Raw genomic sequence first — 144,179 nt, forward strand, 5'->3', positions numbered from 1 at the left:
CCACATCATCCTGGTAAGTTGGTCAGGAGAGGTATTGCTGTGTCTTCCTTGACAAAGCTGTGATTTGCAGCTGGTGCTGGGGGGCTGGGGTATTCAGGTGCTTGTTATAGGAGTATTGCTTTGGTTCTCCCCTTCTGCAGGCTTCAGTGGCCAGAAAGGGGTGGGGACTCACAATGCTGATCATGGACCTTTCCTATGAGACAGGATCAGAGGACAGTATAGCTATCTTCATATTGCCTCTGCAGAGATAAACAGGTAAGGTTTCTTTTCTCTCCAGTACAGCTAAGTAGTCTGAGACTTTGGATTTTGAATTCTGGCCTCACTTATTGTAAGGTGTAGCAAATAGTTTATATCCTATTGTATAGAGCATGCCCTGGGAAAATAAATGAAAACTGCTCAAATAAGAAAAGCAAAGGCTATTTATTCAGAGCTGGCTATGAAAGGGAGTCAGGTGCCATCATTTGCATTTTGCCAGAGACTCAAAGGCAGGCAGAAGAGTGAGAAAGCTTTGTGGTGGAAAACAGAAAAAATTCAGCTATGCTCTGATTGAAAGTGGTTGGCCTGAGGAAACTGGAAGTAAGCTCACCAGAAGCAGAATGTTCTCTGTGTTTGGTTAGGGGGTGTATTTGGCTTTCTCTGGCTGGTCCTAAGTTAGAAGCACAGCAGACAGGGGGGCAAATATTGGGGTGGCTGACAGTTACTGATCAAGTCCTGACTAGGGTTGATTGTTACAGGCGTTTGGTGGTCAGACCTTCCTGCAGTTGGTGGTCAGACTTCCTGGGCTGGTTATTGCAGATTGTGGATCAGAATGCTATTATTATATGTGGCCTGGCTATTGTATATTCTGTCTTGTCCTAGTTCCCCCTCCATGGGGTCTGGGCTCATTGCAGGGGATTAGCCTGGATTGACCCACATGAGGGAGGGAGGGGGAGCAAGGCTGGAACTCAGTGTGACTTTTGTATTTCAGTGGATCCCCTTCAGGGTTGAGTTATCAGAGTCTAGCCATATTCATTACTTTGAAGCTATTCTGCAACTCTTTGTAAATTGTAAGAAACTGATAAACTCATGAAATCTGTCCTACATGGAAGAGATTTAATTGGTTCTCCTGATCCTATTGGAAAGACCAGTTTTGTCTCTATTTGCAGTTCATCCCAATATCATTTTCTGCACATAAATCTCTGCTGTTTTAACTTTTCCTTTGATCTGGTTATAACATCTGCTTGCATCCTTTCTAGCTGTTTAATACATATTTATTTCTATATTTGTATGAGAGTCATGATTTTACTTCTTTCTCTAAAGTATCTCGTCATGCTCTTTGTGTGTGTGTGTGTGTGTGTATGTCTGTTGTAGGGATAGATGGCAGCAGGTGTTCCTGGAGACCAGGTACAAAGGAGGATGGCCTTGAGAGTAATCAGGGTCTTTGGGGCTCAACTGGGAAAAGGATTTTCCATGTGCCTCCAGGGGAGAAAGTGAAGAAAATGGTGATGAGGTCCTTCCTGTGGATTCTTCTTTGATGCTGGACTTGACTGAGTTTGAATTTCTCTTCAGCTCTGACTAAGGTATGCCTGTGTGTGGTGAAGGGGGTGGGTGGGCAGGGTCAGATTGGATTTGCTGTGTAAAAATTAAGAAGTGTGTAGTTTGTTGAATGTAAGATTGATGGAACAAATGTCATGGCTGCTTGACCTTGGAGGTTAGTCTGAGTTGCTAAAAATATTTGTGCAGTAGGTATCTGTACCACAGACTCACTATCACTCCAGTTGATTTGGATACCTGACAGGTTTGGGAAAATTGGTGTGTAAATTACTGATAAGAAAGGGAAGGCATGGAAAGTGATTTTGAGGATCCTATTTCAGATTCTGAATGACTAAAAGCAGCAGCCATAACAATCACAACACAGAGACTTCCCAAAATAAAACAGAGTCAAACTGTGTATACCAGAAAACCTCCCTGGTATTGAAAGTACTCAAAAAAGAGTCTGGAATCTTTGCTAGAAATAGATGATAAAGATTTATTCAAGGGTCTTAGAGTTGGCAAAATGGGTATACAACTAGGTCAAAACCCAGAAGTATTCCAAAGAAGAAAGACAATTTAAGAGTTCTTATAGTAAAAAGTGCATCCTTAAGGATTATCAGTCTTGCATTCTTAGTCCTAGGATTGGTCCAGGATAGTTACCAGTCAGATGTCATGCTGCCTGGTTGATGGGTGCCAGGTGGTCTAGGAGATGGGCTCCGGGTGCTGTGGTCACTTTCAATGGCCTAGATAATGGATGGCAGGTGGTATGAGTCTTTCAAGGGGTAATCAGAAGGTTATCTGGAAGTCTGGTGTATGTTCAGGTGTTGAAACACACAAAATGATGTATATCTAGACATTTATGCAGGATTGGAAAGTTCAATAACTTTAAGAACTTGGTTAAAGTGACTGTATCTTCTATATTCCCTAGCTTCACTCTTTCCTCACTGGAGAAAGCGGAATGTGTAGGCTAATGTTAGGAGTAAGGATGTGGCCATACCTTCCTGTCCAAGCCTGGGCCTAACTCCTGAGATAGGGGCCAACATGTTGGGCAGAGAGCAGGGCTGGCTGTGCTGACAATGATGAAAACAGTGAACTACCGGTAACTGAAGACATATTTTAAGGGGATATGCCATTGGGAGGCGTGGATAGAAGGGCTAGAACCTTGGCTCAGCTGAGATGCTGTAGCAATGGCAGCTCTGGGAGGCTGAGAAATGATGTTGTTGTGGAAATGCCCTAGGGCTCTTGGTGCACATGCACTAGTGACTTTGGCTTGGTAACTGAGGACTCAAAAACACCAAAACACATCTTTGGGCAGCTACCAGAGGATTGGTCATTCTAGCTCCTTAAAAACCTTTCAATATGGGTTGAGTTTGGGACTTGAGATCACAGGGTACTGGCAGAAGGTCTTTGGTCTTAGAAACTGAGAGACTGAATACACCAATGGACAATGGATAGAAAATATATGAAAAGAGAACTCTGACCAGCCTCTTGTCTATATATCAGCGTTGTAGAAAGTCTGAATACTTCTCCAGAAAGCCAAAACAATAAGCCCTGACTGTAATTTTCAGCCTCAAAGGGACAGGATTTGATTAATAATTGACAGCTTCCTTAATTTTTGCTCATGCTTCCAACTTAAGACGACACAGAGAAAGCCAAATACACTCTGTCACCAACCACCTAGAATGTCCCCCGTTCAATTAGCCCTCCTTCTATCAGGGCACAACTGAGCCTTCCCTTTTTTAAATTATAAATCTTTCCCATGTTTCTGCCTGCCTTTGAGTCTCTACCCAAACCAAGTGTTGGTGGATGACTCCCTTGTTATAGCAAATTCTGAATAAATAGCCTTTGTTGGTTCTCATTTGAGTGGTCTTCATTTATTTCTACAAAAGCATGGCCCTGATCCATGCAGAAACCCAACACAAAATGGGTAGGCCAGCTCAGAGGGCTCCTGACTCAGCTCTCCTCCCAATTCCCTCAACTCCTGGGAGTGGAACAAGAGGTGGGAGGGGAAGCAAGGCTTGGAGACAATTTTAGTGGCTCATTCCCAGGAGGTACTGTTGGCAGGGAGACAAGAGGAAGTGTCACAAGAGCCAGGGTATTGACTGCTTCTTTAAACACCTGGGAGCTTCAGACAGCTGGGTCCCCCGAAGGCAGTTGCTGTGTTGAGGGGTCCCTGGTACCTGGCAAACAGGCATGCATGGTTGCCCTCAGCTGGGGGGCCTCAGGTGTGTGCAGAAGGCCTGGGACTGGGACGCAGGGACCCAGGCCTGGGAGCAGATGAGGAAACCAGCCAGGTATGAGTGGGGATAGGGCACTGGCTTTTTTAACTTAAAAATTACTTTGATATAATTTTACATTTAGAGAAAAGTTACAAGAATAGTAAAATGAATTTTCACATCATTCACCCAGATTCCCCAAATGTGTGTGTGAGTGTGCATGTGTGTTATTTTTTTCCTGATGATCAGGAGTGGTCTGGGCTGAGAACCTCAGTAGATTAGACAGCTGGCACCACCTTCCTGCCACCTTCAAGAGCAGGACCCATAGGGCAACAGGGAGAGACTGGAATGTCTTTCTTTGGGTGGATGCCAGGCAGGGTATGGAGCTGGTTGTGCCATGGGTGCCACCCGACTCACTGCCCATCACTTTTGGGTATCTCCTCCTTTCTTCCTCTCAACCTCTTGGAAAGATCTAGGTGTGAACAATGGAGAGACAAATAGCTCAGACAAAGAAGGGCTGGTTGTAGATTTGGGGTGGGATTGGCACCCCCCTACTAGTCAAATTTGGTCCTCATACACCTGTCTTAAAGACACACAGTAGCTCGTGGCCCATTCTGGGAGGAAGGTATCCACATGGAGTGGACCATGTCTAAAGATCTCTGGAAACTGTCGTCTGGAAGGTAAAGTTTGTGTCTCATGTTCATTTCCTGAGGCCTCTCCTCCCTTCCTGCCATGGGTACTACCCCGTGGTGGGGTTGTGGTAGCTCAGGGCTTCAGCACTACCCTGCCCTCCTCCCTTGAGGGTACTGTACTGGGCAGGGAAGGTCTCCATGTTGGCCCAGGTCTTCTCCAAGAAAAAGCCGTTGAGACATTACTTTCCATTGGTTCTCAGGGTAGCAGGAGGGCCTAAAAGAACATAATGAGGTCTTTCTTTGCTTATTTAGAGGAGGCCAGCAGGTCCAGTGTTTAAGTCCTGGCTTCTTGCTCCAATTTTATGACTTCGGCATTGCAGGGGCAAAAGCCAACTGTGATTCGTTTGGGAGTAACCCCCCCACTGAGCATGGTTAACTTGGAGGGGACAGGAAGGGCCTCTCTGGGAAGGGGAGTGAGGAAACAGTCCTGCCTGGAGGAGCAGGGGCCTGGTGCTGTCCAGGGAGGGGTGTGTGTCTGTAGAATGAGGGCCTCCAGTGAAGGTCTGGGCCTGTGGTCAATGAACAGGACAAAGGAGCCAGCAGGCTGATGGTGTGGAGTGGCAGCCCTGTGGCTGGACCTGTGTCCTGTATCTACAAGGCTGTGTTCTGATTTTGTCCACTAAAGAGACCACCATGGACTCCCAAGTTCTAGCGTGCCCCTGATCACTGTGCTGGCTTGGTAGACTGAGTGAATTCAGAGGGCTTTGAATGGCCAACAGCTTCTTGGGGAGATGAGAAGCACTGTCAGCTCAGAAGAAAGCTACCCTAAGTCCCTGAGCACATTCAGAGCAGAACTACCGGGAAGGCAGTCAGAGCCTTCTAATGAACTGAGTGTCCCTTTACCACTTGCCACTCTGAGCCCAGGAATTCCCAGGGACCCCATTACTCAGACTTCTCAGCTCTACCTACCCAAACTGAGTGTACAGATATTAAAAGTTTATCATTGTGAGGACCAGGGCTCCAAGGAATACAGACTGACCAGATCAGGGAGAGATGTCAAATAGAGATGGTACATAGAGATGGTCCTGAAGTCCCCTGACAAGTGGGAGAGTTTTGAAAAACAGTTGGAAGACAGAGGCCAGGCAAGTCTCTGCCATTCCATCTATACCATGGAGTGGGGCTAGGGGCCAAGGGCCATGTCTGGCAGGAAAGAGGCATGTGCTTTCCCCAGGATCTGGAAGCAGGAACTGAGTTGAGTTCAGAGGCCTTCCTGGGGTGGTACTCTGACTCTCCTTCTTAGTCATGTGACTTATGCTCAATGTCCCTCAGTTTTCTTATCATCTCAGTAAAGTAAGCTGACACTGCTCAGTTCATGGTGGCTTGGGACTTTAAATGGGAAGATATATGTTCTGTATTAAATCTAGTGTTTAAAGGATAGAAAGGACTTCATAAACATCAGTTCCCTTTGCCTTCTTTTGTGGAACTGGGGTGCACAGAGGAGCTGGTCATGAGGAAGAAGTCAGAAGCTCAGTCATCAGAACCAGGAAACTGTGGGGACTACCTGCTTCCTTAGGGGTCTGTCTTGCCAGGCCATCCCAGCCTCCAAAACCACTCTATCAGGTGCCCAAGGACGTCTGTAGAAGGAAAAATGGGGCCCATTTCACCAAATCAGACCTCCCCACCCAACTACCATATACCTCATCCACCTTGCCTCTGTGGATGTTACTACCTGCCAAGCTCCTGCACCAGTCTCCTGGCCTCTGACCTTTCCCCACCATCTTCCTCTTGGGAAACCTGGCCCTAGATGCCTGTGCCTAGCCAGAAAGCAGTTCCTGCAGGTCCCAGCCTGACTTGGGGCGGGGCGGGGGCGGGGGGTGGGGGTCGGCAAGCCAAGAATAATGACGGAGGCTTGGCGAGGCTGACTAGAAAGGATCCAGTAGTAGCCTGGGGCTCCCTAAATCCCCTCTGACTAAAGTAGGCTGGTTCCAGCACTCAGGGTGGGGCTGTGCATATGGGTGGAGCAGAGAGCACTGGCTCTGGCTCGGAGCAGGGCAGGCCACCACTTGGGCTTTGGATAAACAGAGAGCTTTTTCTAGGTGGATTTCTCACACTACTGGTCTTTCTTCGTACCTCACCTCATTACACCTCAGGCTGGTTATTCATGTCCAGTGTGTTCATGACTTGGTGTTAGTTATGTAGCAGTGGCTGACATTGACTGGGTGCTTTACTTTCTGCACAGAACTTTTCTAACTCTCTTATTGTCCCCACTGTACAGAGGAGAAAACCAAAGCACAGAGAGGTTAAGAATTGTATTCCAGGCCACTAACTAGGAGAGAATCATATTCACCTGTGCACTTCAACTCCTTGAACTCAGCTGATACTGCTTGTGCGCTTGTCCTGCAAGTCCAGATCAGCACAAAAACCACTCTAGCTGGTGCCTAAGGATGTCTCTGAAAAGAAAAATGGGACCCATTTCACTAAATTGGATTTTCCTCCTGTTCCTCACCCACCTTGCCTCTATGGATGTCACTACCTGCCAGGCTCCTGCACCTTTCTCCTGCCCTCTGACCTCTCCCTATCCCCTTCCTCCTGGGAAGCCTGGCCCTAGATGTCTGTACACTATCACTCACCAATGCTTCTGTTTTGGGGGGTGACTGTTTAAGATAAGTGATGCAGGTTCTACTCCTGGGTCAGGGCTCCTGTTCAGAACCCAGCACCCGTAGTTGGGGTCACACTGTACCTGGTCTTGGATCCAGAGCCAACCCTGGGGTGTGACCATGTGTGAGGGGCTGGTTTTGAAGATGACCTCTTACCTGCCTTACTTATAAAAACATCTTGCCCCTGGCCTCTTTCCACTTGGCAAGAATAGCAAAGTAGTTAACTTCTAGATGGAATGTGATAGGCTCAGTGCCCCCAGAGTGAAACATTGTTAGAAAAAGAAATGATAAACACACCCATCCCATCTCTTCAGGGTATGTGACATTCTGGACTGAACTGTTTTGTTGCTACACGCTGGGGTATTAGGACACAGTTTGAGTCTCATTGGAGATGTTTGCCATCTTTCTTTGTTTATTTATTTTATTTTATATAGAAAGCAAATGGTCTTTTTAACATATGAATTTATTGGGGTGACCTTGGTTAATAAAATTACATAGGTTTCAAGCATACATTTCTATACTACATTATCTGTGCATGGCATTAAGTGTTTGTACATTTTAATCTCAGAATATTTTAATAGGAACCCATAAATGGTGCCTACTCCTTCTTTGTGGCATTCTTAGCTAACCACCTCCACCACCCAGCACATGTGAGCTACACCATGTCCTGGCAGTGAGCTGGCTGCTACCCCCCTCACAGCCACATGTGGAATGGTGATGAAGAACCAGGGCTTTGGGACTAGAGGGCCCATATCAGGATCACAACTCCAACATGAACTCCCTGCATGTCTTAGTTACCACACACTGGGTGGTTTAGGACAACAGCACATTATTGTCTCATGGTTCTGGAGGCTGATGTCCCAGAGGGAGGTGTGGGCCAGCCCATGCTCTCTGAAGGCTCTAGGGTAGGATTCTGCTTTGTCTTTTCTGTACCCTGGTGTGCCAGCAATCCTTGGAGTCCCTTGGCTCATAGATGCATCCCTCCACTCACACAGCTGTCTTTTCCTTGTGTGTCTTCACATTGTCTTCCTTGCGTGACTGTCTTGGTCCAAATTTCTCTTTTTCATATTGGATCAGGGCCCACCTTAATGACCTAATTTTAACTTGGCTTTCTTTGTAAAGATGTGATTTTTAACTCAGGTCACATTCTGAGGCACTGGGGGGTTAGGAGTACAACTTGTCTTTTTTTTGGGTTGCGGGGAGGGAGACAAAATTCAACCCATAACACTGTGTTACCTTTGACAAGTTTCTTAATGTCTGCATACCTCAGTTTCTCTATCTGTAAAACAGGGCTCTTAATACATCATAATATTTATCTCATAGGGCTGTTGGGATGATTGAATAATTCAATATGTGAATAAAGTGCTTTGAATAGAGTCAAGCACTTAGCAAGTGCTCTGTGAGTGAGAGGAGCTGAGGGTTTGAAGCCATATTAGGAACTTGAGTCTGCCTGGACTCAGAGATGGCTCTGGGATAGGACTCCAGTGAGACATTGCATGGCCTGGCCTGTGCAGCTGAAGGGAGCCAACTGCACCCAGAGAGCACACAGCTTAGTATGGAAAATGATTTTCTTTACCTGCTTCTTCAAAAAATTGTTATCAAAGCCAACAAGGCTTGAATACTCATTGGAGAATAGGGTATGGCTTCAGCCCTCCATCTTTAGCTTGGGTGAAATCCCACCACCATGTACCTTCTTCAACTACAGAGGGACAAACTGCTCTGGGGTGGCCCCAAGCCTCTTCCTACTCTGAGAGTCTGTGGGTCTATGACTTTCTAAGTATAAGAACAAAACACAAGATCTAAGTAAGCTCCAGCTACTATTTTCACTTAGTTCCCCTAGTATTTGGCCAAAGATGGCCAAAAAGCTCGATCAAGTCTTTGGGGCTTGTTAGAGTGGACCTGGAGGGCTCCTTCTGTCTTTCAGTGTGCAGAGAAGCCACAGCTTGGGGCTGGGGAGGTCAATGGGTTTTAAACCCCCCCAGAGGACTACTAGCTGCTTGCCTGAATCCTAGAGAACCCAGCAGATTCCTCTGCACCACAATCAGGACTACAATAAAGCCTGGAAATGGAGTTCCTCAGCACCGCTTGCCAGGGCTGATTCTTCGGGTACAAGACCAGGAAAGCAAGTCAGGTAGGTATGTCTGCTTATATGTGACCCTAACATTTTCTTCTTGGTCACTTTGGTCACTGACAGAGTGTCCAGGATGACTATCAGGTTATTCTCTCTGGAGGCATTGATTGGGTGGGTGAGCAAGAAGAAGGCATGGTTCCATAATTCAGGTGAGAAAGCCATAAACCCATGATTCAGGTAACAAAGGCATAAATACATGATTCAGATAAGAGACCAATTACTGTCCTATTTGATTCTCAGCCATTGTTTTGAGAAGTAGATCTACCTGAGTTAGTGAGGGAATGTATACATTGAAAAGCAGCTGGAAGCTTGTCAAATATAATCTGGAAATATATCCAGGCTAACAGAGTGTTCTGAACTGAGATACCTGGAACAAATAATTCTGATTTGTTATCAATGCATCATCACTTTACATATGGTATGTGATTATTTTTCATAAGTATGTCATGTGTACTTGCTATAAATTGTTTTTACTTAACAACCTTTTTTCTTTTTTTTTATTGTTTACCACTTCCTTTCTATTCTCCCACTTTTATTTCAAGCACAAGGTAATCTTTGCTTTCTTTCAAGAAGGCTCACTTTGTTGATTAAAAAACAGTATATATTCAACCAGTGTATGTGGCTAAGCAACTTCTAAGCCCACACTTTATGACCTGGCAGCTGGCAGGAAACATAACATTTGGGTCTGTCTCTCTAAATTGTGGAAAGTATGGCATGATGGCCTCTGCCTTTGTGGGTAAGATTGAGAAGATAAATTCAGTTGGAGGCAAATAAGTCCATTTGGCCGACTCCATAAGATATATTCTCCTTATATCTTTGTCAACAGTAGAGAAGATATTTTGATCTCCATCTGCCTGCCTTCTATATGTATTTCTCAATGCTTTGTATTTGTTTGAGTAGACAAACTCTTCTTTCGTACCTCCCTAAATCCAAAATACCAGAAAATACTGAAATAAATGAGGACCTAATTATTCTTATTCCTATATAAGTCCTAGTTTGCAGTATTTTTTTATTTTAATTTTTTATTGTTATTCAGTTACAGTGGTGTGCCTTTTCTCCCCATCCCTCCACCCCATCCAGCCAATCCCACCTCCCTCCCCCACCACCACCCTCCCCCTTGATTTTGTCGATGTGTCCTTTATAGTAGTTCCTGTAATCCCCTCTCCTCACTGTCCTCTCCCCACTCCCCCCTGACCATTGTTAGATTGTTCTTAACTTCACTGTCTCTGGTTATATTTTGTTTGCTTTTTTCATCTGTTCATTATGTTCCAGTTAAAGGTGAGATCATATGGTATTTGTCCCTCACCGCCTGGCTTATTTCACCTAGCATAATGCTCTCCAGTTCCATCCATGCTGTTGCAAAGGGTATAAGATCCTTCTTTCTCTCTGCTGCGTAGAATTCCACTGTGTAAATATACCATAGTTTTTGGATCCACTCATTTGCTGATGGGCACTTTGGTTGCTTCCAGTACTTGGCTATTGTAAATTGTGCTGCTATGAACATTGGGGTGCACAGGTTCTTTTGGATTGGTGTTTCAGGGTTCTTAGGGTATAATCCCAGCAGCAGAATTGCTGGGTCAAAGGGCAGTTCCATTTTTAGTTTTCTGAGGAAATTCCATACTGTTTTCCACAGTGGCCTCACCAGTCTGCATTCCCACCAACAGTGCATTAGGGTTCCCTTTACTCCGCATCCTCTCCAACATTTTTCGTTGATTTGTTTATGTTGGGCACTATGAACGGTGTGAGATGGTACCTCATTATGGTTTTAATTTGCATCTCTCTGATGGCTAGTGATGCTGAGCAACTTTTCGTATGTCTCTGGGCCCTCTGTATGTCTTCCTTGGAGAAGTGTCTGTTCAAGTCCTTTGCCTATTTTTAAATTGGGTTATTTGTCTTCCTGGAGTGGAGTTGTGTGAGTTCTTTATATATTTTGGAGATCAGGCCCTTATCTGAGGTATCATTAGCAAATATGTTTTCCCATACTGTGGGTTCTCTTTGTAATTTGGTGCTGTTTTCTTTAGCCATGCAGAAGCTTTTTATTTTGATGAGGTCCCATTTGTTTATTCTTTCCTTTATGTCCCTTGCTATAGGGGACATGTCAGTGAGGATGTTGCTGCGTGGAATGTCTGAAATTTTCCTGCCAATGTTTTTCTTTAGGACTTTTATGGTGTTACAAGTTATATTTAAGTCTTTTATACATCTTGAGTTTATTTTTGTGTATGGCGTAAGTTGGTGATAGAGTTTCATTTTTTTGCACATAGCTATCCAGATCTCCCAACACCATCTGTTGAAGAGGCTGTTTTTGCTCCATTTTATGCTCCTGCCTCCTTTGTCAAATATTAATTGACCATAGAGACTTGGGTTTATATCTGGGCTCTCTGTTCTGTTCCATTGGTCTATGTGCCTGTTTTTATGCCAGTACCAGGCTGTTTTGATTACAGTGGCCTTGTAATACAGTTTGATATCAGGGATTGTGATCCCTCCTGCTTTGTTCTTCTTTCTCAAAATTCCTGCAGCTATTCGGGGTCATTTATGGTTCCATATAAATTTCTGAAATGTTCATTCTATATCTGTGAAATATGTCATGGGTAGTCTAATAGGGATTGCATTGAATGTATAAATTGCTTTGGGTAGTATGGCCATTTTGATGATGTTCATTGTTCCAATCCATGAGCATGGTACATGCTTCCATTTGTTTGTGTCTTCCTTAATTTCTTTCTTCAGTGTTGTGTAGTTTTCTGAGTAGAGGTCTTTTACCTCCTTGGTAAGGTTTATTCCCAGATACTTTATTTTTCTTGTTGCTATATCAAATGGGATTTTTTCCCCTGATTTCTGTTTCTGCAGTTTCGCTGTTGGTGTACAGGAATGCCTTTGATTTATGAGTATTGACTTTGTATCCAGCTGTTTTGCCAAATTCATTTATTAGGTCAAGTAGTTTTTTGGTGTAGCCTATAGGATTTTCCATGTACACTATCATATCATCTGCAAACAGTGACAGTTTCATTTCCTCCTTTCCAATTTGGATGCCTTTTATTGCTTTTTCTTGTCTGATTGCTGTGGTTAGGACTTCCAATACTATGTTGAATAAGAGTGGTGAGAGAGGGCATCCTTGTCTTGTTCCTGATCTTAGTGGGAAAGCTCTAAGTTTTTGTCCATTGAGTATGATGTTGGCTGTAGGTCTCTCATATATGGCCTTTATGATGTTGAGGAATGCTCCCTCTATTCCCACTTTGCTGAGTGTTTTTATCAGAAATGGGTGCTGTATCTTATCAAATGCTTTTTCCGTATTTATTGATATGATCATGTGGTTTTTGTCTTTGCTTTTGTTTATGTGGTGTATTACATTTATTGATTTGGGAATATTGTACCATCCTCGCATCCCTGGGATGAATCCCACTTGGTCATGGTGGATGATCTTTTTAATGTATTGCTGGGTGCGGTTTGCCAATATTTTGTTGAGAATTTTAGCGTCTATGTTCATCAGTGATATTGGCCTGAAGTTTTCTTTCTTCTGTGTGTCTGTATCTGGTTTTGGGATTAGGATGATGCTGGCTTCATAAAAAGAGTTTGGGAGTCTTCCATCAGTTTGGATTTTTTCGAATAGTCTGTGAAGGATAGGGGTTAGCTCTTCCAAAAATGCTTTGTAGAATTCTCCTGTGAAACCATCTGGTCCAGGGCTTTTGTGTGTTGGGAGTTTTTTGATGACTGCTTCAATTTCGTCTGCTCTTATTGGTCTGTTCAGGTTTTCTGCTTCTTCTTCATTCAGTTTTGGAAGATTCTATTTTTCTAGAAATGTGTTCATTTCACCTAGGTTTTCAAATTTCTTGGCATACAGTTCTTTGTAGTAATTTCTTACAATCCTTTGTATTTCTGTGGTATCAGTTGTAATCTCTCCTCTTTCATTTCTAATTGTGTTTATTTGGATCCTCTCTCTTTTTTTCTTGATGAGCCTACTTAAAGGCTTGTCGATTTTGTTTATCTTTTCAAAGAACCAGCTCCTGGATTCATTGATCCTTAGAGTTGTGCTTTTAGTCTCTATGTCATTTAACTCTGCTCTGATCTTGGTTATTTCCTTCCTTCTACTTGCTCTGGGCCGTCTTTGTTGTTGTTCCTCCAGTTCTTGTAGGCGTAGGGTTAGGTTGTTTGTTTGAAATGTTTCTATCTTATTAAGGTAGGCCTGTATTGCTATGAACTTCCCTCTCCGGACTGCCTTTGCTGTGTTCCATAGGTTTTGGGTTGTTGTGAGTTCATTTTCATTTGTTTCCAGAAAGTTTTTGATGTCTTCCCTAATCTCGTTCTTGCCCCATTCATTGTTTAATAGCATGCTATTCAGTCTCCATGATTTTGAGTCTTTTGGATTTTTTCCTTTCGGGTTGGTTTCTAGTTTCAGTCCCTTGTGGTCAGAGAAAATGCTTGATATGATTTCAATTTTCTTGAACTTCTTGAGGCTCCCTTTGTGTCCTATCATGTGGTCTATCTTTGAAAATGTTCCATGTACACTTGAAAAGAATATGTATTTTGCTTCTTTGGGATGAAAAGCTCCATATATCAGTGAAGTCCATTTCATCTAGGGTATTGTTAAGTGACACAATATCCTTGTTGATATTTTGTTTGGAAGACCTGTCCAGTTTTGACAGTGGGGTGTTAAAATCCCCTAGTATAATTGTGTTGCTGTCAATATCTTTCTTGAAGTCCTCCAAGATTTTCTTTCTGTAATTCATGTGCTCCTATGTTGGGTCCATATATGTTTACAATGTTTATGTTTTCTTGGTGGCTTCTTCCTTTAAGTATTATGAAGTGACCTTCTTGGTCTCTCTTTATGGCCCTTCTTTTGAAGTCTATTTTGTCTGATAAGAGTATTGCTACCCCTGCTTTTTTTCCCTGTCCATTTGCTTGGAAAATTTGTGTCCAGTCCTTCACTTTCAGTCTGCGTAGGTCTTTTGTCCTGAGATGGGTCTCTTGTAGGCAGTATATGTGTGGGTCTTGTTTTCTTACCCACTCAGCTATTCTATGTCTTTTGATTGGAGCATTTAATCCATTTACGTTTAAAGTTATTATCGATAGGTAGTTATTCATTGCCATTTTTTCCTACCTGTGTTCCTCTGTCTTTCTCTTTTCCTTCTTTTCCTTAAAGCAGTCCCTTTAGCATGTCTTGCAGAGCTGCTTTGGTGGAAGTGTATTCTTCTAGACTTCTTTTGTCTGGGAAACTCTTTATCTGACCTTCTATCTTGATGGAGAGCCTTGCTGGGTAAAGTATTCTTGGTTGCAGGCCTCTGGTTCTCATTACTTGGAATATTTTTTGCAGTTCTCTTCTGGCTTGGAGCGTTTCCCTTGAGAAGTCAGTTGCTAACCTTATTGGGGCTCCCTTGTACGTTACTTCCTGTTTCTCCCTTGCTGCCTTTAAGATCCTCTCTTTTTCTTGGAAATTTGCCATTTTAATTATGATGTGTCTTGCAGTGGGCCTCTTGGGGTTCCTCTTGCTTGGGACTCTCTGTGTTTCCTGGATTTGGGTGACTTTTCCTCTCATCAGATTAGGGAAATTTTCCATCATTACTTTCTCAAACAGGTTTTCTATCCCTTGCTCTTCTTCTTCTCCTTCTGGTATTCCTATTATACAGATATTGTTACGTTTCATGTTGTCCTGCATTTCCCTTAATCCCTCTTCATTCTTTCTGAGCCTCTCTTCCTTTTCTTGCTCTTTCTGGGTGTTTTTTTCTACTTTGTCCTCCAGCTTGCTGATCCGATCCTCTGCTTCTTCAAGTCTGCTTTTCATTCCTTCTACTGTGTTCCTCAATTCAGAAATTGCATTCTTCATTTCCTCTTGGCCCTTGTTGATAGTTTCTATTTCCTTTTTCATGTTGATATATTTTGCAGTGAGTTCATTGTAGTTTCTCTGTAGTTTCTGGTAGTTCTCTGTGAGCTCAGAGAGCTCAATGAGCTTCCTAATGACCATTGCTTTGAACTCAGTATCTGATAGTTGACTTGTCTCTTTTTCAGTTAGCATTCTTTCCGAGGCTTCCTCCTTTCCTTTCATTTGGGCATTGTTTCTGTGTCTTCACATTGCCCGTGAGACTCTTCTTGTTAGCCTCTGCTTCTTAAATTGATCTATTCTGACTCCCTGGGTTTATGGTATGAACTTCTATGGTAGAATGCCGACGGGATTAAGTGGTGCTGTCTCCTTAATCTCCTGTGCTCAGTGGTCTTAAGCTGACGTTTATGGGTCTGACATGGTCTAACTCTGGTCTTTTCAGCACTCCAGGTTTTATTTTCTCACCTGTGGGAAAAAGAGAAAGAGTGGGGGGAAGGAGAAGGGGAGGAGGGAAAAATGGAATAGAAAAGGAAAGGAAGGAAGGAAGAAGGAATAAAGAAAGATTGGAGGCAAGATAAGGAGGAATTTTAATAAAAATTAAAACAAAAGAATAAATAAAAGATGGCAGGAAGAAGGAATAAAAATGGTAAAGGATGCAAGGAAGAAGGAATAAAAACGAAAGAAGGACAGAAATGAAGAAGGAATTCAGGGGGAAAGGAGGAAAGGGAAAAAAAAAAAAGTCTTCTGCTGGCTTTAATCTGGTCAGGTTAGTTCCACTGGTCTTCCTATCTGTGGAATGGGAGGGAGTGGTTGGAAGGATTGGTTTCACTTTTCTCCCTTCCTGAGCCTCACTCTTTGCTGTTGTTCAGCCTCCTGTCCCGTTCCTGAGGGTCCTTCTGCTCCCCACTAGATCTTTAGTACACCAGTTGTGCTGTCCTTGAGTTGCACCAACTAGTTAGGGGCAACTCACATTCCACCTTCTTGCTCTTTGCTGTCTTAGATGCTAGGGGCTCTCGGTGCTGCTATGGGGTAGTTCAGTCCCCTACTGGGTCAAGTGTTTCCGGGGAATGCAGTCTCCCCTAGCCCTGCAGATCCCCTCTGTTGGGTGTTCTGCCTTTGTCCTAGAGAGCCAGTAGGCCCTGCAGCACTCTGTGGACAGGGGCTAGGTAGGAGTTGTTCAGAACCAGTGCTTTTAGGTGTGGTTGCTGGCAGGCAGCCAGGCCGGGGATCAGCTGATCTGCTGCTTTGGGCCTGGGTTGCGTGGCCAGCAGATCAGCATCTTTAGGCCTGTGTGTAGGGCAGCTAGCCTCTGCTTCTGGTGTGCACCCACCCAAGGCTTTAGGTGTGGGTGCCCAGTCTGCTAATCTGGGTGCGCACATCCGGGCTTCAGGTGAGCGCTGGGGCTGCTTATCCAGGTTCACAGTCCAGGGGCTGAGTGGGGAGGGGCGCCAGAGGCAGCGGCTGCTGGGGAGAGTTCTCTAACTAGCCGCTGAGTGCCTCTGTTTTCTCTTTTTCTTTTTGAGAAGTTCTTCCTATTCAAGCCCCCCTGGTCCAAACAAGCAGCTGGCTGCTCACACAGCCCAGCCTGGCTCTCTCCCGAGAATCCTGCAACAGACCCTGCGCCCGGGCCGGGACTTCAGCCGCCCTGGTCCCAGCGCAGGTCCAGGGGACCTTATTGTCCTTAAGCACTCTTCTTACTGTTAGATCTTTCAATGTCCTCTATCTTTGGTCTCCGACCTTCATATATGCTGGAATACCATTGGCTGTTCGCTCTGTTCCTCAGATCAGCCTGGTGTTTCACTGGTGCTGAGGGGAAGTGGACTCCGCTCCCACCTATCTCGCTGCTATCTTCCCCTGCAGTCAGCAACCTTTTTTTAATACAGGTAGAATCAGAAGACACTTCACTCTAGTCCTTTTCCAAAAGTGTCAGCATTATTGACACCCCTACTTTAACTGGATTAGTGGAATCAAGTCAAGGCTTAGACATCCCAAGGGGAATGAGGTAATGCATTGTAAACTGTGTGGATAGGAGAGGTAATGCTGCTTGCTGAGATAAAACCCAATGAGAATTTACATTTGAATGGCTCTACCTGATGGAAGAAACTGCCTGTGCAGAGGACCTTAGTATTGGTTATTGGTTAACCGGCACCTTGCTGTTATGAATCAACATTGATTTATTCACATCTTTATTAGTCATTTCCTCTACTAGAATGTGAATTCTTAGGGCTTAGAGCAATGTTGGGCTGAAGCAGGAACCCAAAAAGGTATTAGTGGAATGAATGCATGGGAATGCTGTCCATAGCTGGAGTCTTATCTTTGTGCTTGGCCTGAGTAGATTCAGAGATTAAGCCCTAAAATTTCTGTTGTTCTGTGAGGCCTCTTGTGATCTAGCCCAGCAACCTTAATTCCATCTCTGTTTTTCTCCTTCTTTTTCCCCTTTATTCTTTATTGTTCATGCTACTACAGTTGGACCCACTTTTTCTTCCATTTCCCACCTCCACCCAGCCCCTGCTTTGCTCCTTCTTCAGGCCATCACAACACTGTTGTTCATGTCCATGGTTTATGCATATATGTTCTTTGGCTAATTCCTTCCCCTTCTTTTATCAGGTTCCTTCCTCCCTTCTCCCCTCTGACAGCTGTCAGTCTGTTCCATGTGTCCATGACTCTGTTTCTATTTTGTTCGTCAGTTTATTTTATTCATTAGATTCCACATATAAGCGAAATCATATGGTTTTGTCTTTCACTGACTGGCTTATTTCACTTAGCATTACAATCTCCAGATCCAACCATGGCTGTGTAAATGTACCACAGCTTTTTTATCCACCCATCTACTGATGGGTACTTGGGCTGTTTCCAGATCTTGGCTATTATAAATCATGCTTCTATGAACATAGTGGTGCATATAATCTTGAGTTGTTTCAGGATTCTTAGGATATATTTCCAGAAGTAGGGTCGCCTGGTCAAAAGGCAGTTCCATTTTTAGTTTTTTTGAGGAAACTCCATACTGTTTTCCACAGTGGCTGCACAGTCTACATTCCCAGAACAGTGCATAAGGTTTCCCTTTTCCCACATCTTAGACAACACTTGTTTTTTGATTTATTGATGATAGCTATTCTGGCAGGTATGAGGTGGTATGTTGCTGTGTATTTCATTTATATTCCTCTGATAATTAGTGATATTGAGCACTGTTCATATGTCTAATGGCCATCTGCATATTCTTTGGAGAGGTGTAGCTTTAGGTCCCTTGCCTATATTTTAATTGGATTGTTTGTCTTGGTGTTGAGCTGGGTAAGTTCTTTGTATGTTTTGGAAATTAAAATGTTATCAGATATATCATTGGTGAATATGTTCTCCCATACAGTTGGTACCCTTTTCATTTTGATGATGGTTTCTTTGACTTTGCAGGAGCTTTTTAGTTTGGTGTAGTCCCATTTGTTTATTTTTCCTTTGTTTCCCTTGCCCTAGGAGATATACTGGCAAAAATGTTCCTATGTGAGATATCTGAAATTTTACTGCCTATGTTTTCTTCTAGGATTTTTATGGTTTTGAGACTTATATTAAAATCTTTTATCCATTTTGAGTTTATTCTGGTTGTGGTGTAAGATGGTGGTCTAGTTTCATTTTTCTGCATGTACCTGTCCAATTTTTCCAATACCATTTACTAAAGAGAGAGTCTTTACTCCATTGTATGCTCTTGCCTCCTGTGTTAAATATTTTTTCTTTTTTAAAAAAATTTTTGTTGGGGGAGAACCAAGATGACGGCGTAGGTAGACACACTGCGCCTCCTCGCACAACCAGAACTGACAGAAAATCGAAAGACAAGGAAGTCCGACACCAAGGAAATAAAAAATAAACATTCATCCAGACCAGTAGGAGAGGCGGAGACGGGCAGCCAGGGCGGAGAGGACTCACGTTGCCACGGCGGGACCGAGACTGGCGGAGTGTGGAACAAACAGGGCAGGCAGTCTGACCACTAGCAGACCCTGCGACCCCACATTCGCGTACAGATAAACCGAGAGGGCCGGACTCAGAGTGGCAGAGAACGGGGCAGGCAGAGCGGCAGGTAGCACCCCGCTGCCCCACATTCGTGCACAGATAAACCAGACAAACGGCGGGGAGCGAAGCAGACCTCGCAACCCAGGGCTCCAGCGTGGGGAAATAAAGCCTCAAACCTCTGATTGAAAACGCCCGTGGGGGTTGGGGCGGCAGCAGGAGAGACTCCCAGCCTCACAGGAGAGGTCGTTGGAGAGACCCACAAGGGCCTAGGGCGTGCACAAGCCCACCCACTCGGGAACCAGCACCAGAGGGGCCCAGTTTGATTGTGGGTAGCGGAGTGAAAGATTGAAATCCGGTGGAGAGTGGAGCAGGGGCCATTGATCCCTCTCAGCCCCTCCCCCACGTACAGCGTCACAGCAAAGCGACCGACCAGCGTTACCCTGCCCCAGTGAACACCTAAGGCTCCGCCCCTTTAAGTAACAGATGCGCCAAGACCAAAAAAAAAAAAAAAAAAAGGCCCAAGTGACAGAACACTTCAAAGCTCCAGAAAAAATACAGCTAAGCGAGGATGAGATAGCCAACCTATCGGATGCACAGTTCAAAACACTGGTTATCAAGACGCTCACAGAATTGGTTGAATTTGTTCGAAAACTAGATGAAAAAATGAAGCCTATGCTAAGAGAAACAAAGGAAAATGTACAGGGAACCAATAGTGATGCGAGGGAAACTGAGACTCAAATCAACGGTGTGGACCAGAAGGAAGAAAGAAATATCCAACCAGAAAAGAATGAAGAAACAAGAATTCAGAAAACTGAGGAGAGGCTTAGGAACCTCCAGGACATCTTGAAACATTCCAACATCCGAATTATAGGGGTGCCAGAAGGAGAAGAGGAAGAACAAAAAATTGAAAACTTATTTGAACAAATAATGAAGGAGAACTTCCCCAGTGTGGCAAAGGAAATAGACTTCCAGGAAGTCCAGGAAGCTCAGAGAGTCCCAAAGAAGCTGGACCCAAGGAGGAACACACCAAGGCACATCATAATTACATTATCCAAGATTACACAGAAGGAGAGAACCTTAGAAGCAGCAAGAGAAAAGGAGACAGTTACCTACAAAGGACTTCCCATAAGACGGTCAGCTGATTTCTCCAAAGAGACCTTACAGGCAAGAAGGGGCTGACAGAAGTATTCCAAGTCATGAAAGGCAAGGACCTACATCCAAGATTACTGTATCCAGCAAAGCTATCATTTAGAATGGAAGGGAAGATGAAGTGCTTCTCAGATAAGGTCAAGTTAAAGAAGTTCATCATCACTAAGCCCTTATTATATGAAATGTTAAAGGGACTTACCTAAGAAAAAGAAGATAAGAAATAGGAACAGTAAAAATGACAGCAAACACAGTTATTAACGACCACACCTAAAACAAAAACAAGAGCAAACTAGACAAACAACTAGAACAAGAACAGAACCATAGAGATGGAGATCACATGGAGGGTTGTCAATAGGGGAGTGGGAGGGGGAGAGGGGGGGAAAGGTACAGAGAATAAGTAGCATAGATGATAGGTGGAAAATAGGCAGGGGGAGGGTAAGAATAGTGTAGGAAATGTAGAAGCCAAAGAACTTATAAGTATGACCCATGGACATGAACTATAGGGGGGAAATGTGGGAGGGAGGGGGTGGGCAGGATGGAGTGGAGTGAGGGGGAGGGAAATGTGACAACTGTAATAGCATAATCAATTTAAAAAAAAAAGGATGCATGGACAAAATGAAGGGGGAGGGTGAAAGCAAGGGAGGGAGTTGGGTTTGGATGGGGTGTGGGGGTGGAGAAAATGCAGACAACTATAATTGAACAACAATAAAATAAATTAAAAAAAATTATTGTTATTCAGTTGCAGTTGTCTGCATTTTCTCCCAATCCCTCCACCCCCTTTGTTAAATATTGATTGACCATAAAGGCATGGGTTTATTTCTGGGCTCTCTGTTCTGTTCTATTGATCTATATGCCTGTTATTATGCCAGTAACAGGCTGTTTTGATTACAGTGGACTTACAGTTTGATACCAGGTATTATGATATCTCCAATTTTGTTCTTTGTTCTCAGGGTTGCTGAAGCTATTTGGGGTCTTCTTTTGGTTCCATAAAAAATTTTGGAATATTTGTTCTAGGTCTGTGAAACATACCATTGATATTTTAATAGGAATTATGTTGAATCTATAGATTGCTTTGGGTAGTATGGGTATTTTCATGATGTTAATTCTTCTAGTCCATGAACACAGTATATGCTTCCACTTACTTGTATTTCCTAAATTTTTTTCTTCAGTGTCTTACAGTTTTCTGAGTACCTGTCTTTTATCTCCTTGGTTAAATTTATCCTTAGGTACCTTATTTTTTGTTGTTGTTGTAATAGTAAATGCAATTGTTTTCTTAGTTTCTCTTGTCCTTCTTAAATGTCCTCCATGAGTCAGCCTTGGAATTTTTTTACTTATTTGCTTTTTCTTCCTTCAGGAGCCAAAGATGCAGCCCTAGAGAATGTGAGTGGTTCAAGACCTCAGTCAGTGGCTCTCAACTGCGATGGGCAATGCAGGACAACCACGGGCCTTGAAATAATTGACTGCCCCAGACCACCCCTGTCAAGGCCCAGTTGGTGTGAGAGTGGTTCTGGGCATCGGTGTTTGTTAAAAGCTTCCCATGGGCAGCCATAGTGCAGAATCACTGGGATAATTCTTCTCAAAGTCTCGTCAACATCAGAATCATTTAGGGGGTTTTCTTGTTAAACACTTGCCTTTTGGCCCCTCCCCTAGTTTCTGATTTAGTTTCTGAGGGGGAGCTCAGAGTCTTTGTTTCTCACAAGTTCCTGGGATGGGCTGCTGCTCTTGGTCTGAGCACAGCTCTTGAGAAGTGCTGCCTACAGCCACCTGACCCTCCCTGAGCTGCACTGTTTTGTGGCCCTGCCTCTGTTGCCCTGGCTCATCCCTTCCCCATGTGGAGGCATGTGCTTTGCCCTCTACACTGCTCTGCCCTTTGCTGACTTCTGGGCTAACCCTGTCAGGATGTCAAAAAAAGTGTTTTCATCTATTCTTCTTAACCCAAAGGAGATTGGAATGCCTCAAACGATGTTCTATTTGAAGGAGAAAAAGACCCCCAAATGTGGAACTATGTACATAGAAGTACCTAGAAGGGTATGGGTTATAGGTTGGTTTGTCCTTGAGAGGTGAGCTTGTGGGTAAGCTTTTACTATCTCTAGGACTTGGCGAGTCCCTCGAGGGGTCAAAATCTCTCCAGAGCAGCAAAGCAGCAAAGAAGTGGAAAAAAAAAGAATAGAGACATGGTAAATAAACGATGTAGTTAACACAGGGTGGTTTGCATAGCAATGGGGAGTAGATGGCTCTGAGCCGGGCAACAGTATTTGCTCAGGTCCATTTTAAAGTCTCTCTCTTAAAATCAATGTCTAGTCCATAAAGTCTGCAGTGATGTGTCCCTACTCCTGTCCTCAAAGCTCAGCCAGACTCTACAGCTCAGGGACCGAGGCACCTGCAGCAGTATGCATCACCGCCACCCATGGACCTGAGGGGGGCAAAGGCAGTAGCTTTTGTGGGATGATTTGGGAAGCACATGGACATCATTTCTTATGAAGGCTATTGTGACAGCCCATGACAGGATGTTAAGGAACATGGATTTTCCTCTATGATTAACATCAGTCAAGGCCCTTTCTAGCTGCCAGAGCCTGCTGAGTCTAAGCGCCAAGCCTGCCACAACTGCTTGCCCTGCAGGCCGTGGATGCTTTGAAGATGGTAAATGGAAATCAGGCTCTGGATGAAGTATGGGTGCATGTCAAGAGAACTAGGCTATTTTGTGTAACACAATACATGGATGGGAAGGCAGTGGATGCATTTGGGGCCTCACAGGATAACTCAAGCCTTATCACATCACTGCTCCCAGGAGCATGGGGCTCAGATGTCTGTTGAGCCAAATGTTCTACGTGTTCCTGAGAGATTATTAGAAAGCAGAGAAAGGTCTCGTGATTCAAGGAAAGAACTGCCTGTCTACTAGGAGATATTGTGGGAGCTGAGGTTATCTTAGGGTGGGAGGTGGTGGGGATGTGGGTGAGGGTGGCCAGAAAGGCTGTTTGACCCAAGACTCACCATCACAAAAGGCTATGGGTGGTGACTTCGAAGTTTTATCTCTGAGTTATGCACAGAGTCAGTGAGGTTTAGATGAATCCTGAAGCACTTATTTAGAAATATAAACATTTACAATACAACCTGATGCCTGTTACTCCATTTTGGCATAGATCTTTAAAGTCCTGAGAGTGTGCTTTGAATTTTTTTCAAATTTTTTGTGGTGGCTGGGATCTCTCTCCTTATTTGATGAAGCCCTGCCAAGTGCTAGCTGGAAACAGTAATTGCTGTGTAAGCAATAACACTGGGAGACTGGCATGGCTCTGGAGGAGCGCACATAAAGTGTAGCAGTATAACACTTTGTTAAGAAAAAAACTCCAAAACCTGACACACACACACACATGCATGCACACAAGTCTTAGGCTAGGGACCACTTTTTTTTTTTTTTAAACCACCTTTCCTATGAGTCTAAATTCAATTTAAGAAGTCAGCTACTTGTGTTTTTTATTTCTAACGAGCTAGGAGGATCCAAAAGAATACTGATGAGAATAGCTGATGGGTGGTCGCCTCCTATAAGGACAAACCCTGCAGGTCTCAGCTCCACGCGTCGGTCTGGGGCTCCGTGTTGGCACGGGTGAGAGACGCACTACGTCAGTTGTCACAGGTGACAGCAGCTCTCAGTTCTGATGGATAGTAAAGACATTGTACCTTAGATGGACTTGATTGTGTGCATGAAGTCATCATGATTTGGTCTATTTTCTCTCAGTTTGGATCAGATCAGAAGAAGCTGGGACTGTTGGCAAGCAAGTCTTTCTGACTGCCTTTGTTGGGTGGATGTGTGAGTTGGAGCTCCACAGCAGAATAATAGAATGAATAATATAAGAGATATCACAGCTCTATCAGGAGAAATACTTCCCTTTTCTGATTCTGCTGGAACAGGAATTAACAGGAAGTAACAGCAATTTTTTTTTTCAATTGTCCCACAGGTCACAGAGTGAAAGCCTGTCAGTGCCCTGGGAGGTTGGCATCTAGTGTGTTTCTCACCCTAGACCAGGTCCCCAGCACTGGCAGATCCCAGACCCAGGAGGTAACAGGACAAGGCTGAGAGAAGCAGGGCCCCTCAGGGAGCATTCCATGCATGTCTTATTTAAAGACAGTGGTCCTTAAATAAGATAGGTGGGGCCTGCCTGTGCCTCCTGAGACCCATGTGGAGGGAAGGCTTGCCTATGGTTGGAGGAGCATGGACACAGAGAGCTCTGGGGCATACAGTCCTGGATCCAGCCCAGGCACCCTGGAGAGGGAGAGTAAGCATAAAATGGGACCAGCCTTCAGCTCTCCTCCTCTCCTCACTCCAGGTCCTACAGGAGGTTGGAGGGAGAGAGTGACTGTGGCCATTAGTGTCATGGTAACCCTGGAATTCTCACCACTTCCCAGAGTCTGTCACTGAAAACCAGGGTGAAAAGAAGGAAGCAACAGGAAAGGCTGGAAAGAAAAGGCCTTTCCATAAAAGACACCGGAGTTTCTCTGAATTGACTAGCAAAATAAAATCTCTACTGTGGCTCTCAGAATCTCTATGCATACTCTTTTTATATATTCTAAACAGCTTTAGCCCTTAGTTGTGAAGGGAATTGTGCTTCAATCCATAGTTATGTAGCACCATTTTCTATGCTTCTGTTTATGATCACAAAGCACAAACTGTGAGAACTGGAAGGAATGGTGGAGCTTGTGGGAGGCTGAATACTGGTCTCTTAAACATAGCCACATCTTAATCCCTGGCACCGATGATTGTGTTACTTTATATGGCAAAAGGGATTTTACAGATGTGGTTAAATTAAGGATGTCGGGTATAATCATGAGGGTCCTTATAAGAGTGTCAGAGAAAAGAAGACCACATGATGATGGAAGGGGGGAAGAAAAGGTGCTGTGCTGGGGATAGCCCAGGGATGATGACAACTTATAAAAGCTGGAAGGGTAAGAAAACAATTTTCCCTGGAGCCTCACAAGGAATGAGCATGACCAACACCTTGATTTTAGCCCACTGAGACTTGTGTCAGACCTCTGACCCCTAGAACTGGAAGATAATTAATTGATGATATTTGAAGCCACAATATGTGGTAATTGGTTACAGCAGCTCTAGAATCTAATAGAGATCCCATTCACCTAAGTCTTCTCATTTTACAGATGAGGAAACCAAAGCCACTGCAGTCAGTATTTCCATTTTGACTTTATTAATTTGTATGTTATTTATGTAAGTGAAAATTTTTTCTCCTGCCTCTAGGACACAAACTTTTTTTCTGTTATTGTCTAGATGAGCATAGCAGGCCTTAAAATTTTCAGTTTTAATTCTCAGTCTGACTGCCAAATTGGCCTTATGGAGTTAATGACCATATGCTACTGCATGCAGACCCAGGGAAAGGTCCTGGGGCTGAAAATCCACCTCCTAAGGGGAGGGCAGGGAAAGACTGAGGAAAAGAGGCTGGCCACTCCTGCTAGTAATTAATTGAGTTTACCAAGGGAAACAATCTGTGGAGTGCATCTTGGGTGGCTGCAAGAAGAAACGGATCCCCATGCTGCTTGGCAGGTGCCAAAGAATTATCCAGGACAGAAAGGGCAAAGTGATGGGTACTAGGATGTGAATGCAGCCAGGTACAGGAAATTACTTTACATGCTTGACCCAGCCAGACAACCAGGAGCAAGCATGTAGTGGGAAGTAGGGCAGGCATTGATTTAAGACAGAATGAATATCAGTTATGATCAGACAGTCTCTTAGGGAGGTTTGCAGCAAGCAACCTCTGTTCTGGTCCAGAGCCATCTCGCAGGTCAGACAGGTGTCCTGTCATGGAACGGTTTCTCCTCCACACCATATTTTCTTGAATCAAATTTAAGGACTCTGATCTGCTACAAATGAGTGAATTTATGGGGATAAGATAACAGAGGCTGTCTCATAAAAGCAGGAACAAAAAGTCCCCATTACAGTACATGACAGAGAGGCTGCACATGCTCCCCTCCTCTCCTGCCCTTCTCACATTCCCCAACCCTCTGGCCTCCACATCAAAGGAAGGAAAGTGGTTGGAATCTTGCCAAAATGGTTTTCAGAGGGAACTGCTGATTTCTGAACCAGAATAGACTCTGGAAAGAAAGGCCTTCAGGGTCTAAAAAGTGAAGACTCGTTACTTCAATTCTTGCAATAAACATCCTGACTGACTTTCACCTAAAACCTCAGGGTATTTCGAGATACTTTGGGACATTCTGTGCCTGGTCTATTTCCCATCAGTTGGTGGAGAAATTGAGCCAAATGTAGTTGAGATAGTGAGATTAGGACAGTGTAGGCCGTGGATGGGAATGAAGGGATGTAGAAAAGGCAGCCATTACTCCCTGAGTGTGATTGCAGACTGGGGACTTGCGGCTGATTGTTGGGTCTGAGGAATGAGTTCTCGAAAGGCCTTGTCAAGCAATTCTTGTGGCTCTGTGATGGAGTTTTCCCATAGCAAGACATAAGATCATATAAATTCCTCTTTATGGATCACAAGACCAGCAGTTATACTTCAGCATGACCAAACGCAGATTGCGTGATTTCACTTCCTCTCTTTGGTTATATTAAGCTGTGGGCTGCCTTTGTGCTATTTCGTGAATAGAATCCCAACCAAGGCAGGTCAGCTAGGACTGGGGTGCTTGATGTCTGTGACCATAGAGAGTGTAGAGAAAGCTAAATTATTCTCATGCTCTTTATCCTGGGATGATGATATCTGGTGAGAGTTTCCTGCTGGGGTGAATTCAGACCTTTGAAACTTAGTTGGCTTGACCCTAAATTTATAGCTCGCTCTTTAATCTTACCATGATAAAATTATGGAACAAATACAAATATTCCCTCTGTCCTCAGAAAAAGAATAAACATAGATACAGTGTAACTTTTACCCCTTGCTCAATCAACTCCATTTTGGAAGTATTCAAAGCTTAACTTCCTTCAATCCCATCCCACTGATTAAAGACTAAAAGTCCTTTCCTCTCTAATAGGGCCTCAGTTGGTGAAAGTACACACCACTTTAAAACCACCTCTCAGATGGAAGTACATTAAGTCTTAGCGTCACACACACAAAAAAAAATTGGGAAACTTACGCAGAGTTTCCGCAGTCACTTCCCCATCTGAGTGATTGTGCGTCCAGCTCTGTAGCCTGGGGTGCTCCCCTGTCAGGAGGGAAAAGGTGTGTCCACTGTCAGCCACTCGGAGAGAGTGAGTGACACAGCCTAATTAGGAAATCCCTGGAGGATAGGAATATATATCCCTACTCTAAACGTTGAGCTTCCACTGAGGTGAAAGTCAGGCCTGGCAACCTTCCCCAGGCAGGAAGCAACAAGGTGAAAAATGCAGAGCTGCAGGTAAGGGGCTTCTGAGAGAGGAAGGGAGGGTGGGTGGGGGGAGAGAGTCCTGTAAGGATTCCAGAGCTCCATTTCTGGATGGAGCCTCAGGCAGCTCTCCTGATATCTCTGGACCTCAGGTGTCTCTTCTGGGTGACCATCCTCATCTCTGGGACCTTCTTCACCCACGTGAAGATGACCTTGGCTTTTTAGGTCTTCAGATTCTCTGTCACCAAAAGGACTAGATCAGATGGTTTCTGAAGACCTTTGATGAGTCAAAATGACAAAAGTGCTGGCAAAAGTGCTGTGGGATTCCAAGAGAGGAAACAAATTGCTGTGTACAGGTCCCTACCCCATGGGAAGCCATGCCTGTGAGACTTACACTGAACTCAGAGACTTTTTTCTTTAGGAAGATCATTGGATCTTCTAGTGGGGCATGTTTTCTTTTTCAAAGTAACTATAATTTTCTAACATCAGTTTTCTAACAGTGGCTCCTGGGGCCAGCTGAGTCCCAGCACTCATGCTCGTCTTGGAAGAGCCACAAGTAGTCTGGTGGGAAAGTGTGAGCCGTGGGGCTAAAGTGTCTAGGTCCAAGTTTTGACTTTGCCTCTTACTAGCTGTATGAGGTCATGTATGCGTTCATAATGTAACTGCCTTTAAAATATTCTGTACTCTAATGACTATGGAGTGCCATTTGAGTAGATGTCGTTCACCCAGTGGCCAGCAGCTTACCTAGTAATCAACAGCCAGGAAGAGGTATGTTTACCTTGCTTATTCTCATGAAATAATAATAAACTGGGTGTGATTCTTTAAAAAAATACATTTTTACCTCAATTATAATGAAACAAATTACACAATTTATTTTTACCTTCTCAGTGCCTCAGTTTCTCCATCTGTTCACTGTGATCTTAATGAGGAGGAGGACCACAGGGTGGTGGGAAGAGTACATGAATCTGAATCAAGAAAAGCACTTAGCATTGTGCCTGGCACAAGGTGGGTGATATCTAAGTGCCTGCTCTCACTATTAGACATTCTCCCTTTTGAATCCCACGCCCCTTTGGAAGCTTTTCATCTTCTTGGAACCCCAGCTCCACTGGGACTCTCCTACCTCCAGGTCCCAGCTCTACCAATCATCTCTGAGTTTCCTCTTCTGGAAGTTGAGGCAGTTGCAGGGCTTCAACTTCTCAGTCCGTCCCAGCAGCTCGTGTCTGTGGTGCCATGCTGCTGGCCTCCTCTCTGCAGTCCATCCCACCCACACCAAGTGTACCCTCTCCCTGGCCTATTTCGCTGAACTCTACCTTCCAAAGAGAACAGTGCATTCCTTTCCACCAGCTCAGTATGGTATAAAAGGGCACCCCTTCCTTCAAACCTCATCGCAGTCTTATCCATTTTAATTTATTTTTCATTTTTTAGTCTCTTTGATTATCTCACAAGGCAAGAAGGAGGTCTCTGCCCATTTGTTCCCAGTTGGCCTGGGAGCTTCTTTCATGCCCCGACAGCAGCCCTTGCCTTCAGTATCTCTAGTCCTACCCCAACCTACAAAGTCCCATTGTTAGACAACAAACAACTGGGTGATCCAGAAGTTTCACAGACCCCTCCCTGCTCCTCCCCCAGAAGAGCTGAGTCAGCCTCTTGTGACAAAGCAACTGAATAGATTTGCATTTTTTTTTATGTTATCATCACCTGCTCTCTATATAGAGACGCTTGATCCTGACCTGCTCTTTTGATAGGACATTTGGGGACACTTGATCATGACAGGGCCTTTGGCCAGTGGTTCTCAAACCTGAACCTACAATGTCACCTAAGGGCTTGTTAAAACACAGTTCTGGGCCCTGTCAGAATTTCTGATTCGGTAGGTGGGTATGTGTGTATGTGCGTGGCAAGGATTTGTATTTTTAATAAATTCCAAGGTGGTGCTGAACTTATTAAAGTCTGGGAACCACACTTCGAGAACCTCTTCCTTAGGAGATAAGACGAGGAGGTTTCATGTCTAGTGGCAGAACAAGTTATTTCAGAACAAGAGCCTTGGAGGCCATTTTAAGAAAGAATTCACAGAGACCTACTGGATTTGACATGAATGCTAGGAATGGGGAGATGTTAAATAAGATTATCCTGTTTAACAGATGGAGAAGCAGGCAGAATAGGAATAAGTGAGTCCATTAGTGTCTGAAACTTGACCTTAGTCTCCTGTCAATTTTGTTCTCTGCCCACAATGGAGTGTTGCTTAAAGAAAGAGAGGGCAGCAAAAATGTAAAAGGGGTATGGAAGTTTCTGTGGCCAGCCAATGGGCCAAACCCAGTGTGGCCACAAGAAAAATAGTGATGGGTCAATGTTGACTCTATAGCATCTCAGAGTCCCTGCTCCAGTGGTTCTCAGCCCTGACTGAACATTAGAATCACCTGAGGAGCTTTAAAATTCCCTTATACCCAGGACTGTTACCAAAACTAACCAGTCAGGGGTGGGGGTCCTACCACTCGTCACCTACCCAGCAAATCTTCAAACATGGAATTTTGTGGAAAAGAAAGGAATCTTTTATCTAATGGAATGTTTCTTCCTAAAATATCTGGGTTAACAAAAGTAAGGGGAAAGACAGAATATGACATCAAAAATAGCTATTTAAATATTTGTCATTACAACTACTACATAGGCTCAAGAACTGAAAATAACACAAGAACAAAAATCTGTTCACATTGCTGAAGGTTATCACCAAGGTCTATGGGAATAATGGCAAGTTCCTGCCTCAAAGCCCATTCCCTCTAAGACACCCAAAGAAATCACCCTGACACCCTCTGCCAGCTCAGTTTAGGGCTGTGCCAGGAACCTCTTCTCCCACCCAAAAGTATCTGTAGGTTGTTTAGCTGGTCTCCAGTCACTGTCCAGCTCCAGGCATCTTTCAGAGTCTGTGCCCCAAGGTCTCTGCGCACAGCCCTGCACTGGCCACTGCTGACAGGCCTGCTGGTAACTGTTGAAGCCACCCCACCCCTATCTGGGGGAGGGGAAAGAACCAACTGTCTTTCTACTTCCTGACATGCTTAATTTCAGAAGTCCTCTCCCAGAATCCCATGCATGCCAAAAGCCAGTAGGAGTGTCCAGCCTTCCAACCAATGAGGGCCAGTATCGGCTTGCATGCCTTTGCCCCCCTTGCAGCTGCCATATTTAGCAATCTCCTGGGGGTGGGGGGCAGAGTCTCCTGTCACGCATGCACAGCTCAAACCCTTCCCCCATTTCCGGGGGCATATGTGCCCCATGTTACAGGACCAATTACATCAAGAACTTGGGGATTGGAGCCCAAGCATCAGTTGCTTTTAAAGCTTCCCAGGCAAGTCCGATGTATAATCAAGGTTGAGTCCACAACCCTGTTCTATCTCTTAACTTCCTCCCTGCCCCACCCTTTATAAACTAATCATAAACTTATTCTCTCAAAACCTGTGTTCTGAACCTGTCATTGATGTGATGATTCTCATTGAATAAATAGGCATTTGACTCACCAGTAGCACAATCAAGAGAGAAATATGAGAAACTGTATTAAACTTCATCCTCTCATATTAAGCATAAATAATTTCCTAAACATGGGAGGCAAATAATTGTGGCATTTGATTTTAGGGCAAAGAGCCCGGTTTAAAATCTGGATACAACCTTTCTATTTGACTTAGGAACATAACTTGATGTTTCTGGATGCTAGTTTCATTCACCAGAAGAAAGTGATGGATTAGAGAGCAGGGTTCTTTGTTATTTTTAAGAATCTCTTAAAATTTTTCATGAAATGTCACGAAGAAATTTAAGAGTACTTGGACTTAACTGGGGATTGCAAACCTGAGTATATTCAGGATTCATGCAGTAAATCAAATCTGTGAGGCTGTCAGTGACAGGGCCTGTGGCCAACTGGACTGTGCTTGACCCTTGGAAAGGACAGGCAATGAAAAATAACACCAGCACTTTGGCTGAATGATGCATATTTATAAGTTGAATTGGTCTGTGAGTCCCAGTTTGTTAGCTTTGACAACTTGTGACAATGTGACTTTGTAACCCTAAATTGAAGGAATGAGTATCAAATCCTGGCCTCACCACTTCTATTTGTGTTTCCTTAGAGGAGTTAGTTAACTTTTGTAATCCTCAATGTCTTAATCTCTAAAATGAAAAAATAGTATGTAATTAATATATATTTGAAAAATTAAAACAATAATACATTTTCAAATTTTTCCTACTTCCTGGTGGATGTTCAGTAAGTGTTAACTATCAATATCATCATAATTGTCATCATCATCAGAGTATGAGGTTCTGACAGCAAAATTTCAGAAGCCATTTTGAGAGGGCTGGGGTGAGCAAAGCACAAGGATTGAACATTGGCTCTCACTTCACGTGCCTACTTTGTTTAAGAATTATCCAATCCTAATGATCAGTGCTTCTCAGATCCCCTGGAAGTCTTGTTAATATGTAGATGATTCTGACTTCCTAGTCTGATGTGGAACCTGAGACTTTGCATTTCTCCCAAGTGATGTCCTTGCTGCTGGTCTGTTAACCACACTTTGAGTAGCAAAGTTTCAGAATATTTGTGGTGAGGTTTTCTTGTTTGGGAGCAAGAAAGAAGCTAATGCAAGATTTTGGATGAATCCTAAATTTCCTAGTGCTAATATTCGCCTAGTGCTAATATTAAGAACCTTTTCTTAAATGTCTGAGGTAGGCAGAATTCTAAGGTGACCCCCACTGATTCATGGCTTTGTCTAAGAATGGGGATGGAATATATGAATATGATGGAATGTCATTCCCATGATTCATTTACCTTATAGGGCAAAGGCGAAGGAATTTTGCAGATGTAATTTAGGTCCTCAATTTGTTGACTTGAAGTTAATCCAAAGGAAGACCATCCTGGGTGTGTCTGAAACAATCAGTGGGCTTTTTAAAGGAAGGTCTAGACATCAGAATTGAGAGGTCAGAAAAATGTGAAATAGTATCTGGAGTCTTCTATTGACCTAGAGAAAATAAACTGTCATGTTGTATAGAGGGCCAGGGGGAAGGGAATGGTGTGTGGCCTCTAGTTGCTGAGAGTGGTCTTCGCTGGCAGCCAGCAAGAAAGTGGAGACCTCAGTTGTAGCATGACAAAACTTAATTCTACCAACACACTTGCACTTGGAACAGGACCATGAGCTTTGATATCAGTCTGTGACTCCTTGAGCAGAAACTCCAACCAAGCTGAGACCAGACACCTGACCCACAGCAATGTGAGCAAAAAAAATGGTTCTTTTACATCACTGACTTTGTGGCAATTTGCTACCTAGCAATAGAAAACGAATATGATATCCCAATTCTTCTCTTTGATGCTGTGCATCCCAGTTATACTGCAATGATAACCTCAAACATCTCAGTAACTTAATACAACACAAGTTTATTTTGCTCATGCTATATATCATCATTGGCTAGCTGTACCAGATTGTGATGGCTCATCATAGCCTTTTGAGGTATTTACAAAAGACAGCTTACAGAGACCATCCATTTGATTCTGATTATTTTGACACTAGTTCTGTGGTGGGAAATAGGTGTTTCTCCTGTTTAACAGAAGAAGAAACAGATATTCAGGAATGAGGAGGTGGATCCATGGATAGTAGACCTCAGCCTCCTATCTGGATGGCCTGACCATTCTATGTGATTGCTATTGGCAAACAAGGGCTCAGGGTTCATGGTGACAGAAGAGAGGGTGGGGGTAGGGCACCAGAAGATAAATGGGAAGGCCTGGAAATGACCCACATCCTTCCCACTTACTTTTCATGCCTATCACAAGTCATGTGGCCATGGTTAACTTTAAGGGAGCCAAGAAATGAACTCCTTTGTGTATCTCAAAATAGAAAGGTTCCAGATATTGGTGCACAGGATTCTCTCTACTACATAGTGTCGCTCAGTAGGTCAGTTGGAGTGGCAGGGCAAGCACCAGGATTTCACGTGGTCCAGTGTCAGGGAGCTGTTCTTACCACCAGGGAACAAACTGGCCAGCATTAGAAAGTGGAGAGAAGCCACGAGGGACAAGTGAGTGAATGCACCACTGACCCCAGCCCCAGGGAAGAGTGAAAGTTTTCTTGGTGGGACTTTTTGGGTCTCTGAAAAACCTGTAAGTCTGAGCTATCTTCAGGCTAAAGACTGTTTTCTTGCAGCAAGAGATTTATCCATGCAGTACAGATAAAAACCAACTGGGGTTTTGATGTTTTGTGTGTGCTTGACGCTGTCTGCTCTCATAGCCATGCTGGACACAAGGCTGAGGAAAGCTGCTGCCTTCTGTGACCCTTAGAGGTCAAGCCATTCCAGGTGGGCACATCTTCCAGGGAGTGAAAGATGATCTAGCGTAAAAAGAAAATGCCGTCTGTTTTGATGATGTAACAATTTTGGACAGAAATATTTGTAAAATGTATGTAGCAGGGTGAAAACATATACTCATTGCAAATCAATGCCATGAAAATGTACCTTTACTAACTCTTCTAATAAGAGTCTCATTTGTCTATCTCCTGAGACTCTTTTTCATCAGGAAAAAGGAATTAAACCTACCACTACATGTTATCCCCATCTTAGTGGGCTCAAATCTGCCTCTCTTGGAATTGTTCAGCCTCTTCGGGGTAGATTGTCTGTCTTTCAGAATTTCTCACCTTGCCACGTTCTTCTGGCCAGGTAAACAGTCAAGCATAGAAGCTGTGTTTCCAAGGCATGACGGGGACGGTGGCTAGTCCACACCCGCTGGCCTGTGCATCTTTGCTGGCTGCCAGGGAAATATCCCTGGCCCTGGCTGTCATGGGTGTCCTGTTGAAACTACTTTTGAGTTCCATGGCTGGGAAAACTTATGGTGTGGTATTTCAGCTGAGTGAGAGCCAATCCTATGGCTGACATGGTCCCACTGTACCTCTCTGTGGCTCCACAGGTCCTCTGCATCCTGGCCATGTCATCATTTCTCCCTCAGCTTAGACTGGCCGCCTGTGCAAGTGATACTCAAAATATTTACCCACTAGCAGGGCATAAGCACCATCTAGTTGGAACAGTTGCTGCAGTACTGTTGCTGGACCATGAGGATATCCAGGGAGCACCAGGAAAGTCGGAGTAGCAGAGGGTGGAGAGCTCAGGGCTTAAGTAACTGGTTATTCACCAACTAGTAAGCACATGTTTCCACAATTGGCTACAGTGCTCCTCATGGACTGAGTACCCTGCAGTCTCCACTCTAGGTTACCTTGCCCTTCATCATGGCAGCCCTATATCAGCCCAGATCTCAGTTTACCTCCCATTCTCCATGGGAAACACAGAGGAACATCTGCATGTTTTCTCCATTGGTGAAGAGCTGAAGCTGTCAGGGAACTAACATTAGATCCCTCTACCTAAACACACCATGCCATTATTTTTATCCTTCCCTAATGTCCCCATTTGGCAATAGCTCCTTATTTTACTACAGTGGAATTCCCCGAGAGACCCAGTTATAAAGCAAAGCAAAAGGGCCTCTACTTTTAGCTTCCTCCTCTCTTCTACCTTTTCTCTGTTGGCACAGTTTTTGAACCCAGAAGAGGGAGTAGAATCTGTTTGCTTCCTCTTGTGGCTTCTCTCCTTTCACCCTGGAGATCCAGAGCTTTTTTCTTCTACTTACCCTTCCTACCAGGAAGAAAATTCCCCTATGTCACATCCACTTCCTTCCCTCCTTTGTGAGGAAGCCCTTGCTCTTGCACTTTCTTGGGGTCAGAGTGGCAGAAGCATCAAAGATAGTAAGAAGGGTCATACGTTGGAAGGCAGTTACAATATTCTCCTTATTGCATATGTTATACACTGTTTCATCCTAGAAATAGAGGGTTCTGAACAAAAGTCAAGCTGTTCTTCATGATTCAGGGGACTCATTGGGAACATCAACTGTTTTGTGCTCTGATATCCTGATATCCTCAGTAGAGCACAGTGAGATGGAGGGAACTGTTTGTGTCTGCTCTTAAGGCCTCTGATTGTTGTGATCTTTGGTTCTTGCATCTGTCTTAATAGTTTTGTCTCCCGTGTTACTGGTCAATCAGCTGCCACTTCTTTCTGTGTGTTTTCTTACACCAGCCCTCTCCCTGTTTCTAATTTGCTACCTCAAGTCTGCTTTTGATTAAGAATTTTTGGTCACCTATTGCTGCATAACAACTGCCCTAAAAATTAGTAGCTTAAAACAAATGTTTTATTCTAATTCATATTCTGTAGGTCATGAATTTGAGAATGGTTCAGCTAGGTGATTCTTATGTTCCATGAGGTTTGATTGAGTTCAAACAGTGGTTCTCAGCTGGAGAGTCTAAGATGGCACCTTTGAGGGGATTCCTGTGAAGCTATGCATAGGTGGGACTGTCAACCTGATCCTCTACATGTGGTATCCCTTGCAATGTGGTCTCAGGAGATTTTACATGGTGGCTGGTTTCCCTCAGAGCAAAGGTCCCAAGGAAACCAGGTGACAGCCGTATGGCTTTTTCTGACTTATCTTCTGAGTTCACCCAGATCACTCTGTTGTTAGACTTGAGTCACAAGCTGGCCCACATTCAAGGGAGGTGACCTGGATTCCAATTTTTGATGATGAGGTGGCACAGTCATATAATAGAAGCCATGTGGAATGAGAGATGCTGCTGTGGCATCTTTAGAAAATACAATGAGCTACTCCGAGAAACTATAGCCATGCTCACACAAATAGAGAGAAGGAGGTTCTGAAAGAGGGCTTCAACATTCTCCTGAGAGTAAAATACACATGCCTTTGTGCCAGAATTCTATTGGCTATTTTAACTGTTTAGATTCTTTTTGTCCTTGTTTCTTTGGCCTGTGGTATAGTTTAAATGGGCAAGTTTTCTGGATGATGGATGATTAAAATATTTGAGGTGTAAAAGAAAATATTTGAGGTGTTTGCCACACTCAGATTATAAGAGACTGAAAGCATCATTTGGTTTAAAGGGTGTGCATCTGCTCATAACACTTCCTGTCCTGTGTCAGCACAGAGTGTCAGTTACTAGTCAATGTAACCCAGCGAGTACCCCAATAAGCTGAAACTCCAATACACAGGACAACTCAGAAGATTTGAGTCCTGGCTCTGCCATTTGCTCTCTTAGGGACTTAAGCAAATGGGTGGACCCAATCTGGTGGTTATCTGATTAAGCTCTGTGATTCAGTGCTTTAGAAATGGAAGCTGTGCCCAAGACTGAAGACTGAGTTCAAATTCAGACTGACTTAGAATCCTAGGGTTTTACACCTTGGAGGTGTAATAGCTCTCAGCAGCCCAACCCTTGCATTTTAGTGATTTCGAAACTGTGACCTAAATTGGGTAAGTGGCTTGCCCAAGATCACATAACTGATTAACAGATTGAAGGCAGGATCCAGCTTCAATCTCTTGTTCTGTATGCTTAAAGACTTCCATGATGATGTCAGTCTGAATGAAAGCATCAGAATTCCGTGGTAGCTTTGGATGTGTATGTGTTTATGACTGTGTGTTTACATGTCAAACATCCTTCTATAATATGGATGTGCACATAGGCTTATTGATTCCATTAGATAAAGCTGTACACCTTTACAGTAGAGTAACTGGTGTTAGCTAAGTTATTGACTATGATACCAGACAGTTCTTGGGCTGTGAGGGACTATTAGCAAGAGTTGGAATACAGACAGTGGAAGCTCTGACTTCTCACTGAGGTTTGGTAGCTGTATGTTCTTGAGCAACTTACTTACCGCCCTGAGTTTTTGAGGACTGCTTCTGTAATAACACTGTTGAGAGCAACCACTTGTTGAGTGCTTTCTCTTTGCCAACTCTGTGTTGACCTCTTTATATATCACATGCCCTCTAACCCCCCTGTGATGTATGTCAGGCCACAGCTGTTTCACAGATTAGCAGACTGAGCCTCACAGAGGCAACAGAATCTTTCTGCTGGCACCAAACCCTCCAATTGGCATAAAAGGCAGACAGGACTCTCACTGCCCTCCTCTGTCAGACTGTACAGTTCATGTACTTTCCACAGTGCTTCCATGTACTTTTTACTGTATAGACTCCCTGAGTCTCAGGACTACTGGAAGATGTAGACTTCTTCTGAGCTGCCCCAAGGGTGGAATCTGTCTAATGAGTAGAGCTTAGGGGGAGACAAATTTGTATTTAGAAGTGATCATGAGTCCTTTTTAGGACTTGGAAGTGTCCATTGTAAGAAGGGTAGCTTGTCCAGCTATGGAGAGAAGGCTGTTTGGCCGAGCTGCTAAGCTCAGTGGTTTTTGGAGCCCCAACAAACTCCAGGTTCTGGTGGTTCTACAGAGCAGAGAAAGAGTATCAATTCGGAGGATTGCATAGGCTCAGACTTACATCAGACTTTGTTATTCCATTAGCTCTGTGGCCTGGGGTAAGTTACTTAATGTATCTGAGTCTATTTCCATTGCTTCATGTTTATAATAGGGATGATTTGCTTTACCAGACACATGAGTTCTGACCTCTAGAATTGTTCAGAGCAGTGATCCCTCTTACACAATTGTCAAGCTGGGAGAATCTGAAGCTTGGTGGATTTGTATTGTGGGTGCTGGGGACCTAATGGGTAGAGCTTCCATTTCATTTACTTTGAGAAGGATGGCAACTGTTCTGTGCAAGTGGAGTGGTCTTGTTGGGGTTTTGCCTGTGAGCGGGCCTGTAAAAAGGAGGAAAGTAAGGAAGTGTCTTCGGTTGATGGAGCAGCCAGCTGGGGGCTCTGAATGACTCAGGCTTAATGAGAATGCAGCATATTAACCCTGCAGGTTTAAATGAGTGGGAAGATGAGTTGTTTTCCTGAAACTCTCAGTCAATGAATGATTTTTAGGGAAGAAGTTGGTCAAGTTCAAAACTTTTGACAGGGATGGTTTTGGGGGGGATAAGATATCTGTTGGCAGAAAGTAAAATATAAAGAGAGTGTGTAGCCATTGATGGAGGAAAGTCTTAACCTGTTCAGTTTTTCTCCTTGAAATTCAGCCCAATGCTCCACTCTGCCAAAGATGGGTCTTCCTATGCCATAGCTTCCAGTAAGTCATCTGTCTCCTGAGGCCCCACGAGAGTCAAGGACATCGAGATGCTGTCATTATGACACAGGCATACAAACCAGAAAACAGTCCCACTGCGCTGATCTGAACTCCCTTAATTCTGGGGGTTGGTGGGTGGAGGAACTAGCTCCTATCTTTTCTAAAGAACAAAATTAGTTTATGGAGAACCTATTAAGGATTCTGCTTTGTGCAAGGACAGTTTTCAACAAAAGCTGCCTCCAACCTGGTGATATATTTATCTATAGCTCCTTCCTTACCACCAGACTCCTACCATTCTGTGTTTTCCAGAGACTTATTTCAAAATACTTTTTGTTTTGTTTTACTTTAGCATTTACAGAATTTTTCCAAGCTTAATTTTGATGTAAAATATTTATTTTCCCCATATGTTTCAGAAGGTTTATACCATATGCCTGAAACAACATTTTGGGGGTTTTAGGAATTGATTATACAAACTGGACATGACTAAGTAATTTGCCTAAGGCTTGATAGCTGTTTGACTTCATGAATATTCAAGATCTGTTACCTTGTTTTTAGATGACTATGTCATCTGACTCAGAGTTTTTTTAAATAATATATTTTATTGATTATGCTATTAGTTGTCCCACTCTCCCCTCTATTCCCCTCCGCCCTGCACACCCCCTCCCACACACTTTCCCCCCCTTTAGTTCATGTCCATGGGTCATACAGATAAGTTCTTTGGCTTCTACATTTCCTATACTATTCTTACCCTTCCCCTGTCTATTTTCTACCTATCATTTATGCTACTTATTCTCTGTACCTTTCCCCCCCCTCCCCCTCCCACTTCCCTGCTGATAACCCTCCATGTGATCTCTGTTTCTGTGATTCTTTCCTGTTCTAGTTGTTTGCTTAGTTTGCTTTTGTTTTTGTTTTAGGTGTGGTCGTTACTAACTGTGAGTTTGCTGTCATTTTTCTGTTCCTATTTTTGATCTTCTTTTTCTTAGGTAAGTCCCTTTAACATTTCTTGTAATAAGGGCTTGGTGATGATGAACTTCTTTAACTTGACCTTGTCTGGGAAGCACTTTATCTTCCCTTCCATTCTAAATGAAAGCTTTGCTGGATAGAGCAATCTTGGATGTAGGTCCCTGCCTTTCATGGCTTGGAATACTTCTTGCCAGCCCCTTCTTGCCTGCAAGGTCTCTTTGGAGAAATCAGCTGACAGTCCCATGGGAACTCCTTTGTAGGTAACTGTGTCCTTTTCTCTTGTGGCTTTTAAGATTCTCTCCTGTTTAATCTTAGGTAATGTAATTATGATGTGCCTTGGTGTGTTCCTCCTTGGGTCCGACTTCTTTGGGACTCTCTGAGCTTCCTGGACTTCCTGGAAATCTATTTCCTTTGCCAGATTGGGAAAGTTCTCCTTCATTATTTGTTCAAATAAGTTTTCAATTTTTTGCTGTTTCTGTTCTCCTTCTGGTACCCCTATGATTAGGATGTTGGAATGTTTCAAGATGTCCTGGAGGTTCCTAAGCCTCTTCTCGTTTTTTTGAATTCTTGTTTCTTCATTCTTTTCTGGTTGAATGTTTCTTTCTTCCTTCTGGTCCACACCATTGATTTGAGTCCCAGTTTCCTTCCCGTCACTGTTGATTCCCTGTACATTTTCCTTCATTTCACTCAGCATAGCCTTCATTTTTTCATCTAATTTGCGACCAAATTCGACCAGTTCTGTGAGCATCCTAATTACCAGTGTTTTGAACTGTTCATCTGATAGGTTGGCTCTCTTCATCGCTTAGTTGTATTTTTTCTGGAGCTTTGAGCTGTTCTTTCATTTGGGCCATTTTTTTTTGTCTTGGGGTGCCTAAGCCACGAAAGGTTAAGTGCCTAAGGCAGGTTCTGCTGAAAGGACCAATGCTCGCGACTGCCTTGGAGCGTGCAGGTAAACATGCTGGAAGAACTTGTCCCCCTGTAAAAAGTCTACCCTCATCTACGCAACTGCGGTTCCTCGGAAAAAAGTACGTTCTCGGTGGAAGGGATCACTGCTCTTTTCTTTCCAAGTTTTCCACCTGCCGCATTCCTTTCCTCCTGACTCAGAGTTTTTAGACTCAGTTGCCTAAAAACTTTCAGAAGGAAGGTGAAGATAGAAATAAAGAAAAGTTTAATTTTCTGGGTGAATTTCCACCTCTATGGCTCAGTGTCATCAGTCCTTTCCACCTTGCTATATTCTTTCTCCTTCCTTCAACTCTTAACACATTTATGTCATTTTTTTGAATGCCTGGCCCTGTTGATTTTTAGTTCTATTTCTCTGTTATTTTACATTGGGCATGGCAAAACATGGTTATTTGGGATAACCCCCAAAATAAGGATAGAATTGTAACTCAAATACTTGGAATGTGCCGCCCTTAAAATTTCTTCCTTCCAGTAGAAGGTCTACTCAGATTCAAGCAGAAATGTAAAATTGTCTGTAATTTAAAGACACATTTTAAGGCAGGAGAATAATGTTTTGTTACAAACATCTGCAAAACAATTTTTTTCCTCTGGGTCTGCCAAAAACTTGTTTCCCACTCTATGGCAATTTGGGTTCCAGCCTTTCTCAGAGGCTTTGATTAATGAAAACAATTGCTATGATGTGTTTGTGGTTTAATTTCTGAAGCCACTTCCTGGAAAGTTCATAGTAGAGCAGATATTTTGCCAAAGTGCATAGAGAGAAATCAATCCTCTTGGCACTGGGGGTCCTGGGTGGGGGTTAGGGGGTGGGGAGTGACTGTTACTTGAGGAGGGCGATATTAGGGTCCTCCTCAATTTAGAGAACCCTAAATTGAGAGTCCTGTATTTATTTTATTGAAATAAGGTCCTTGTTGAAAGATCTCTACTTCTAACCCTGACTAGACATGTGATTTTGAGAAGAGGGCTAACATCCAACTTATTTGCATCACTTGGAAAAGAAAGGGATGGCACTAGATATCTCTAAGATTCGTCCAGCTCTGCAGCTCTGTGAAGCTTCAGCTAACTAACGACTGCTCCTGAATGAATGCCGCTGACTTTCTGGTGTAAAAATAATTTAAAACGTGGTCACAAACCCTCACATAATCCGAGTCTAAGCCTGAACCTGATTCTTGGGGGAGGTGGCTGCTTTCATCCAAGGGGAGGCTGCACAGCTCCTCTTGCCTTTGAGTTGAAGTGACTTTTCAAGGTCAGTCATCAGAAACTGTTGAACATCAGAAACAGGACCAGTTAGAACACAACACCTGACAGTACCTGGCAGGGCTTTTTATCCAGGTTCCTTTTCATAAACTCTGCAAAGAGTTTAACATATTGGGGTTAGGTTTGGCTGTGCATGACAGAAAACCTGAACATATAAAAAAAGGCAATCTGGAATGGGGGCAAGCAGCTCCATAAAGCCATGCTCCTTTCCTGTGGCCCAAGGTGGTGACTGTAATCCAGCCCTCATATTCATATGGAGCCAGCAAGAAGGAAGACTAGTGGAGACTTTTAAGTAGACTTCCCAGGAGGATATTACATTCCCGCTTACATTTCACTGGCCCAAATTTTGTCATGTTGCCACTCCTAGTTGCAAGGGAGGGTTGGAAATACAGTCTTTGTGTAGGATAGTGATTTATTTAGTCAAGAGCCTGGTAGCTCTATTATTGGGGAAACAGTGAGGACAGATGTTGGAGGAAGAAACTAGCAGCACCTGTCACAGAAACTATATTTTTGAAGAGTAAGGGCTGTGGAATCACTAATCCTGGGTTTAAACTTCAACCCCTGCCTTCTAGCTATAAGATATTGGCCAAAATACTTAAGCTCTTTAATCTGTCATATTACCTGTAAAATGGGCATAATATTCACATAATAGGGGTAAAATAGAAGAACAAATGCTCAGAGTTTAGCACAATAGCTGTCACTATTACACTAGTCCCCGCATCAGAATCTTTGACTTCTTTCATTTATTAGGATATGCAGTATTAGTTATACCTGGTGTATGTAACTCCTACTTCTTTCATTTCCTTACCAGAGAACTAGTGAGTCTGGCTGAGATCAATACAATTGGGGACAAAGCAACTTGGTTAGTACTGATATGACGTTTTTCTAAGTGGCCCGATGAACCGGAGGGTAGTGTTACAGGTAAAATTACAGAAATATTTGTGTTTCAGAAACATGTGAAGGATAGGACTATGTAGGAGTAGGAAGAGCTTAGGGGAGAGAGTCCTGGGGCAGATATCCAGCTAAGGGGAGAATCTCACTGCCTACCTATGACTCTGTGTCACTAGAGTGGGGGTTTAGACTGCAACTCTGATACTATGCCTTTTGATGGTCCTGACTGATGAGGGAGGGTTCCTAGGTTGCAAGGATCATTTATGCAGTTTAACGGCCCTGTCCTGGCCAATTAAGAACCATTTGGGTTTACTGTGAGACATTCAGAATGATAATCTGTTCCAGGAACAGAGAACAAGTCAAATTCCTTCAAGAAAATGGGGGAAGGGTTGTGGTAGGGATTTTTTTTTTCTGGATATACTCATCACTCCCAACTTTCTAGTAGACTCTCAGTCAGAAAGTACGCCCTGGTACTTTCTGGGACTCGGCTTTGTGTAGGCCATGGAGGCTGTAAATAAGACTGGGGCTCTGTCCTCATGGCTGTCCCCACCCGTGGGGAGCCAGATGAGAAACAGGTATGGTAGGTGGCATGACTTCTTCCATTTCTTTTCCCTCTTGGAGTAATTTTTCAGCTCTTCCCACTAGAGGTGGGGGCATTTCTCCATCCCACTGATAGCATGTTTGGCCCTGTGACTTGTTTTGACCAGTGGAATGTAGGCAGACAAGAGCAAGCTAGTTCTTAGCAAGGCTGTGAGTGCTTTTGCTCGCATTGATTGTGTTTTCCCACCACATGACAAGATCATCTCCCAGAAAGACATTGGTCCAAGGAGGATGAGAGACACATGGAGCTGACTTGGATGCCATCTGAAGCTTGGAGCCAAGCCCAACCTAGCCTAAACGAAAGCAGCCAACTTCCATCTGACTCATAGACTTGAGAGCAAGAATAAATGATTGTTGTTTTAAGCCAATTAGTTTTGGGTTGTTTGTTAGCAGTGTTGTTGTGGCAATGGTTATCAGATACAACAGGCAATTGCAATATAGTGTGGGAGGGCCTATAGGGAGAAACAGAGGCATCTAAACATCTTGGGGACATTTGTGCAGAGAAGGAATGCTTCACAGACTTGTGTACATTATTCACTTTTGGACCTCATATTGCTTTTCCCCTGTGATGCCCGATGCCTTACAGCAGAGAGTTAGCAGTATATAGAGTCCCCAAGTGTTTGTCAGAATTGTATGTAAAATAAGACTTAATCCATAAGGATTAATTTATAAAGACTATAGGAAAACTTCTCTGACAAGTAAAATGAGGGCCTTTTGACTTATAGTAATTCATTCACTCATTCAATCACTCAAAAAGTAGGAGGATGAATAAAAGGAAGTAGGATTCTTCTGCACATACAGCTTACCTTCCAGAGAGAAGAGACATGGTTGGTCATGAATACCACAGAGAGCAATAGAGCAAGAAAGGATAATGTGGAGTACTGGGGTAGAAGGGTGGTCCTATTTTATACAGGAAGGTTAGGAAGATCTTACCTAGAGTCACATTTGAGCAGAGAGATCTGAAAGAGGAGAGGACCCAAACAGTAGCCTTAACTGAGGAGAGGGTCTCAGGCTGAGGGGCAGGGAGTGCTAAGGCACACTTCAGGAGAGACAGACACTTAGTGTATGGAACCTCCAGGCCAAGGCTGTTTATAAGTGCCCTGTGGATTTGATGTTAGGTGTGTTCAGTGAATATAGCTGTAGAGGAGCAAATCCCCAAATTGTGACTTTTCTTGTTTAAAAATCTAGGCAAAAAGGTTTCTATTATTAAGTGAAGCTTCCAGAATCCACCCCTGGCAACATCTTCAGGGGGTACTCTCTTTGGATGTTTGTGCCTCCTGGTGACCCCTCTGTGTTCTTCTCTAGGCTACTGAGTGCTGGACCTAAGGTCTCCACTTTCTGTGTTCTCTGGAAGCTATTGGAAACAATGTTCTTCTTGTACCTGTTGATAATGGGTGTTTCTGCCTTCACCATCCCGCCTTCGGAACACATGGGTAAGAAGTGACTCAGCTGGAAAGGGCTTGCCTGCAGCTTCTCTGGGGAAAGCAGGTGTTTTATGAAGGGAGGTTTTGCTGTTATTTAAAAAAAAACAAGGTGTGATTATGAGGGGGAAGGGATATAGGGGAGGGCAAGATGGGTAAAGAGGGGTCAAATGTATGGTAGTGGAAAACTAGACTTTGGGTGGTGAGCATGCAATTGAGTGTACAGATATCAAATTATAATGTACACCTGAAGTTTATGTAATGTTGTTAACCAATGTTACCTCAATAAATATAATACAAAAATAAAGAAATGAAATGCAAATACAAAATCAAAGAATTTAAAAAAAAAGTAAGGTGTCTTGCCTTGGTAAATGACAGCTGCTTTCCCTGGCCCATCTCCCATGCTCCCCTGGGCATCTGCCATTCCTGCCAAAGTAGTGAACCACACGAGTTGTGCTTTGCCCTTGGTAAAAGATGACTTTGGGTTTTAATCACACATCTTATCAGGACTAAGCTCTTTATAAAAAAAAATCTGAAATCAGATAAGATCTACTTTAATAATGAGTCAGAAAGTAAAAAGTATGGCCAAACATTTTAATTATTATTTTTGTCATCATGTGAACCTGATTTAACTTTTCCCACAAAATGTAGATTGGAATTAGGGCTGTAGATTGCAGCCCTAAAGTTTCTATTTAGAAGTTTTGAAACCTTTCTAACAAAAGGAGTTAATGGGTGTACCCAGGATATGGACCACTTTGTTAGGGGAATGCTGCTTCTTTGGATGTGCCCATCAAAGGGAGGTTTAGGACACAAAGCCTGACTGTAGTCTCTCTGTCCTTCAGTGGTTCCAGAAAACTGCCAATTCCGTGGCAAGCATTTTAAAACCAACTTCAAGGTGGAAGGGGAACCTGTGGTCCTGAGGTGCCCCCAGGTGCGGTATTGGTTGGGGGCCTCTGCCAGTCCCCATGTCAACCTGACATGGCGTAAAAATGATTCTGCGAGGGTGGTCCCAGGGAAAGAAGAGACACGAGTTTGGGTCCAGGATGGTGCTCTCTGGATTTTGCCAGTCATGCAGGGGGACTCTGGCACCTATATCTGTACCATCAGGTAAGCCCCTCTGGAACGAGGGTGGGTGTGGGACCTCTTGAAGAATGTACTCTTGTACAGTTCTTCAGTGATGATCTGCATTTGAAAATCCAGTGTACTGGTGAGAATCCATCTTACGTCCTCTTCACTGTTCTTGCAATTCCTCCTATGCAGGAGCCTTTCCCCAGATGTCCTCATGGCTTCTCTCTCCCATCATTTAAGTCTTTGCTCAAATGTCATGTCTTTAGCCACTTTATCTAAAACAGGACTCCTGTCACACTCTCTTCTTACCCTATCATTATTTTTCTTCATCTGACACACATATATGTGTGTATATAGTTAGTGTTTGTCTACCCCATTGGAATGTAAACTCCAGGAGGACAGGGACCTGGCCTTTTTTGCTCACTGCTGAACCCACATGAACACAAGAAATAGATATAGAACATGGAATAGAATTTGAGACTTGGATGAGACGTTAGGAATAGTTAATCCAACTGCTTATTCTATGTGTGATAGAACCAAGCTCACTTATGAAGTTCTCCTAGGTTGTAGATGTGGAGCTGAGATTGGAACCCACAGCTTCTGACACAAGTCTGGTCCCTCTCCTTCTTTGTCTTATTGCTTTTTAAAAATTGTGGTAATGTATGCATAACATAAAATTTACTATTTTATTCCTTTAAACGATATAATTCAGCTGTGTTAGGTACATTCATATTTTTTTGTTACCACCACCACAATGTGGCTCTTGAATGCTTTTCATCTTCCCAAACTGAAAATCTGTTCTGGTTAAACAATAACACCTTCTCATTTTCTCCTCCCTCAGCCCCTGGCACCCACCATTCTACTTTCTGTCTCTATGAGTTTGACTACTCTTAGCACCTCATATGAGTGGAACCATACAGTAGTTGTCTTTTGATAATTGGCTTATTTCTCTTAGCATAATGTTTTCAAGGTTTATTCATATTGTACAATGTATCAGAATTTCATTCCTTTTTAAGACAGTAATATTCCATTGTATGTATAGACCACATTTTGATTGTCTATTTGTCTGTCCATGGACACTTATATTTCTTCTGCCTTTTGGCTGTTGTGAATAATGCTGTAATGAACGTGGGTGTGCAGGTATCTGTGGAATTGGTGGGTCATATGGTAAGTCTGTGTTAATTTTTTGAGGAACCACCATATTGTTTTCCACAGTGGCTGCACTGTTTTACATCCCCCTAGCAGTGTACAAGTTTCCAATGTCTCCACATCCTCACCAACACTTATTATTTTCTGTGGGGTTAGGGTGTGGTGGGTATAATAGCTGTCCTAATGGATATGCAGAGTTCTATCATTGTGATTTTGACTTACATTTTCCTAATGACTAGTTATGGTGAGCATCTTTGCATGTGCTTTATTGGCCATTTGTGTGTCTTCTTTGAAGAAATGTCTGTTCAAGCCCTTTGCTCATTTTTTAATTGAGTTGTTTATTTGTTTTTGAGTTATAGAAATAACTCAATAGAAATATATATTCTGGATATTACTCTCTTACTAGATATATGATTTGCAAATATTTTCTACCATTCCATGGTTTGTTTTTTTATTCTGTTGATAATATTCTTTAAAGCACAGAAGTTTTTAATTTTGATGAAGCTCAATTTATCTATTTTTTATTTGGATGCCTGTGCTTTTGATGGCATATCCAAGAAATAACTGCCATATCTAATGTCATAAAGATTTTCCCTATGTGTTTTCCCCTAAGAATTTCTATAGTTTTAGCTCTTCTGTTTAAGCCTTTGACCCATTTTGAGTTAAATTTTATATATGGTATAAGGTAATGATCCAACTTCATTCTTTTGCATGTGGATATCCAGCTTTCCTAACACCTTTTGTTGAAATACTGCCCATTTCCCATTGGATGGCTTTGGTCTAGCTTGCTGCTCTGTGGGGGAGAAAGTTGTAGGTTTAGTATTAGAAATCTTGAAAATTTCCTGGCTTATTTCTTCTGAAAGGATTAGGGCCAACTGTTGGCCTGATTAGGAAATGGAGCTCCTGGACTTCTCTCTCCAGCTGTTGCCTATATCGCTCCTGAAGGTTATAACCACTCCTTCTACCAGACAACTTTAGAGTCTCTCCAGATTTCACAAACCTATTTGATTTAAGGAGAAGCCATATCCACACACACTGACATTTAGGAAGAGAACCAAAGAAAGTGACATTCTTAGCACAAAGTTATTACTAGTGAATGTGAGAATTTCAGACAATATCACCAGTCCTAGATTCTTGGATGGGGGATGTGGGTGTGTCACATTCTGTCAATCAAAGCAGGCAAGCAATGTCTTATCTCTGTATCAGGGAAATGTGGATGTGTGATTTTATAGTAGCTAAAATGTATGGTTTTTCTTTCCTTTCTAGTCCAAAAAAATCCTATTTTTTCCTTGAAGGAACACTACTAGGAAAACTTAAAAGCGTATTAGAAAAAGAATAAAATTTGGAGTCAGGTTTGACATGGATGTGAATCTGAACCCTCTCATTTTCTATCTGGTAGGACTTTGGTCTGATAATTGACAATTATGGGCCTTAGTTTTATCTTCTGACTACTGCCCTTTTGCTGTAGAGGTTTGTTGGGAGGGTTCTGTGAAATCATAGCATGTGAAGCATCTAGTAATGGGACCATCATAACAGGTGATCAATAGATAAATAGAAATGTCCTTTCTTTCCCCAAAGGCAATATCTATTGATTACTGAAGTGACAATATGCAAAAATCACAAAAACACTGTCTAAGTCATGTTTGTGTTAAAGACTATATCTATACTTCACTAAAAAATTGTACCTAATATCCTTATTTTATTTTCTGTTCTAGAAAAATAGAGATCTGGAATTGGGGGCCAGCAGAAATCTGATTCTGGGTCAAACTTCCTGTATATGCAGAGAGTTTACCTAGCTGATATCTAAAACTCTCTTCTAGGCAGAGGGCATGAATTGCCCTGTCCCTGTGATTTTTATAATCGTGTGATCTAGAACCCATGTGGCCCTTCTGTCAATCAGGGTGGGAAGATGCTGCAGCTGAGTTAAATAGGCTTCAAATCTCAGTGGCTTTAAACAACAAAGGCTTATTTATCACACATGAAACAAGCTCTGGATGGTTTGGCCACCACTCAGGGACCCAGACTGAAGGAGAGGTTGTAATCTCAAACGTTGGTCACTATACCCAGAGAAAACATGTTCTGAAGGGTCTCTCCTGGCTACTAAAACTTTGGTGTAGAAGTGATACACATATGACGCCGTGACTAAAGTCCTATAATTGCACCCTCCCACAGTGGGGCCAGCACATGTAATCCCATTGTGTGCTCAGGATTGGGAGAACTGGATACATGTAGTGAACAATACAAATGACTACCACCCTTTTGCTGTGGGGATACAAAACTATATGGGGAATATGAGTTGGGATCAAATTATTCCTCAACCTCTCTCTCTACTGGGTTATTTTCATGGAGTATCTTGCTCAAGGGGAATTATCAGATCAATAATGTGAACTTGTTTGTAACGCTCAATGAGTCTAGTCTCTTGGTTTCTGTCTAGTAAGCCTGGTTTCTGGAGATACTGTCCTATTTTAAGGGTTTTCTCCGGGCCACCCTGGGTTTCCAACCTTGGTTTGACCTCTTAGTAGCTATAAAGCCTGAGGAAATTACTTAATCTATGTATACCTAATATTCCTCATCTAAAAATGATATAATAATAATTCCTAAATCGTAGTGGAGAATGAATGAGATAAAATATGCAGAGCACCAGCACAGAACTAGCTCCTCACCTGCCTCCTTACTTGGAAGAGCTACTGGGTAGACTACTCACAGATGTACACTGTTCTTTAGATTTGTCTTCATTCATATTTTCCCAACTTGCATTTTCCAAGGTGACAGTTAACTTTTTGTATTTCTTTGTGCATAAAATGTCTGTTCATCTCTTTTTTCTATTTCTAAAACAGATACGAGTATAATATAATATTGGCTTATATACTTGAATTCTTTTTACTTTCAGATAGTAAGCTTTTATCACATATATCTTTCAAATATTTTTAGTATATTTTATTGATGATGCTATTACAATTGTCCCATTTTTTTTCTTCCCTTTGTCCCCCTCTGCCCCATGGACAATAAGGTACCACTATTCCCTCCAGCAATCCCTCCTTAGTTCATATCCATGGGCCATACATATAAATTCTTTGGCTTCTCCATTTCCTATACTATTCTTAAGCTCCCCACCCCCGTCTAATTTGCACCTACCAATTATGCTTCTTATTCCCTGTACATTTTCCTCCCTTCTCCACCTTCCTCCTCCCCACTGATAAGCCTCCAGGTGATCTCCATTTCTGTGTTTCTGTTCCTGTTCTAGTTGTTTGCTTACTTTTTCTTTTTGTTTATGTGTTTTTTTAGGTTCAGTTGTTGATAGTTGTGAGTTTGTTGTCATTTTACTGTTCATAGTTTTGATTTTTTTTATTTTTCTTAGATAAGTCTCTTTAACATTTCATATAATAATGGCTTGGTGATGATGAACTCCTTTAACTTGACCTTATCTGAGAAGCACTGTATCTGCCCTACCATTCTAAATGATAGCTTTGCTGGATAGAGTAATCTTGAATGTAGGTCCTTGCCTTTCATGACTTTGAATAGTTCTTTCCAGCCCGTTCTTGTCTGTAAGGTTTCTTTTGAGAAATCAGCTGACAGTCCTATGGGAACTCCTTTGTAGGTAACTCTCTCCTTTTCTTTTGCTGCTTTTAAGATTCTCTCTTTATCTTTAACCTTTGGCATATTAAATATGATGTGTCTTGATGTGTTCCTCTTTGGGTCCAATTTGTTTGGGACTCTCTGATCTTCCTGGACTTGTACATCTATTTCCTTCTGCAGATTGGGGAAGTTTTCTTTCAATATATTTTCAAATAAGTTTTCAATTTGTTGCTCTTTCTCTTCTCCTTCTGGCACCTCTATGATTCAGACGTTGGTATGTTTAAAGTTGTCCCAGAGGTTCCTAAGCATGTCCTCATTTTTGGAATTCTTGTTTATTCTGTTCTGGTTGAATGTTTATTTCTTCCATTTGTTCCAAATGGTTGATTTGAGGCACAGTTTCCTTCCCTTTACTGCTGGTTCCCTGTGGATTTTCCTTTATTTCACTTTGTATAGCTTTCACTTCTTCCTTTATTTTGCGACCACACTCAATCATTTCTATGAGCATCCTGATTACCAGTGTTTTGAAGTCTGCATTTGATAGAGGTTCCTATCTCCTTGTTGCTTAGTCCTTTTTTTTTGAGTTTTGATCTTTCTTTCACTTGGACCATATTTCTTTGTTTTGGTGTACATGTTACATTGCAAGGGGCAAAGCCTTAGTTATTAGCCAGGGCAGGGCAACCCACTTCACTGCTTGTGGCACTGTATGTGCTGGAGGGGTCAGAGAGGGAACAATGTTGCTTGCTCGGCTCTCGCTGCCTTTTCAGTCACTTCCCCCCGCTTCCCTCAAGTGAATGGCACCCTTCAGGTGTTGTTCTGGTGCTGATTCCTGGGTGTATGGGCTTGTGTACATTCTAGGACCCTTTGGTCCGCCTCCAATGGACTCTCTTGAGAGACTATTTTCCCCAGCACTGGAACCCTGGGTTGCACAGTCTGTCCTGGTCTGGGAGTGCTTGCTCCCCAGTTGTTGCTCCTGGTTTTTATTCGCACGTGAATGTGGGACCATCTGGTCCACCAATGGCTACTTTGACCACTTTGTCTGCCAGCAGCTGCCTGGTTTCCAGTTCTCTCCGCCCCACTGCCTGTCTCCATCCCTCCTGCTGGTCTGGATGAATGTTTCTTTAACTCCTTGATTGTTGGACCTCCATACAGTTTGATTTTCTGGCAGTTGTGTTTTCTTTTTTTAAATTTGTTGTTATCCTTCTTTTGATTGTATGAGGAGGCTAAGTGTATCTACTTATGCCTCCACCTCGACCAGAAGTTCCAAATTTTGTTTCTTTTTTGGATATAGATTATCTTCCTTTTTGCAGTGCTAGCCTCCCCGCCCCTCAACACACTTTCTCATTGTCTCTGTTGATGTCCTTTGCTTCTTAGGTAGCTAGAAACTTAGTGAGATAATTGTATTTTATGGCTTTCTACCAAAAAATTAGTTTTAATTAATATCCTTTGTCCTTCCCTGCATTACCTATACTGTTTTCCCACTTCTAGTGTCTTGATAGAATTCTGATTTTGAAATTATAGGTAGCCCGACCCCCCAAAATTAAAATCTAAACAAACTTATCAAGTTAATTTTCCCCATGCAGCAGTGCAAAAATCTTTCATAGATTTTATACTAAATTCTCAGCAGTTTTCTGAAATTAAACTTCAGTTACTAAATGATTCCCCAGAGAAGTAAAGGGAATTTTATTTCTACGGAGACAGTAGCTCTTACAAAACAATTTCTTCATTTGTACATGGTTCCCTGGACCAAGAATTTTGTGCATTTGCTCAAAGAGCCCCAGAAACTGGAAGGGTTTAGGCCTTGGGGATTTCTCAGTGGCCCTGGATGGTGTTAAAATCAGGTTTGTGAAGGGTCCTTTGGAAAAAAACACAGAATGTAACACCATTTCTATATCACATTTATGATGTGGTACTTTCTTTTGTCTCCTAAGCATTCAAAAGGATCACAGACAGAAGTATTGCAGTACTAATTAAGAAAATGCAGAATGCAGAATTTAATGGGATTGGGAAATTGTTTTTAATTTCATTTACTTTTACATTTATTTGCCTTGCCATTTATTATTTTTCCTTTCTCTTTTAAATTAGAAACACCTCCTACTGTGATGAAATGTCCATTGAGCTCAGGGTTTTGGGGAAGACAGAAGCTTCCCTGCCTGTCATCTCATATCCACAAATTCTAACCTTCTCAACCTCTGGGTCATTAGTTTGTCCTGAACTGAGTGAATTCACCCACAACAAAACTGACATGAAGATTCAATGGTACAAGGTACATTTGAAAAACTTAGCAGTTAATAAAATGCGTTTAACTGCCCATAGGAATGATATAACATTCTGAAAATAACATTTGCTTTTATATTTCTGTTTTTTTAAACTAGTTAATTAAAAAAGAGACATGATAAATATGTTCTTTTAATCCTTATGTGGGTTGAGTAAGGATCCTTAGAATAGTGATTTAAGAATATGAAATGAATCCAGAGTAAATAACAGCTGAAGTAGATAACTTTTTACTCTATTTGTCTATTAAAATTTAGAAAACAATTGTTGGTTTATTTAATAACTTTGTACACATATCACCTTTGGGTTAAAGGAGTAAATAGAAACACAATTTCTTCTATTGCCTGGTTGAATAAATACTATCATCAGATCACGTAGATAGACCAGGTGTGGGCAAACCGCAGCCCAGGGCCAAACTGAGCCACTGCCTGTTACTGCAAGCAAAGGCTAGTTTCCACTTTGTTAAATGGTTAAAAATAATTAAAAGAAGAATACTACTACATGACATGTGAAATGGTATAAAGCTCAGATTTCAGTGTTCATAAATAAAGTTTTACTAGGACACGGCCACACTCATTTGTTTTCTTGCTCTCACATTGCAATGGCCTAAAGTGGATTGTAGGCCTAAAATACTTACTATCTGGCCCTTCACAGAAAAAATTACTTGATATAGAACAGACTGATATTGAAAAGTATAGTTATTTGTTTAATCATTGATAGAAATTAACCCTTTAACCAAGAATTAGGTCCATTTAAAAAACATATATGGAAATAATGAGGCAAGTATACATAACACTATATACTAACACAGTTACTGAATCATTGTTTATAATAAGATACTAGAAATAAGAAAATGTTTGCTTTTGGTGGTGGCTCAGTTGGTTGGAGCATTGTCCCCTACACCAAAGGTTGTGGGTTCAATTCCTATTTGGGGCACATACAGGAGGCAACTGTCAATGTTTCTCTCACTCCTTTTCTCTCTCTAAAATCAATAAGCATATCCTCAGTGAGGATTTAAAAAAAATGTTCAGTGTTAGGAATTAAACTAATTTCCTCTCATAAGAGCAACTGAATATCACATAGCTATAGTATTTACAATGATGAGATTATTTTATATGTATTAACAGAGAAGAAAAATACAATATTGTTATAGTTAAAAGGCTGTAAAGGGTTTATGTTCTATTTCCTAGTTATATAAAAATGTGGTTTAATATATTTAAAAATCTGGAGGAATATACACTGAAATAATAAAAGATGTTACCCTCATTTAAAAGATGAGGATAAAGGGTTCACTTTCTATTTTTTATAAGTCAGTGTTACATATTTTTTCTAGTTGTACTACTTTGCTAATCAGCAAAAGCATTGACGGTATTTCTATAGTGTGAAAGTAAAAGAAGTGAGGAACTTTCTTTTACTTAAGAAATACATGTATTATTCCTTAATCTGCACTCAATCTATATAACCTAATTTTCTAGTATAGTCTCAATCAACATTATCTATAATTTTTTCATAGTTATCAAAATGTGCCTTTTCAGAAAAAAAGAATAGGTTTAGCTAGTTGACTGGTCTTATTACTTCATAGGATATCAATGAATATTGGAAACTTCGAAATGATTTTTTTGAAGTAGAAGGAAGTGGCCAGCTCCTATGAAGTAGCCAGCCCAATTAAGCAATGAATTCTTTTGTGGTTTAGGAAGAGTATAAATAGGGCAAGTAAGAGATTGTACCTGTAGAGAAAAGAGCACAGGCTCTGTAGTTAACCAGTGTGGGTTTAAACCCCTCCCCTTTTTTTTCATTTAGCAATTGTGTGGCATTGGCCAAGTTATTTCATCTTTTGAACCTGCTTCCTCTGCAAAGTGGCAATTAGTTACTCCTACTGCCTGAGATTATTTGAAACATTAAGTGAAAGTGTACTGTGTGTGAAGCACTTAGTGCAGGACTTGTCATATAAAATGGAGCTCAATGCATATGGGTGGACAGGATATCACACTGGTGTACTTAGTAATATTTGTTCCCTTCCTAAGAAAGCTAATCATTACTGATCTTGTGCTGTACACAATTCTATCCTAACTCTGCTGATATGTAGCCCAGTGAAGCAGACACTGTTAATATCTGTATTTTACAGATTAGGAAACAGAGATACACAAATGTAAGGAACTTGCCCAAGGTCACACAGCAGCTAGATGGTGAAGCCAAAATTCTACTCCAGGAGGCTCCATACAGCACTGCCAAGCAGGGCAGCCCTGGTGGCTGAGGGCCTTGGCAGAACTGTGGTGCTGGGCCCTCTTTGGCTTTTTTCATATTTGACCACTCGTGATAGGAACATTAAAATTTCTCACTTTAATTAAATATATTGAAAAGTAATATTTTATGAACCACATGGGGAACAAACTCTTCCAGTTATGTCTATGTTTCTATTCAGAGTAAGAATCTGAAATGACTCAGGTTACATTTGACCAATGCAAGCTTTCGGTCATCATGGCTTTGAAAGAACTGTTCCTCAGAACAATTTGTTCTCGTTAGGATGTCTTTAAAATCCCATTCAGCTTTTTCTGTGGCATTGGAGACCTTGCTCCTGAGTGTTGTAATTCTGTACAGCTCACAATATCTTTTGTCCATATGAAAAATGTGAGCTCATTTCTCACATTTAGTTTTTCCTAGAATTTTTTCTACATCTCTATCAACTCCTAAAATTCAAATGATTTTTAAAGCAATTACAGCAACATTATCACTTTTGAACATTGTTTTCCAAGTCACCATAACTATATAATAGTACTCTTCCCCGGGGATCTCCTGAGGTCTATAGGCAGCTATTAGGCTATTATTATATTTGTATTTTAAATGGTCTACATTGTCAAAGAAGAGTTTCTTTTGTTCCCTTTTGTGCTTAAGCAAATGTGCTTTAAGCATTGTGGTAAAACAAATCCAGCAACTTTGTTTTATATGTTAACAAGTTCTCTCTCCTAAAAACAGAGTTGAAATATGTCCAAAGTATAACATTTGCAAGGAAATAACAGGGCCATTCTTGTGCAAATTCAACATTGATTGATAATACTGATACTATCCATAGCTTTTGAGATACAAATTAGTATACAGTGTAACTTTGAAAAACATTTTCCCTAAGGATTCTGTCCTTTTGGATCCAGACAAGGAGAAGTTTCTGAGCCTGAGGGGAACGACTCGCTTACTCATACACAATGTGTCTGTGGAGGACGCAGGCTATTACAGCTGTGTCATGACATTTGCCCACCAAGGCATGCGATACAACGTCACTAGGAATATCAAACTACGTATCAACAGTAAGTGCTTGCCATCAAGGTACCTCTCCACCCTGGTTCAATAACAAGCATGCAAGGAACAAATTAGGGCTCACATAGAATTCCTTGAATGTCTTTGGTATGAAAGGAAAACAAATACGTCAGCCATCTTAAAACATCAGACTAATAAGACATGTGTGTGACTCTTGAAATGTAGAAAGGGTGTTATTTTGAGGAAAGATAAATCCCTGGATTCCAAGTCTGAGGCTAAAACACACCACTAGAGGGGGCCAAACAGTGGTTCACTTGGAAGATCCTTTTGGAAGGCTTGCACCTCCAGGGCCAGCCATTAGAACATGGTCGCCGTAACTTTACGTATAATTCTAAGATACTAGGTTTTTATTGGATTTTTCAGTTGGAAGGCTATGCAATGGCATATCTAGTGGAAATTGTCCCCTGTTCTGTTCCCCAAGGCATGTCTAATTGCCCTTGAAAGCAGGATTTCAAATAGTGAGTGCTCTTATTGGTTTAAATGAGCTCTACTTGAAAATAATATTGTGAACAGTATTGATTAGTACTTAATATTTGTTTAACATTTACTCCATACCTCCTACATGCTGGACATCAAGCTTGTTGGCAAAAGTCAAAAAAAATGTTTAATTCCTTAACTCTGCCCTGGAGAATAGACTGCTTTTATTTATTTTTTACACTAAAGAATTACACAATTGGGGTCTTTTAACGGCACTTCAGAGAGCTTTGGAAATATATTAAGATTAAATACTTGGTCTATGAGGGGAAAAGACTAACATTTTTTCTCATTGAATCCAGAGATTCAAAAGGAAAAATCATGTTTTTCTAAAGGGAAAATCATGTCTCCCATGAAATCAAATTGCTAGATTATATTTCTTTTGCTGTCTTGTGAGCATTTGTTCATCTCAACTCCTTCCCCCACAGGGGAACTCTGAGACTCCTTTGACTTTGAAGGGGCTGTATACTGTTCATGTGATACTGCATGGGAACACCAGAGGGCAGTCAACCTACATATTATCCTGTATTGTGATCCCACTATCTCAGCACTTCTGGGAGGACAGCAGCCTCATTACCTGGGTACTGGTTAGACATGCAAAATCTCAAACCCCATTCCAGATCTACTGAACTAGAAACAGGAGCTAGGAGAGCAAATCACCACCCCCCAGGGTTATACTATGACCCACTGGTGTATAAGTCCCTGAAGCTTCTGTCTCCCCTATCTGTTACCCCAGCCTGTGAGTTGCAGCCATGTGACTGTGAGGGGAGGGAAATGCTCCCGGTGACAGTTGGGAAGCCACCTGCACTTTGAGCTCTACTGTGATGCTGCCTAATGCTAACTCATGTTAGGGTTTCAAAATTCTCTTAGTGAACAAAGTGTGGATGGAGTAAGTGGATGTGAGATAGGCAGCCCTTTCTCCACCCCCAAGCTCTACTTCTTGCTCCAATTCAGATGCCCAGTTTCTTCAAGTTGCTGGGAGACTTGCCTCTTGGTGCTCTGGGTTCTTATTCCTAGGAGATCTACCTTTGCCTCCCTAAAGAATTATCTCTTCAATTAATAAATCTCACTGGCCACCCCGAGCTACTCTGTCACTCAGCATGGCATTAGCATTATACACATGTGGTCCCCAAACCCATGTGCTTCTTTTTTTTGAGGTGACTCTTCAGTATTCTGTGGCAGGCACTTGGGGAGGTGAGGATGGAGTGGAGGGAGATATTTTAGGGTAAGCTGACCATGAGGTAAAATCTATCCTGTGGACATTATGAATGTTACTTTTAAGAATTCATTCAGGAAGACAGGGAAGGAAATGGTTAATTGTTTATCACAGAATTAAGAACATCTGTGAGTGGAATGTGTTTGTAAGAGAGAGAATCTTCTAGTAATCTCTCTTCTGGGAAAGGAATTGACCAAGGATGCTCAATTTTGTGGAGAGCCTGTTTCCTTTGCCAGACAAAGGTCAAATCCCACAATAGCTGGCCATAATGTCAGGAATAACTTAATTAGCTGCACAATGAAATTGAACCTCAGTTTGAAAGGAAGTCTTTCCTAATTGAATCTCTTTTCTGTATATTTATCTCAGAAAAAGAAGAGGAGACAATTCCTGTGATTATCTCCCCCCACCAGACCATACTGACTTATTTGGGTAAGACCTGCAAGGATGTACAACCCACAGGGGTGCCTGTGATGTCAAAGTCTGGGCCCTGGGACCCCTGTGTCTACTGACTATACCTGTCCCTTTGTGTGCAGTGTGCCTGGGTAGAGACCCTAGAACCCCAGGATGAGGGCCTGGAATGACAAATGTGAGAGAACATTTCTCTGTGTCAAATGTTAGACATAGCATTGTTTGAAACAGGTATATTTGATCCATGAAAACCATACTTACAAAAATCTAAATGTAAAAAATCTGAACATTCTGGTATCAGTTATTAATGATGGGAAAGGATGAATGGCATAATTCTCTGACAGAGCCAGTACCTACAGTATATTTAAAATAATTCACTTTACTGAAACGTGGCTGATGCTCGGCATTTCCCTAAGACTGCATTTGTAAAATGAGGCCGACCCAGCCACAGCTGGCCCCTCAGAGGCCATTTCCTGTTGCTAAAGTTGGTGGTCAGCTGGTGGGATGATGGAAGCGATTGACAGGGTTTTCCTTTTTTCACCCCATTTTGGGGCAAGCTGTCTGAGCCAGCACACACCTCCTTACTGAACAATAATGTGTTTAGTGTGGTGTCATTATTTCCAGCATCAACGCTGTAGAAAGGTTTTATTTCTACCATTCTCCAGAAGGAAAAGCTGTCCAGGGGGTCACAGTGGTACAAGAAAGGTCGAAAGCTGCACTTGGGTCAGGCTGGGGTTAGGACTGAGGCCTACGTGTCTGTGAGGCCTGTACCTTTTTTGTGTGTTTGCTTTTGTGTAATGGTTTTGTAGGTTTATGCTCATTTATTAAACCCTAGCTGCAGAGTCCTATCATCTCTCATATCCCCCCACCCCTCTCAATTTCTTCTGTTTGGTGTTGGACTTATATTTAACATTTTAACTGGTGGCCATAGAGAACTCCGTGTTCTCAGTGTTCTCAGCCAAGTGGTTCAGAGTTTCCTGTACCTTGCTTGGAAGGCACTGATGTGTATGGCAGAGTCACATGAGGTAGCATTTAATGGGCTGCTTTCGGCTGAGAAGTTTTCAGGTCATCAGGTGTGGTGAAGCAGGGAGAAAGGCTGGCATTCTGAGCTTGAGGTGGGGAGAGGTGCCCTACAAGACAGCATAGGGAGGCATAGCACCCATGAGGAAGAAATAAATGGGAAGGATTTGTTCATTTTCTCCCCCTTCTTCCTTTGGTGACTTAAAACACATAAGTTATAGTGACTGAGTCTTAGGCACCCAGTGCACATTACATTGTGCAACTGTAGAAGGCACCATTCCTATAAAATACAGTGGCTTTTAAAGGGTTAATGCGGAGAACCAAGATGGCGGCGTAGGTAGACACACTGCGCCTCCTCGCACAACCAGAACTGAGAGAGAATCGAATGGCAAGGGGGTCCGACACCAAGGAAATAAAAAATAAACATTCATCCAGACCGGTAGGAGGGGTGGAGACAGGCACCAGGGTGGAGAGGACTCCCGTGGCTGTGGCGGGACACAGACTGGCGGAGTATGGGACAAACGGGGCAGGCAGTCTGACCACTAGCAGACCCTGTGGCCCCACATTCGCGCAGATAGGCCTAGAGGGCCGGACTCAGAGTGGCGGAGAGCGGGGCAGGCAGAGTGCGGGTAGCACACGGCAGCCCCACACTCGCGCACAGATAAACCTGGATGAATGGCGGGGAGCGAAGCAGACCTTGCAACCCAGGGCTCCAGCGTGGGGAAATAAAGCCTCAAACCTCTGATTGAAAACGCCTGTGGGGGTTGGGGCGGCAGCAGGAGAGACTCCCAGCCTCACAGGAGAGGTCGTTGGAGAGACCCACAGGGGCCTAGAGTGTGCACAGGCCCACCTACTCGGGAACCAGCACCAGAGGGGCCCAGTTTGATTGTGGGTATCAGAGTGAAGGATTGAAATCCGGAGGAGAGTGAGGCAGGCACCATTGCTCCCTCTCAGCCCCTCCTCCATGTACAGCGTCACAGCTCAGCAACCAGCATTACCACGCCACGGTGAACACCTACGGCTCCGCCCCTTAAAGTAACAGACGCACCAAAAAAAAAAAAAAAAGGCCCAAATGACAGAACACTTCAAAGCTCCAGAAAAAATACAACTAAGCGAGGAAGAGATAGCCAACCTATCAGATGCACAGTTCAAAACACTGGTTATCAAGATGCTCACAGAATTGGTTGAATCTGTTTGAGAACCAGATGAAAAAATGAAGCCTGTGCTAAGAGAAACAAAGGAAAATGTACAGGGAACCAATAGTGATGCAAAGGAAACTGGGACTCAAATCAACGGTGTGGACCAGAAGGAAGAAAGAAACATCCAACCAGAAAAGAATGAAGAAACAAGAATTCGGAAAAATGAGGACAGGCTTAGGAACCTCCAGGACATCTTGAAACATTCCAACATTCAAATTATAGGGGTGCCAGAAGGAGAAGAGGAAGAACAAAAAATTGAAAACTTATTTGAACAAATAATGAAGGAGAACTTCCCTAATTTGGCAAAGGAAATAGACTTCCAGGAAGTCCAGGAAGCTCAGAGAGTCCCAAAGAAGCTGGACCCAAGGAGGAACACACCAAGGCACATCATAATTACATTACCCAAGATTAAACGCAAGGACCTACATCCAAGATTACTGTATCCAGCAAAGCTATCATTTAGAACGGAAGGGAAGATAAAGTGCTTCTCAGATAAGGTCAAGTTAAAGAAGTTCATCATCACCAAGCCCTTATTACAAGAAATGTTAAAGGGACTTACCTAAGAAAAAGAAGATCAAAAATAGGAACAGAAAAATGACAGCAAACTCACAGTTATTGACCACACCTAAAACAAAAACAAGAGCAAACTAGGCAAACAACTAGAACAGGAACAGAACCATAGAGATGGAGATCACATGGAGGGTTGTCAAGAGGGGAGTGGGAGGGGGAGAGGGGGGGAAAGGTAGAGAGAATAAGTAGCATAGACGATAGGTGGAAACTAGACAGGGGGAGGGTAAGAATAGTGTAGGAAATGTAGAAGCCAAAGAACTTATAAGTATGACCCATGGACATGAACTATAGGGGGGGAATGTGGGAGGGAGGAGGTAGGCAGGATGGAGTGGAGTGGGGGGGGGGAAATGGGACAACTGTAATAGCATAATCAATAAATATATTAAAAAAATAAAGGGTTAATGCTAAATGAACATAACCTCAGAAGGAGAGTTCCCAGAGGAAATGGGAGGGCTGAGAGCAGCAATGGGCCAAGAGAAAGAATCCATATGTTAATCTGGATTTGTGGGATGAGTAGTATAAATTGTGAAAGAAGGTGGTCCTTCAATTTAGAATGCCCTATAGGAGCTGAGTGGCCTTGGGAAAGCCATTTGCCTCTGGATTTTTATCTACCATGAAGGCCAGTTGAAGGAAGTGGAGACACTTGGTAATTATTGATGATCTATGTGAATGGGATTTTTTGAGGGAACTAAGTTTCATTGCAAGAACAGAAATTGGCTGGTGAGAGGTGTTTGAGGAGATGGGTAAGGGTCCACTGCTCAGGTCTGCTGATGGATGAGGAGCTGGGCAAACTACTGTGTCCAGCCAGGTTCTGACGTTTGATGTGCTATGTCTTACTGTGTACAGGGTCAAGACTGACAATCCCATGTAAGGTGTTCCTGGGAGCTGGTTCACACTCAACCACCATGCTGTGGTGGATGGCCAACAACACCAACATAGACAGTGCCTACCAGGACAGCCGTGTCACCGAAGGGCAGCGCCTGTAAGTGGATGAAGATGTTTCTCAGCATAGAGGCATCTTCTGAGCAGAGCTATTGTGAGACCTCCATAGGCTTTACACTTAAAAAAATAGATAATGTAATATCTGACCTCTCAATATGACACACATACCATATTCAAAATAATTTTTTATTCTTAACTGTTGGATTTTTAGAATTTTAAAGCTGAATTTTGGTAAGAATTACCATTTGTTCTTGGGAAGCAAACCTTCTATATAAGAGTTGACTTGTAGTCAGCTATTTGGCATTGAGGTTGCATTTTCCCGCTTCTTTTATTTATTTACTTTTTTTATTGTTATTCAATTACAGTTGTATGCCATTTCTCCCCCTCCCTCCACCCCACCACAGCTGAACCCACCTGCCTCCCCCACCTCCACCCTCCCCCTTGATTTTGTCCATGTGTCCTTTATAGTAGTTTCTGTAATCCCCTCTTCCCACTGTCCCCTCCCCACACCCCCCTGGCTATTGTTAGATTGTTCTTAACTTCAATGTCTCTGGTTATATTTTGTTTGCTTTTTTCTTCTATTGCTTATGCTCCAGTTAAAGGTGAGATCATATGGTATTTGTCCCTCACTGCCTGCCTTATTGCACTTAGCATAATGCTCTCCAGTTCCATCCATGCTGTTGCAAAGGGTATAAGCTCCTTCTTTCTCTCTGCTGCGTAGAATTCCATTGTGTAAATATACCATAGTTTTTGGATCCACTCACTTGCTGATGGGCACTTAGGTTGCTTCCAGTACTTGGCTATTGTCAATTGTGCTGCTATGAACATTGGGGTGCACAGGTTCTATTGGATTGGTGTTTCAGGGTTCTTAGGGTATAATCCCAGCAGCGCAATTGCTGGGTCAAAGGGCAGTTCCATTTTTAGTTTTCTGAGGAAATTCCATACTGTTTTCCACAGTGGCCTCACCAGTCTGCATTCCCACCAACAGTGCATTAGGGTTCCCTTTTCTCCGCATCCTATGTTGGCCACTCTGACTGGAGTGAGATGATACCTCATTGTGGTCTTAATTTGCATCTCTCTGATGGCTAGTGATGCTGACCATCTTTTCATATGTCTGGGCCCTCTGCATGTCTTCCTGGGAGAAGTGTCTGTTCAAGTCCTTTGCCCATTTTTCAATTGGGTTGTTTGTCTTCCTGGAGTGGAGTCGTGTGAGTTCTTTATATATTTTGGAGATCAGGCCCTTGTCTGAGGTATCATTAGCAAATAGGTTTTCCCATACTGTGGGTTCTCTTTGTAATTTGGTGCTGTTTTCTTTAGCCATGCAGAAGCTTTTTATTTTGATGAGGTCCCATTTGTTTATTCTTTCCTTTATGTCCCTTGCTTTAGGGGACATGTCTGTGAGGATGTTGGTGCGAGGGATGTCTGAGATTTTCCTGCCAATGTTTTCCTCGAGGACTTTTATGGTGTTACAACTTATATTTAAGTCTTTTATCCATCTTGAATTTATTTTTGTGTATGGTGTAAGTTGGTGATCGAGTTTCATTTTTTTGCACGTAGCTGTCCAGATCTCCCAACACCATCTGTTGAAGAGGCTGTTTTTGCTCCATTTTATGCTCCTGCCTCCTTTGTCAAATATTAATTGACCATAGAGACTTGGGTTTATTTCTGGGCTGTCTGTTCTGTTCCATTGGTCTATGTGCCTGTTTTTATGCCAGTACCAGGCTGTTTTGATTACCGTGGCCTTGTAATACAGTTTGATATCAGGGATTGTGATCCCTCCTGCTTTGTTCTTCTTTCTCAAAATTCCTGCAGCTATTCGGGTCGTTTATGATTCCATATGAATTTCTGAAATGTTTGTACTATATCTGTGAAATATGTCATGGGTAGTCTAATAGGGATTGCATTGAATGTATAAATCGCTTTGGGTAGTATGGCCATTTTGATGATGTTCATTGTTCCAATCCATGAGCATGGTACATGCTTCCATTTGTTTGTGTCTTCCTTAATTTCTTTCTTCAGTGTTGTGTAGTTTTCTGAGTACAGGTCTTTTACCTCCTTGGTTAGGTTGATTCCTAGGTACTTTACTTTTCATGTTGCTATATCAAATGGGATTTTTTTCCTGATTTCTGTTTCTGCAGTTTCATTGTTGGTATACAGGAATGCCTTTGATTTCTGAGTATTGACTTTGTATCCAGCTGTTTTGCCAAATTCATTTATTAGGTCGAGTAGTTTTTTGGTGGAGTCTATAGGATTTTCCATGTACACTATCATGTCATCTGCAAACACTGACAGTTTCATTTCCTCCTTTCCAATTTGGATGCCTTTTATTGCTTTTTCTTGTCTGATTGCTGTGGCTAGGACTTCCAATACTATGTTGAATAAGAGTGGTGAGAGAAGGCATCCTTCTCTTGTTCCTGATCTTAGTGGGAAAGCTCTAAGTTTTTGTCCATTGAGTATGATGTTAGCTGTAGGCCTCTCATATATGGCCTTTATTATGTTGAGGAATGTTCCCTCTATTCCCACTTTGCTGAGTGTTTTTATCACAAATGGGTGCTGTATCTTATCAAATGCTTTTTCTACATCTATTGATATGATCATGTGATTTTTATCTTTGCTGTTGTTTATGTGATGTATTATGTTTGTTGACTTGAAATATTGTACCATCCTTGCATCCCTGGGATGAACCCCACTTGGTCATCGTGTATGATCTTTTTAATGTATTGCTGGATGTGGTTTGCCAATATTTTGTTGAGAATTTTAGCGTCTATGTTCATCAGCAATATTGGCCTGAAGTTTTCTTTCTTCATTGTGTCTTTATCTGGTTTTGGGATTAGGATGATGCTGGCTTCATAAAAAGAGTTTGGGAGTCTTCTATCAGTTTGGATTTTTTCCAGTAGTCTGTGGAGAATAGGGGTTCGCTCTTCCTTACATGCTTTGTAGAATTCTCCTGTGAAACCATCTTGTCCAGGGCTTTTGTGTGTTGGGAGTTTTTTGATGACTACTTCAATTTCGTCTGCTCTTATTGGTCTGTTCAGGTTTTCTGCTTCTTCTTCATTCAGTTTTGGAAGATTCTGTTTTTCTAGAAATGTGTCCATTTCACCTAGGTTTTCAAATTTCTTGGCATACAGTTCTTCATAGTAATTTCTTACAATCCTTTGTATTTCTGTGGTATCAGTTGTAATCTCTCCTCTTTCATTTCTAATTCTGTTTATTTGGATCATCTCTTTTGTTCTTGATGAGCCTACTTAAAGGCTTGTCGATTTTGTTTATCTTTTCAAAGAACCAGCTCCTGGATTCATTGATCCTTAGAATTGTGCTTCTGGTCTCTATGTCATTTAACTCTGCTCTGATCTTGGTTATTTCCTTCCTTCTGCTTGCTCTGGGCTGTCTTTGTTGTTGTTCCTCCAGTTCTTGTAGGCGTAGGGTTAGGTTGTTTGTTTGAAATGTTTCTATCTTTTTAAGGTAGGCCTGTATTGCTATGATCTTCCCTCTCAGGACTGCCTTTGCTGTGTCCCATAGGTTTTGGCTTGTTGTGATTTCATTTTCATTTGTTTCCAGAAAGTTTTTGATTTCTTCCCTAATCTCATTCTTGACCCATTCATTGTTTAATAGCATGCTATTCAGTCTCCATGATTTTGAGTGTTTTGGGTTTTTACCCTTGGGGTTGGTTTCTAGTTTCAGACCCTTGTGGTCAGAGAAGATACTTGATATGATTTCAATTTTCTTGAATTTGTTGAGGCTTGCTTTGTGTCCTATCATGTGGTCTATCTTTGAAAAAGTTCCATGTACACTGGAAAAGAATGTGTATTTTGCTTCTTTGGGATGAAAAGCTCTGTATATATCAGTTAAGTTCATTTCCTCTAGGGTATTGTTAAGTGACACGATATCTTTGTTGATCTTTTGTTTGGAAGACCTGTCCATTTTTGATAGTGGGGTGTTAAAATCCCCTAGTATAATTGTGTTGCTGTCAATATCTTTCTTGAAATCCTCCAAGATTTTCTTTATGTATTTGGGTGCTCCTATGTTGGGTGCATATATATTTATAATGTTTATGTCTTCTTGGTGGATTCTTCCTTTGAGTATTATGAAGTGACCTTCTGGATCTCTCTTTATGGCCCTTCTTTGGAAGTCTATTTTGTCTGATATGAGTATTGCTACCCCTGCTTGTTTTTCCTGTCCGTTTTTTTGGAAAATTTGTTTCCAGCCTTTCACTTTCAGTCTGTGTAAGTCTTTTGTCCTGAGATGGGTCTCTATTAGGCAGCATATGTGTGGGTCATGCTTTCTTATCCATTCAGCTATTCTATGTCCTTTGATTGGAGCATTTAATCCATTTACGTTGAAGGTTATGATGGATAGGTAGTTATTCATTGCCATTTTTTCCTGCCTGTGTTCCTCTCTCTTTCTCTTTTCCTTCCTTCCCTTAAAGCAGTCCCTTTAGCATCTCTTGCATAGCTGGTTTGGTGGAAGCGTATTCTTTTAGACTTCTTTTGTCTGGGAATCTCTTTATTTGGCCTTGTATCTTGATTGAGAGCCTTGCTGGGTAAAGTAGTCTTGGTTGCAGGCCTCTGGTTCTCATTACTTGGAATATTTTTTGCCATTCTCTTCTGCTTGGAGCGTTTCCATTGAGACGCCAGTTGCTAGCCTTATTGGGGCTCCCTTGTATGTTACTTCCTTTTTCTCCCTTGCTGCCTTTTAGATCCTCTCTTTTTCTTGGAAATTTGCCATTTTAATTATGATGTGTCTTGCAGTGGGCCTCTTTGGGCTCCTCTTGCTTGGGACTCTGTGTGTTTCCTGGATTTGGGTGACTTTTTCTCTCCTCAGATTAGGGGAATTTTCCATCATTACTTTTTCAAACAGGTTTTCTATCCCTTGCTCTTCTTCTCCTGTGGTATTCCTATTATACGGATATTGTTACGTTTCATGTTGTCCTGCATTTCCCTTATTGCCTCTTCATTCTTTCTGAGCCTCTTTTCCTTTTCTTGCTCTTTCTGGGTGTTTTTTTCTACTTTGTCCTCCAGCTTGCTGATCTGATCCTCTGCTTCATCAAGTCTGCTTTTCATTCCTTCTACTGTGTTCCTCAATTCAGAAATTGCATTCTTCCTTTCCTCTTGGCCCTTGTTGATAGTTTCTATTTCCTTTTTCATGTTGATATAGTTTGCAGTGAGTTCATTGTAGTTTCCCTGTAGTTTCTGGTAGTTCTGTTTGAGCTCAGAGAGCTCAGTGAGTTTCCTGATAACCATTGCTTTTAACTTAGTATCTGATAGTGTTGACTTGCCTCTATTTCATTTAGCATTTTTTCTGAGGCTTCCTCCTTTCCTTTCATTTGGGGATTGTTTGTTTGTCTTCCCAGTGTTTGTGAGACTCTTCTTGTTAGCCTCTGCTTCTTAAATTGATCTATTCTGACTCCCTGGGTTTATGGTATGAACTTCTATGGTAGAATGCCAACGGGATTAAGTGGTGCTGTCTCCTTAATCTCCTGTGCTCAGTGGTCTTGAGCTGACGTTTATGGGTGTAACATGGTCTAACTCTGGTCTTTTTAGCACTGCAGGTTTTCTTTTCTTACCTGTGGGAAAAAGAGGAATGGGGGCAAAAAAAAAAAAAGAAGGGAAGGAGGAAAAACGGGAATAGAAAAGGAAAGGAAGGAAGGAAGAAGGAATAAAGAAAGATCGGAGGCAAGATAAGAAGGAATTTTAACAAAAATTAAAACAACAGAATAAATAAAAGAAGGCAGGAAGAAGGATTAAAAAAGGTAAAGGATGGAAGGAAGAAGGAATAAAAAAAGAAAGAAGGACAGAAAGGAAGAAGGAATTCAAGGGGAAAGGAAGAAAGAAAAAAAAAGTTTTGTGCTGGCTTTAAACCCATCAGGTTAGTTCTGCTGGTCTTCCTGTCTGTGGAATGGGAGGGGGTGGTTGGAAGGATTGGTTTCACTTTTCTCCCTTCCTGAGCCACACTCTTCGCTGTTGTTCAGCCTTCAGTCTAGTTCCTCCTGGTCCTTCTGTTCCCCACTAGATCTTTAGTTCACCAGTTGTGCTGTCCTTGAGTTGCACCAGTTTGGGGCAACTCACATTCCACCTTCTTGCTCTTTGCTGTCTTAGATGCTAGGGGCTCTCGGTGCTGCTATGGGGTAGTTCAGTCCCCTACTGTGTCAAGTGTTTCCGGGGAATGCAGTCTCCCCTAGCCCTGCAGCTCCCCTCTGCTGGGTGTTCTGCCTTCCTCCTGGAGAGCCAGTAGGCCCTGCAGGGTTCTGTGTGCAGTAGGAGTTTTTCAGAACCAGTGCTTTTGGGTGTGGTCTCCTGTAGGCAGCCAGGCCGTTGGTCGGGTTGTGTGGCTGATCTCTGCTTTGGACTGGGGTGGCTGCTGATCCCCCGCTTTGGGTTTGTGCAAGGGGGCAGCCAGCCACTGATCCGGTTGCTTGCTCGCTCACCCAGGCGCTTTTTTCTGTGCGCCCAGGCAGCCTGTTATCAGGGTGCGCACCCACCCGAGGTTTCAGGTGTGGGCCCCAGGCCACTGATTGGGGTATGCGCCCACTTGGGCACTTTGGGTCTAGCACCCAGGCAGCCGGGCTGCTTATCAGGGCGCTCGCTCACCTGGATTTTCAGTCGTGGGCCCCCAGTCCGCTAATCTGGGTGCACGCCAGCCGGGCTTCAGGTGAGTGCTGGGGCTGCTTTTCCGAGTTCACAGTCCAGGGGCTGAGGGGGGAGGGGTGCCAGAGGCCGCAGCTGCTGTGGAGAGTTCTCTAACTAGCTGCTGAGTGCCTCTATTTTCTTTTCCTTTTTGAGAAATTCTTCCTATTCAAGCCCCCCTGGTCCAAACAAGCACCTGGCTGCTCACACAGCCCAGCCTGGCTCTCTCCCAAGAATCCTGCAGCAGACCCTGTGCCTGGATGGGGGCTTCAGCCGCCCTGGTCCCTGTGCTGGTCCCAGGGACCGTATTGTCCTTAAGCACTCTTCTTACCGTCTGATCTTTCAATGTCCTCTATCTTTGGTCTCCAATCTTCATATACGCTGGAATACTGTTGGCTGTTCATTCTGCTCCTTAGAGCAGCTAGGTGTTTCACTGGTTTTGAGGGGAAGTGGACTCTGCTCCCACCCATCTCGCCTCCATCTTCCCATTTTCCAGCTTCTTAATAAAATATTATTTCTCCATTTTTACTATTAAAATACTTTGAAGTTAATATATTTCCATTCTCCACTCTGCAACCTGAGTGTCAAACCATTTTACAAACCCTTTAAAAAGATTCTGAAACTTGGCCACAGTATCTGAGAGATCCTTCTGTTTCTCAGGGAACTCTGGGCTGCTACAGTCTCTAAGGAAGGTTAATATTAAAAGTAAGAAATCTGTTCTCATAAGCATTCATCTCTGGAAAATATTTTCTCACTTTGAATGTAGCACAATCAGACCTTGTAAATAGGAACCATTTATGTGTGAGGAAGGGAGACCATTCAATGTTCCATATCATAAAGTACAGATGTTAAAATTATAGTTTCAATACCCTTAATTAGCTTGAACTTAGAGTTGCCAAATTTTTTACTTTTTTGAAAGACCTGTCAAAAAAAGATCTTTCTGGATGCAATTGAGTGGATAAAAACTACGTTTGGTTAGCACAATTGTTTGCTTGCAAGTCCTTATTGCGAAATTAGCATTCCCATGTCAGCTTACTCACACTATCCATTTACTAAAGGAGCCTATCTTTCTCCCATAGATAAAAAAAATCCTTGTGGACCCACAGCAACAACATTTTAATTCTCACTAGTAGATAGTAAAGCACCTTCAGATTCCTGTAGCATTACAAATGGTAGTTATGCTGACTAGAATCATTCTCCTCAGACCATCTGCAGCCCTCAACTCTGAACTTGAGTTTCCAGAGTGAGAGTTGGCAGTGGACATGAGAGGAGGGAACACTGTTGAAAACTAGATTCCTGGAAACTCCCTACCCTTCAATATGCAAATGATCTGTGGGTGATACAGTCAAGTTTCCCAAAATGAGACATTTCTATTCCCACTACTGATTCTTTGTTCATTAATGGCTTTAAAAAAATGAAATTTTCCATTGTCCATGAAAACTGGCTCCTGTAAGTTCTCCTTATAACAAGTGTCCTACAACAGTGACCACCATCAGTGTCACTCCTACATTCAGAGAGAGGCTTAGAATTCTCCCAAATAGGTAACAAATATAATAGCAAGTGCTCTTAACTTTCTTAATCTCAAAATCAATGTACAATGGAAGCACAATTAAGTAAGCACTGTTCAATTCAATGTAAGCACAATGGATCCTCCTCACTGAGAATGCTTGGATGTCTACATTGTAAAGACAAGCTTGAACTTCTTATATGCCATGTTTAAGTAAATATTTTCTCACTCAGGAACTACTCAGAAAATAATGAGAACTACATTGAAGTGTCATTGATTTTTGATCCAGTCATAAGAGAGGATTTGACCACGGATTTTAAGTGTGTTGTTCATAATACACTGAGTTTTCAGATGCTACATACCACAGTCAAAGAAGGTATGTGTTTTGGGGACTTCGAAGGAAAAAAACATGTTGAATGTTCTGTGAATGCCAGATAAGTCTACCAGATCTCTTGATGGTCACCTACCAAGTCCCTCATGTTTCCTGTCAGTAGAGCACTGAGAACAAATCTCTAATATTTTATGGGATTTTTGGTAGGGTGGAGACTGGCTTTGGGAAATTATATTTAAATAAAAATTTAAATAGCAAGCTGAATTTTGGAAAAGAGGTTCTATGATAAACTCTTAAGAAGCCCTGTGTTCTCTTGTGGTTTGACAAGGGTGGGACATTCTTTATCCTGAAGTTAAGAAACTTTATCCTTCAAGAGCCAGGGTCTGGGACATATCTAGGGCTCTGGGTAGGTTTAGGGTTAAAGTCATCAGTTAACAGGGAATAAAGTGAGAGAATTTTTAAAATGAAGAAAAGAAAACCCATGTTATCATTCTGACCAATTGACTTCTTAGTTTAAGCACTTAGCAGGAAAGGGAGACACAGGTAATGTCATTTGTTGGCAGCCCCAGATAATAACAGGGGACAAGCCAAAGTCATCCCCAGCTGCAATCTCATCATGCCTTCTGAGCAGTCTGCAGTAATCAGATAAACACAAATTGCTTCGTAGTCTCCATGTTTGCTGGGGAAGCAGCTGCAGACACATTTCTAATTGGAAAGCTGGGGATTTGGGTAAATCTGAAGGCAGAGAATGACATGAAATAACTTTTATCCAAAAAGAAAAGTCTGTGTGCCACAGCTTTGCTCACTTGAGTCACTTGTTCAAAATATAGGCCCCTGGGCTCACCCCAGAGCTACCCAGTCAAATTCTCCTGGGGTAAGACCAAAGATCGCAACTAAGCAGGCTCTTTATATTAAAGTTTGAGTACCATTGTCCTCAGACATATATGCAAAGGCTGATATTTCAGATCATTTCCGTGAGAGTGTTGGTGGTAGTTTAGAGTTGGAAATAGAGGATTCCACAGAATGCAGAATTCACTGCCGTGTTTTAGTGACCCAGAGGAACCAGTGGTTGTCTGGTCCTGATGCTGGGAACCTTTATATATTGCTGTAACATGAGCCTATTCTTGTTGCTGGCCTGGCCATGACTGATGGCAGAGGATGGTTATGTGCTCAGGAAATGGAAGCATCACTCATTTAAAGCCTTGTTGGATTTTAGGGTGTAAGAATCACCTGGAGAAAATAATCTAAGATTGTGTTGATTCTTGGATGCCTAGACAGACTATGATAAACAGTAGCTTCAACATGTAGAATTGTGGCTTCATCATCAATGTGCCCGATGACACTCATGTTCTTGTGTTTACTTGTTAACTTCTTATTCTTAGTAACTTCCTATATTTTCATACCACAAGGAAGCCCAAGGAGTACAATATAAAACAGCTGGATCCAAGCAATAATCTTGACACCTAAAATTTTATTTGTCAAAGTTGGTTTTCTTTTCTTTTGTAACTTTATTGAAACCTCATGACATCCATGCTCTGGCCATGTCACAGTTGGCTGGTTGAGACCTAACCAGATGACATCTAACTGCACACTATTCAGTGGGTGAAACAAAGTTAGACCCTCAACACCTGCCCTTTACTCTGCCTTGTTTCTTTTTGATGAAGTGTTCTACTTTGCTTGTTTTCCTAATGCCACCAATAGCATTCTCAAATGTCCTCTCTCTTGGTGTCAGGGACACATTCTGAAAAGCAATGCACATTTATTAGGAAGAACAAACTCCAATGGCTTTTTTCCCTCTAAACCTGCACTACACTGTCCTATTTGGTAGTGAGAGAACGTTTGACCCCTGATATGACTCTCTTCTTTTTACAGCAGCCACGTTCTCCTGGGGAATTGCACTGGCTCCCCTGTCACTGGTCTTCTTACTTTTGGGGGGAATGTGGATGCACAGACGATATAAACACAGAACTGGAAAAGCATATGGTCTGACTGCGTTAAAGACTGGCCATCAAGATTTTCAATCCTCTCCAAGTAAAATAAAGGAAATAAAATAATTCAAATACAAATGATATTCTTGTTTATGAAAGTAGCTGTGACTTTTTGAGGGACCTTGTTCTTTCCCTTATTTGTTTAACAAAGCTGCTGTGTTGATAGTGGGTTTGTAGTAAAAGACTGAAATATTCATGTGAAGTTTATTTTAAAACTGAATGACAGGGGACAATGTGGGTTGGTGAGTGACCCTCTGCCACTTGTGACCTGTTTAAAAGTGTGAGGCAACATCAGACCTGAAGAGAGTTAAAAACATCTAAATGAATTTGAAATTCACTTATTCATCATTTAACAAAAATGTATTAAAAGTCTATTTTGGCTCTGCTCTGTGGGAAATGTTATAGATACAAAGACAGTTAAGACATAATTTGCCCCTCTGGGAAGATGGAATTCATTTTGACACTGGGAAGGATGGTTTAGAAATGCTAAAGAAGAAGAATCAGAAAGACTGGTGAAGTTTTCCAAAAGGATGATCTAAAAAATAACAATTAAAATAGAGTAATCTGTCAGAAAAATACATGTTAGAACATATTAGTGAACTGAGAAAGAGACTCAATCTCATAACAAAGCTTCTGAAAATCAAGAGAAAGAAAGGCAATATTGAAATAATTGTATATGCATTAGGAAAAAAATAATCAGAACCTCTTCTATCATATACCAAAAACTTCCCAATTAAACTATTAAAAAAAATCAAATTGCAGGAAAATTATCATGACTCACTCCTTCACCCATTCAAGTATTTGTTCCAATGCAAGCTTCCCAGAGACCCTTCTAAATAGCACCTTTTTCCATCCCCACACCCCCTCACTCTACTTTGTATTATTAGCTCTTATGGCCACCAGAACTTCTTCTTTTTTATTATTGTTTATGCTGTTGCAGTTGTCCCAATTTTCCCCCCTTGGTCCCCCTCATTCAGCCTCACTTCCATAGTCAATCCCCACACCATTGTCCATGTCCATGGGTCCTTCATATGTGTTCTTTGACTAATACCTTCACCTTCTTTCAAACAGTCCACACCTCTCCCCTCCCCTCTTACCACTGTCAGTCTATTCCATGATTCTATGCCTCTGGTTCTATTTTGCTCATTAGTTTATTTTGTTCACTAGATTCCTGTTATAAGTGAGATCATACAGTATTTGTCTTTCACTGACTGAATTATTTCACTTGGCATATAGTCTCCAGTTCCACTCATGCTGTCACAAACAGTAGGATTTCTTTCTTTCTGCTTTGTAGTATTCCACTGTGTAGATATACCTCAGTTTTTTAATCCACTCATTATGCTGATGGACACTTAGGCTGTTAACAACTCTTGGCTATTGTATTTGGTACTGCTATGAACATAGGGTTGCATAAGTTATTTTGAATTGGTGTTTCAGGATTCTTAGAGTATATTCCTGTATTCCCAGCAGTGGAATCTCTAGGTCAAAAGGTAGTTCCATTTTTAATTTTTTTGAGGAAGTTCAGTACTGTTTTCCATAATGGCTGCCCCAGTCAGTATTCCCACCAACAGTGTGCTAGGGTTCCCTTCTCTCTTCATCCTTGCCAACACATTGTTTGTTGATTTATTAATGAAGACCATTCTGACAGATGTGAGATGATATCTCATTGTGGTTATAATTTGCATTTCTCTGATGGCTAGTGATGTTGAGCATTTTTTCATATGTCTATGGGCCATCTGTATGTCCTCCTCAGAGCAGTGTCTATTTAGGTCATTTGCCCATTTTTTAATTGGATTTGTTGTCTTCCTCATGTTGAGTCATATGAGTTCTTTAATATTTTGGAGATTAAACCCTTGTCTGATATATCATTGGCAAATATGTCCTCCCATACAGTTGGCACTCTTTTCATTTTGATGATGGTTTCTTTACCTGTGCAGAAGCTTTTTAATTTGATGTAGTCCTATTTGTTTATTTTTTCCTTTGCCTTAGGAGATATATTGGCAAAAATATTGCTACATGAGGTATCTGAAATTTTACTGCCTATGTTTTCCACTAGGGTTCTTATGGTATCATGGTTTATATTTAAGTCTTTCATCCATTATGATTTTATTCTGGTGTATGGTATAAATTGGTGGTCAAGTTTCATTTTTTTGCATGTACCAGACTGGTTTTCCCAACATCATTTATTGAAGAGACTGCCTATACTCCATGGTATGCTCATACTCCCTTTGTCAGATATCAATTGACCATAGAGACATGGGTTTATTTCTGGGCTCTGTATTCTGTTCAATTGATCTATCTGTCTGTTCTTATGTTAGTATCAGACTGCTTTGATTACAGTGGCCTTGTGGTATAGTTTTATATGAGGTATTGTGATCCCTCCAGCTTTGTTCTTTTTTCTCAAGATTGCTGAGGCTATTGGGGGATTTTTGTTTCCATATGAATTTTTTTGGAGTATTTGTTTTAGATTTGTTAAATATGCCATTGGTATTTTAAAAGGAATTGTGTTACATCTATAGATTGCTTTGGGTAGAATGGACATTTTAATGATGTTAATTCTTCCAATCAATGAATGTAGTACATGCTTCCATTGATTTGTATCTTCCTCAATTTCTTTCTTCAGTGTTCTGTAGTTTTCCAAGTACAGGTCTCTTGCAACCTTGGCTAAATTTATTCCTAGGTACTTTATTATTTTGTTGTTGCTATAGTATATGCCATTTTTTTCTTAGTTTCTCTTTTTGATACTTCATTGTTAGTGTACAAAAAATGCCATCTATTTTTGACTTTGTATCCTGTTACTTTGCTGAATTCACTCATTATGCCAAGTAGTTTTTTGGTGGAGTCTATAGGGTTTTCTTTGTACACTATAGATTGTGTACAACACGTGTCTGAAAATAATGACAGTTTTACTTCCTTCTTTCCAATTTGGGTACCTTTTATTTATTCTTCTTTTCTGATCACTGGCTAGGTCTTCTAGTACTGTGCTGAATAAGAGTGGGGAAAGTGGACAGCATTGCCTTGTTCCTGATCTTAAGGGAAATGCTTTTAGTTTTTACCCACTGAGTATGATGTTGACAGTAGATTTTTCATATATGGCCTTTATTATGTTTAGGTATGCTTCCTGTATGTCCACTTTGCTGAGCGTTTTTATCATACATGGGTGTTGGAGTTTATCAAATGCTTTTCCAGCATCTATTGAATGATCATGTGGTTTTTGTGCTTTATTTTGTTTATGTTATTTATTATGTTTATTGATTTGAAAATATTATGCCATCCTTGGATCCCTGGAATAAATCTCATGGTGTGTAATCTTTTTAATGTATTGCTGGATCCAGTTTGCTAATATTTTGTTGAAGATTTTAGCATCTATGTTCATCAGAGATATTGGTCTGTAATTTTCTTTTTTTGTTGTGTCTTTACCTGGTTTTGGAATTAGAATAATACTGACCTCATAAGAAGAATTTGGGACTCTTGCCTGTTCTTGAATTTTTTGGAATAGTTGAAAAGTATAGGTGTTAGTTCTTTGAATGATTGTTAAAATTTGCCTGTGAAGCCATCTTGTCTAGGGCTTTGGAGTGCCAGGAGTTTTTTGATTACTGCTTCAATTTCTCTAGTTGTTATCAGTCTATTCAGGTTTTCTGCTTCTGGCTGATTCAGTTTTGGGAGATTGTATTTTTCTAGAAATTTATGCTTTTCTCCCAGGTTGTCCAATTTCTTGACATATAGTTGTTCATAGTAATTTCTTACAATCCTCTGTATTTCTGTGGTATCACTTGTTACTTCTCCTCTTTCATTTCTGATTTTATTTATCAAGGTCCTCTCTCTTTTATTCTTGATGAGTCTGGTTAAAGTTTTGTTAATTTTGTTTATCTGTTCAAAGAGACAGATTCTGAATTCATTGATCTTTTGAATTGTTTTTTAGTCTTTATGTCATTTAATTCTGCTCTAATCTTAATTATTCCTTCTATTCTCTCTGGGCTTTGTTTGTTGTTGTTCCTCTAGTTCTCTTAGATGTAGAGTTAGGTTGTTTATTTCAGATTTTTCTATCTTCTTCAGGTAGGCCTATATTGCTATTAACTTCCCTCTCAGGACTGTGTCTCATAGGTTTTGGGTTGTTGTGTGTCCATTTTCATTTGTTTCCAGATACTTTTTTATTTCTTCCTTGATCTCATTGTAAACCTAATTGTTTCTTAATAATATGTTATTTAGTCTTCATGGATTTGAATGTTTTAGAGTTTTTTTCTTGAGGTTAGTTTTAATTTCAAACCATTGTGATTCTAGTAGATGCTTGATATGATTTCAATTTTCCTGAATTTGTTAAGGCTTGTTTTGTACCTTACCATGTTACCTGTTTTAAAAATGATCTATGTCCATTTGAGAAGAATGTATATTTTGCTTCTTTGGGGTGAACTATTCTAGAAATATTATTAAGTCCATTTGATCTAGAGTGTCATTTAATGTCATTATGTGCCTTTTGAATTTTTTTGTGTGTGGAAGATCTATTCATTATTGACAGTGAGGTGTTAAAATCTTCTACAATGACTGTATTGCTATTGATCTTTTTCTTAAAGTCCTTTAAAATTTTCTTTATATATATTTAGGTGCTCCTGTATAGGGTGCATATATGATTATAAAGGTTATATGGTCTTTTGGACTACTTGAGTATTATGTAGTAACCTCCTTTGTCTCTTGTTATGGCCTTTGTTTTGAAGTCTATTTTGTCTGTTATACATCTTGCTACCCCAGCATTTTCTGCATGTCCATTTGCATGGAAAATTTTTTCCAACCCTTCACTTTCAGTCTGTGTGTACTTTTGTTCTGAGATGGGACTCCTGTACACAGCATATATGCAGGTTGTGTTTTCTTATCCTTCAGCTACTCTATGTCTATTGATTGGAGCATCAAAACAACTTACATTTGAGGTTATTATTGTTAGGTACTTATTCTTTTCCATTTTATCCCTTTATACCCCCCTCTCTGTATTTCTTCTTAAAGCAGTCCCTTTAGCATCTCTTGCAATGCTGATAGTGTTGGAGATGTACTCTTTTACCTTTTATTTTTGTCTGGGAGGCTCTTTATTTAGACTTTAATTTTAGATGAGAACCTTGTTGGATGGAGTAGTCTTGGTTGGAGGTCCTTACTTTTAATTAGTTGGGATATTTTGTGCTAGTTCTTTCTGGTTTATAGTGTTTCTGTTGAGAAATCAGCTGATACCTTATTGGAGCTCCATGTATGTTACTAGCTGTTTGCTGCCTTTACAGTTCTTTGTCTCTAAATTTTGCCATTTTGGTTGTAATATATCTTGGGGTTCATCTGGATTCGGACCCTCTGTGCTTCCTGGACTTGAGGACTTTTTTCATCACCAAGGTAGGGAAGTTTTATGTCATTATTTTTTCAAAAAGTTTTCTATTCCTTGCACCTTTTCTACTCCTTCTGATAATCCAATGCTGTGAATATGACATTTCATGTTGTCTTGAAGCTGTTTTAAACTATTCTCATTCTTTTTGAGTTTTTTCCATTTTTTTGCTGTGTGTGTTTATTTCTACTTTGTCTTCCACCTTGCTGATTTGATTCTCTGCTTCGTCTAGTCTGCTTTTGGTTCCTTCTAGTGTATTCATTTCAGATATTGTATTCTTCCTTTCCACCTGGTTCTTATTCATAGTTTCTATGTTGGTTTTCATGCTGATGTAGTTTGACTAAGTTCCTGTAGTACCCATAATGTATCCTGTAGTTCTAAGTAGCTTGAGCATCCTTATAACTTTTACTTTGAACTCTATGTCTAATAAATTACTTGCCTGTTTTTCATTTAGCTCTTTTTCTGAGGATTCCTCCATTCCTTTTGGTTGGGGGTTGTTTCCCCATTTTAGGTGACTCATTTGTTGGTTTTTACATGTTAGATTGATCTTCTCTGACTCCCTGTCTTCATGGGATGGCCTGTTGTGATAGGAGTCCTGTAGGACTAAATGGCTCATTTTCCTTGATCTCCTGACTTGGATGCTCTAGTGATGCCCTTTATGCATTTTATGTGTGTTCTCCTATTGTATTTCTGTTTTGATTATTATTGGCTCATACATTGGTGGCTTCTATTCCCAGACTGAGAGTCTCAAACCCCCATTATATCTTTTTTAAAAAATATTTTGAGAGAACCAAGATGGCGGCGTAGGTGGACACACTGTGCCTCCTCGCACAACCAGAACTGAGGGAAAATCAAACGGCAAGGAAGTCCAACACCAAGTAAAAAAAAATAAACATTCATCCAGACCGGTAGGAGGGGTGGAGATGGGCCGCCTGGGTGGAGAGGAATCGAGTTGCCCTGGCAGGACCGAGACTGGCAGAGTGTGGGACAAACGGGGCAGGCAGTCTGACCACTAGCAGACCCTGCGGCCCCACATTCACACACAGATAAACTAAGAGGGCGGGACTCAGAGTGGCGGAGGGCAGGCAGAGCGCGGGTAGCACACCACAGCCCCACACTCGTGCACAGATAAACCTGGACTAACGGAGGGTAGCGAAGCAGTCCGTGAAACCCAGGGCTCCAGCTCAGGGAAATAAAGCCTCAAACTTCTGATTGAAAACGCCTGTGGGGGTTGGGGCAGCAGCAGGAGAGACTCCCAGCCTCACAGGAGAGGTCCTTGGAGAGATCCACAGGGGCCTAGAGTGTGCACAAGCCCACCTACTCAGGAACAAGCACCAGAGGGGCCCAATTTGATTGTGGGAAGCAAGAGGGAGTGGCTGAAACCCAGAGGTGAGTGAGGCGGGCTCCATTGCTCCCTCTCGACCCCTCCCCCACGTACCTCCCCCACGTACCGAGTCACAGGGCAGAGTCACAGTTCAGCAACCAGCATTACCCCACCCCAGTGAACACCTAAGGCTCCACCCCTTAAAGTAACAGACGCACCAAAAAAAAAAAAAAAAAGGCCCAAATGACAGAACACTTCAAAGCTCCAGAAAAAATACAACTAAGCGAGGAAGAGATAGTCAACCTATCAGATGCACAGTTCAAAACACTGGTTATCAAGATGCTCAGAGAATTGGTTGAATCTGTTTGAAAACCAGATGAAAAAATGAAGCCTGTGCTAAGAGAAACAAAGGAAAATGTACAGGGTACCAATAGTGATGCAAAGGAAACTGGGACTCAGATCAATGGTGTGGCCCAGAAGGAAGAAAGAAACATCCAACCAGAAAAGAATGAAGCAACAAGAATTCGGAAAAATGAGGACAGGCTCAGGAACCTCCAGGACATCTTGAAACGTTCCAACATCCGAATTATAAGAGTGCCAGAAGGAGAAGAGGAAGAACAAAAAATTGAAAACTTATTTGAACAAATAATGAAGGAGAACTTCCCCAGTGTGGCAAAGGAAATAGACTTCCAGGAAGTCCAGGAAGCTCAGAGAGTCCCAAAGAAGCTGGACCCAAGGAGGAACACACCAAGGCACATCATCATTACATTCCCCAAGATTACACAGAAGGAGAGAATCTTAGAAGCAGCAAGAGGAAAGGACACAGTTACCTACAAAGGGGTTCCCATAAGACTGTCAGCTGATTTCTCCAAAGAGACCTTACAGGCAAGAAGGGGCTGGCAAGAAGTATTCCAAGTCATGAAAGGCAAGGGCCTACATCCAAGATTGCTCTATCCAGCAAAGCTATCATTTAGAATGGAAGGGAAGATAAAGTGCTTCTCAGATAAGGTCAAGTTAAAGGAGTTCATCATCACCAAGCCATTATTACATGAAATGTTAAAGGGACTTACCTAAGAAAAAGAAGATAACAAATATGAACAGTAAAATGACAGCAAACTCACATTTATAAACAACCACACCTAAAACCAAAACAAAAGAAAACTAAGCAAACAACTAGAATAGAAAGAGAACCACAGAAATGGAGATCACATGGAGGGTTATCAATAGGTGATTTGGAGGGGGAGAGAGGGGGGAAAGGTACAGAGAATAAATAGCATAGACGATAGGTGGAAAATAGACAGGGGGAGGGTAAGAATAGTGTAGGAAATGTAGAAGCCAAAGAACTTTTAAGTATGACCCATGGACATGAACTATAGGGGGGAAATGTGGGAGGGAGGGGGTGGGGAGGATGGAGTTGAGTGAAGGGGCAGAAAATGGACAACTGTAATAGTATAATCAATAAATATATCAAAAAATAAAAAAAGAATAAATAAGAAAAAGAAAAAATATATTTTATTGTTTTTCAAATACAATTGTCTGCATTTACTGCCCACTTCTTCCCCTCCATAGCAGCCATCCCCCTCCTTACTTCCACCCCCCTTGGCTTTGTCCATGTGTCCTTTATAGTTGTTCTGGAAAACCCTTCCACACTTCCCCTCATTATCCCCTCCCACCTCCCCTCTGGTTACTGTTAGATTGTTCTTAATTTTAATGTCTCTGGTTATATTTTGTTTGTTTGTTTGTTTTGTTGATTAGGTTCCAGTTAAAGGTGAGATCATACAGTATTTGTCCCTCACTGCCTGGCTTATTTCACTTAGCATAATGCTCTCCAGTTCCATCCATGCAGTCACAAAGGGTATGAGCTCCTTTTTTCTCTGCTGCATCGTATTCCATTGTGTAAATGTACCATGGGTTTTTTGATCCTTTCATTTACTGATGTGCACTTAGGCTGTTTCCAGCACTTGGCTATTGTAAATTGTCCTGCTGAACATTTGAGTGCATAGGTTCTTTTGGATTGGTGTTTCAGGGTTCTAGGGATATCATCCCAGTACTGCAATTGCCAGGTCAAAAGGCAGTTCCATTTTTAGTTTTCTGAGGAAATTCCATACTGTTTTCCACAGTGGCTGCACCAGTCTGCATTCCCACCAACAGTGCACTATGGTTCCGTTTTCTCCACATCCTCTCCAGCACTTATTTGTTAATTTCTTTATGATGGCCATTCTCACCTGCGTGAGGTATTATCTCATTGTAGTTTTAATTTGCATATCTCTGATGGCTAGTGATGCTGAGCATCTTTTCATATGTCTCTGGGCCCTCTGTATGTCCTCCTTGGAGAATTGCCTGTTCAAGTCTTTAGCCCATTTTTTAATTGGGTTGTTTGTCTTCCTGTAGTGGAGTCATATGAGTTCTTTATATATATTGGAGATCAAACTCTTGTCTGATGTATCATTGGCAAATATGTTTTCCCATACTATTGGTTCTCTTTTCATTTTAATATGGTTTTCTTTCACCATGCAGAAGCTTTTTAATGTGATGAGGTCCCATTTGTTTATTCTTTCCTTTATGACCCTTTCTCTAGGGGACATATCAGTGGAAATACTGCTGTGTAGAATGTCGGAGACTTTCCTGCCTATTTTTCCTTTAGGACTTTCATGGTGTCATGACTTATATTTACGTCTTTTACCCATGTTGAATTTGTTTTTGTGCATGGTGTAAGTTGGTGACCAATTTCATTTTTTGCAGGTAAGCTATCTAGATCTCCCCAAACCATTTGTTGAAGAGGCTATTTTTACTATTTATGCTTCTTCCCCTTTTGTGAAATATTAATTGACCATAGAGACTTGGGTTTATTTCTGGGCTCTCTGTTCTGTTCCATTGGTTTATGTGTCTATTCTTATGCCAGTACCAGGCTGTTTTTATTACACTGTCCTTGTAATACAGTTTGACATCAGGTATTGTGATCCCTCCTACTTAGTTCTTCTTTCTCAAAATTGCTGCAGCTATTCAGGCTCATTTATGGTTCCATATATATTTTTGAAATGTTTGTTCTGTATCTGCAGTATGTCATTGGTACTTTAATAGGGATTGTGTGGAATGTGTACCTTGCTTTGGGTAGTATGGACATTTTGATGCTGTTAATTCTTCCAATCCATATGCATGGTACATGCTTCCATTTGTTTGTTCCTTCCTTAATTTCTTTCTTCAGTATTGTATAGGTTTCTGAGTACAGCTTTGTTACATCCTTGGTTATGTTTATTCCTAGATACTTTATTTTTCTTGTTGCTATATTAAATGAGATTATTTTTCCTGTTTTCTGTTTATGACCTTCCAATGTTGGTGTACAAAAATGCCTTTGATTTCTGAATATTGACTTTGAATCCCACTTACTAGGTCAAGTAGTTTTTTGGTGAATTCTCTAGGATTTTCTATGTACACTATCACGTCATCTGCAGACAATGACAGGTTTTTTAAAATTAAATTAGATTAATTAAATTTTTTTTTAACAATGACAGTTTTGCTTCCTCCTTTCCAATTTGGATACCGTTTATTTCTTTTTCTTCTCTGATTGCTGTGACTAAGACTTCCAATACCATGTTGAATAGGAGTGGTGAAAGCAGCCATTCTTGTCTTGCTCCTAATCTTAGTAGGAAAGCTCTAAGTTTTTGTCCATTGAGTATGATGTTGGCTTAAAGTCTCTCATATATGGCCTTGAGGAATGCTCCCTCTAGTCCCACTTCGCTGAGTGTTTTTATCATAAGTGGGTGCTGTACCTTATTAAATGCTTTTTTCTGCATCTATTGCTATGGTCATGTGATTTTTGTCTTTCATTTTGTTTATGTGATGTATTATATTTTTTGATTTGTTTAATATCATACCATCCTTACATCCCTGGGATGAATCCTACTTGTTTATATTGTATGATCTTTTTAACGTATTGCTGGTGGCAGTTTGCCAATATTTTGTTGAGAATTTTACCATCTGTGTTCATTACTGATGTTGGCCTGAAGTACTCTTTCATTGTTATGCCTTTATCTGGTTTTGGAATTAGGATGATGCTGGCTTCATTAAAAGAGTTTGGGAGTCTTCCATCTTCCTGGATTTTTTTGAATAGTCTGTGAAGGATAGGGGTTAGCTCATCCCTAACTGCTTTGTAAAATTCTCCTGTGAAATTGTCTGGTCCAGGGCTTTTGTGTGTCAGGAGTTTTTTGATTACTGCTTCAATTTTGTCAATTGTTATTGGTCTGTTCAGGCTTTCTCCTTCTTCTTCACTCAGTTTTGGAACATTATATTTTTCTAGAAATTTCTCCATTTCATCTAGGTTTTCACATTTCTTGGCATATCATTCTTCACGGTAATTTCTTACAATCCTTTTTATTTCTTTGGTATCAGTGGTAATCTCTCCTCTTTCATTCTTGATTGTGTTTATTTGGGTCCTCTCTCTTTTTTTCTTGAAGAGTCAGCTTAATGGGTTGTGGATTTTATGTTTTCAAAGAGCCTCTGGATTTATTCCTTTTTAGAATTGTGCTTTTAGCCTCTATGTCATTTAATTGTGCTCTGATATTGGTTATTTCCTTCCCTCTACTTGCTCTGGACTGTCTTTGTTGTTGTTCCTCAAGTTCTTGTAGGTGTAGGGTTAGGCTGTTTATTTGAAATGTTTCTATCTTTTCTAGATAGGCCACTATCACTATGAACTTCCCTCTCAGGACTACCTTTGCTGTGTACCATAACTTTGGGTTGTTGTGAGTTCATTTTCTTTTGTTTCCAGAAACTTTTTGATTTCTTCCTTGCTCTCATTCTTGACCTATTCATTGTTTAATAGCATGCTATTCAATCTCCATGTGTTTGAGTGTTTTTGAATTTTTTCCTTGAGGTTGGTCTCTAGATTCAGTCCCCTGTGACTGGAAAAAATTCTTGAAATGATTTCAATTTTCATGAATTTTTTGAAGCTTGTTTTGAGTCCCATCATATGGTCTATCTTTGAAAATGTTCCAAGTGCATTTAAAAAGAATGTGTATTTTGCTTCTTTGGGATGAAAGGTTCTATATATATCACTTAAGTCCATTTGAGCTAGGACATTGTTCAATACCACAATATCTTTGTTGATATTTGTTTGGAAGGTCTGTCCATTTTTGACAGTGGGGTGTCAAAGTCCCCTACTATAATTGTGTTGCTGTCAATATCTTTCTTGAAATCCTCCAAGATATTCTTTATGTATTGGGTGATCCTATGTTGGGTGCATATATATTTACAATGTTTATGTCTTCTTGAGGGATTCTTCCCTTGAGTATTATGAAGTGACCTTCTGGGTCTCTTTTTATGACCCTTTTTTTTGAAGTATAATTTGTCTGATATGAATATTGCTACCCCAGCTTTTTTCCCCTGTCCATTTGCTTGGAAAATTTGTTTGCAGCCCTTCACTTTCAGTCTGTGTAGGTCTTTTGTTCTGAGGTGGGTCTCTTGTAGGCAGCATGTTTTCTTATGGGTCATGATTTCTTATCCTCTCAGCTATTCTATATCTTTTGTTTGGAGCATTTAATCCATTTACGTTTAAGGTTATTATTGGTACATACTTATTCACTGCCATTTTTTTGTACCCGTGTTCCTCTCTCTCTCACTCTTTTTTTATTCCTTTTCTTAAAGCAGTCCCTTTAGCATCCCTTGCAGAGCTTGTTTGGAGGAGTTGTATTCTTTGAGGCTTCTTTTGTCTGGGAAACTGCTTATCTCACCTTCCATTTTAAGTAAGTGCCTTGCTGGATAGAGTTGTCATTTTTCATTACTTGGAATATTCTTTGCCATTCTCTTCTGGCTTGTAGCATTTCCATTGAGAAGTCAGCTGCTAGTCATATGGAGACTCCCTTGTATGTTACTTCCTGTTTCTTTCCTGTTTCCTTTAAGATTCTCTCTTTGTCTTGGCATTTTCCCATTTTAATTATGATGTGTCTTGAAGTGAGACTCTTTGGGTTCCTCTTGACTGGCACTCTCTGTGTTTCCTGAATTTGTGTGATTTTATCTCATCAAATTAGGGTAGTTTTCTATCATTACCTTTTCAAACAGGTTTTCTATCTTTTGATCTTCTTTTTCACCTTCTGGTGACCCTATTATATGGATATTATTCCGTTTCATGTTGTCCTGCAATTCCCTTAACAGCTCTTCATTCTTGCTGGGTCTCTTTTCCTTTTCTTGCTCTTTCTGGGTTTTTATTTCCCACCCTATCCTTTAGCTCACTAATTCCAACCTCTGCTTCATCCAGCCTGCTTTTGATTCCTTCTACTGTGTTCTTTAGTTCACAAATTGTATTCTTCATTTCCTCTTGGCCCTTGTTGATAGTTTATATTTCCTGTTTCATGCTGGTATAGTTAGCAGTGAGTTCATTATAGTTTCCTTGTACTTTTTGGTAATTCTCTCTGACCTCATTGAGCTTCCTTATAACCATTGCTTTAAACTCAGTATCTGATAGCTGACTTGCCTCATTTGGCATTGTTTCTGAGGCTTCCTCCTTTCCTTTCATTTGAGGATTGTTTCTTTGTCTTCTCACTGTTTGTGAGACTCTTCTTGTTAGCCTCCTCTTCTTAAATTGATCTGTTCTGACTCCCTGGGTTTATGGTGTGAACTTCTATGGTCAGAGACCTGTGAGATTCAGTAGTGCAGTGTCCTTGATCTCCTGAAGTTGCTGCTCTTGGGCTGTCATTTATGTTGGCTATCTGTATGTCTTTGGGTTTTGATTGTTGTTGGGTCTTTTTTTGGTGTGTCCTTCCCTCCACCTGTTTAGCAGAGGGTCACTCCACTCACCACATCTTGTATTCTGTTGTGCATGTGTGGACAGGTTGTGTTGATGCTGTTTCTTCTGTCTTCCAAGGTTTTGAGGCTTCTCTCTTGCTATTGTTCAGTTGTTTTTTCTGGGTAATTTCTCCACCTTTTAGTTGTATTTCCAGATTATTCCTGGGTGGAGGTTTTTGTGGCTTCCACTCTTTCACCTTCTTCTGTTATTATCTGTTGGTCCCTTTGTTGGTGGGTTTCCTCTTCTAGCAGGCATACTGGTGTTCTCAGGTCCCACCTACTCTTTTATGTGATCATTTGGAAGGGGAAAGCAAAATTGATTAAGACAGCAGCAGTGTATTTTATTAGACTTAAAGTGCCCACCCATAGAGAAGAGATAGGAGATCCTTTGGATAAGTGTAGTGTTAACCGTGATATTTCACCCAACTAGTGAATTTTTGTAAAGGATGGAAAAAAGATAAGACTCTTGTGGGTGGGAGGAAGATGATTGTGGATTGGATCCAGAAAACAGTGAGATTGTGGGGGGTCAGATTGTGAGATATAGTGAGAGTGAAGGATAGAAAATTGGTGTAGTGTGTGAGAGAATAGAGTTAACCACAACAGTAATAAATTTCCAGAGGACAGTGAAATGAGCTACAATCCAGGAGGGGTACTGTGTAGTAATTACAATTATATGGAACAACAATTATTTACAATAGTAATGGAACAACAATCATATGACAGAATCTATGTGATCTGAGTAACACGAATAGGAAGTACATGACCTATAGTGGTGTGTTATTGGAACACATGTGAAGTGAAGGAAGGAAAATTAAAAATACTCTGTGAAAGAGAGAACAAGGAAAATGAGTCAATCAATGCAATTTAACAAACAAAATGAAGACAACTAAACAGGAAGAAGAGAAAAAAAATAAAAATAAAATAAATATGATGAAAAAATAATAATAATACAAATAAATAATCACTTGCAAGTTCTCTGGAGTAGCAAAGTGATATTTGTCTCACTGTCTCAGTTCCCAGGATGACCCCTCTTTTGGTTATACTCTGTCCCTCTCCCAGGTCCAGCTTTTATTGTCTCTCTTGTGGGAGGGAAAAAAAAAGAGTGAAAAAAAAAAAAAAGGAAGATAAAAAAAGCCTCTTACTGGCTTTAAATAGGCCAAGTGAGATCTGTTGGTTTTCCTGGCTCCAATAGGCTGAGGGGGGAATTGGTTTGTCTTTTCTCCCTTCCTGTGGTTTTGCGAGGATGGGGGCCAGGTCTGAGCCTCACTCTTCACAGTTGCCTAGCTTCTGGCCCAGTTCCTTAGTTGGCTGCCAGGCCCCCAGTGCCCTTCTGCACCAGGCCTACACCTTCAGTCCACCAGTTGTGCTGTGTTTGAGGTGCATAAGTTAGGGGCAACTCACACACCACCTTCTTGTTCTTTGCTGTCCTAGGTGCTAGGGACTCTCAAAGTCTCTTCAGGGTAGTTTGGCTCCCCCACTGTGTTAAGTCTTTGGGGGACTGCTGACTCCCTGAGCCCTGCTGCACTCCTCTGTGGGTGGAGCTTCCACCTTCCTCTTAGCAAGGCAGCACTGTCCTGCAGGGTGGGGGCGCTGCCGTGTCTGTGTCGGTGGATGCAGGCATGTGCCCCTGGTGTTGGGGGCATGAGTTTGTGGCCTCTGCTGCTGCTGCTGCTGCTGCTGCAGGGGTGGGTGGTACAGTTGTGGCAGCGGCTGGGTCTGGTGCACACCACCCCAGGGCGGTGGGCACTGGCATTTGCTCTCTGCTGCTGGGTCTTGGGTAAGGTAGGGGCACCACCGAGGTGCAGCCTCGGGAGTTGGAGGCAGCTGCTGAGGGAGAATTCTGCTGTGGGAGAATTCCCTAAACAGCCACTTACAACCTTAAAAAAAAAAAAAATGTCCTCCTGCCGCTGCAAACAAGCCTGTTCAAGCCTGCCGCTGCAAACAAGCGCCTGGACTCTCACACAGCCCAACTTTCCATCAGACCGGAGACTATCCGTGTCAGGGTCCATCATGGCCCAACTCTTTCTCCCTTCTCCAGGTGTCACTTAGCTCCACAGTTTCTCTGGTAATGACCCAGCTGGCGTCCACAGTCTCAGCGGGTACACACTGCCCCTGTGTGTTTGCCACTTCGTGTTTATTCCCCCAAGTGACTTCCAGCATCCAAGTCCATCCTCGTGCTGCTCAAACCTCCCTGTTTGGCAGGGGAGGGAGCTGTTGACCTGGCTGTCATCCAAGAATCCTGCGGCTGGCCCGCAGGTGCTGGGCCTGGGGCTGCAGCTTCCCTGGTTCTTGAGCTGGTCCCAGGGACCTTATCATCCCAAAGCAATCTCCTTACCATCTGATTTTTCACTGTCCTCTACTATTTTGGCCTCCAGCCTTCATATATGCTGGGATACCGTTGGCTGTTCACTCTGTTCCTCAGAAGATCAGCTAGGTGTTCCACCTGTGTGAAGCGGGAAGTGGACTCTGCTCCCACCTACCTCGCTGCCATCTCTTTTCTCTCACTATATTTTGTATGCTGTTGTATAGGTGCTGACAGAACAAAACAAAGAAACATGGAAAACAAAATGCACACCAACAAAAGTACTCCCCAACAAGAAGTGCAATATCAACAACAAATGAGCAAAGATCACCAAAATTGGAAAGAGAATAAGAATATTGTAATAAAGGAAAAAAGAGTATGAGATGGCTAAGGGAAAGAAAAATGATTTTGAGAGAATGAGGGAGGAGAAATAAGAGTATGGAATAGAAACAAGGCAAAGAAAAGGAAAAATAAAATTTAAAATGAAAGTAAGGGGAAGGAAGAAGTCAAAATGTACTAAGAAAAGAGAAGAGTAAGATATGAGATCTGAAATAAAAAATAGTGAAAAAAACAGGAAAAAATGGAAGGAAAAGACAAATGCTAAAAAGCTATGTGAAAGAAAAAATAATGCAAGTAATGAAAAAGAATGAGGAGGAATTGGTCTCAGCAGAGTTTAGGGCTTGCCTGCTAGTCTCTCCTTCTGGATATATCTCTGGTAATGTCAGATGTTATGCTCATCTAGCCTTAGCCAGCCTGTTTGGGACTATAAGTGATCCACAGTCTATGGCTGTCTCCTTCAGGATTGGCTGCATCCAGGAGGGACCTCACTGCTCTGCACTGCTGGCTTTTTCTCAGCACAAGGCCCAGGGGTAACTCACTTAACATCTGAAAGCACTGCAGGTACCATGTCCACCTGCCTCTATCTGTGGTCTTGCAGTTAATCTTATCTTCTCCACCGAACTGTCTGTTTCTGAGGGGGCTTCTGGTGTAATCTGGAGGATGAGACCCCTAGATCTCCCTTGGGAGGCTGTGTTCAGACTTCAGAGGAGATGTTGGGTTTGTTCTGCCACCCCTGTGCCACACATCTTGGTCTGTCCCAGATTATTTCCAGTAATGTATAGTTTCTGATGAGTTAGCTGTCCATTTAATGTGAAGGTCCAATCTGTGTAAAAGGGTCAGCTCTTTCTTGCTTGGCACTGATGGCAGCTCTATATGAGTTGAGGCTGAGCACAGCCCTGAATACCCCTTTTTGCACCAATTTCTGATCTGTTTGCCTAGATGGTTTCAGTGGAATAAGACTCAGGGAACCAGCTTGACTTGATAGGCTGACAAAAGTTCAGAAAAGCTCCTTTTGGAGTTTTTCTTTCTTTCCCCTGTGGAAATAGTTTATACTCTGTAGGCGACATGAGGGGTCTGCCTGGCAGCAAAGAATCTCAGGCTCTCAACTCTTACCTGTCTAAATTCCAGCCCACTGCATTTGGACGAGACACAGTCCAGATCTCTCTGTTCTGTGTAGCCCTCCCCCCTGCCCTGCTTGCTTGCTAGCTGCGCTGGGAGGGGCCCAGTGCACCCCTAATTGCACAGCTTTCTGAACTCCCTGCCCTGCTGGATCAGTGGGAATGGATTTGGAGATCTAGCGTGGCTTGGTGTGGCTGAAAGTTCAGAATGTGTCAAAAAGCAGTTTTCCTGTTCTGCAAGGTTCCTCTCCACAGCCGCATCCACAGCAGCTGATTAGCTTGTGTTGGGACAGGGGTTGGGACAGGGCAGGGCCCCTCTTGCAGACTGGGGAAACCAGTTTTCTTCTGGCCTCAGCAAGGTCTCTCTTCTGGCCTCCCCCTGTGTTGCACAAGTCTCTGATCTTTCTGCCCAGCTGGTCTCAGTAGGAAAGAACCTGCAAATCCAGTGTAGTATGGCACAGCTAAGAGAGGTTCAGAATAGGTCCAAGAGAAGCACTTCTATTCTGCTAGATTTCTCTCCATAACTGCACTTTCAATCTTGTGTCTGTGGGCAGAGCAGCCGCATGCAGGGTCCTTGCCCTGCCACATTTCAGCTCTTCTTTAAAAAGTCTCCATGCAGTACTCACATGACAGAACTGAATCACTGTCTGGTTCTCCATGCATACCACTTCCCCCACAATCAAAATGTCTCTCAAGGTCACAGCTGGCTGCAGACTGCAGGTGCCTCTGACAGACCCAGGTGTGGCAACCTGCTCTTTTTAGGAGGTTGAGTCCCTAGCTGGAACCCTCCAGGTTGGCGCTACACTTGTGCATGTGCTGCTCACTGTGTGTGTGTAGTCTGGGTCTCCCAGACTCTGTATATCCTCCCAAGTCACCCCCGATTAGGATTGGAGATCCCTGTGTGAGACTGAGGCCCCCTACTCTGAGAAGGGAGGGCACTCTAAAGCTGTGGTTTCTGTCTAGTCTCTCTGTTGCTGCAGGTGCCACACACAGGTTATTTCCCCTTCAGCTTATAAAATCCCCTTACCAGACGGTATGGAGCATCTTCTGTATTCCTTGGTTGAAAAACTTCCTATCAGCTAAGATTCCATTGATTGTTCAGGTTAATAATCAGAAGATCAGTCGAAAATCTGAGTTAGGGGCAAGAGCAAGTGGACTGAGCTTCCACCTACTTGGTTGCCATCTTCCACCAGGAACTTCCGTTAAATATTTGCTTGCTTCATTTTTATCTGCTTTCCCCACTGGAATGTGAGCTCCATGAGGACAGAGATATTGTTTTAGTCACAGCTGTGTCACCAGTACCTTGAGTCATGCCTGCCATATACTGGGCATGTAATAAATATTTGTGGAACAGATGAAACCAGTATGAATTCTCTTGTATTCACTACCAATAAAAGAATCACTAGAGTAAAGATCAACAGATTTGATGATGATATTGTAAAAGCAAAATGTAAAGGAAATTGTGTCAGTCAAACTCAAGGAATTAGTAACTATGGCATACAGAGTTTATAGTTTATTATGTTTTTAATCATTTTTATTAATGTTTGAACACAGTTGTCTCCATTTTCCCACCACCACTTTCCCCTGCCCCACCCAACCCCACTTCTCACCCTCAATCCTACCCACCTTTGGCTTTGTCCATGGGTCCTTCATACTAGTTATTTATAGTTTAAAGAAAAGCATCATCATTCCAATAAATGAAAGAGCATGAGTAAGAAATTTGCAGGAGAAACACACATAAAGAACCATGGACAATGATCTATTTCAATAATAATCAGAGGTGTAAATTAAAGTAACACTGAGATACAAAAGCACTCACACAGGTGTCTGGGTAATTAAGGGGAGCAGTGTTCCCATAGCCTTGAAGGGACATGATAACTAGTGTTCTCATAACCTTGTGACTGGGTCCAATAAACTGTTCCCATAACATGAAGTGGACTTGTATGTGCAGAATTATGTAAAGTTATGTAATGTTCTGGCATTTTTCTGGCTTTGTTCCCCTCTAGTACTTAAACAAGTAGGGGCTTTTTATTAGGAACGCATGCAGCTTGAAGCTTGCAGCTTGCAGCATGCATGGCTTGCCCACCTGTGAAGAAAGGTCTGTCCAGTATCCCCACGGCTCTGTGAATTTTCTTCTGTCTCCCAGAAGTAAGAGTGGATCTGCCCAGCCTTGACTGGCTGCAACACACCAGGAGCACCCTGCTGCAAGGTTATCCTTAAATTGCATAATTCCTCTCTATGCTATTAGTCCAACATCTATGCTGGGCCAGACTCAATACCACTGTCCTAACAGCCTCCACTTTACTACACATCATCTGCATGTACCTTCCTTTATTAATGTCCAAATTAAATATAGTTTTCAGGAGAACCAAGATGGAGGCATAGGTAGACACACTGCGCCTCCTTGCACAACCAGAACTGACAGAAAATATAATGGCAAGGAAGTCCGACAACAAAGGAGATAAAAAATAAACATTAATCCAGACCCATAGGAGGGGTGGAGATCGGCAGCCAGGGAGGAGAGGACTTGTGTTGCCTGCCGCGGCCAGACCCAGAGACTGGCGGAGTGTGGGACCAACGGGGCAGGCCGTCCAACTGCTAGCAGACTCCATGGCCCCACATTCGTGCATAGACAAACCAAGAGGGCCAGACTCAGAGTGGTGAACGGGGCAGGCAGTGTGACAGCTAGCAGACCCCCCCCCCCGCCCCGCCCACACCACATTCACCCATAGATAAACCAGGACAAGGAGCGAAGCAGACTATGCAACCCAGGGCTCCGGCACAGGGAAATAAAGCCTCAAACCTCTGATTGAAAACACCACTGGGGGTTGAGGCGGCAGCAGGAGAAGCTCCCAGCCTCACAGGAGAGAGGTCGTTGGAGAGACCCACAGGGGCCTAGAGCATGCACAAGCCCACCTACTCGGGAACCAGCACCAGAGGGGCCCAATTGGATTGTGGGTAGCCGAGAGAGTGACTGAAACCTGGCAGAGAGTGGAGCAAGTGCCATTGCTCCCTCTTGGCCCCTCCCCCACATACAGCATCACAGCACAGCAGCCAGAGTTACCCAGCCCTGGTGAACACCTAAGGCTCTGCCCCTTTACCTAACAGGCGAGCTGAGACAAAAAAAAAAAAAAAAAAAAAAAAAAGTTCAAAGCTCCAGAAATAATTCAACTAAGCAGCGAACAGGTAGCCAACCTATCAGATACACAGTTCAAAACACTGGTAATTAGGACGCTCACAGAATTGGTTGAATCTGTTTGAAAACCAGATGAAAAAATGAAGGCTATGCTAAGAGAAACAAAGGAAAATGTACAGGGAACCAATAGTGATGGCAAGGAAACTGGGACTCAAATCAATGGTGTGGACCAGAAGGAAGAAATAAACGTCCAACCAGAAAAGAATGAAGCAACAAGAATTCAGAAAAATGAGGACAGGCTTAGGAACCTCCAGGACATCCTGAAACGTTCCAACATCTGAATTATAGGGGTGCCAGAAGGAGAAGAGAAAGAACAAAAATTGAAAACTTATTTGAACAAATAATGAAGAATAACTTCCCTAATCTGGCAAAGGAAATAGGCTTCCAGGAAGTCCAGGAAGCTCAGAGAGTGCCAAAGAAGCTGGACCCAAGGAGGAACACACCAAGGCACATCATAATTACATTACCTAAGATTACACAGAAGGAGAGAATCTTAGAAGCAGCAAGAGAAAAGGACACAGTTACCTACAAAGGCCTTCCCATAAGACTGTCAGCTGATTTCTCCAAAGAGACCTTACAGGCAAGAAGGGTCTGGCAAGAAGTATTCCAAGTCATGAAAGGCAAGGACCTACATCCAAGATTACTGTATCCAGCAAAGGTATCATTTAGAATGGAAGGGAAGATAAAGTGCTTCTCAGATAAGGTCAAGTTAAAGGAGTTCATCATCACCAAGCCCTTATCATATGAAATGTTAAAGGAACTTACCTTAGAAAAAGAAGATAAGAAATAGGAACAGTAAAAATGACAGCAAACTCACAGTTAGTAACAACCGCACCTAAAACAAAAACAAGAGCAAACTAGGCAAACAACTAGAACAGGAACAGAACCATAGAGATGGAGATCACATGGAGGGTTGTCAAGAGGGGAGTGGGAGGGGGAGAGGGGGGGAAAGGTAGAGAGAATAAGTAGCATAGACGATAGGTGGAAACTAGACAGGGGGAGGGTAAGAATAGTGTAGGAAATGTAGAAGCCAAAGAACTTATAAGTATGACCCATGGACATGAACTATAGGGGGGGATGTAGGAGGGAGGGGGTGTGCAGGATGGAGTGGAGTGAAGTGGGGGGGAAATGGGACAACTGTAATAGCATAATCAATAAATATATTAAAAAAACAAATATAGTTTTCAGCCACGTTCCTTCAACATCCCTTGTACAAGCCACATAAATTTAAGATGAACCTTTCCACAGCACTCTCCTTGGTCCAGATGGACGGGGGAGTTGGGGCAGGTGATCTGTTTTTGCTAACTCAGGCCTGGGGTGGCAAGGCAGAGGTGGTACCTCTTGGTGCCCATGGACAGTATTGGAACTCAGTAACATTGCACTGCCTCTACTTAAAAAGGTGTAATCCAGTTTCATTCAACTTTGCCTGGAATTAAGCCACACCCACCTGCAGTTAATGAGGAAGAGTTTGTCCAGTGATTGCTTTTCTCATGCTTTTTCTTCCTCCCCAAACCCTACTTCTACTTCAGGGTTCTGTTCAAATGCCACCTCCACTACAAAGCACTTTTCCAAATATGGGAACGATCTCTCTTGGTCCCGAATTCTATCTGGCTGGGCCTTCACTGCAGCACTCTGTGCTTTTAACTTCCCATGTTGTTGACCATGTTTTTCTGTTTTCTCCTCTATAAACTGTAAGTAATTTGAGAGGAGCTTCAGGGTCTGATGTGGTCTTTACCTCTTCAAAGCATCCTGTGAAGTATCACAGGAGAAAAACCATGTGATAGACATACGCAGAAGCTCTGAGAGAAAAAGCTCACACCTGAGTGGGCCCCAAAATGCCACAGATGGGGCCATGGTACCGCAAAAACTGATTGAACCAATCAGAGTCTCTCCTGGAAGTCTGAACATGCCACAGAGCTAGTGGGCAGGGGGCGCCAGAGGTGAGTACTTGGTGTTCATGGGATGGGCATTGTGGTGTTCTGAGAACAAAGAAGGTTTTTTTCTGTCTTTTCTGGGATCACTCCCCACTACACTCAGAGATCTGAGTGTCCTTTTTCTCCAAGACCAAATGTTGCCAGGCTCTGGCAGCTTCAGCTTCAGCCTTGAGCTCCTTTATCTCATGGTGAAAAAGATCCCCCAAATCCCTCTTTTAGCGTTAGACTTAACAGCTCTTTCAACAAGGTGGGGGACACTGGGAACTTGGTGTGAACAGAGGGTAACTTTAGGAGTTCCTGGCATGGTTCTGAATGTTTTCTGTTCTGCAGACTTAGAGAGTTTCCTGTTTAAATGTCTTAGAGAATATCACTGTTGGACACAGTGTACTTGTTGGCTTCTGACTAATAAAAGCCTATCATTAAATTATTTCAGAAGCTAAGAAAACTATTTTAGAATAAAGTCATTTGGGAATTCTATCAGGTACTGATTATACTTTTCTTGGTAACCATTCAAATCTACTTCTTTTTTAGTTATCTTTTACTCAGCAGTGTCCATCCTGAGGAAATTCAGGAGACTTATCTTCAAAGTCAAAGTTGATTTCAAAAACCTCGTGGAAATAAAGGATCTTGATGAGACATCACATGGATAATGCTTTTGTTTTAGCACATTTTTCTTTAAATAAAAATTTCCTATAACACACTTGAAATTACAGTCTTTCAGGGGAGAAAGTTTATGAAGAGGTTGCTCTCAGTCTCCCTTTCTCTGTTCCCCTATCCTCCAAATATAGAGCATCTAGTGATAGAGTGGGGGGGGGTGGGCGTAGAGGAATTGGGGGACTGTGAGCCCCTTTACTTCTCCATTCTCACTGACAACACTGACTCCAATATTTCTTAAATTACATTTTGTTCTCCAATTGCCCAAAGCAGATTCTGCATGTCTTTCCTCTTAGAAATAAATTATTTTTAAAAAATTAAATTAAACACCTCTCAAGAGCAAGATGCTGTGTGTGGTGAGAGTTTGGGAGGAGACTTCTCAAAAGATGATACAGCATTTCCTTGCTTTCCCGGAGCTTGTGGACCAAAGGTGGGCATGACATTTTCATAGGTTGTGCATGCTTCTCCAACCACACCAGCTTGTGGGGGCCACTGATGCATGAGGCAACTAAACATCTTCTTTAGCTCTATATCTATATGCACTTGGCTGCAAGTAACAGGAAATGAATAGAGAGTGGTTTAAACAAAAAAAATTTTTTCTCACATTGCTAAAAGTATAGTTACACAATGTGAGAGTGAGTGACTCTTAAATTTTTTACCTTTTCTCATGGTCACAAGATGACTGTTGGAGTGCCAGTCACAGAGCGTACATTAAAGGCAGGTAGAAGGGGAAAGGGAAACCTCGGGCCTGTCTCTGCCTTTATCTGGAAACCCTTTCCAGAGCTTGCCACAGGTTTCTTCTATGCCTCATTGATAAAAGTGTCACATGGGCAGACTCTGGCCCCAAGGGAGTTTGGGCCTAAAAATGCTGCTAAATCTCTGCTATGCAGTACCTCTAATAAAGGCTATGGTCTCACTGGGGGCTTGTGAGTGGTGACATTGAGGATTGAACCTAAGCATTAAAGTCATGAAAGTGATGTCAATAGAGTCTCTGGTAGATTAAAGATGGTTGCACATTCTTTTCTACTTCTCTCATTAAGAAGTGGCATTTAAATCTCCTTCCCTAAACTTGGCCTGGTGTTAGTGACTTGCTTCACCAATGGACTGAGGCAGAAGTGACTTTCTGGGACTCCCAAGATTTTCTGTTGGAACCCCACAGCTTGCAACTGGGTGGCTTGAATGGAACACTTGCTTTTAGAGTCCTGAGCTTTTGTAAAAGGTGTCCAGCTTCCCTGAGGCTGCCATGCTGGAGAGGCCCCAGAAAAGCAATCCAGGTGAGCATAAAAGCTGAGCCCAGCCTTCCCTGACTGTCCCTGCCAAGATGCCAGACATATCAGAGACCCACCAGACCAGGCCATCTTCCAGCTGAGTGCCAGCAAGTAACCTCTGTTGATATCAGAGGGAACAGATGAATCACCCAGCCGCCTGTACTCCTGACCTACAAAATTGTGAGATAAAATAACACACTTGTTATTTTAAGTTTCTAAGTTTTGGAGTGATTTCTTACTTAGTAATAGAAAACTGGAACATGACCACCACTTTTTATTTCCTGTACTCACTGTGGTCTTCCCTTCTTAGAAGGCAATGTACCGTCTTTAAATTTAGGCCAGAATGTTAGGCTCAAATTCAGCTGTTTGGACTAAATTCTAATATATACATATTTAGAAACCATTGGGAAGTTTGGGCATCTTTTTGTCTCTGTTATCCATTCCTGGAATGTTGGATCGAGCACGTGAAGATCTTGCCCCCAGCAGGCAAAAGCACACTCCATTCTCAGCATTGAATTGTAAGTGGTAGACATGCGTCTTAGCATTAATCTATAGACATAAGCATACTAAGCAGTAGGAACTATACATATTGTTCTATAGGAGGTTTCCATAAGGGGTTGGTATATAAAGCAATGATTGTGGATGGGCTTTCTGAGAGAAAGCTGAACAGAAAGTGGAACAAAAACTTGGGTAATCTAAGGATACTCAGCGGGGTGCTCAGAAGGCAAAGAGATGACTTTCAGAGTTCAAGCCAAGGCTACAGGAGGAATTCCAGCAGGAAGCATTGGTATCCCATGCCACAAAGAGGTTCAGGGGACTGCAGTTCAGAGAAGGCCATCAGCTTGCAGGTGCCCTTGTCACAGTTCCTTGTGACCTAGGTCAAATATGTATTGTCGAAAAAAGACAACTTCTTTTACTAATTGTGTAATAAATTTAGTGAGGCATCTCCCCTTTTGGGGGCAAAGGCATGATATGATTTCTTTTTTTTTTTTTTTGTAACCACAGCCAGCTGTGAACTGCTGAGCCCTCTTTTCACTGGGTGGAAGCCCCCTATTGACTTTCAGTCCATTCCCATGACTCTTTAATACCAGTAGGTTATTAGAACAGTTTAGTTCTGCGTTTTAAGATTTAGTCTTGTTCACTTTAAAATTTTAATCTCACAATTATCCACTGTTGTGAATGTGTGTGCATGCATGTGTGTGTTTTATGTTTATGATGGGTCTGTCATCTTATACCCTCTTTATTTCCCTAGGACTCCCAGCTCTGGGTTGGCAGAGGCTGGCAGGAGGACCAGAGAAGCTCTGTGGATCATTGCCTTTGACCAGGCTGTGGTCCTTCTTCCAGTTGCCTCTAAACTGGCCTGGGGTCCTTTTGGTGCTTTTCAACAATGTTGGCTCTCTGGAGCTGGGAGAGGGCACTGGGTGGCTTCCCAAGTGTCCTGGGAGGGTGGTCTCATCTGACACACTCGCCTTGTTTTCATGATAATGTTAACATCTCCAGCATCTTGATCTTTTTTGAAGATCCTCAACATGTAAGTTACCTTCTCAGATCATGCCTTCCATTAAAAAGGAAATAAGGCTTTCCTAAGCCCATAGGAAGTTTCAGCTATTACCTAAACAAATCCTCTCAATTCTGAAGGGAACAGAGCCTGAGAAGGAGAAAGACCACCCAGGCAATACCCATGGTCAGTGGCTTTGCTGGGATTTTCACCCCAGTTCCCTGTCTTCTAGTCAAGTGTTTACTCCCCATACCATGTATACGTCTATGCAGTCAATCATTTTTGTTTCTGAGAACTTACTTGAGCCTCATTTTGTCTTTTTAAGGATATGGTAACCCAAAGTTCACTCCATTTTCCAAATATGTCTGAAACTCGGTTTTGTGTTTGTGACAACCGTCACTTTCTTGCCCTTGACTCAATAGGACAATGGGAGAGTGTTGCCAAGAGATGGTCACAGTAAATGGTCACATTTCTTCCCAGGGTTGTAATGGATAGGTTGGGTATTTTTATATACTAAAAATAGTATGGATGACTTCTCTGGAGTCATTTTAAGGAAAAGTATCATAAAATACTCCCAAAGAAGTACAGCTATAATTTCCTGCCCACTACTTACTACTTTGCCAGACCTTCTTGAAGTTCATTAGCTGACATATTATCTGGAAAAACTGAGAGTCATTGCAAAGTTAGAGATTTCCCTGTGTACTCCCTTAGTTTAGACCACATAGAATTATTCATTTATCTTGCAAGTTGGTTATAGTGCCTATGTTTCCTGACCAGTCTTGCTAAATGCCTACTCTTCTACTGGCTCTGTTTGGAAGTCATCTGGTTAGATCTGGGGCACATTTGAAGCAGGACCAGAATCCGGGGGAGATGATAACTTTCAGAAGAGGTAGTTTATCAAAACCTGGGACTTCTACTCAGGAACGTCAAAAACTGGTGTGATAAGCCTATATAATCATAAGGTAATATACATTAAATTTACTCAACCTACTAGAACATACTAGAGGGTACCACCTGATGTTCGATAGGGCCAAAGACAATGAAATGACTCTAAATATCTTAAGGAAATGCAGGGAAGTCATTCATGAAGAAGTGGCACATATTAAAATACCAAAAGATTCAAACAGGGTCTGAGTTATTCTTTTTTTTTTCTTTAAAAAAATATATTTATTGATTATGCTATTACAGTTGTCCCATTTTCACCCCCTTCACTCCACTCCATCCTGCACACCCCATCCCTCCCACATTCCCCCCCTATAGTTCATGTCCATGGGTCATACTTATAAGTTCTTTGGCTTCTACATTTCCTACACTATTCTTACCCTCCCCCTGTCTATTTTCCACCTATTGTTTATGCTATTTGTTCTATGTACCTTTCCCCCCTGTCTCCCCCTCCCACTACCCTGTTGATAACCCTTCATGTGATCTCCATTTCTGTGGTTCTGTTCTTGTTCTAGTTGTTTGCTTAGTTTGCTTTTGTTTTTGTTTTAGGTGTGGTTGTTAATAACTGAGTTTGCTGTCATTTTTACTGTTCCTATTTCTTATCTTCTTTTTCTAAGGTAAGTCCCTTTAACATTTCATTTAATAAGGGCTTGGTGATGATGAACTCCTTTAACTTGACCTTATCTGAGAAGCACTTTATCTTCCCTTCCATTCTAAATGAAAGCTTTGCTGGATAGAGCAATCTTGGATGTAGGTCCCTGCCTTTCATGACTTTGAATACTTCTTGCCAACCCCTTCTTGCCTGTAAGGTCTCTTTGGAGAAATCAGCTGTCAGTCGTATGGGAAGGCCTTTGTAGGTAACTGTGTCCTTTTCTCTTGCTGCTTCTAAGATTCTCTCCTTCTGTGTAATCTTAGGTAATGTAATTATGATGTGCCTTGGTGTGTTCCTCCTTGGGTCCAGCTTCTTTGGCACTCTCTGAGCTTCCTGGACTTCCTGGAAGCCATTTCCTTTGCCAGATTAGGGAAGTTATTCTTCATTATTTGTTCAAATAAGTTTTCAATTTTTGTTCTTTCTCTTCTCCTTCTGGCACCCCTATAATTCAGATGTTGGAACGTTTCAGGATGTCCTGGAGGTTTCTAAGCCTGTCCTCATTTTTCTGAATTCTTGTTGCTTCATTCTTTTCTGGTTGGACGTTTATTTCTTCCTTCTGGTCCACACCATTGATTTGAGTCCCAGTTTCCTTGCCATCACTATTGGTTCCCTGTACATTTTCCTTTGTTTCTCTTAGCATAGCCTTCATTTTTTCATCTGGTTTTCAAACAGATTCAACCAATTCTGTGAGCGTCCTAATTACCAGTGTTTTGAACTGTGTATCTGATAGGTTGGCTACCTGTTCGCTGCTTAGTTGAATTATTTCTGGAGCTTTGAACTTTTTTTTTTTTTTTTTTTTTTTTTTGTCTCAGCTCGCCTGTTAGGTAAAGGGGCAGAGCCTTAGGTGTTCACCAGGGCTGGGTAACTCTGGCTGCTGTGCTGTGATGCTGTATGTGGGGGAGGGGCCAAGAGGGAGCAATGGCACTTGCTCCACTCTCTGCCAGGTTTCAGTCACTCCCTCGGCTACCCACAATCCAATTGGGCCCCTCTGGTGCTGGTTCCCGAGTGGGTGGGCTTGTGCATGCTCTAGGCCCCTGTGGGTCTCTCCAACGACCTCTCTCCTGTGAGGCTGGGAGCTTCTCCTGCTGCCGCCTCAACCCCCAGTGGTGTTTTCAATCAGAGGTTTGAGGCTTTATTTCCCTGTGCCGGAGCCCTGTGTTGCAGGGTCTGTTTTGCTCCCCCACTGTTCCTCCTGGTTTATCTACGTGCGAATGTGGGGCCACGGGGTTTGCTAGCTGTCGCACTGCCTGCCTCGTTCGTCCCACAGTCTGCCACAACTCTGGATCTGGCTGCCTTGTCCCAAGTCCTGTGAGCCCGGGCTGCCCATCTCCGCCCCTCCTACCAGTCTAGATGAATGTTTCTTCTTTATCTCCTTGGTTGTTGGACTTCTGTGTGGTTCGATTTTCTGTCAGTTCTGATTATTTTTTTGTTTTTAAATTGTTGTCCTTCTTTTGGTTGTGCGAGGAGGCTCAGTGTGTCTACCTACGCCTCAATCTTGGTTCTCCTCTGGTCTGAGTTATTCTTTCCATAACAATAAATACATATCTATAAGAAAGGTATTTTTGTGTCAATATACTAAAAATTATTTAACCAGCATCTATCATAGGAAATTAAGTTGTTCCTTGTTTTTAATTATCATAAACAAAGCTACAGTAAATATGCCTCTTATGACACTTATCTCTAGTTATAGCAGGTCCTTGAATAACGTCATTTAGTTATAATGTTGATGTGATACCTTAGGAACTTAACTCTTGCTTATTTCAGTTAGCCTGTGGTAACATTGGTTTTGTTTTATGTCTTCCCACATAAAGTTGCAAAACCTATTGACAATATTAAGTGAGGACCTATTCCTTCTGGCAAATTCCAGGAATGAATCTGTGGATCCCAAATGATGTACCTTTCAAGGGCTTTAGGTAAAATACTTTCAGGAAAGTACTACATATTTACAATTCTTGACATTGGTAGGGAGACATTTCTCTTGTAGAGAAATTCAAGGTGAATAAACCACTAAGCCCAGGAAGTAGAATTCATTCAGTAAGTGTTTTTCAAAATGCACACTCTGGGCAGAGAAGTGGCTAACATATTTATTTACCTCCCCCCCCCCCCCCGCCAGTCTCTGGTGTTTGCTTTCTCACATCAGACATGTAAATGGAATATGTTCAGTGTTCTGATGCTACGTGATGCTGTCAAGCCTTGGGAACCCTCAGCCTATGGCATGGAGGGGATGTTGCCCCAGAGGTCTGTGAGCCTAGCCTGCCCAGGATGGTTAGGTTTTGGGCAGAGAGGCCATTCCTGAGTAAACTTTTCAGGTTCTTAGCAACAAAGAGCCAACAAAGCAACACATTCTTACATGGCCAGATGTTGGGAACCGCCCTGCCTGGTTTCAGAGGCTGTAACCCCCCATGGTTAAGGCTGAGTCAGAGTTGGGACCATAAGCCACTAAGGAGACAAAGCTTATCTCCCTGGCAGAAGTGCCACATCTGCCCACTTCACCCTGCTTGGCCCTGAACTTGGCCAGCTAGCCAATGACAGGTAAGAATCCTCAAGGGAGGATCAACCTAAGACAGGCTCTGGTCACCAGGGATAAGCTGTCAGGGAAGGACTCGGGGGGCTGTGGCAAAAGGGGGTGATGGACCCTCGCCCCTTGGCTTTGAAATAGCCTGAGTCCTCATTCTGTCTGCAAGAAGTCTCCTAATCTCTTGGCTGCTTTACTTCCCTGTCTGAAGCGATAACAAAGGGTGGTGCAGTCCTGTGCTGGGAGAGGCGGATTCCCTGGGGAATCAGGCCTAAGGAAAATAGTACTTTCCTGTGAAACCTACTTAATCTGTACCCTCAGTTTAAAAGATAAGGGTCCAGACCTGAGATGAGTCTGGCGCCTAAAGTTTTGTGGCCCTCTAGCTGATTGGCTGTAGCTCAGAATAAGCCCTCAAGGTTCTCTGTAAATCATGTATTGTTTAACCCTTACTGGCTGACAATGATTGATGAGCTTTATCTGCATTCCTATGCGAATGAACCTAATAAAAGCCCATGGAGGGAAAGGATCAAGGCCCTTCTCCTTTGAGAGATTGGCCACCTTTCCTCCCCAAGCAGATCACGTCTTGGTAGTCTTTTCCTTCATCCGTGGCAGACCGGGGGGGGGGGGGGGGGGGGCTGCGTTAAAGCCCCCCGACAGCCAGAGAGCTTCCTCAAATCCTGGAAGAACCTGAGTGCAGATCATTAATTTTAATTGAAATAGTAACATAAAAAATCATTCTCAATAGCAATTTCTGTAACAGACACTCACTGAGAGTGGCTGACCAGAGTGTCTGTGTGAAGGTATAACTGAGATACCAAAGATAAAAGGGTTTATTTAGGTCTCCTCAACAACCTGTACTCTGACATTCGTTTTTTCCTGCACCTACAACCACTTGATCCTACCTCAATTCATTTTATATATATATAAAAAAAAGCCTGGCAACAATTTTAGTCTCATAATTGTCTTTTACCTCCAGCCATTCTGCCTCCTCGCTGGACCTCTTCAGAATGCATCAGACCAAAGAAATGATGTAGTATGCAGTGGCTAATTAAGTACCAGGGTTCAATTCCCAGCTCAGCCATGTGCTCACTGTATGGTAGTGAACAAGTTCCTAAAATCTCTGTGAACTAGGAAGAGGATGATGCTTATCTTATAACATTGCTTAGGGGATTAAATTGAATGAGATAATATATGGAGTGTCTGTCACGGAATAAATGCTCCTTAGCTTATAGTTATTATTAGATGACATCAGTGATGGTTTCCAACTTTAGGTCTTTATGAGCCTAGGTTCTGGGAGTTTTTAAATTACAATGATTTCTCAGTTTGTTGGTTGATTTTCCAGGTTTTTCAGGGAGTTATTATTCCCCTTGTGTCCCCCCACATCCTTCCCAGCCTCAAGCCCTCTTCTAGGCACAGTGCCCCTCACAGCAGATGCTAATGTATACTACCCAGACCCACACCTTATTTGGAATAACCTCAGTTACTCCTTGCAAACCCATGGTGGTTTTTACATGCTGAACAGGTTAGAGAGGGTGTATTAAGGGCAGGCCTGGAGAATACAAATCTGTAAAGCTATTTTAAAAAAAGATATATTTTAGAGTAAAATTGGAATTCCCCCCCCCCCCCCCGCCCTGGTTCTGGAGCAGAAGCAAGGCATGCCACTGGATGCATAGAAAATTTAATGGGTGGTTAATGCACAATACACTATACAGGTGATACATTATAGAATTTTACACTTGAAACCCATATAATTTTATTAACTGTCAACCTAATAAATTATAAATAAATTAAAAATATATTTTTTTAAATTTAAGAAATAAAAGTTAATGCATGACTATGCAGAGCAGGGAGTGACCTCATGGAACATGCCCCAGAGGTGGCACAAACTGGGGAATGTGTTGGCAAGGATCTGGAAGAAACTGGGGAGAGAGCATCATAGCAGCATGTGTTCAGAAATCACTGGGAACATCCTGAACCTTTTTTTTTTCTTTTGGAGATAAGCAATCTATCAGATGCAGAGTTCAAAGCACTGTTTATAAGGATGCTCAAAGAACTCAGTGAGGACCTCAGCAGCATAAAAAAGACCCAGTCAAAACCGAAGGGTACAATAATTGAAATAAATAAAAATTTACAGGGAAACAATAGTAAAGTGTATGAAGCTGAGAATCAAATCAATGATTTGGAACATAAAGAACCAAAAAACAACCACACAGAACAACAAAAAGGAAAAAGAATCCAAAAAAAATGGGAATAGTATAAACAGCCTCTGGGACAACTTTAAGAAGTCCAACATCATAGAGGTGTCAGAAGGAGAAGAGAAAGAGGAATAAATTGGGAACCCATCTGAAAAATAGTGAAAGAAAACTTCCCTGATTTGGTGAAGGAAACAGACTTGCAAGTCCAGGAAGCACAGAGAGTCCCAGTTATAATGGACGCAAAGAGGCCCACTCCAAGACAAATCATAATCAAAAGGCCAATGGTTAAAGATAAATAGAGACTCTTAAAAGTAGCAGGAGAAAAGAAGTTAGTTACTACATGATTGCCAGATGGGAGGAGGGAGGGAGAGAATGGGTTGGAACATCCTGAACCTTTTGAGGTCACCCTTGGGAAAAACAGTCCCCAAAGCGACTCACAGCTTTGACTGGGAGCCACTGTAGACCAGTCTGAGCTGGACTGTCTCACCTCTTCTCTGAGCATCCCTTTTCTCTTGGAACTTTTGTGCAGCTCACGAGTCCCCCTTATTCCAATTCCTGATCTTTCCTTCTTTCTTTCCTATAGCCTGTCTAGGGGCAAGAAAGTAATGAGCCCATACTTTTATGTAGTTTATACTGAACTCAATTTATCCTTTCAACCACCTGTGCAAAAGGCAGGGCAGTTGTTAATACATCCATTTCATTGGGGTGTAAATAGTTCAGGGAACTAAGATCTTCATCTCCTGCCCAGTTTCTGCTCATTTTACCATGAGTTCCATCTGGAGGTGTGCTGAGATTTTATTAGCTGATAAAGTTCATGGAATGCCATTGTGGAGAGCATTTACCTGTGGGGAAGCGTTCCAAGCGTGGGAAATGCGGCTCAGCCCCCACTTGGAAAACCAGTGGGGAGCGAAGTAGGCGGGCAGGACCCACGTCCATGGATAAGTTCTCCAGTGGGAAATCAGGCCTGCATTGTACTTAGACTGCTATGAGACTTGCTCTTGCTAAAAAACTCCCTCACCCTGAATTGAGGAAGCAAATGTTTACTGAGTATCTTTATCTTCCCAGAATCTGGACTAGACCCCCCAGGTATGGGACAAAGCCTTTTCAACCATTTCTCCTTTTACGTTGCAAATATCCCCCTTTGATGTACTCAGTGACTTCCTCTCCTGTGTCTGCAAAGATAACCACCCCAAACAAACCTATGAATAATAAATGAGGACCATCTTTGATGTAGGAGGCCTAGAAAAACAATAAAGCCTGTCCAGGCGGGGGTGAAGGGGTCTCTCTCTAACTTGGAGAGTGGCCACGTAGCCCCTTTTCCTCCACCGGATTTCTATAGTCCGCGTGTATGTGTGTTTGAATACTGAAACCTCAACAGCAGATCTTGAGGGATGAGATCCGCGTCATTTACCTCTCGATAGGTGTCTTCAATGAAAGCTGCCCTTAGAATTTAGCTGAGGTGTCATGGTCATGAGAAAGATTGCCAGATTGCATTTACTCAGCTCTGTGGTTATGTAGGTTGATGACCTGCAATGGCACATCACAGGGCTGGCTGAGTGGAAGTAGATTTGGCTATGGAAGTGGCCGTACCCCTACATATCACATATATTATTTTAAGAAATTTGTTTATTTTATTTATTTAAAAAAAGCATAGGTTTAGGATGCAAAATAAATAAATAAATAAATAAAACCTCAAAAAAAAAAAAAAAGAAATTTGTAGCATTGAATAGCAGTACAACTTTTGACCCAACTGGTGTAAATTTTTAATGTGATTCGATTCTAAGTTTCTTAAAGTAATGAAAATTGATCTGCATACTATAGGGAGAAAAATGGAAAAGAAGATAAAAAATGTGATTTAGTCCAGAAGTTGCTCAATATAGTACATAAGAAACCTGTCCAACCTGGAAGAAGCATCTGCCCAAAGAAACATTTATTAGGTTGCTTTTAAATTGGGTTTGATTTGGATAGTAGTAAAGGCAAAAATGTGTGTTTTTATTTATTCTAGTTATTAGTTTTGGCATTTATTTTATTGTATGAAATGAGTTTCCAAGAGCAGAGCTCTCATTACAGTAGACCATGAAGAAAAAGGGTTTGACTTGAGACCTCTCAATTTGGGATCATTGTCCAGGAGCCAATTAAGTGGTGAGATGGTGATCGGTAGCACTGTTTGTCAATAATGTGGCTGAGGAGTGTGACTGTGCTTTGTTACTGCACCTTGGAGGTCGCCTGTTGGTGACTTCCAGCTCTCTATTTTCTGCTTTATCCAGGCCTCCATGTCTGCTTTTGTGGACTGGGTGCAGTCAACAGAGGGGTGTTTTCAATTCCTCTTGGCAGAGGAAATAACTTCCTGAATGGTGTCCAAGCCAAAAAAGATTCTCTCCAATTTGGTAAAATATCAAGTGCCACACACATACTTATGGGTCACATGACTAAATACCCTTCGTTATAGCCAGGGTTCAGGACTTTTGTGTTTAAGCTCATTTAGCCCAATGTTAGGTGGGCAGCACATGTACTCTGAGCTAGGCTGTATTCTGCAGGCAAGAATGAATGCGCAGCAAGTTGGCACCTAATGAAGGGCATGGTAGATGAGTGAAATTAGTGTGAGACCTGATGATATTTGGCTCACACAAGTGGTCCTGAGCATGTTTTCATTAATGTTTGTAAATGGAGATTATTTGGGACTAGAACCAGAGTGATCACCCACACTCATTAACTTGTGGAAGACAAGTTTACCTGCATGTAACTGATGGCACATCAGCCTTGAATATTTCTGAAAGCATAAGTAAGAGAATGTTACCTATAGTTTTTTCTGGGGAGGAGGACAAGTGCTCTGGGATGGGGGTGATATTACTTTTCAAAACATTGTTTTACCAAATGCTCATATTCCCTTTTCATTTGCTAACTTTCTCTGCCTATATTAGAAATAACTCTGTGATCTTAGCCACAGATCACTAAACATTGCTGATTTTCATGTTTCTTATTTGCAAAACAAAGGATTTAAGTTAGCACCCTTTTAACTTCTAGCTCCTTCTTTTTTAAAAAAAAAATTTTATTGTTATTCAATTACAGTTGTATGCCTTTTCACCCCATCCCTCCACCGAACCCCAGCTGAACCCACCTCCCTCCCCGACCTCCACCCTCCCCCCGATTTTGTCCATGTGTCCTTTATAATAGTTCCTGAACTTCTAGCTCCTTCTAAAGATTCATTTAAAGACTAAAGTATTTTAGGAAGTTGGTTGTACCTATCAACAATTTTCCATGTAAGATATTTAAGTTGCCCACAAAGCCCGAAGGGTGTTTTGCAACCCAGCAATCTGTTCCACAGATAGCCAAGACAATGGAAATGTCTAAGGTCAATCACACAAGCTACCCTGTCTCCAAACAGGACCAGAAATGGATACTGTGCATCACTTCCAGTAGATCCAATAGTTGCAATGGATCTTCCTGTTTGAGTGGATGGGTGGGACTATTTAAACCCTTTTTAGTCAGGGCAAAAACTGGGATCCAGGCCAACACTGAAGAAAGCCAGTTGCTTTTTGGTCAGGATGCATGAAGTCTTCTGAGATTTCTCATTAAAAGCCTTGTTTTCAGAAGCTGTCCTCATGCTGCTTGTCATTGATACCAACCAGTTTTTGAAAGCCACCATTGAGTCATGGCTGACTGGCATCCTTCACAAAACACTTCCAGAGTGGAAATATGCATGCTTTACTGAAGTCAAGGAGCTTAAACAAACAGTCATTTCTTCCCTCAGTGGACAACTTTAATAGGCTGGAGGTTATTGTTGACATCCATTTGAGGCCAGTTGATATAATGGGGTTAGTTATGGGAACATAAATTTTTTTAGGTTCAATAAAACATCACTTTTAAGTATGTTCATCTGCTTTCTTTTTTTAAGTATATTTTATTGATTATGCTATTACAGTTGTCCTATTTTTTACTCCCTTATTTCCCCCTCTGCCTTGTACCCCTATTCCATCCAGCATCCCCCCTGCCCCCGCCTTAGTTCAAGTCCATGGGTTGTACATATAAGTTATTTGGCTTCTCCATTTCTTACACTATTCTAAACCACCCCCTATTTTGTACCTACCAATTATGCTCTTATTCTCTGTACCTGTCCCCCTATTCTCCCACCACCCTACTAATAATGCTCCATGTGCTCTCCATTTCTGTGATTCTCTTCCTGTTTTAGCTGTTTGCTAGGTTTGTTTTTGTTTTTTAGGTTCAGTTGTTGGTAGTTGTGAGCTTGTTGTCTTTTTACTGTTCATAGTTTTGATCTTCTTTTTCTTAGATAAGTCCCTCTAACATTTCATATAATAAGGGCTTGGTGATGATGAACTTCTTTAACTTGACCTTATTTGGGAAACACTTTTTCTGTCCTCCCATTCTAAACGATACCTTTGCTGGATAGAGTAATGTTGGATGTGGGTCCTTGCCTTTCATGACTCAATATTTCCTACCAGCCCCTTCTTATCTGTTAAAGTTTCTTTTGAAAAATCAGCTGATAGTCTCAAGGGAACTCCTTTGCAGATAACTCTCTTCTTTTCTCTTGCTGCTTTTAAGATTCTCTCCTTATCTTTAATCTTGGGTAATTTAATTATGAAGTGTCTTGGTGTGCTCCTCTTTGGGTTCAACTTTTTGGGGACTCTCTGAGCTTCCAGGACTTGCATGTCTATTTCTTTCATGAGATTGGGGTTGTTTTCTTTTTTTTTTTTTAATTAAACATTTTTTTATTGTTGTTCAATTACAGTTATCTGCATTTTTCCCCAATCCTCCACCCCACTCCAGCAAAACCTCCCTCCCTCCCCTGCCTCCACCCTCCCCCTTGGTTTTGTCCATGTGCCCTTTATAGTAGTTCCTGAAAACCCCTCTCCCCACTATCCCCTCCCCACTCCCCTCTGGCTGTTGTTACAATGTTCTTAATTTCAATGTCTCTGGTTATATTTTGTTTGATTTTTCTTTTGTTGATTAGGTTCCAGTTAGAGGTGAGATCATATGATATTTGTCCCTCACTGCCTGCCTTATTTCACTTAGCATAATGCTCTCCATTTCCATCCATGCTGTTGCAAAGGGTATAAGTTCCTTCCTTCTCTCTGCTGCGTAGAACTCCATTGTGTAAATATACCATAGGTTTTCTTTGTTTTGTTTTTTTGACATTTTTAGAAGATTTTATTTATTCATTTTTAGAGAGAGGAGAAGGGAGGGAGAAAGAAATGGAGAGAAACACCAACATGTGAGAGAAACATTGATCGGTTGCCCCTTGCAAGCGCCCTGAGGACCAAACTTGCAACCCAGGCATATGCCCTGATGGGGAATTGAATCTTCGAACTTTCACTTTGAGGGAAGACACCCAACCAGCTGAGCCACACTGGTCAGGGGAGGGGAAGTTGACACATATTCTTATATGTCATTTGCATTATACCATAGTTTTCTGATCCACTCATTTGCAGATGGGCACTTAGGTTGCTTCCAGTACTTGGCTATTGTCAATTGTGCTGCTATGAACATTGGGATGCATAGGTTCTATTGGATTGGTGTTTCAGGGTCCATAGGGTATAATCCCAGCAGCAGAATTGCTGGGTCAAAGGGCAGTTCCATTTTCAGTTTTCTGAGGAAATTCCACACTGTTTTCCACAGTGGCTGCACCAGTCTGCATACCCACCAACAGTGTACTAAGGTTCCCTTTTCTCCACATCCTCTCCAACACTTGTTGTTTGTTGCTTTGTTTATGAGGGCCATTCTGACTGGTGTGAAGTGGTATCTCATTGTGGTTATAACTTGCATCTGTCTGATGGCTAATGATGCTGAGCTTCTTTTCATATGTCTCTGGGCCCTCTGTATATCTTCCTTGGAGAAGTGTCTGTTCAAGTCCTTTGCCCATTTTTTAATTGGGTTGTTTGTCTTCCTGGAGTGGAGTTGTGTGAGTTCTTTATATATTTTGGAGATCAGGCCCTTGTCTGAGGTATCATTGGCAAATATGTTTTCCCATACTGTAGTTCTGTTTTCCTTTTAATGCTGTTTTCTTTAGCCATGCAGAAGCTTTTTATTTTGTTGAGGTCCCATTTATTTATTCTTTCCTTTATGTTCCTTGCTTTAGGGGACATGTCTGTGAGGATGTTGGTGCGTGGGATGTCTGAGATTTTCCTGCCGATATTTTCCTCTAGGACTTTTATGGTGTTACAACTTATATTTAAGTCTTTTATCCACCTTGAATTTATTTTTGTGTATAGTGTAAGTTGGTGTATGGTAAGTATGGAGTTTCATTTTTTTGCATGTAGCTGTCCGGATCTCCCAACACCATTTGTTGAAGGGGCTATTTTTGCTCCATTTTATGCTTCTTCCCCCTTTGTCGAATATATATCGACCATAGAGACTTGGGTTTATATCGGGGCTCTGTATCCTGTTCCATTGGTCCATGTGTCTGTTCTTATGCCAGTATCGGGCTGTTTTGACTACAGTGGCCTTGTAATACAGTTTGATATCAGGTATTGTGATCCCTCCTACTTTGCTCTTCTCTCTCAAAACTGCCACAGCTATTCAGAGTTGTTTATGGTTCCATATAAATTTTTGAAGTGTTTGTTCTATATCTGTGAAATATACCATTGATACTTTAAAAGGTATTGCATTGAATCTATAAATTTGGATGATGTTCATTCTTCCAATCCATGAACATGCTACATGCTTCCATTTGTTTGTGTCTTCCTTAATTTCTTCCTTCAGTGTTGTGTAGTTCTCTGAGAACAGGTCTTTTACCTCCTTGGTTAGGTTTATTCCTAGGTACTTTATTTTTCTTGTTGCTATATCAAATGGGATTTTTCCCCTGATTTCTGTTTCTGATATTTCATTGTTGGTGTACAAGAATGCCTTTGATTTCTGAGTATTGACTTTGTATACTGCTGTTTTGCCTAATTAACTTATTAGGTCAAGTAGTTTTTTCATGGAGTCTATAGGATTTTCCATGTACACTATCATGTCATCTGCAAACAGTGACAATTTCATTTCCTCCTTTCCAATCTGGATGCCTTTTAATTCTTTTTTTGTATGACTGCTGTGGCTAGGACTTCCAATACTATGTTGAATAGGAGTGGTGAGAGAGGGCATCCTTGTCTTGTTCCTGATCTTAGTGGGAAAGCTCTAAGTTTTTGTCCATTGAGTATGATGTTGGCTGTAGGTCTCTCATATATGGCCTTTATTATGTTGAGGAATGCTCCCTCTATTCCCACTTCGCTGAGTGTTTTTTATCATGAATGTGTGCTGTACCTTATCAAATGCTTTTTCCGCATCTATTGATATGATCATGTGATTTTTGTCTTTGCTGTTGTTTATGTGATGTATTATGTTTATTGATTTGTGAATATTGTACCATCCTTGCATCCCTGGGATGAATCCCACTTGATCATGGTGTATGATCTTTTTAATGTATTGCTGGATGTGGTTTGCCAATATTTTGTTGAGGATTTTAGCATCTGTGTTCATCAGTGATATTGGCCTGAGTCGTCTTTGTTTGTTATGTCTTTATCTGGTTTTGGGATTAGGATGATGCTGGCTTCTTAAAATGAGTTTGGTAGCCTTCCATCTTTTTGAATATTTTGTAATAATCTGTGGAGGATGGGGGTTAGCTCTCCCTTAAATGCTGTGTAGAATTCTCCTGTGAAACTGTCTGATCCAGGGCTTTTGTGTGTCAGAAGGTTTTTGATTACTGTTTCAATTTCATCAGGTGTTATTGGTCTATTCAGGCTTTCTAGTTCTTCTTCATTGAGTTTTGGAAGGTTATATTTTTCTTTTTTTTAATTTAAATGGAAGGTTATATTTTTCTAAAAATTTGTCCATTTCATCTAGGTTTTCATTTTTCTTGGCATATAGTTCTTCATAGAAATTTCTTACAGTCCTTTGTATTTTGGTGGTATCAGTTGGAGTCTCACCTCTTTCATTTTTGATTGTGTTTATTTGGGTCCTCTCTTTTTTTCTTGAAGAGCCTGCTTAAGGGCTCATTGATTTTGTTTATTTTTTCACAGAATCAGCTCCTGGATTCATCGATCTTTACAATTGTGCTTTTATTCTCTATGTCACTTAATTTGCTGTGATCTTGGTTATTTCCTTCCTTGTAGATGCTATGGGCTGTCTTTGTTGTTGTTCCTCTAGTTCTTGTAGGTATAGGTTTAGGCTGTTTATTTGATCCGTTTCTATTCTTCTTAGGTAGGCCTGTATTGCTATGAACTTCCCTCTCAGGACTGCCTTTGCTGTGTCCCAGAGGTTTTGGATTGTTGTGAGCTCATTTTCATTTGTTTCCAGAAACTTTTTGATTGCTTCCCTAATCTCATTCTTCACCCATTCATTGTTTAATAGCATGCTATTCAATCTCCATGTTTTTGAGTGTTGGGGTTTTTTTCCTTGAGATTTGTTTCTAGTTTCAGTCCCATATGGTCAGAGAAAATGCTTGATATGATTTCAATTTTCTTGAAGTTGTTGAGGCTTGTTTTGTGCCCTATCATGTGGTCTATCTTGGAAATGTTCCATGTGCATTTGAAAAGAATGTGTATTTTGCTTCTTTGGCATGAAAGGCTCTCTCTATATATCAGTGAAGTCCATTTCATCTAGGGTATTGTTCAATGCCACAATATCTTTGTTGATATTTTGTTTGGAAGATCTGTCCATTTTTGGCAGAGGGGTGTTAAAATCCCCTACTGTAATTGAGTTGAGATCAATATCTTTCTTGAAGTCCTCCAAGATTTTCTTTATGTATTTGGGTGCTCCTATGTTGGGAGCATATGTATTTACAATGTAAATAATGTAATGTATTTCCTTTGGGGTTGGTTTCTAGTTTCAGCCCCTTGTGGTCAGAAAAAATGCTTGATATGATTTCAATTTTCTTGAATTTGTTGAGGCTTGCTTTGTGTGCTATCATGTGGTCTATCTTTGAAAAAGTTCCATGGACACTTGAAAAGAATGTGTATTTTGCTTCTTTGGGAGCAAAATCTCTATATATATCAGTGAAGTCCATTTCCTTTAGGGTATTGTTAAGTGACACTATATTCTTGTTGATATTTTGATTGGAAGACCTGTCTATTTTTGATAGTGGGGTGTTAAAGTCCCCTACTATAATTGTGTTGCTGTCAATATCTTTCTTGAAGTCCTCCAAGATTTTCTTTATGTATTTGGGTGCTCCTATGTTGGGTGCATATATATTTACAATGTTTATGTCTTCTTGGTGGATTTTTCCTTTGAGTATTATGAAGTGGCCTCCTGTGTCTCTCTTTATGGCTCTTTTTTTTAAGTCTGTTTTGTCTGATATGAGTATTGCTACCCCTGCTTATTTTTCCTGTTCATTTGCTTGGAAAATTTGTTTGCAGCCCTTCACCTTCAGTCTGTGTAGGTCTTCTGTTCTAAGGGGGGTGTCTTGTAGGCAGTATATGTGTGGGTCATGCTTTCTTATCTATTCAGCTACTCTGTGTATTTTGATTGGAGCATTTTATCCATTAACATTTAAGGTTATTATTGATAGGTACTTATTCATTGCCGATTTTTTGTACCTGTGTTTTTCTCTGTCTATTTTCCTTCCTTTCATTACAGCAGCCCGTTTATCACCTCTTGCAGAGCTGGTTTGGTGGAGGTATATTCTTTCAGACTTCTTTTGTCTGGAAACTCCTTATTTGGCCTTGTATCTTGATTGAGAGCCTTGCTGGGTAAAGTAGTCTTGGTTGCAGGCCTCCGGTTCCCATTACTTGGAATATTTTTTTGCCATTCTCTTCTGGCTTGGAGCATTCCCTTGAGAAGTCAGTTGCTAACCTTATTGGGGCTCCCCTGTATATTACTTCCTGTTTCTCCCTTGCTGCCTTTAAGATGCTTTCTTTGTCTTGGAATTTTGCCATTTTAATTATGATGTGTCTTGCAGTGGGCCTCTTGGGGTTCCACTTGCTTGGGACTCTCTGTGTTTCCTGGATTTGTGTGACTTTTTCTGTCATCAAATTAAGGAAGTTTTACATCATTACTTTTTCAAACAGGTTTTCTATCCTGTGCTCTTCCTCTTCTCCTTCTGGTGTCCCTATTATACGGATATTATTTTGTTTCCTGTTGTCCTGCATGTCCCTTAACTGCTCTTCATTCTTTCTGAGCCTCTTTTCCTTTTCTTGCTCTTTCTGGGTGTTTTTTTCCTACCTTGTCCTCCAGTTTGCTGATTCAATCATCTGCCTCATCCAGCCTGCTTTTGATTCCTTCTACTGTGTTCTTCAGTTCAGAAATTGTATTCTTCATTTCCTCTTGGCCCTTGTTGATAGTTTCTATTTCTTTTTTCATGTTAATATAGTTTTCAGTGAGTTCATTGAAGTTTCCCTGTAGTGTTTGGTAATTCTGTGTGAGCTCATTAAGCTTCCTTATAACCAGTTCTTTGAACTCAATATCTGATAATTGACTTGCCTTTTCTTCATTTAGCATTGTTTCTGAGACTTCCTCCTTTCCTTTCATTTTGGGTTTGTTTCTTTGTCTTCCCATTGTTTGTGAGACTATTCCTGTTAGCCTTTGCTTCTTAAGTTGCTCTCTTCTAACCCTCTGGGTTTATGGTGTGAACTGCTGTGGTAGAATACCTGAGAGATTTAGTTGTACAGTCTCCTTGATCTCCGGATCTTACTGATCTTGGGCTGTGGTTTCTGTTGGCTTTGTGCATGTGTTTGGTTTTTGGTTTTTGTTGGGTCTTTCTTCAGTGGGTCTTTCCCACCAGCTTGTTATACTGAGGGTCAGTCTATTCCCCACCTATTGTTTTCTGTTCTGCAGGTGTGGGTAGGTTGTTTTGGAGCTCATTCTTCCGTATGTACAAGGTTTTGAGGCTTTTCTGTTGCTATTATTCAGTTGTTTGTTCCTAGTAATTTCTTCCCTCTTTAGTTATATTTCCAGATATGTCTTGGGTTGAGTTAGTGTGACTCCCATTCCCTCTTTCACCTTCTCATGTTCTTAGCTGTTGGTGTTACTTTTGTTGGTGGGTTTCCTCTTCCAGGAGGTATCCTGTTGTTCCAGCCTTCTACCTACTCTTTTTTATGGTAGGCTGTAGGGGGAAGGCGAAATGGTTCAAGACAGCAGGAGTGTATTATATGATATTTAAAGTACCAGCCCTTAGGGAAGAGATAGGATATCTTTTGGATATATATAGTGTTAACCATGATATTTTATCCACGTAGCCACTTTTTAGAAAGGGTGGAAAGAAGATAAGTCTCTTGTTGTGAGGGGGGAGGGATTGTGATTTGGATCTAGAAAGCTGTGAGCTTGTGGGAGGTCAGATTATGAGGTAAAATGAGAGTAAAGGGTAGAAAATAGGTGTAACGTGTAAGAGAATAGATTTGACCACATCAGTAATAAAGTTCAGGAAACAGTGAAGTGGGCTGAGATCAGGGAGAAGTTCTGTGTAGTATTTACAGATTTATGGAACAGCTAATATTTCCAATAGTAATGGAGCAACAATCATATGACAGAATCTATGTGATCTGGATAACTAGAATAGGGAGTATAGGTCCTAGAGTAGTGTGCTAATGGAACCCAAGTGAAATGAAAGACAGTTAATTAACAATACACTATGAAAGAGAACAAGGGGAAACAAGTCAAACAATGCAAATTAACCAGTCAAGTGAAGAAGACTAAACAGAAAGAAGAGAGATACAAAAATATTAATAAGATGAGCGGTGTAAGGATAATGGAAAAAAAATAATACAAATATACAATATCTTGCAAGTTCTCTGGAGTAGCAAAATGAAAGTTGTTTCACTGTCTCAGCTGTTGGGATGCCCCCTCTTTGGGTCCAACTTTGTTTTTTTCAGAGTTACAGGTTTTATTGTTTCACTTATGGGGATTTAAAAAAAAAAGATGGAACGAAAAAGAGATATTAAGGGAGAGAAACAAGGAGTAGAACAGGAAAGAAGGAAAGAGAGGAAGAAGGTGTTAAAAGAGAGAAAAAATAATAAAAAGATAATAATAAAGAATTACTTTAAAAAAAAAAGCAAGCCTGCTGGCCAAGCCAGTTTTGCTGGTGTTTTATGGTTGTAGCCAACTCAGTCAGACTAGCCCAGCTCTTCTCTGACCCGACTAGCCCTCCAGGAGCCTCTGGCCAGCTCTTCAGCGGCCACAGACCCACAGGTTCAGGTACTCACCCTCCTCCGGGCTATGGGTGTGCGCACATGGGGCCTTCCTTGATTTGCACTCTCCCCAGTGCCTTTGGTCTCACATCACTCTGAGTTGCACTCTCCCTGCTTGGTGCCTGTGGTCTCGGTGTGGTGTGCACTCTCCCCCTGTTGCTTAGGATCTGTCCATATCTCCCACATCCCTGCAGGAGCACCAGGCAGCTGGGTGGAGAGGAGACTGGAACTGCTGCTGCAGGAGAGTTCCCCAAAGTGCCCCCAGGGTCTTTTTCTTTTTGAGAAAATCCTCCTGCCCAGTCCTGCTGCTCTATACAAGGAAGGGCCTGTCCTCTCACACAGCCCACCTCTCCAGCTAGACCAGGGACTGTCCAGGTCAGGGCTCCACATGGCCCAACTCTCAACTCTCTCGAGCGGGCGCCTATGGTCTCTGGTGTATTTACCACACTTCCTCCTTATTCCCCTCCCTGAGACCTCAAGCTACCAGGTCTCTCTTGGTGGGGCTCAAGCCCTGTTCAGCAGGGGAGGAGCCATTAACCTGGCTGTCTCCCAGGAATTCTGTGGCATGCCAGGCGGGCGTGGGCCTGGGGCTGCAGTCGCCCTGGTCCCCACGCTGGTCCCAGAGACCTTTTTGTCCTGAAGCCATCCCCTTACTGTCTATTTTTTTCAGTGTCCTCAATACTTTTTGGTCTCCTATCTTCATAAATGCTGGGATGCTGTTGGTTGTTTGCTTTGTTCCTCAGTAGGTCGGCTAGGTGTTTCACCCGTGTGGAGGGGGAAGTGGACTCTCTGGGGTTGTTTTCTTTCAATCTTTTTTCAAATAAGTTTTCAATTTCTTGCTCTTCCTCTTCTCCTTCTGGCACACCTATAATTCAGATGTTGGAACTTTTATAGTAGTCTCGGAGGTTCCTAAGCCTCTTCTTATTTTTTTGAATTCTTGTTTCTTCATTCTGGTCCAGTTGAATGTTTGTTTCTTCCTTTTGTTCCAAATCATCGATTTGATTCCTGGTTTTCTTTCCTTTGCTGTTGGATCCCTATATATTTTTCTTTATTTAACTTTGTATAGCCTTCACTTCTTCCTTTACTTTGCTACTGTACTCAATCATTTCTGTGACCATCCTGATTACCATTGTTTTGAACTCTGCATCAGATAGGTTGCTATCTCCTTATTGCTTAGTTCTATTTCTGGAGTTTTGATATGTTCTTTCATTTGGGTCATATTTCTTTGTCTTGGTGCACCTGTTACATTGGAAGGGGAAGAGCCTTAGGTATTCACCAGGGTGGGGCAACCCACTTCATTGAGTTGTGGCACTGCGTGTGGGGGAGGGGTCAGAGAGGGAACAGTGCTGCTTGCTTGACTCTCACCCCACTTTCAGTCACTTCTCCCGCTTCCCACAAGTGAATTTTGCCCCTTAAGTGCTGCCCTGGTACTGATTCTCAGGTAGGTGGGCTTGTGTATATTGGAGGACCCTGTGGGTTTCTCCAACAAACTCTTCTGTGACACTGACATTTTCTCCCACTGCTGCAACCCCCAGAGATTTTTACAGCCAGAGGTTTTGAGGCTATATTTCCCATGTTGGACCCCTGGGTTGTGTGGTCTGTCTCACTCCCCATTTGTTCCTCCTGGTTTATCTGCATGTGAATGTGGGACTGTCTAGTCCGCCAGCTGCCACCTTGCCCACCTGGTCCACCAGCCCGTTGCCTTGCCATGTATCCTCTCTGCCCTGGTTGCCTGTCTCTGCCCCTCCTATCAGTCTGGATAAGTGTTTCTTCTTTTAACTCTTTTGTTGCTAGACTTCATACAGTTCAATTTTCTGGCAGCTCTGTTTTGTTGTTTTTTTAAATTGTTTGCTATCCTTTTTGTTGTACAGTGAAGCGAAGTGTATCTACCTATGCCTCTATCTTCTGGGAACATAATTATATTGTTTAGTTTTTTTGTTTTATTTTCCAAAATTTTTCTTCCATATTTTCTAAACATGAGGAGGACTAGGGTAGTTGATACATGGACCATTTATTTACTACTCTCAACTATTCAGAACAGAGTTAGGAGTTTAAAACAAAGTGAAAAACACCCTATAAATGGTTAAGATAGGTGTTGTACTAGTTGTCTATTGCTGTTTAACACATTCTGAAAATTTAGTTGTTTGACTAATGATAATCATTTATTAGCTTACAGTTTCTGAGGCGAGCAAGTCAGGAGTGATTGGCTGTGCTGGCTTAGGCGTTTCAAGAGGTTTTAGCTAGGGATTCTGTCATCTGAAGTCTTGACTGGGTCTGGAGAATCAGCCTCCAAGGTGACTTATGGTTGGCGAGTTGATGCTGGCTGTTGGCAGGACTTCAGCTCTTCTCCATGTCCATCCCCCATGGGACAGCTTGAGTGTCTTCATGACTTGGATGTGTGATCCCAAAAGCGATGTGGAGGCTGCAATATCTTTTATGACCTAGTCTGAGAAGTCACCTACCTATCATCATTTCTGCAGGTCAGTCCCAATTTAATAGTTAAGGTACAAGGGCATGAACACTAGAAGGTGAAGATCATTTGGTAAAGGGAGGTCATCTTGGAAGCTGACTACTGCAGATATTATAACATGTAGTATTCAAAGACCTGACTTGGCTCTGTTCTGGACTCATATTTGAGGTTATTGGTCTCTTGGATTGCCCTCTGTGTGCCCTGGGCTATAGATGTTGCTACCACCTGGTTCACCTATGCCTCCTCACTGACACCTAAGGAAGTCCTTGGACTCAGGACTTTATAATAACGACAAGAAGATTATTTGACAACTAGTTGGTTAAACTTCCACACGAATGAGTACATCCAATTGTAATAATGAACAAGGGTACACACTGTATTGTCCTGACAATTACTACTAATACTTTCTCTTTGGAGAATGAGTGACATTTGCTGCCCTATGACAGTGTGTCTGTCTTGCCTCGTCCTATTCTTTGACCTTGATGGCTTCTATATATCATATAATCCATTCTATTTCACATTTTCAATTCAACTGATACCATAGTTGCTGTGTATTGCTCAAAGGTTGTTCTTAAAGGACTGAGTCTTATTTGTGAACTCTCATAAACAGCATTAACTGTGTTTCTAGTGCTTTACCTCACTCACTCACTTTCATTCATTCAGCTGCAACCTTGTGTACCCACTCTATCCAGTCTGGTGTGCAGCTAGTATGTGATGTCTGAGACATGGCAGGTCTTGAGCTGGGCGCTCCTCCATTAGACTAGGCCCTTCTAACGGCTTCTGCGAAACATCCTTCCACAAAGTACCAGAAAAAGCTGCCTACAGCACAGGGGAATGAGATCTGAGAAATGGCCCTCATGTGGGCATACAATGCTGCCAGGGCCAACCTCACTGAGTGTATCTCTGGAAAGTTCCTCCTTATTGTCATGCCACTCTCTTCTCTGTTGTTTCCCATGTTCCCATGGTCCTCACTGGCTGTGGTCTCTGAGGGACTTTGCTCCTTTCCTCATTTTTTGGTCTCTTTCACAAAAAAGGCTGATGGGTCCTCTTCAAGAGCCTACTTATCCTCTGACACTTTGTTTTGGCCTCCCAAAACAGAGAGGATTCAAATCAGCTCTTTTAAAAGGGAGAGTGGCTGTTTGAAGCAGGTAGCATGACACTGCAGTAAAGAGCCCATTGAAAGAGACTGAGGAAACAGTAAAACTACACAAAGCAGAAGTAAATACTCAGAGTGTCTATCTGGAGACATTCAGAGATGGTCTGGGCTTCCCTACCTGGCTTGTTAAGAGAAGCAATAATAGAGCCACACAATCCCTGGTCTACTGGACCCACCCTCCTCACACTCTACACAGCATCTGGGGACAAGGACTATGCGACTCTGTGAAAATGGATGCTCTCTGCTCAGTAAAATGATTTGGAGGGAGAGGCGAGACCTCCACAACTCAGAGGTGATGGCAGCTTGCTCTTCTGTTAAACTAACTCAGCTGTCAGCTAAGTTACTAGAGTGGGAAGAAACAAGCCTCCTGATTCCTTGTTTATTAATGCTGTCATCTCTTGGGTGATTATTAGACTCTGCTTTGATGGGTGCTGTAGAAAGTTACCAAGAACTGACAGGCCACTGTGTAGTCTCTTGTAGGGTAGGTTTGGTGAGTGTGTGTGTGCATCGTGATCTGTATATCGAGAACTGTTAGCTCCTTCCCAAGTTCAGCCTTTGTAAAGTTCTGAGTACATCTGAACTCTTACCTTGCCCTTCCTCCTGCCAATAGAAGAAGGGTGTTCTGTTTTCCACACCCAAAGCCATCTGTAAGCACCAAAACAAACTTTTAAATATTCTAATTACCTGAAAGGGAAGATAAATTAATTACATAGTTAATACACTTAATTCCTGTGGAGAGAGGAAGTAATAGCATTATCAGAATAAGCCACAATGTTTCACTACTTGTTAATTGCAGCTGTGTTAGGTCTTTGACAGTACACCAACACTCCTTGTGACTCTCCCTCTCAGCCTTTCAAGCTTGCAAATCAGAGAACTTGGTGTGAACCTAAAAGGCAGTTGGCTATTCAGCCACTCATGTGTGGCCTTTAGAGTGAGGGTAAGTAAACATCACACTTCTTGGCTGCCTACTCTGGCCCAGGTACCCAAGCAAACTCATTGTATTCATTTTAACAAGTCCTCTGAACCACCCCACCCAATCAATACCAATACTTCTCTTTTTTTTTTTTTTTAATATATTTATTGATTATGCTATTACAGTTGTCCCATTTCCCCCCCCACTCCACTCCATCCTGCCCACCCCCCTCCCTCCCACATTCCCCCCCCATAGTTCATGTCCATGGGTCATATTTATAAGTTCTTTGGCTTCTACATTTCCTACACTATTTTTACCCTCCCCCTGTCTATTTTCCACCTATCATCTATGCTACTTATTCTCTGTACCTTTACCCCCCTCTCCCCCTCCCACTCCCTTATTGACAACCCTCATGTTCTAGTTGTTTGCCTAGTTTGCTCTCGTTTTTGTTTTATGTGTGGTCGTTAATAACTGTGAGTTTGGTGTCATTTTTACTGTTCCTATTTTTGATCTTTTTCTTAGGTAACTCCCTTTAACATTTCATATAATAAGGGCTTGGTGATGATGAGCCTCTTCAACTTGACCTTATCTGAGAAGCACTTTATCCTCCCTTCCATTCTAAATGATAGCTTTGCTGGATATAGTAATCTTGGACGTAGGTCCTTGCGTTTAATCTTGGGTAATGTAATTATGATGTGTCTTGTTGTGTTCCTCCTTGGGTCCAGCTTCTTTGGGACTCTCTGAGCTTCCTGGACTTCCCGGAAGTCTATTTCCTTTGCCAGATCGGGGAAGTTCTCCATTATTTGTTCAAATAAGTTTTCAATTTTTTGTTCTTCCTCTTCTCCTTCTGGCACCCCTATAATTTGGATGTTGGAACGTTTCAAGGTGTCCTGGAGGTTCCTAAGCCTCTCCTCATTTTTCCAAGTTCTTGTTTCTTCATTCTTTTCTGGTTGGATGTTCCTTTCTTCCTTCTGGTCCATACCATTGATTTGAGTCCCAGTTTCCTTCTCATCACTATTGGTTCCCTGTACATTTTCCTTTGTTTCTCTTAGCATAGGCTTCATTTTTTCATCTGTTTTTCGAATAGATTCAACCAAGTCTGTGAGCATATTGATAACCAGTGCTTTGAACTGTGCATCCGATAGGTTGGCTATCTCTTCGTCGCTTAGTTGTATTTTTTCTGGAGCTTTGAAGTGTTCTGTCATTTGGGCCATTTTTTTTTGTTTGTTTGTCTTGGCGCGTCTGTTACTTTAAGGGGCGGAGCCTTAGGTGTTCACCGGGGCGGGGTAATGCTGGTCGCTGCGCTGTGATGCTGTACGTGGGGGTGGGGCCGAGAGGGAGCAATGGCGCCCGCTTCACTCTCCTCCGGATTTCAGTCCTCTGGTGCTGGTTCCCGAGTAAGTGGGCCTGTGCACACTCTAGGCCCCTGTGGGTCTCTCCAACAACCTCTCCTGTGAGGCTGGGAGTCTCTCCTGCCGCCCCAACCCCCAGGGGCGCTTTCAATCAGAGGTTTGAGGCTTTATTTCCCCGAGCTGGAGCCCTGGGTTGCGCAGTGGTCTGCTTCTCTGCCCGCCGTTCGTCCGGTTTATCTGTGGGCGAATGTGGTGCCGCAATGTGCTATCCGCCACTCTGCCTGCCCCACTCTCTGCCACTCTGAGTCCGGCCCTCTGGGTTTATCTGTGCAAATGTGGGACCGCAGGGTCTGCTAGTGCTCGGACTGCCTGCGCCATTTGTCCCACACTCCGCCAGTCTCAGTCCCGCCACAGCCACGCGAGTCCTCTCCACCCCAGTGCCGTCTCCGCCCCTCCTACCAGTCTGGATGAATGATTATTTTCTGTTTCCTTGGTGTTGGTCCCCCTTGCTGTTCGATTCTCTGTCAGTTCTGGTTGTGCGAGGAGGCGCAGTGTGTCTACCTACGCCGCCATCTTGGTTCTCGAACCCCAATACTTCTCTTTTAAGAGACAGGCAGCCAGCTTTACTTAGGGCTGGTGAGAATCGTCCTCTAGCTGTACTTTTGGAGAGCGAGATAAGGAAAGAGTCCTGTACCCTGTGTACTCAAATCTCACACAGGACCCCTCAACTGCTTCAGGATTGTTCCTCCCCCTTCATCCTACCTCAAATCCCTTGGCCCCCTAGCAACTGAAGACCCATTAGTTCTTTTCTCCTGAGCACTCCACAGGGAGAGCCATTTTATAGGGTGCTTCTGTTCTATCCTAAGATGATAAATTCCTTTTTGCCAGTTGGATCTTCTAATCCTAACCTTTCTAATTTTGCACCTCAAGCCACAATAAGGTCCCTGTTTTCCCTTCTTATTTCCCCTCCGTTATTCTAAGTTTGTAATCATTTGAAAAGATTCAGCTAAGGGACAGAAAACCTGACAGGAATTCTACCAGTCTGGCTGGTTTTGGCTTACCTGCTGAGAGCTAACATAGCTACCTACTTCCACAGGTGCTTTTAAGCAGTCACATTGAACAAAAAGGGTACTACATCTTCAATAGGAGTCACAGAGAGAGAGATGTGAGAATGCTTAAAAGGTTGACCAGAGCTGTGGTTAAGTTAGGGCTGGACAAAGGGACAAAGTTTAACTACTATTTTATGGGACATGATCCATTTTGCCTTTTCCCTTCCTTTCTATATTTGTATTTGTCTGTATGTATATGTATATATGCATATCTATATCTACATCATCTGTACACACAAATGAATCAAAATTAAGTCAAGTTCTGCTTTCAAAATATTTAGTATTGTTTATAATAACATTAGTGCCAATTCTTAAAATAAAATAAAAGTGAAAAAAAATTACTGTTTTACAAGTGCAAGAACATTTCCAGACTTTTGGGGAGTTGGGATCAGACAAAGCTCTGGCTTTTTGACCCCCTTCAAGTCTGCCCATTTGTCACCCTGTAGGACTAACCACGATGTGAGGATGGTCCTGACATAGTTGGGCATGAGGCTGCAGGCAAATGTGGGAAGATAGAAAACTCCAAGGAAGCAAAGTGCTCAGGCAGATGAGCGAGATCCAGGTTCAGGCCTTGAGCACTGTCACAAGGCAGTGCCTGGGTAGCCTTGGGCACATCACTTCCTTATGCTGGGCCTCAGTTTTCCCCTTCTAAAAAAAGAGTATCCTTAGAAGTATTTGAAGTCATGAAAAGCAAGGACCTACATCCAAGATTACTCTATCCAGCAAAGCTATCATTTAGAATGGAAGGACAGATAAAGTGCTTCTCAGATAAGGTCAAGTTAAAGGAGTTCATCATCACTAAGCCCTTATTCTATGAAATGTTAAAGGGATTCATCTAAGAAAAAGAAGATAAAAAATATGAATAGTAAAAATGACAGCAAACTCACAGTTAGTAACAACCACACCTAAAACAAAAACAACAGCAAACACCTAGAACAGGAACAGAACCACAGAAATGGAGATCACATAAAGGGTTATCAACAGGGGAGTGGGATGGGGAGAGAGGGGGAAAAGGTACAGAGAATAAGTAGCATAAATGGTAGGTAGAAAATAGACAGGGGGAAGGTAAGAATAGTATAGGAAATGTAGAAGCCAAAGAACTTATAAGTATGACTCATGGACATGAACTATAGGGGGGGGATGTGGGAGGGAGGGGGTGGGCTGGATGGAGTGGAGTGAAGGGGGGAAATGGGACAACTGTAATAGCATAATCAATAAATATATTAAAAAAAAGAGTGTTCTTAAGTGACCCACAAGTTCCTTGCACAGCCAACATCCTACAACTTATAATCATAGGGCAAAAGAGTCAGAACTGTCAGCATGCTCACATCTCACCTCACTGTGGAGGATGATCATCATGTGGCCTTGACTGTACTCTTAGGTTCAGGGGTGAGAATGCCAATGATTTGGGGCTAACATACTTGCTACATGGGTTTTCTTCACCATTTCCAACTGAGATCCACAGTAAATTGGGCTGAGAAAACACATTAGATTCTCTAATTCCAGCTCCTTCATTGAACAGATCTAGGATCTTGGGCACAGAACTATTATATTTACCCTCTTGGGGATTCTCTACCAGCATATGTGCCTTGCAAGGTCATAGTTAGGACTGTGCCTAGGACAGTGTCTGCTCTGTAGTGTTGTTCAGCTTATGATTATGATAATGTCTAATATTCTTCATAGTGAACTGAGGATGACATGAGAACCCTGGCCCACCAGCAACAGCGGGCCAGAACTTAGAGCTATGGTTTAACAAGTTCTCTACTAATAAAACATATTAGTGAGTGCAAAGTAGCAATTACAATTTTCAGAAAACATTTGACTTTAGTTTCTTGGAAGTGTTTTTATAGCTCCATAGTAATAAACATTTTTCTCTTCCTGAATTGAAACACTGAGTGGGTCCACTGACATTTTCTCTTTTGAAGTATTTCCTTTGGATAGCATTCAAACCACAAAATCCTATTATACATCCCAATTTGGGAACCCCCTATTTTGACTGTATTTGACCAATGATTAACATCAAATTTAGATTGAATGAGAAGCCCACTTGTGTCACCAACATATTTGTGAAAGTTATAATATTTTCACTTCTAGGTTATGTGTTTTTAATATGGGTAACTTTTTTTCTGAATCACAGGCAAAATATACAGATGGATAAAAGCATAAAAGTTTTTTATATATAACCCTACTCCTTATAACTAAGCATTTGTACTAGTAAATATTTTTACTTGCAAATGAAAACCCATCTCAAAGTGGCATGAGAGAGAGAGAGAGAGAGAGAGAGAATCTATTGATTCATAAAACAGCCAAGTAATTCCCAGAAACCTATCAGTTTCAGGCATGGCTGGATTGATCCAAGGACTGTCAAGGTATCCTATCTTTGTGTCTCTTGGATGAATGGGTTCTCTTCGTATGGTAGGCATGTTAGCCACAGGCAGCTCATGGTGTACCTTACATTTGCACAGCAATCCAAACGAGAGATGATCATCTTCCTTGATATTTCTGACTGAAGAAGTCCAGGGAAGGGTCTCTGGAGTAATCACTGTGGCCATGAGCATAGTATAATCTAATCAGACCTGGCTGGCATGTCCTTATCCACTCTACAACTCAAATAGTGTGCCTCTGTCTTTGTATCACTGTTTCCTCATTTCTAAAAATAATGAGAAGAATATTCTGGTTTACTTTTTTAAGGCCGCTGTGTAGATAAGTTGTTTGGGGATTACTTTCCCTCAGGTGCATGACTTTCTGGGAGTTCAGTGTTGCATGAAATCAAAGATAGTTATAGATAGTGTAAGTTCAGAACTCATCAGGACATCTGTCCACAAAATTACTGGAGCGGGGGTTCTGGGTCTCCTCCCTCCTGAGATTTCTTCTTTTCTGAGTTTTTTAGTTGCTACTATTATACCCATAGCCAAATGTAGACAGCTAAGTTGAGATAAAAGGCTTGACGTTTATTATTGAAAAAGCCCAAACTCTTTGCCATGTCTCTCATCGGTTAAAATCAATTGCATTCAAGTGAAATGTGGAGATCATTTGAATTATTTGATTTATGCTCAATGTCATGCTCATTCAACAAATGGCTTGTCCAATATGGAGGTTGCAGTAGTAAGTGGTTCTTTTTCCTGTTCAGAAATTAAGGGGTGAACTCAAGAGGGGCACCTCCCAAGTTAGGAAAACCCCTTGAGAACCCAAATGAGTCATCACTTTCTCAGGGCTATGTTCACAGCTCAGTGATAATGGTATTACCTGAAATTCCCCTTTTCATGAGATTTTTTTTAAGAACAGGAAAAAAAAATAATTGGAGAAAATAAATAACATGTCACCTTAACTATTGAGAAGCATAAAAGGATTCCATTTGTGTCATCTCACTTTCATATACCTGTGCTCTGTTCGTAGGTAGAGAAGCTGAGGTGTGACCTGAGTCACATGCTAGTTGGGATTCAACTAGAATGCTGACTCTTTCTCTGGGCGCTCACACTCTCAGATTCCTGTGTACATAGCTTCAGTTGTGAATTTGGGGTAATTTATTTTCACATCCTCCTTAGGAAACCAGGCCTTCCATATTCAACAGAACTTTACACCACACATCCTAAAGTTTTAAAACTCAACCTGTCCAGAAAGACCTTACAGTTTTACTCTCTGGAATAGTGTTCATGGTCTCTCAACAGATCTTCTCTGAACTACTTCTCTGTGTACTTCTGAGTAGTCACTCCACCTGTTATCAAATATACTTTGACATCTTTTCCAATGCACATGATCAGTTTTCTCTTGTTTTCAAACAGCATTTGAAGTTTCTTTCTTTGTTCCTTTTTTATTTATTTTTATTTATTTAAAATTTTTTTATTGTTATTCAATTACAGTGGTATGCCTTTTCTCCTCATCCCTTCATCCCACCCCAGCAAAACCTCCCTCCCTCCCCCACCTCCACCCTTCCCCTTGATTTTGTCCTTGTGTCCTTTATAGTAGTTCCTGTAATCCCCTCTCCTCACTGTCCCCTCCCCACTCGCCCCTGGCTATTGTTAGATTGTTCTTAACTTCAATGTCTCTGGTTATATTTTGTTTGCTTTTTTCATCTGTTGATTATGTTTCAGTTAAAGGTGAGATCATATGGTATTTGTCCCTCATCGTCTGGCTTATTTCACTTAGCATAATACTCTCCAGTTCCATCCATGCTGTTGCAAAGGGTATAACCTCATTTTTCTCTGCTGCATAGAATTCCATTGTGTAAATGTACCATAGTTTTTTGATCCACTTCCAGTACTTGGCTATTGTCAATTGTGCTGCTATGAACATTGGGGTGCATAGGTTCTTTTGGATTGGTGTTTCATTACTTGTGAGTACAAGACCTTCCCTCTCCTGAGGGTCACAGAGCAATTACTGGGAGGTTTATAGAGGTGGCTCTTGGCCTGTGAACAGGTGGGCTAACACCTGAGGTGTGGGACTCCCCAGCTTCTCACTGTGGGAGCTTCTTAATTTCTTCTTGCATGAGAGTTCCCAAGACACAACCAAAGTGATAGTTCAATATTCTGAGTCTAGGATGTTTTCCCAAATGAATTAAGCCTCTTTTTTCTTGTCTCCCTCTGCTCCCAGTTCTTTCCCCTCCTCAGAGTTAAATGCTAGCTGAGCATTGGGCTCTGGGCCTTCAGTGTACTTCATTGACCCAAGTGGGGCACCAGGAGCCTACTGAGTTGACAATGACATGCGTGCCCCTGGATCCTGGGGCTCTTCTGCCTGTAGTTTCAAGATCTGGAGGTTCCCCTGATGGACCAAGCCTGACTGCCCCACATTTAATTGATTTTACTACCCTTCCTGATATTTACCTGTACAGTAGGAGCAGTATGTCATTCTCAATTCCTCATGGGGTTGCTGTGAAGATCAAATGAGAAAACTCATAGAATTTTAGAGGACTGCTGTTCTCACTTCCAGCCTCTCCTCTACGCAATGGGACACCCCTCAGTTCAATGGGATGACAGGTTGCCTGCAGACGTAAAAACAAACAACTACTGTATAGGGACTTGTAAGATCCAGGCACATTGCTTCATTTGATCCTCATTCTGACCTGTGTGGACATTATGGTGATTATTTCCTTTTTGCCAACAAACAATCAAAGGTTGAGAAAGATAAAGGGACTTTTCAGTTCAAAGTTGTGCTTTTTTCCACTAGGGTGGAATCATTTATAAATAACCTTAGTAATAAAACATTTTAGCTCTTGAGGAAACAGTTCAAAGTTGTAAAGAGTTTGTGAAAATATAAAGGGCTGTCAGTATATTTATGAATAACAGCCCTGCTTTATGGGGTACCAGACTTGATAAGATTTGGGCACATTTGATAACAAGATGCTAGAGATTAGAGGCACCCCAGATCGTTACTCTCTTGCCAGAGGCAACAATGTTCTAGCTGAGATTGAATATCTGTTCTTCCCATGGTCCATTTTCACTTTCAGTGGTGAAGGTGAGCACCTTTTACTCTGGCCTGTCCTTGCACAATATTGACTGGTGAATATTCTGGGCATGTATAAGCTTTGGCACTGAGACATCATGAGAGTAGGAAGAGCAAAGATTTGGGAAACAGAAAAACCAAGTTGGAAGACCAGATCTGTCATTTAATAGCTGTGTGACCAAAATCATTTCTTTAACCTCTCTGGTTCTCACTTTTCGCTGTTGCAAATGTGTTTATTATGTCTGTATTTCACAGTTATTGAAAGGATTAAGTGAGAAAAGGTATGTAAAGCCCCTGTCACAGAAGACAGTCAACAAGTGATAACTGACACCTTCAAGCTTCAAAACTCAAGCTCCCCCCCTCCTTGCTTTCTTTTCCCCCTTCTCTCCTTCCCACCTCTTTCTGTCCCTCTTTCTCCCCATCTCAATTCTATACCATTGGACAACCATGTGAAGTCTGAGGGTCTCCTAAACTACAAGGGAGAACTAGCAGAGTTACTCCAACAATCAGAACAACTAAGTTAATGCTCTCCGCCCTGAATGGAGCTTCCCTGTTCTCTGCAGAGCTGAGCAGACATTGGAGCAGAGGCCTGAGATACCCTGTCCATCTCCACAGCTTCTCCAAGAAGCTTTGTCTCACTGTCCAGACTGGCTGCAGGTGGCAAATGCTGATGCTCCCCATGGGTGTGTCATAGCAGTGAAATTAAATAATGGCCACCTGGAGAATTCGACCTGAGATTCTCCTTTTTACCAGTGAAGACTCAGAACAGAGGGTCAGAGAGGGCTTAGGGAACCAAGATTCAGATAAGTGAAGTGACTTGTCAAAGACCCAAAAGCTACTCTATGCCCAAACAATGATAAATAATTCTGGGGGACAAATGGCAGAAACCTCTCAATGAGTATTTGGAACAGTGTTCTCTTCTGGTTTTCCCCTTAATTTTTTGAACCCAATGTTATAATATTGTCTGGTTGGCCTATGACATGGCCACAGGAGTCATTCCAAAGTGAGGTTGGACTCTCCTTGGCCTACGTTTTGCTGGGGTAAAGGGACCACTGGACAGGTGGGAGTAGAGATCTGAAGGCCAGTCTTAATTCATGCTGCTAAGTCTTTTCTTGGGTACTTCAGGTTATCCCAGGTATAAAATAAGTTGAACAAAAGAGATGGTTTTCATTCTTCTTGATTGTTTAATGTTCTAGAATTTCAGCCCTTTGGTCAGAAGAAATTTACATCATCTCAAAATATGGAAAAGAAAATGCAAAGCAACTCCAGTTGAAGTTGGCGAGGAAAGGTGGAAACCTCTCCCCCTGGGGACTGCTGAGGCACATGAAGGAACCATAGGGTTCCTCAGAGCATAGTCTGAAAACCACTGTATTGGAGGCTCTGTGAGATGCTGTGATTGTGTAAGTGTGTGAGACATGAGGGTAGGGGCTGTGCTAGTAGAGAGCTGTCCCTCTCCAGGGCCCTCCCAGGAATGTACAGTTGTCCCATTGCATGTGTCAAGTATACCAGTGCACTTGATTTATCCCTTTATTTCCTACCCTCATGCTAAGATGGGGGGTTTCAGAGAAAACAAGAGGTTATACCTAAACCTTCATAGGGTAGTGTTCCATGAATCCTTGATGAATAGATGAGAAAACATCATTTGAGCTTTACAAAAGCCAAAAGGTGTGCCTAGAGCCCAAACCTCAATAGGAGATACATTTGTCATTGCACCCAGAGCCATGAATCCATATACTCATGGATGCAGTTGAAAACCTGTTTCATTTTTTCAGAAATGCTGGTGGTGACCCACTGAAGTGTTTCCTAATCCATGACTAGGAGAATGTGGGTGAGGGCATTCTCAGTGGTCATCCCCCCACTCGCACTGGGGTTATATTTAGGTCTCTCTTGCTATATCAAGGGTCAGCAAATGTGGCTCACAGGCCAAGTATTGCCTGTTTCCTGTTTTTGTATGTCCTGAGGACACTAGGCAAGCATGGTGTGCCCAAGATGGTGTGTTCTCCACCTCCCCCAGCTGTTCTAGCACCTGCTGGGTTCCTAGTCTGGGAGTTGAAGACCCCGTCACTTCACTTCTGGTCTGTTGCCCAAGGGGAGACAGCCTGACTCTCCAAGGGGAGAGGGTCTGAGTGTCATGGGGCAGAGAGAAATCAATTGTGAGGGCTAGTCCTCTTTGCCACCCCTATCCTGCTTCCCTGGATCCCCAGGGTCCCTCCCTCCAGCAGGTTGCTCCTCTCCTTGAGACTGTATTCAACAGGTACAAAAGTGTGCCTACCACCCAGGGCAAATATATGTTTGCTTTTTGTCCCACAATGTCTAAAATATTTACTATCTGCTATTTTATAGGAAAAGCTTGTCCACTCCAGTGCTATATGAGGATGGGCTATGCATTACATAATCTTATAAGGATTCAGCCCTCTTTGAATAACAGTACACAGTAGTGTTAGCTACCATTTATGAAGCTCAGAAAGAGTTAATAACTTGCCTAAAGTCACACGGGTAGTAAGTAGCAGGGTGGGATTTTACAGTGACAATTTGGCAGAAGAGAATAAACTTCCACTTCTCCTATGACCATTCTCACTCCAGAACAGCTGGGCAGCGCTTTGCCCCTCTCTCTTTGTGACCTTGCTTGCAGGCAGTGGCCAATGCTTCTTTAATTATCATGGTCCTATGCCAGCACACTGACCCAAAGCTTCTATCTTCCTGGCATTTTCTTTCCTGTGTGGCCTCCCAGATTTAGTAGTTCCTTTTTGACTTGGCTAATTCCCTTCTGGATACTTAGGTTTCCTCGTAAACTTCACCTTGTGGTTCAGTGAGAAGACCACTGTTTTTACGTGCTGCTGAATTCAATTTCTGGTGTATCATTGTTGACAATCTCCTGTGTCTTGCCTTCCCCTGACTCATCTTTATTGAGCAGAATGGACACATTGCATTTACTAGGAGTCTTTCAGGAACATGCTGTTCAGTGAATTTTCCAGGAATTGCAGCTCACTGCTCTGAACAGCTAACTTTGTAAACTTCTATTTTGTTAATCTTCATAAAATAAATTACATTGTGCCCTCTGTTCTTAAGCACATATCATCGTACACATTTAATGTTTTCCTGACAATTTAGTTGATCCCTTAAAAATGTGAATTACTGTCTGAGCTAACTGTGTGCTTTGAGAGATTTACATAAGATCTTGTACTTTCCATTTCCTCATCTGCAAAATGGGGATGATCATATTACTGTCCCTGTTGAATCAGGGAAGGAAGAAACAAGATCATTCTTGGAAAGCCTTCAGCACAGTGATTGGCATGTAGTATGCTCTAATTAGGTGATTGATGCTGTCATTGAAATATCATTCTGCCCTGGGGTAGCTGTCCTCAGTCTGGAGTGTGTGCCAGAGTCATGATGATGAGTCTCCCCCAAGATCAACCAAATGAAAGCCTCTGGGGCTGCCCCTGCTACAGCATGAATGCTTTTGCTAATTTATTTAATCTATGCTGGCCCCCAACTCTGGCTTTTCTCAAAAGCAGCTAGAACTGGGAACCAGTGTTTCCAGGTATGTTCCACTATTTGCTCCAACACTAAATGGCCCCCCACCTGTTGAAAGTTTTGAGAATTTATATTTTCATTTTAGAGTGTTTTCTGACTCCTCTTGCTACTGCTCTTAAGAGCAGTTAATATTTATTAAGGGCTTTGCTGCACACTTCTCTTGCCTTGGTCAACACTTCCCTGGCACCACCACTTAGTCGCAGGTGCCCAGAGAGTGCTCTGCTAGTGCCTGCAGTATGCATGTGACTTTCAGTTTTGGGCCCTGGGCACCTCTTTGCCTTTCCCTAATTCTAGCTCCACCCCACTTGTTGGGAACCGCCCTGCCTGGTTTCAGAGGCTGTAACCCCCCATAGTTAAGGCTGAGTCAGAGTTGGGACCATAAGCCACTAAGGAGACAAAGCTTGTCTCCCTGGCAGAAGTGCCACCTCTGCCCACTTCACCCTGCTTGGCCCTGAGCTTGGCCAGTTAGCCAATGACGGGTAAGAATCCTCAAGGGAGGATCAACCTAAGACAGGCTCTGGTCAGGAAAGAGGCCTGCAGGGAAGGACTCGTGGGGTGTGGAAAAAGAGGGTGATGGACCCTCGCCCCTCGGCTTTGAAATGGCCTGAGTCCTCATTCTGTCTGCAAGAAGTCTCCTAATCTCTTGGCTGCCTTACTTCCCTTGCCTGACTTAAGCCTGAAGCAATAACAGAAGGCAGTGCAGTCCTGTGCTGGGAGGGGCGGATTCCCTGGGGAAACAGGCCTAACAAAAATACATACATTCCTGTGAAACCTACTTAATTTGTACCCTCAGTTTAAGAGATAAGGGTCCAGACCTGAGATGAGTCTGGCGCCTAAAGTTTTATGGCCCTCTAACTAATTGACTGTAACTCAGAATAAGCCCTCAGAGTTCTCTGTAAATCATGTATTGTTTAACCCTTACTGCCTAACAATGATTGATGAGCTTTATCTGTATTCCTATGTGAATGAACCTAATAAAAGCCCCGGGAGAGAGAGGCTCGGGCCCTTCCCCCCTGAGAGAAACGGCCACCTTTCCTCCCCAAGCAGATCATGTCTTGGTAGTCTTTTTCTTCGGCCGTGGCGGAACCTGGGGGGCTGCGTTAAAGCCCCCTGACACCCACTGGTCCCCTTCTCTATTTTTTTCCCTTTATTCTCCACAAGGAGTGGAATCTGTGCCTTTTTTTCATTGCACATAGTAGATGCTCAGGAATTCATGAGTCTCTACAGGAATCCTGTGCCCTAGGTTCTGCCACTGTTCATCATTTGTCTTTTACAGAGGAGGAAACTGAAGCAGAGAAAGGCTAAATAATTGGCTCAAAGTCCCCAGAAAGTGGCAGCTCTGCTGGGTCTGAGGTCCAGTCACTTGCAGGCTGGCTTCTGATCTTTTCACTCCCACTGCCCAAAGAAGCTTTGATTCCAACAGGCCATTTAGTCCAAGAAACCAGTAATCACAATATAAACAAGAATTGTGTAATAAGTAAATAAACTCTGACTATCTCATAAATGTGATTTCCTGACTTTACTGGTTGAGCATTATCCTGCAAAGCAAAATGTTGCTGGTTTGATACCCTGTCAGGGCACATGACTGGGTGGTAGGCCAGGTCCCTGGCTGGGCACTTATGAGAACCAACCGATCGATGTTTCTGTTTCACATTGATGTTTCTCTCCTCTTTTTCTCCCTCCCTTCCCCTCTCTTTGAAATAAATAAATTAATAGAAACCAGAGGGGAGGTGGGAGGGGATAATAGGGGAAAAGTGGGAAGGGTCATCAAGGAATATGTATAAAGGACACATGGGCAAAGCCAAAGGGAATAATGATTGGGGTGGGAGGTGGGGATTGCTGAGGTGGGGGGAAGGGGTGGGGAGAAAATGGAGACAACTGTACTTGAACAACAATAAAAAAAGAGAAAAAAAATTTAAACACATGAAAATAAATAAAATACATTTTAAAAAATGAATAAATGTGATTTCCTCTCCTTTTCCTTACTATATAAGCCCAACTACTATTCTTTAACAGATAGAACTATTTGCCCAGAAAGATGGAAGTTTCCTTTTCTTCTCTTAATTTACTACCCAGTTCCCAACTTTGCTTCTGTCACTGACTCGCACAGCAGAGATGTGGGGCTGTTGAGGAGCCCATAGTGGTTGTTTCTGGTGGCTTCTTATTTGGTAAAACAACAACAGCAGCAACAACAACAAAACCCCACAAAGATTCCAGAGGGATTGTCAGGCTTCCAGAAAGGGGTGCATGCCCTTTTCTCCTCACTGGACTGTGGCCAGGGTGGGAGGTCTGATGAGCTGTGGACACACTCAGCAGGCAGTGGTGGGGGGCTCCCCATCAGCCTGGCAGGGCCTGAGGTCCTGTCTAGGATGGTGTCTGAAGACAGCAGTGTAAGGAGCAATCAGTGTGGCAACTTCCTCTCAGACAGGAGGCTGAGGGCTGAAAGGAAAGCTGAGTCAAGGGGGAGAAAAGCTACTTCTTTCTGAGAAGACTGAGTGAATCCTGAGTCCAACCCCGTCTGAGTCTAGTCCCATCTAACATACAACCTACCAGCCCTAGATTTCAGGGCTCATGATGATGACTCCATGTTGTAGCTCCATACTTCCAAACCCACTCCTTCTTCAGGAATTATTAACCAAATCCACTCCTCAAATAAAAACCATGTGCTCTTAGACCCCTCTAGAATGTGATTGTAAACTCTGTCTAGCTCTCTTTTGGTCTCAGAGAAAGAACTATATTTTATTGTAAATATAACACTAACATCATACATAATCAGTGCCCCAGAATTTTGTATGTGTTCTTAACATCTCCATGGGAAGAACACATAATAGTAATGTAGACACAGTGATAAGGCTGTTTGGATTCTGGTCTTGCTTCCAGGAAACTGTGCTCTGGGAGAACTCAGTTCTATAACTCCCCAGTGTGCAGGTATTATTTATACATACTCTGAAGCAAGAGCTCCATGGTTCAGTAACCTACAGAGATACTTGTTTCTAATTGTTGGAACCCATTACCCATCACTGAGGGAAGGAATTTTTATTGGATTTCTCTTTTTAAAAAATATATTTATTGATTATGCTATTACAGTTGTCCCATTTCCCCCCCTTCACTCCACTCCATCTTGCCCACTGCCTCCCTCCCACATTCCTCCCCTATAGTTCATGTCCATCGGTCATACTTATAAGTTCTTTGGCTTCTACATTTCCTATACTATTCTTACCTTCCCCCTGTCTATTTTCTACCTACCATTTATGCTACTTATTCTCTGTACCTTTTCCCCCTCTCTCCCCATCCCACTCCCCTGTTGATAACCCTCCATGTGATCTCCATTTCTGTGGTTCTGTTCCTGTTCTCATTGTTTGCTTAGTTTGCTTTTGTTTTTGTTTTAGGTGTGGTTGTTAATAACTGTGAGTTTGCTGTCATTTTTACTGTTCATATTTCTTATCTTCTTTTTCTTAGATAAGTCCCTTTAACATTTCATACAATAAGGGCTTGGTGATGATGAACTCCTTTAACTAGACCTTATCTGAGAAGCACTTTATCTGCCCTTCCATCCTAAATGATAGCTTTGCTGGATAGAGTAATCTTGGATGTAGGTCCTTGCCTTTCATGACTTGGAATACTTCTTTCCAGCCCCTTCTTGCCTGTAAGGTCTCTTTGGAGAAATCAGCTGACAGTCTTATGGGAACTCCTTTGTAGGTAACCGTGTCCTTTTCTCTTGCTGCTTCTAAGATTCTCTCCTTCTGTGTAATCTTGGGGATTGTAATGATGATGTGCCTTGGTGTGTTCCTCCTTGGGTCCAGCTTCTTTGGGACTCTCTGAGCTTCCTGGACTTCCTGGAAGTCTATGTCCTTTGCCAGATTAGGGAAGTTCTTCTTCATTATTTGTTCAAATAAGTTTTCAATTTTTTGTTTTTCCTCTTCTCTTTCTGGTACCCCTATAATTCGGATGTTGGAACGTTTCAAGAAGTCCTGGAGGTTCCTAAACCTTTCCTCATTTTTTTGAATTCTTGTTGCTTCATTCTTTTCTGGTTGGATGTTTATTTCTTCCTTCTGATCCACACTGTTGATCTGAGTTCCAGTTTCCTTGCCATCACTATTGGTTTCCTGTACATTTTCCTTTGTTTCTCTTAGGATTGCCTTCATGTTTTCATCTAATTTGCGACCAAATTCAAGCAATTCTGTGAGCTTCCTGATTATCAGTGTTTTGAACTGTGCATCTGATAGGTTGGCTACCTCTTCGTTGCTTAGTTGTATTTTTTCTGGAGCTTTGATCAGTTCTTTCATTTGGGCCTTTTTTTTTTTTTTTTTGTCTTGGTGTGCCTGTTACATAAAGGGGCAGAGCCTTAGGTGTTCACCAGGGCAGGGTAATGCTGGTCGCTGAGCTGTGATGCTGCACGTGTGGGAGGGGCCGAGAGGGAGCAATGGCACTTGCTTCACTCTCTGTCAGTTTTCAGTCACTCCCTCCACTACCCACAATCAAATTGGGCCCCTCTGGTGCTGATTCTTGAGTGGGTGGGCCTGTGCATGCTCTAGGCCCCTGTGGGTCTCTCCAAGGAACTCTCCTGTGAGACTGGGAGTTTCTCCTGCTGCCTCCTCAACCCCCATGGGTGTTTTCAATCAGAGGTTTGAGGCTTTATTTCCCTGTGCTGGAGCCCTGGGTTGTGCAGGTTGCTTTGCTCCCTTGCCGTTCTTCCTAGTTTATCTATGTGTGAATGTGGGGCCGCAGCGTTTACCTTGTGTGTTCTGCTAGCTGCAGCCTGGCCTGCCCCATTCCACAATCCGCCACATTGCTGGGTCCACCAGCCACCGCCTTGCCATGAGTCCTCTCTACCCGGGCTGCTGGTCTCCTCCCCTCCTACAAGTCTGGATGAATGTTTCTTCTTTATGTATTTGGTTGTCAGACTTCCATACAGTTTGTTTTTCTGTCAGTTGTGCTTGTTTTTTTGTTTTTAAATTGTTGTTGTCCTTCTTTTGGTTGCGTGAGGAGGCACAGTGTGTCTACCTATGCCTCCATCTTAGCCAGAAGCTCCTGGAACATTTTAGAGACCCTCTGTAGCTTGTTGAGGCTACCAATCCCCTGAGGCTTCTCTCAGGCCATATTTCTGACACCCCTATCTACTTGCTGCCCACCCACTGGCTCCCTGTAGGAGGTGGGGCTTCAGTATGAGGTTTGCCTGAAAATCAAGACACAGCTGCCTCTTCAGCTTGGGTCTTTCCTACCCTTACTTCCACTGCAGCCCCCAACCCAGTCATATTCACGCAGCACTTTTTGTGTTAAGTGCTGGTTTGAATGAGCACTTCTCTTGAGCAAAATGTCTCAGGTTTCTAGGCTTTTGGCTCTTGATAGATAAGAATGGGTTTCCTGAATTCCACAGATAAAAGCAAAAATAAAAACAAAATTCTTTTCTCACTCAAGGGCTAGACTTAAAGTCAAAGCTTTTAAGATTAGTGTTTCAACAGTTAACCTGGTGGTCACATCAACCTCTGATTGAGTGCTGCCATTGCTGCCTCTGTAGGACAGTACCTCTTGCTTTAGAGGGTGGGCAGTGGACACAGGAAGCACAGGAGACAGGTGGCTCTGGAGGGTGGTTTGAAGGCTTATTGGAGAGATGAGACTGGAACTTGGACATTAAAGGGCGGGTAAACTCTGGCTAAGTCTCAAAACTGATTCCAGAAAAGGAGCCTGTCAAGGACCAACCACAAAGCTGGCTTAGTACGCTGTGTGGGAATGCTAATAAGGCAGCCTGCTGGCAGGGAACATGTGCATTCTGGGGGTGAGTAGAGTAGAGGGAGGTGGTGCAGTTCTAGATGGCTCATGAGAGATGCAGCTGGGTGCCAAGGGTTGGCCTCCTCTTCCATTTCTAGTGTCTTGTATTCACAGCAATCTTTTCCTTGACAAAGCATTTCACCTTTGCCTGCATCACCATTCCACACAGTAGATATGATTATCACTGTTTGTGATAATCTGGGGCCCAACAAAGGTAAGTTAATTCCATCAGATCCCAGAAGAAAGTCATTCAGTCATCTCACAATATTTGTTGAGCATCTTGTGTGTGCCAGGTATGAGCATCACAGATTTTCTTTCTTTTGTGCTTCATAAAATTTTCAAATGACACACTAGGACCTCGGCTTTTTGAGTGAAAGTCTGCAAGGAGTTTGATATTCCCAATCTACGTAGCACACTTATAATATGCATAAGAATATTTCTGACGTTACATACATAAACACAGATATACAAGTACATATCTGGGTGGGTAGCTTCAAAGCTGAGCCTCGTTCAACATCTCATTTAAAGAATTGCTAGCCTGATAACCAATGATAATTGGCAACAATTTAAAACTTTTTTTGAAGGCCCTAAAAAACATCAAAGTGTGTGTGTGACATTCATCATTGTAAATTGAAACAGAGCTGTGAACTGGGATGGAAGGGGCCACAACACATGGCTCAGACTCTTTGGCCACTGTCCTTCAGGGCCTGGCCAAAGGCCCTGCAGGCCTGGCTGGCCCTGCTTCCCTCTCCTTCCTCACTGGAGAAGGAAAACGTGGTCCAGAGTATCCTGGGGATAAGGCCCAAGATTCTACTCATTAGCAGCTCTTCACTTGTATCTTTTCATATTGAAAATAGAAGGTGATTTTAGTTTAAAGAAAATTTGTCTTGACTAATTATCTGAAAAATAAGTAGGGCAGCTAGATGATTTTTTCAAGGCTCCTTTCCAGCTGATTGGAGTAATGAATCTAAGGTTGACCTAAAGGACCCTTTCTGGTTTCCCTGAGGCTGTGTCTGTCCCTGTGTCATTTCCATGGTCAGGATGTCCAGCATGGCACCTCAAGGAACTGCTGCTGCTTCTAGAATTGGAAGAGATGTAATATCATAGGAAGGTTCATTGAGCTCTAAGCAAAAATAAATTTCAGAAAGGGCTCTCTGTAACCTAAGAAAATTGAATAACAACAATTACTATTAATTAACCATTTTGTGTCAGTCCTGTGAATTTGTTTTTATTAATTTTAGAGCTCAAGACATACATTTAATTTCAAGACAAGACTGGAGAAAATGATCAAAAGATAAAAAAGCATAACGTTATGCAAATTGACCTCGTGAAAAAACTAAGGAATTTGGAGACCATGCCATTAATAACTCTTATAGCATAATTTGTTTCATGTTTTTTAGTATACTTTATTGATTATGCTATTACAGTTGTCCCATTTTTCTCCCCTTTATCCCCCTCTGCCTGGTACACCCATTTTCTCCAGCATTACTCTCCTTACTTTATGTCCATGGGTCATATATATAAGTTCTTTGGCTTCTCCATTTCTTATACTATTCTTCTTTTAAAATACATTTTATTGACTATGCTATTACAGTTCTCCAATTTTTTCTCCTCTTTATTCCCCTTAGCCCTGTACTCCCCTCCCACCATCATTCCCCCACCTTAGTTCATATCCATGGGTCATATATATAAGTTATTTGGTTTCTCCATTTCTCATACTATTCTTATCCTTCCCCTGTCTATTTTGTACCTACCATTTATGGGTCGGTCTTATTCCCTGTACCTTTTCCCCCATTCTCCCCCCTCCCACTCCCTGCTGATAACCCTCCATGTTATCTCTATTTCTGTTAATCTTTTCCTGATTTAGTTGTTTGCTTAGTTCATTTTTGTTGTGTTTTTTTTGTTGTTGTTGTTAGGTTCGGTTGTTAGTAGTTCTGATTATGTTCTCATTTTACTGTTCGTATTTTTGATCTTCTTTTTCTTAGATAAGTCCCTTTAACATTTCATACAATAAGGGCTTGGTGATGATGAACTCCTTTAATTTGATCATATCTGGGAAGCACTTTATCAGCCCTTCCATCCTAAATGATAGCTTTGCTGGATAGAGTAATCTTGGATGTAGGTCCTTGCCTTTTATGACTTCAAATACTTCTTTCCAGCCCCTTCTTGCCTGCAAGGTTTCTTTTGAGAAATCAGCTGATAGTCTTAGGTGAACTCCTTTGTAAGTAACTGTGTCCTTTTCTCTTGCTGCTTCTAAGATTCTCTCCTTCTGTGTAATCTTGGGGAATGTAATTATGATGTGCCTTGGTGTGTGCTTCCTTGGGTCCAACTTTCTTGGGACTCTCTGAGTTTCCTGGACTTCCTGGAAGTCTATTTACTTTGCCAGATTAGGGAAGTTCTCCTTCATTATTTTTTCAAATGAGTTTTCAATTTCTTGCTTTTCCTCTTCTTCTGGCGCCCCTATGATTTGGATGTTGGAACATTTCAAGATGTCCTGGAGGTTCCTAAGCCTCTCCTCATGTTTTTGAATTCCTGTTTCTTCATTCTGTTCTGGTTGAATGTTTATTTCTTCTTTCTGCTCCAAACCATTGACTTAAGTCCCAGTTTCCTTCCCATCACTGGTGGTTCCCTACAATTTCCTTTATTTCATTTTGCATAGCTTTCACTTTTTTCCCTCTATTTAGCAACCATACTCAACTATTTCTGTGAGCATCCTGATTACCAGTGTTTTGAACTGTGCATCTGATCAGTTAGCTATCTCTTCATTGCTTAGTTGTATTTTTTCTGAAGCTCTGGTCTGTTCTTTCATTTGGGCCATTTTATTTTGTCTTAGCTTGCCTGTTATGTAGTACGGGGCAGAGACTTGGGTATTTGCCAGGGGAAGGCAACTTACATTGCTGTGTTGTGGTGCTGTATGTGGGGAAGGTGTCTGAGAGGGAACCATGCCACTTGCTCAGCTCTTGGGCGGGATTTCAGTCACTTCCCCCACTACCCACAAGCAACCTGGGCCCTTCTGGTGCTGATTCTTGAGTGGTTGGTTTTGTGTACATTCTAGGACCCAGTGGGCCTCTGTAACCAACTCTCTTGTGAGGCTGGGAATTTCTCTGCTGCCTCAACCCCCATATGTTTTTTCAGACAGAGGTTTTGAGGCCTAACTAGAGCCCTGGTTTGCGCGGTCTGTCTTGCTCCTCAGTTGCTCCTCCCAGTTCATCTGCCCGCAAATGTGGGACTGCCTGCTCCTCCAGCCACTGCCTTGCCCCATCTGTCAGCTGCTGCCTTGTCACAAGTCCTCTCCATCCTGGCTACCCACCTCCACCTCACCAACTGGTCTGGATGAATGTTTCTTTAACTCCTTGGTCGTCAGACTTCCATACAGGTCAATTTTTAAAATTTGTTGTTGTCCTTCTTTTGTTTGTATGAGGTAGCAAAGTGTATCTACCTACACCGCCATCTTGGCTGGGAGTATTCTCCTATACAATTCTTAACCTCTGCCTGTCCTTTTTGTACCTACCAATTATGCTACTTATTCCCTGTACCTTTTCCCTCATTCTCTGCCCACCCCCTCCCTGCTGATAACCTCCATGTGATCTCCATTTTCATGATTCTGTTCCTGTTCTTGTCGTTTGATAGTTTTTTTTTTTTTAGGTTCAGTTGTTGGTAGTTGTGAGTTTGTTGTCATTTTACTGTTCATAGTTTTGACTTTTTTAATAGATAAGTCCCTTTAACATTTCATATAATAAGAGCTTGGGGATGATGATCACCTTTAACTTGACCTTGTCTGGGGAGCACTTTATCTGCCCTTCCATTCTCTTTGCTGGATAGAGTAATCTTGGATGTAAGTTCTTGCTTTTCATGACTTTCAATATTTCCTTCCAGCCCCTTCTTGACTATAGGATGTCTTTTAGAAATCCGCTGGTAGTCTTATGAAAATTCCTTTTTAGGTAGCTCTTTTCTCTTGCTGCTTTTAAGATTCTCTTTTTATCTTTCATTTTTGACATTTTAATTATGATCTTTAATTATATTTCTTGGTGTGGTCCTCTTTGAGTCCAACTTGTTTGGGACTCTCTGATCTTCCTGGACTTATTTGTATATTTCCTTCACCAGATTGGGGAAGTTCTCTTTCAATATTTTTTCAAATATGTTTTCAATTTCTTGCTTTTCCTCTTCTCCTTCTGGCACCCCTATGATTCATATGTTGGAACATTTAAAATATTCCCAGAGGTTCCTAAGTCTCTCCCCATTTTTTGGAATTCTTGTTTCTTCATTCTGTTTAGGTTGAATGTTTATTTCTTCTTTCTGCTCCAAACCATTGATTTGAGTCCTGGTTTCCTCCCCTTCACTGTTGGTTCCCTGTGAAGTTTTCCTTATTTCACTTTGCATAGCCTTCACTTCTTCCTTTGTTTTGTGGCTGTATTCAATCATTTCTGAGAGCATCCTGATCTCTGCATCTGATAGGTTGTCTATCTCCTATCTATAGGAGATAGTTCTTTAGTTCTTTCTCTGGAGTTGTGATCTGTTATTTCACTTGAGCCATATTTCTTTGTCATGGTGTGCCAGTTATGTTGAATGGGGCAGAACCTTAGGTGTTTGCCAGGGTGGGGCAGCCTGCTTCACTGCTTTGTAGTACCATATGTGGGAAAGGGGTCAGCAAGGGAACAATGATGCTTTTTCAGCCCTTGCCCTGCTTCGTCCCTTCCCCCATTTCCTGCATGCAAATGACAGCCTTTCAGGTGCTGCCCTGGTGTTGATTTCCAGGTAGTTAGGCTTGTATACATTCTAGGACTCCATGGACCCCTCCATCAGACTCTTGCGAGACTGGCAGTTTCTTCCCCCACCAAATCCCAGAGGTTTTTACAGCCAAAGATTTTGAGGCCTATTTCCCTGTGCTGTAATCCTGGGTTTCTCAGTCTGTCTCACTCCCCAGTTGTTCCTCCTGGGTTTCATCCACACACAAATGTGAGAACTCCCAGTCCACCAGGTGTCACCCTGCTGGTCCAGGCTGCCTGTTGCTGCCTTGTCACATGTCCTTTCTGCCCCATTTGCCCACCTCTGACCTTCCTACCAGTGTGGATGAATGTTTTCCTTTAACTCCTCGGTTGTTGGACTTCCATACAGTGGGTTTTCTGGCAGTTCTGGTTGTTTTTGGTTTTTAAATTGCTTGTTATCCTTCTTTTGGTTCTGCGATGAGGCAAATCATATGTATCTATGCCTCCATCGTGGCTGGAGCATTGGGCTTTTTCTGTTTTCTGTTTTATTTTTTATGCTATTATATATGTCCTAATTTTATCCTCCTTCGCCCCCACTACTTAGCCCTCCCCTCACTTCCATAGTCAATACCCACACTGTTGTCCATGTCCATGGGTCCTTCACTTTCTTTCAAGCAGTCCTCCTCCCCTCTTACAACTGTCAGTCTATTTCATGATTCTATGCCTCTGGTTGTATTTTGCTCCTTATTTTGTCCCTTATAAGTGAGATCATATGGTATTTGTCTTTCATTGACTGGTTTATTTAACTTAGCATAATAGTCTCCAGTACCATCCATGCTGTTGCAAATGGTAAGAATTATTTCTTTTTTTCTGCTGTGTAGTATTCCATTGTGTAAATGTACACAGTTTTTTAAATCTATGCATCTGCTCTTGGGCACTTAGGCTGTTTCCAACTCTTGGCTATTGTAAGTAGTGCTGCTATGAACATAGGGGTGCATAAATTCTCTTGAATTGGTGTTTTGGGATTCTTAACATATATTCCCAGCTATGGAATTACTGGGTCAAAAGATATTTCCATTTTTATTATTTTGAGGAAATTCCATACTGTTTTCCACAGTGGTTGCACTAGTCTGTATTCTCACTAACAGTGCACTAGGGTTCCTTTTTCTCCACATTCAGCGCTTGTTGTTGATTTAGAATGATGGCTATTCTGACAGGTGTGAGGTGATATCTCATTGTGGTTTTAATTTGTATTTCTTTGATGGCTAGTGATGTTGAGCATTTTTTCATATGTCTGTAGGCCATCTGTATGTCCTCCTTGGAGAAGTGTCTATTTAGGTTCTTTGCCCATTTTGTGATTTTTATTTTTTGTATTCTAGGTATTGAGTTGTGTGAGT

General features: G+C 42.1%; 1 protein-coding gene across 3 annotated transcripts; it reads left to right on the forward strand.

The window, feature by feature from the left end:
* Positions 1–3,754: 3,754 nt before the first annotated feature.
* IL1R2 (interleukin 1 receptor type 2) lies at positions 3,755–72,790 on the forward strand. Of its 3 annotated transcripts, XM_045204786.2 has the most exons (10): positions 27,232–27,446; positions 32,562–32,644; positions 44,385–44,512; positions 45,343–45,607; positions 52,376–52,556; positions 55,689–55,863; positions 57,930–57,992; positions 61,607–61,742; positions 70,066–70,208; positions 72,036–72,790. In XM_045204786.2, coding segments are annotated over exons 2-10 (1,275 nt in total). In that variant the 5' UTR covers positions 27,232–27,446; positions 32,562–32,642; the 3' UTR covers positions 72,218–72,790. The 3 variants fall into 3 exon arrangements, with proteins under 3 accessions (XP_053781424.1, XP_045060721.1, XP_024427658.2); XM_053925449.1 differs by lacking the exons at positions 27,232–27,446; positions 32,562–32,644 and adding an exon at positions 3,755–3,806; XM_024571890.3 differs by lacking the exon at positions 32,562–32,644.
* Positions 72,791–144,179: the final 71,389 nt, after the last annotated feature.

This window comes from Desmodus rotundus, chromosome 5 (genome assembly GCF_022682495.2).
Source record: "Desmodus rotundus isolate HL8 chromosome 5, HLdesRot8A.1, whole genome shotgun sequence".
In the NCBI taxonomy this organism is placed as follows: Eukaryota; Metazoa; Chordata; class Mammalia; order Chiroptera; family Phyllostomidae; genus Desmodus; species Desmodus rotundus.

Excerpts from the sequence above, each read along its gene's own strand:
- IL1R2 (XM_053925449.1), top strand. Across the intron at positions 61,743-70,065 it reads GTCACCGAAGGGCAGCGCCT|GAACTACTCAGAAAATAATG; the intron begins GTAAGTGGATGA and ends TTTCTCACTCAG. Across the intron at positions 70,209-72,035 it reads ACATACCACAGTCAAAGAAG|CAGCCACGTTCTCCTGGGGA; the intron begins GTATGTGTTTTG and ends TTCTTTTTACAG.